The sequence below is a fragment of the Mastigoproctus giganteus genome, chromosome 11 (genome assembly GCF_048544385.1).
Source record: "Mastigoproctus giganteus isolate SK-2022 chromosome 11, ASM4854438v1, whole genome shotgun sequence".
NCBI lineage: Eukaryota > Metazoa > Arthropoda > Arachnida > Uropygi > Thelyphonidae > Mastigoproctus > Mastigoproctus giganteus.
Genome location: NC_143585.1, coordinates 55,174,887 through 55,312,041, shown reverse-complemented (window position 1 = coordinate 55,312,041; position 137,155 = coordinate 55,174,887). Strand labels below are relative to the sequence as shown.

Sequence of the window (137,155 nt, the reverse complement as noted above, 5' to 3'; positions counted from 1 at the left end):
TATTTCAGAGACTGCTGGAGGTCATTGGGATACAAGTAAACACATGGGTTGTGTTAGGGTAGCTAAGAAAAAGAACAGGTGCATGTATGCTTGCGTGTACACCAATGCTAGGAGTTTGGTAAATAAATTTGAGGTATTGCTCAAAGCATCAAAGGCGGATATTGTTGGAATATCAGAGACGTGGTGTCACACAGGTAATGCAGAACTGGAATTTGGGGAGTACAACGCCTACAGAAAGGATAGACAGGATAGGAAGGGAGGAGGGGTTATGCTATTAGTTAGGAAACACATAGAATCCAAGGAAGTGAAGCCAGTTAACATCGCTGGACAGTGCAGTGTCGAGTCAGTTTGGTGTGACATAAGCATTGGGAGATCAAAATTGAGAGTAGGGGTGTGCTATAGGCCTAATGACTCTGATGAGTATAATAAGAAACTGTACAGGGAAATAGAGTGGGCCAGTAAATCAGAGAGTCGTATAATGGGAGATTTTAATTTCCCAGATATTGACTGGAATTTGGGGGCTGGTCACTCACACACTAGCAGGGCTTTTGTGGATTTATTGGATGATTGTTTTCTACATCAGCATGTTCGGGAGGCAACTAGAGGGAGTAATACTCTTGATTTGATTATCAGTAGTGATTCTTCATGCATTAAGAATCTGCAGATAAAGGAACCACTAGGTGGCAGTGATCACAGTGTGCTGAAGTGGGATTTACTCAAGGAGGTAACTACCATCAGTGGTAAAGGGAAGGGTTGTTGCTTTCGTAAAGGCAACGATGATGGTCTGAGACAGTATTTGAATTCTATACAGTGGGATCAACTGATGATGTTACAAACAGCAAACTCAAAATGGGAAGCATTCAAAGAACTTATCTTGGAAGCTAGTATCAGATGAGAATCAAGTTTCTCATCCATATTGTCACTAAATGTTTTTAATATGTTCATGATATCACCTTAACTATTTTTTAAAGCTCTAACAGCATCATAGTGACAAGACCATCTAATCTGGCTTAAACTTTTTATCGAAAATTTTAGTTTTGTTTCACGATTTAGAAGCTCCCACCTACAGGTAGTTGCAGAAAAGAAAATACATATTTCTTTTCCCAATACACAAGATGTTGTGTATTGAAAAGGGACTTTAGAGAAAAGTTTGCAGACTAGACAAAAAACACTTCCCATACTGGTAGAATAGCACAACCAAGATCTTTCCAGTAATTGACCATTTTTAATTTTTTTCGTAAAGTACTTATTTGAAAATGATCTGTTTTGTTCTTTGTAATTCCTTATTGAAACTGGATACATACTTTTTGCATCTTTATTTTGGAAATAAGTCATTTCATGTGAGAGACAGTGATTAATAAAATTATCATTTAACTGTGTAGGCCACAAACCTACGTCAACATAGTTAGCAAGCAACTCTGCATTTTCTAAAGCCTCTTCTGCCTCTTTATCACTATCTTATTGCAAACAGCAACAAACACTTCAGAGAACTGGTCGTCGTCTAGGTCTTGTATATTTTTGTCTGGTACTGAATGTCCGTCAACTTCAACATTGTTTTTAAAGTTTCTCGGTTGTGATTCTAGTTTTAGTAATTCTTCGTTATTGTTATATACATTTTGTTGTTTTTTCTGTTTCTCTTCGGTTAAGTTATTCTCTCTCTTTCGCTTATTACTGCACCTATATCGTTTAGATTCTCATTTTTATTTTCCAATACAAAAAATTTTGAAATTTTGGCACCTTTACTTCTTTCTTTTTCTCTATTTAATTGTATTTTTTGTTTTTCAACTCTGCTTTTATATTTTCTACCAGACGTTTTTTTAGTTATTTATTTAATCCGAAAAAAAATTAAAAAAACCTAAAAAAAAACAATTCGCCACCATATTAGGTTAGTTGTTGTGGGGAGGGTTATTTTTTATTATATTATTTTTATTATTTACTTAATTTTCTTATTAATTATCTAAAAATATGCAATTCGCTGAACACCCTATTGATCTCTTTATCACCCCCACCTACGCAAATCTGACTACAATTTTCAGAAAATTCCAATTTCTAGGGTGTGTAAAGCGGTTGTTAGCAGAATATTAAAGCCACACATTTTGTTTACAAAATTTAACAAACTGTTAATGAGCATACAACATTTACATAAAAAGAAAAACAAATAATTACATACAAGCTTCCTAATTTCATATACGTATGTAAACCATGCTACAATACACTACACTGTCTCTCTCTTCTCAGTTATTCTCAATATGAGAATTATTAACATCAGTTTGTATCAGTTGCATTTTACATAAAATTGACTCCACAATGATTACTCAATCATTCTCTTACCTTACCATTTTTTTTTCTTTCTTTTTCTTACCTCAACAATATTTACTTCAGCTCTTATTACTCCTTTAGAATCTTTGTTTTAGCCTCTCACACACATATTACGTCTGGTACCCTCTTATCTCAATAGCATTCATTATAGGTCACCCATTCTGCCTTAATTAATATCCTAGCCACCCTAGTTATCACCTTAGTCATCCCTCTTTACTCATGAGGTTTATCTATTAATAAAATTTATTTCTCTTTGCACCTCATCTGATATGTTACCTTGTTTGGCACTTGGCCTAATTTAATGACATATGTTAACCTATCCTTACAGTACTACCCTTATAAATATAATTTCTTTACTAATTCCTTCACATTATTACTTTGATTTTGCTACTCCTAAACCACCCTTACATTTTTTCATAATCATTAACAACAGGAATGTTCCTTTCTTTTACAAGGACTATCACTCAATGGCTTACAGAGCTAGGTTATGAGTCCTTGAGTTCAGGATTCAATAAAGAAACAAGGAACAGACTTACTTTCCAACTTCGCCGCTACTTCCAATGTCCTCGCGTTCAGGTTTCCCACGCGGCTCACAGGCTTACTTCAGTTTCTTGGGCTCTCGGGTTTTCCTTCGAGGCAGACAGGCTTACTTCAGATCCTTGGGCACTCCGGTTTTCCTTCGAGACTGCTGGGAGCACTCCGGTTTTCTTTCGAGCCTGACCGGCTTACTTTCACTTCTGGGGCACACTTGACGTGATGCACCTTCTTGTATAAACGATATATTCACAGGTGTACATACCTGGCTCATTGTCTTTACAAGTGCCTACATTACCAAACTCACCTACCTCCACTTCAACCCACACTCATGACCTTCTTTCTCCCCTCTGACCACACCACACAGAAGTCAGACATAGAATACTCTTTTCTCTCAATTTTTCTTTCCCCGAACTTCACTCTTCCCCTCAAGTTGGGGGAGGCACGCCTCCCCAAACCAATCCTTTCCCTCTGTTTAAATTTAGGTTCCTTTCCATTTGCCAACACAATTCTACGAAGCTGTCTCCCTAGCGCGCAAACCAACCCTTTTCTCGAACTTTATTTTTTTCTCACAGGCAGTATGACCCTTTCACGTCACCGGCAACCTCCAAAAATACTCATTTTCGTTTCACACCCAACACCCAAAAATCAGTCAGCCTGACACCGTTTTTATTTTGACGGGAACACTGGACGTCCACTCATTTCCTGTTTTGGCTCCAACGGTGTCATAGATCAAAGGAGATGCCTCGCATAATTCAGCTTCACGTCGTATTGTTCTTCCTTAAGCAATGCCTTCACGCCCGTTCTCAAATGGCACCCCTTTACTTAGTCCTGTCGTCCCTGTTTGCTCTCTCATATTATTTGAATTACTTGTTTACCACTTTGCTACTATTTTCAATTCTCAGGCTTAAACTATCCCATTACTAAATCTAGTGTTCTTCAAACTTTAACATTACTTCTAGCAAAACAATTATTTTTATTTTAAATTTGTAGGATTTTACATCTGACATTGTCAAGTAGGCAAGCTTATAGCTTACGTTACTTACTAGTGCCTCCGCTTACTTCAAATAAACGGTGTCCAGTTATTTTTATTATGGCTCATTTCGAGGAAATGCCAAAAACTATCGAATTTACGTGCCAAAAAAAGATTTTCGGAGAGTGATTTAACTTATATTTATTTAGTATTTAGTAAACTTTGCCGATACTTACTAGTGAAGAAACGAAGCACCTGAACAGTACACTTCACCGAACGAATGATTATTTAATATTCAACTACACTGTACTATACACAACTTCAAATGTCAAACGGTGAGAGTTACAGTAAGCTAACAACACGCTTTAGAGGGGCTAAAGAGGGACCTGCACTCCTATTCCGACGTTTCCACATTATTTGCATAAGTGACAAATGATAAAGTATATTTTGATTTTATCGACTACCGACAGAGGCAATAGAAGACAGAGTCGTATTTACTATTTACTGTTATTTAAAACATTTAAAAAATTTAGTATAATTTATTTTTTCTTAAATTTTTAATTTTAATTGTTTTTATTTTTATTTTTGACTGCGAAGGGGCCCTTTGATTGAACGGGGCCCTGGGCTGCAGCCCATAAATACCATGCCTAAATCCGCCCCTGAGTTCAACATGTCGAAAAGTAAACATTTTAAAAGATTCTAAAGCAGTTTCAAACTTCCAACATGCATGCAAACACACGCACACACTTTTTTTTTCATGATAAAATTTTAATATTGCGAATAAAAAATAACGTACAATATTCCCATAACACATATAACATAAAGAATCACAAAACTTTCTAGAATATAAAGACAATTATTACATTAAAAAAAACACAAACTATTCTAGAAAAGGTACAAAAAATCACAGCTTACCTGAAAAAAATTGTTAAACAAATATAGAAGAAAAATTTATTCCAAAAACTGCCATATAGAATGTACTTCTCTATTAATATTTGTTGCCAATCTTCTGCTTTGCTCAATAGCTGAGGGATGATTACGGAGGAACGATTTGACATAACGATCCGGATCAAATTGAAGCAATGATTTTCCATTTATTTATTTATTTCGTACGATGTGATCAATACACGAAGGAACCAGTTTTTTCTTGCTTCCTTCGTGTATTGTGGGCGGGATATCAAACCAACCGGTTGGTTCGGCACCATCGTGATATCCAGCCCGAGGCGGGAATTGAACCCGCGACCTTTGGGTCGCGAGGCAGGCACTTTACCTACACGGCTAGCCCGGTCGGCATTTTCCATTTAGATTTATGATCATCATATCTGCAACGTGTTTAATTGTCAAAGATGTTCTTTTTATTGTCACAATGTTATTCATTACGCTGAAAGCTCGCTCAGCTTCAGCATGCTACTTGCAATGGTTTCAAGGATTTTTTTGGCTTTTTTAATTGATAAGGGAATTTCACTGGAATTTAAACATAAACTGTCTTCGACAAAATCTCTAAAATCATTAATTTTTATTTCATATTTTATTATAAAACTTAAATTTCTTATTCGTTTTTCACCCTCTTGAAAGTTCTTCCATATTCCACGTTTCCGGGTAGCATACGTTTAAAATTTCTTTCAATTCCTCATCGTCAATGATATCATTGTTTTCTTTCTTTAATTTAAAATTTTCTGTTGGATTAATAACCGATCCTTTAAGGATAAAACAATGCAGTTTAATGATTTGTCACGAGGTAATTTTTTAAATGTGTTCTTACTTGCGATTTTGATTGCTTCAAATTCTTTCGACTTCAATATGCTCTCAATTTTAGTTTCATAAGTTCCTTCTGAATTTTTCAAATTGTCAATAGCATTGATAGTTCGAGTAATTAATGTACCTGCTTTTACTATTGTGATGCTGCGACTTTGTAAAGCTTCTGAAAGGTAAGAGAGCTCCTGCAGGATGTCGATCATTAGTGGTAAATCTTTAAGAAATTCAAGATTTAAAAGTCGGTTTAATAATCCAAAATATTTAACTTCTGATGAAAAATGTTTGCACAAAACAGGATAATCCCTCAAACCGCAATTGCTGTCCGCAAGCTACAAGCCGCCCATCGTGGCCCAAACACACGACCGATCTTTATAATTTCCACATCAAGTTCTTTAGCAATCATCCTCAAATCACGCTGGTTTTTTGGAGATTGGTGATATAATGCATACAGTTTATCTAGAAATATTTTTTTATAGAACCATCTAATACTAATTTGAAATGATGAGCCAGGCAATGCCAAATAATGTTGTTTGGGAATTGTTGTAAAAGTCTGGTTGAAACACCGGACTTTTTCCCCAACATTACACTAGCACCATCGGAACAAAATCCAATAAGATTTTCTTTTAAATACTTTTTGGAAAAACCACAGCTGTTTAGAGCTGTAATTATGCTGGAATGTATGCATTCAGCGGTTGTCTGTTCTAATTCAATAAGATCTATAAAAATCATACAAGGCTCAGCAAGTTCAACACGTAGGTAAAGAATTAAGACACTTTGTTTGGATAATGTTGTCGACTCATCGATTATTATGCAGATTTTGGCATTCTTTTCTATTATTTTTGTAAAGATTTCCTTTTTTATTTCATTTGAAATATGTCCGGCGATTCTAATGCCCGAAAATATGGAATGCAACGAAACTCCTATATCAACGCCATTTTTACTCTATAATTCCAATTCAGCTGGAAAGTCAGTCATTGGCCGATTTCTTTTTACAAGACTGTACACTGAATTAAAAATTTTGGCAGTAGTTTGAATTTCTTCATCATTCAGTTTGTCGATGACATTTGAAAGTACATGTCTTTGTGATTCTTCGTTTGTTTTTAAGAATTTTTTATATGCCATTGACTCATCGTGAATGGATAGTTTTTTGCGCAAAGATGCCTGTCTACTATTTTTATTCTTTCCATTCGGCTGTACCTTAATTTCCATCCATTCTTTTGAACCATAACAACGTTTTTCTTGTTCAACACCTAAGTTTTATACTTAGCACAAACTGAACAACCTAATTTTACATTTTGGATGTACAGCCACTTGTACTGAGTAGAAGTATAAGGTTGGGGTTCTAACCGAGTACGGCTCTATGAATTTTGGCGTCAATTTTCGTGCGTGCTGCCGCCTCGGTCACTTGTTTTGCCGTTCAGGTTTGGAGCGTGTGCCGGTGAAGCGAGCCGAGGTTTAGGCTTAGCTGTTGCGCCGAGGCTTAGTTGCGGAGTCGGAGGAAAAAAATATTTTAGTTCTTATTTCGCCCGCTAGATGGCACGAATTATTTTCGGCATTAAATATATAAATTTTATTTTGGCTTTACCTAGGCTCGAACCCATGTCATTGCTACTGGTGGTCCACTGCTTATCCCCACAGCTACCCTTTCAGTTATAAGAATATGTGTAAATGTAGCTGTTATAGTTACGAGTGGTGTGAGTGTGACGTAGGAAGTTGTATTTCGCCTTGTTCTGATTGGAGGGGGATATGAACCGATGTGCTGATTGGTCTGGGGGTATAAACCGAGTACGGCTCTGAGTCTACCGGTGATTTTCTGGTCAGTTGATGCCATAGAAATCGTCTGTTTTTGCCACGTTGGTTTTCAAGGTAGCGTTGGAGGGTGCGCAATGAATTGTGGGTTCGTGCACGCACGCACACGCACACACACACACACACACACACACACACACACACACACACACACACACACACACACACACACACACACAAGAAAATAGAGCAGTAGACATTCTTTCCCAGGATCTGAAACAAAGGATTTGGCGGGAAAAACGTGGACGCTGTGGACATCGACTAACATACGGGTACTTGGGGACCACAACAGTTCGTGCACGGAGATTACAACGACAACAGAAGACCCCGAAACAGTGTCGCCATCTGTTGAGTTATTTTGAAAGTTGAAATTAAAGATTTTATTTTATTTAAGGTGTTTAAATACACGTATATATATATTTTTTTTTCCTAGGCAGCTATGACTTTGCCGTTTAAATATATTTCTGTGGCTTTGCAAGATGTGGCGCCATCTGTGGAAGCAATCTGAAAGCTGAAAATCTGAAATTAAAGATTTTATTTAAATATATATATATTTTTTTTCGACATACGTGTATTTGGGGTCATAACAGTTAGTGCATGGAGATTACCTTGACATCGGAAGACCCAGATACTGTGTCGCCATCTAGCGTGTCATTCTGAAAGCTGAAATCTGAAATTAAGGATTTTATTTAAATATATATATATTTTTTTTTTCCCACATACGGATACTTGGGGTCACAATACTTCTTGAACGGAGATTGCCACGACATCGTAACAACCAAGAAACTGTGAGAGGGCGCTGAATCTCTTTAAAAGTTACAGCTATCAGTTACAGGCTCTGCAAAAACGATAAGTGTTTACCTGTTATTTACATGATTGTTATTTTATATTGTACTTAATACGTAGTCATATAGTTATAGTTACGCTGGTTATTTTTAATTTAGATAAAGAGTTTTTGTGGATTTTACTTACGATAGGTAAAACCGTTATTTCGTTCCATTTTTGTAGCCATTGTTTTTGGATATAGTGGTAGGGAATTCAAATTTTTTAATTGAGGTAGCTAGGTAGCTCTAACGCATAATTATATAGTAATACGCTTCACTGTTTCTATTTAATAGTTTCTATTCAAATACTACTGACATTTAATTTATTGATTTTATTAATTTAAACTACCATGCCCCAAACTAGAGCAGCAAAGCAACGGGCACAAAGTGGCAGGAGAGCTGTGACTCGGGGGAGAACTGAGGGGGGCAATTCTCCAACGCATCACAGCCTAAAGAAATGTGCAACTTGTGAAATGTTTGCCGAACTCTCTGGAACGGAACATGATATTGCCATGGGGGATGTCTTTGTGTGTGCGCGATGCAAGGAGTGTATCGAAATCAGGCAACAACTCAGCGTTCTTATGGGCCTATATGAGAGCTTGAAGGACAGGGTGGATGCCCTCGAAGAAACTAAATTGAGGGGCCCATCAAGCTCTCAGCTGCCCACATCAACGCCAGAGCTTGCACTTGGTCATCACGCAACACAGCGGCAACCCCTAAGGCAGAATGCGCTGGTCCCACAGGAACTAGTTGTTGTTGGTGACTCTATTGTCAGGGAAACGGGGAACATGCTATGTAAAAAGGATAGGTGGAACAGGACCAGGGTATGTCTGCCAGGGGCAAAGGTTGATGACGTTGTAGAGCGGATATCATCTTTCAAGGGCACAAAAGGTGATATAGTTGTACACGTTGGCACTAATGATATTAAGAGTAGGAGACCGGCAGAGTTACTCAACAAGTACAGGTCACTGTTGAAAAAAAGCCATGAAATAGGGTTGAATTTGAAAGTGTCTGCAATTCTGCCCAGACACGATAGGAGGGAGTACATGATGAGAGCATTGTCGATCAATTCGGCCCTGGAAGGATTGTGCAAGGCTCAAGGGGTAGAATTTTTTTCAGCCTGGACTGTACTTGTTAACAGGAGAGATTGCTTCTACAGGGATGGGATACACTTAAATAGAAAGGGTGCAAGAATATTTGCTGATGCTATCGAGGCAGTGTTAGGTGGGTCGGAAAACTGCTAGTTTGGGGGGATACAAAGACTAATAGTTTAACAGTAACCGCAGGCAGAGGTGAAGGTGATTCTTGCACAACTTCTATTAGAATAAGAAGCGACCTGGAGCGAGGGGTGTTGGGGGTTTCAGGGACGGATGGCAGTCATCATGGAATAGTTGGGTATATGGGATGTGTTAGGGTAACAAGGAATAGGCATAGGAGCATGTATGCTTGCATGTATACCAATGCTAGAAGTATAGTAAATAAATTTGATGAATTTGAAGTGTTGGTCAAGACATCAAAGGCGGATATTGTTGGGATAGCAGAGACGTGGTGTCACAAAGATATAAGGAATGCAGAACTGGAATTTGGGGAGTACAATGTGTACAGAAAGGATAGACAGGACAGAAAGGGAGGGGGTGTTATGCTGTTAATTAAGACAAACATAAAATCAAAGGAAGTGCACCCAGTTAATATAGATGAACAGTGCTCTGTTGAGTCAATTTGGTGCGAGATAAGCACTGCGAAAGGAAAAATAAGGGTAGGAGTGTGTTATAGGCCTAATGACTTGAATGAGTACAATGAACAATTGTACAGAGAAATAGAGTGGGCCAGTAAATCTGAATGTCTTATAATGGGGGATTTTAACTTCCCAGATATTGACTGGAACTTGTGGGTTGGTCACTCACACACCAGTCAGACTTTTGTGGATTTATTGGATGATTGTTTTCTGCAGCAGCATGTTCGAGAGGCAACCAGAGAAAGTAACACTCTTGATCTGGTTATCAGCAGTGATCATTCGTGTATTAAGAATTTGCAGATAAAGGAACCACTAGGTGGCAGTGATCACAGTGTGCTGAAGTGGGATTTACTCAAAGAGGTAACTACCGTCAGGGGTAAAGGAAAGGGTTTTTGCTTCCGTAAAGGGGAGTACAGTGGTCTCAGACAGTTTTTCAATTCTGTACAGTGGGATCAACTGACGATGTTACCAACAGTAAATTCTAAGTGGGAAGCATTCAAGGAATTAATCGTGGAAGCTACTAGACTTTATATACCGATTAAGAAATATCGTTCAAGGTTTAGGCCTAAATGGTTATCAAATGAACTAATGAGACTCGTGACAGAGAAGAAAAATGCATGGGATGCATATAAATTATCAGGTGACGCAGAAACCTGTGGCAGATATAAGCTAGTCTGTAATCAAGTCACAAAGGAGGTTCGGCAGGCGAAGGCGGATTACGAGAAATCTTTGGCAAAGGATGCTAAGAAAAACAGCAAGGATTTCTTTACTTATATAAACTCTAAAAGGAAGGGGCTGAATATGATTGGTCCACTTGACATCGATGGTTCGACTGTTGATGATCCTGCTCAGATAGCAAACAAACTGAATGAGTATTTTGCATCTACATTCACACGTGAGGAATTATTACAGTTTGAAAATGGAAGAAGGTTATCAAATTGTAGCAGTGTGCTTAATGATTTTGTAATAACTGAGAGCAAAGTGGAGGAGAAATTGTTGAAGTTAAACATAAGAAAGGCACCTGGGGTGGATGGGATCTATCCAGTTATTTTAAAGGAGGCGGCAAAGCAACTAAGCAAACCCTTAGCCATAATTATGAGAGCATCCTTGGACTCAGGGGAGGTTCCCACGGACTGGAGATGTGCAAATGTGTCCCCAATTCACAAAGGGGGATCGAAGGGTGACACGAGTAATTACAGACCAGTTAGTTTAACTTCTGTTCCGGGTAAAATAATGGAGTCGCTGGTTAAAGATGCATTGCAGGATCATCTAGACAAGACTGCAGCAATAATTCAAACACAGCATGGGTTTGTTAAGGGAAAGTCTTGTCTGACAAATTTGATTGGTTATTATGATGTGGTCACAAAGGAACTGGATGCGAAAAATAATTTTGATATCATATACTTGGATTTCAGGAAAGCTTTTGACACTGTTGCGCATGGAAGACTACTGTACAAATTGGAGCAGAATGGTATTAAGGGTAAGTTGCTACAATGGATAAAAGGATGGTTAAGTGGGAGAAGACAGAGGGTGGTAATCAATGGGTGCTGCTCTTCATGGACTAATGTTATTAGTGGAGTCCCACAGGGTTCGGTGTTGGGTCCACTGTTGTTTTGTGTATGTATCAATGATATTGATGAAGGTATATCAGGCTTAATGTCGAAGTTTGCAGATGACACAAAGGTTGGCAGGGTTGTTAATGACAGTAATGGCAGTGTGCTACTGCAACAGGATCTAGATAATTTGGGCAGATGGGCTAAGAAGTGGCAACTGAAGTTCAACCTTGACAAATGCAAAGTACTGCATATGGGTAGAAGTAACCCCAGAGAAACGTACCAACTGTGTGGTACTACACTTAAGGTGGTAGAAAATGAAAAAGACCTGGGAGTAATTGTGCAGTCAGATATGAAGTTTTCTGAGCAATGCAGACAGGCTGCTAGGGCAGGTCATGGGGTTTTGTCAATGATACATAGGAATTTTGCTAGCAGGGAAAAGGAGGTGATTGTCCCTCTGTATAAGGCAATGGTCAGGCCACGCCTTGATTACTGCGTACAGGTCTGGAGGCCTCATTTTAGGAAGGATGTAGATTTGCTTGAGCGTGTACAGAGAAGAGCAACACGATTGGTGAGGGGAATGAAGGGATTCTCTTACCAAGAGAGGCTTAAGTTCTGCAAATTGCAGTGGCTGGAGACTAGGCACCTGCGCGGTGATCTGATTGAGGTCTATAAGGCCTTGAATGGGTTGAGCACGCTGAATTCTGATGGGATCCTTCCACTTGTTCAGATTACGAACCTACGGGGACATAAGTTCAAATTAAGAAAGGACAGATGTAGAATAGATGTGCGGAAATTTGCCTTTAGACAGCGGGTGGTTAATTGCTGGAACAAACTTCCATCTGTCGTTGTGGAAGTTGATAGGTTAAATAAATTTAAGGAGGAACTGGACAGGCATTTGGAGGGAATGGTGTGATGATTTTTTTTTTTTTTTTTTTTTTTTTTGGCTGATGCTGCATAAGCTCCTACACTTGCTTTCTTGCATCATGTGCCACTACTACTACTACTACTACTACTGTGGCACCATCTAGCGAGTCATTCTGAAAGTTGAAATCTGAAATTAAGGATTTTATTTAAATATATATATTTTTTTTTCTCACATACGGATACTTGGTGTCACAATACTTCTTGAACGGAGATTGCCACGACATCGTAACAACCAAGAAACTGTGGCGTCATCTAACGAGTCATTCTGAAAGCTGAAATCTGAAATTAAGGATTTTATTTAAATATATATATATATATTTTTTCCCACATACTGATACTTGGGGTCACAATACTTCCTGAACGGAGATTACATTGACATCGGAAGACCTAGATACTGTGTCGCCATCTAGCGAGTCATTCTGAAAGTTGAAAAATCTGACATTAAGTATTTTCTTTAAGTTGCTTTGATGTTTAAATTTTTTTTTTTTACCAAAAGCACTGAGACTGTCATAACATCGTAACTACCAAGAAACTGTGGCGCCATCTACCAGGTCATTCTGAAAGTTGAAAATCTGAAATTAAAGATTTTATTTAAGATGTTTAAATATATATTTTTTTCCAATAGCTATGACTTTGACGTTTAAAATATATTTCCGTGGCTTTGCAAGATGTGGCTCCATCTACCAGGTCATTCTGTAAGTTGAAAATCTGAAATTAAGTATTTCATTTTATGTGGTTTTGTTTAATGTTATGTGTGTTTTTTTTTTTTTTTTTTATGGTTAAATTTATATGTATATATTTTTACCTATAACTATTTGTGATGGTTCCTCTGCGAGTTGAATTGTATCCCTATGTTAAAGTCTATCTTGGAAAAAAAAACTGAAAAGTAAAATGTATTGATGTGTATATTTATTTATTTACCGTCTTCGTGATATGGTGGCTCCATCTTCAGATTCTATCTGTAACTTTGAATTTTTTTTTTTTTTAATCTATATTTGAAATCAGACAGACAATATTTTTCAAATAGATATGTTTTATTGATAAATAATAAAAAATAAAAAAAATAATAAAATAAAAATTACAGCTTAGTGGGGTCATCGCTAGTTTTACCCCCATCTTTAAGCATTAGCATCCAAACCCGCAAAGAAACATGGGTCATGCCATAAGTATTCTTGGTTTTCGTAGAAGTCCATCTGGAAAAAAAAAGAAATGTTAGAAGATTACAATGATCCACGTGTCGTGGGAAGTTTTAGTGGTATTAATGCATTACAAAAACATACAAAATTACCCAGACGTATCATGAAAGAGTATTTGTCATCTCAACCTGCTTATGTCAGACACAAACCTCAAAGAGTTAATTTTCCTAGAAACCAAATAATAGTTCCTGGACTACACCATACGTTTCAGTGCGACTTAGTAGAAGTTTCCAATCTGTCTGATGCTAATGGTGGAGTGTGCTATTTACTCGTCTGTATAGACACTTTTTCTAGATACGCCTGGGTGAGAAAACATCAAAGCAGATGGTAAAAGCATTCAAATCAATTTTCAAGGAAGAAACACCTTTCAGTCTTAACAGTGACCAGGGCAAAGAATTTACAAGCAAAGATGTTAGGTCCTTATTTAAATCTCTCAACATTAATTTCTACGCAACTAGATCTGAAAAAAAAGCAGCAATAGCTGAACGTTTCATTCGAACTCTGAAAGAAAAAATATTTAAGTGGATAACTTATTCTGAAAGTAAGAAATATGTGCATGTTCTTCCCAACATTGTGTCTACTTATAATCGAATGCCACATCGAGCCATAGGAATGCCACCAGCCGATGTCAACTTGCATAATGAAGAAGATGTCTACAGGAAATTGTACTTGAAAAAAACCAAAGAACAGATTCCTAAATTTAAACTGGGGGATCGTGTCGTTCTAAGTACAGGTTCACATCTTTTCCGCAAAGGATTCTGGGGTTGTTGGACTCGTGAGGTTTTTACTATATCTCAAGTATTGAAACGAAGAAAGCCAGTTGTGTACAGAGTACAAGACAAAACAGGCGACACGATCGAAGGTAGCTTTTATGAGCAACAGCTACAACTTGTTAATATCCACGCAAGTTGCCACTGGATACATATCTTATTGAAAAAGTACTTAAGGAGCGACGTGTGAAGGGAGAGCGTCAATTGCGTGTTAAGTGGTTAGGATATCCGGCTTCCTACAACAGTTGGGTTTCGGCTAAGGATGTTCTTCTTAACCCTACCGAGTAATGCGTGTATGGATTTCCATCCACAGAATACGCAATCTAATTTTACTATTATCTTACCCGACACTATACCTCTCAAGAGCAAGTGGGAAGTCGCACTGGCTGAAATACACGTACCTAAGTCATGGGACAATATTACCGAAGTTTGGGCTGAGTTTGCAACTCTGCAGAAAGAACCGACAGTTAGGAACCCTGAGGTTTACATGCTGAACGATGAGTACGAAAATTCGTCTAAATTGATTGAACATATGTGTGGTCTTAATTCCAATTTAGAGCTTAAAGTAGAAGAGACAGAATTCAAAGTGAGATTTACAATTCGTGTTAAAAATGGCTGTGAGTTGCGTATGACTTTACGAACTGCCAGAATTCTAGGACTAGTACACAAAGCAGTAGTGAGTGAAGTTGTTCACAAATCTAGAACTTTTAAAGGGGAGTACACCGGAAAGTGGATAACTAAAGGTAAAATAGTGATACCACCAATAAAGTCTAACAGTGAGTGTGTTGATAGGAGACTTGTGTTCGTACAACCACCGACTTGTGATGTTCGCGAGTATAAAATTCCTTATTCTAATTACGATAGCATCTCTGAAATTCGAAAGGTTATGACTTTTATAGCCCCCGAAATTAAAGGTTCTGTTAATGCCCATGGCTTTGTTTCTTTCGAAATAGAAAGTGGTGTGCGTCTTCGCTTCCCTGAGACAGGACTCGGTGAGTTACTCGGTTTTGAGCGTATGCCCGATGGTTTCGAAGGAACAGCGAGATCGAAATTTCCCGGAGACATAAATAGAGGTGTAGGCTCTTATTTTGTTTATAGTAGTGTGATAGGAGCCAAGATTGTGGGTGATATCAGAGCGCCTCTTTTGCGAGTAGTACCGTTCGGAAGCAGTGGTGAATTCTTACATTTGGATTATTACCCTGTACTTCTATCAAACATTCAATCCATTTCTATTCAAATTCGCACAGACAGCGGTCAGTTATTTCCATTCAGAGGTGGTAAAACTCTAATTAAGTTACATTTTCGACCCCAATGAACGCGTACGTTGATTACTACTCAGTGCAAGCGGGGGGAAATCCTTACTTTGCAGGAGCAGCGATCCAGAGAGGTCAAGGCTTAGGTAGTATATTCAGATCTGCATTTACATTTCTCTCTCCTCTTCTGAAGCCCACAGCCAAGTTCATCGGTCGCCAAGTGCTATCGGCAGGTCGTAATATGATCGATGATGTCATTTCGGGAGCACCCGTGAAACGATCATTTATAAATCGAGCTTCTGAAGTTGGACAGGCCATTAGGCAAAAAGTCTGTAGTCAGAGTGGAGGCAAGCGTCGAAAGAAAAAATATCAGGATATCTTTCCATGATGGCCGAAGTTATGATGTCCGAACTAGACCTGTTTGCCCAGCCTGCCACTAATCTGTGCATCGAGCGATCTTCATACATTACTTTCTTGCCTTTAGCTTCTGTGGACACGCCGGGGCCAATAGAATTTTCCATACCGGGAACATCGGAAGAATATCTGGACCTGGGAAAAACTTATTTGCGACTCAAAGTACAGTTAACTCAAAGCGACGGAAAAGAATTACAGTCGAGTGTAGGCGTTGTCAACAACTTTTTTCACTCCATGTTTAAACATGTAGATCTTTTCGTTCAAGACAAATTAATAAATCCTAGCAGTGACACATACCCCTATAGAGCTTATTTAGAAACGCTTTTGAATTTTGACAGAGGAGCAAAAAAATCCCAACTCACTAGAGAACTGTTCGTAAAAGACAATGTTTCCGATGTTTCGCAAATGTTTTCTCAACCTGACAGTGGTATGAATCAACGTATGAAGTTTTTTTCGAAAACCAAAACTGTGGAACTTCAGGGTCGTCTCAGACTAGATTTGTGCCATCAGGCCAAATATATTGTTAACAACGTATCATTCCGTCTGAGATTGGTTCGCAGTTCGCCCGAGTTCTGTCTATTGTCTCTCGACAATACTGCTAAGATTCATATACGCGAAGCATGTCTTTTTGTGCGTAAAGTTAAACTTAACCCCAACATACAGTTAGCCCACATGAGTGTTCTTGAAAAACACCCTCTTGTATATCCCATTAACAGAGTTAATGTTACTTACTTCTCAATTCCAAAAGGCATGTCAGACTCTACCAGAGACAATATATATCTAGGCCAGATCCCCGCTCGTTTAATAGTCGGTATTGTGTCCAGTGATAGTTTCAATGGCTCCCTCAAAACCAACCCATTCAATTTTGGTCACTACAACCTGTGTTATTTACTTCTGACGGCTGATGGTGTGCAACACCCTTCCATACCGTTAACACCCGATTATAAGAATGGACATTATACCAGGTCCTACTTATCGCTTTTTACATCGCTAAACAAGTGGAATTCAGACTGTGGAAACGACATATCACTCTTGGATTATACTGAAGGGAATGTGCTTTATATTTTCAACCTAACTCCAGACAACAACGCGGTTGGCGAACACATCAGCTCATTACGACGAGGTGGAGTTCGACTCGAACTGAAATTCGCAGAACCTCTTCCCGAAAACGTAACAGTGATCTTGTATGCCGAATTCGAAAACATTCTTTCTGTGACTAAAGACCGATCAATACTCATTAATTATGAACACTAGAGAAATATTGAAGGTTTTAGAAGCAGACAGTGAATCGAGAAAACATCTGATAGGTGTCTGTGCCAGGGACGAATTACCGTCAAGAATACCGAGAAAACCAGCATTGTTAGTCATCAATACCGACTGGGCACATATGCCAGGTACTCACTGGGTTTGCATTTTCCTAGGAAAAAGAGAAAGTCAATATTTCGACAGTTTTGCAAGACCGCCGACACAGGACATTGCAGAGTTCCTTAACCAAAACAGTAAGAAATGGACTTATAACAAAGTGGTGATTCAACATCCAGAATCTATAGTGTGTGGACTACATTGTATTTTTTTCCTAACTCATAGGTGTAGAAACATTTCTATGCCAAAGATTGTAAACAAATATTATTGTAAAGATTTGTGGGCAAATGATGTATTAGCCACATTACATGTAATTCAACATTTACTTACAAAATAAAATTTTATTTATTTTTTAAAAGTGTCTGTTTTATTGAAAAAAAACAAACTTTCCACAACGATATCCACGCATGCTTACGTCTCAAACGACGAGGCGATATCAAAGCCGTATATCTGCCCTTGACCTGCTTACGAGGTTTTATAACTTTGCTCTCGGAGTGCTGTTGCTCCTGCGCTTCAGAGGAGGGAATTGTGGGTAGCGAGACGGCGGCGGCGGTTGATACGACGCCCTCGATATCGCTTGATGTCGACGGTGATGCTTGTTTTGCGGCATTAGTTTTCAGGCCTAAATATGACTGTAGTATCTGAAGATACATTTTAACTTTAGACTCGGGCTGCAAATCCTGTCTTTTTAAGATTGCAGACATTTGCTCGTCTAAAGAGAGCATCTGTTTTTGTTCTGGCGGTGCAGCTACAAGCAAGAATTTACGGAAAGATTCACTCATCTTCTGATAAACTTGTAATGAGTGGAACCACTATACTTGCTATCAGGGGGATCAGTGAGCCTCCTTGTTGAAGTATTAATTTCCGCCTAGTTTTAAATGCTACTTTTTTATCTGCTAGTGTTCTGAGCAGACGTTTTTTGCGTTGTAACTTGCTTTTCACTCTGTCTGTCAAAGGAATGCTACCTTTGACTATGTTTTTACATATTTCACAGAGTGAATTTATTTGTGTTTGATCTGAACTCCTTAATAGAGCGGTTGCCTGTTTCGGTCGAACTTCCGACAGATACCTTATAAAGTTAGCATTGTTTTTTAGACGCAGAGCCATATGGGGATGTAAACGATCGTAGATCCTTCGTTTGGTAACACGTGTGAGCGCAGTCTCAATCTATCATCAGTGTTCTGACAAAAATCAAACAGTAAATATGAATGTGGATCGCGTGTTGCATGCTTATATATGTCAACTAAAACACGTGACCTTCCGGGGAACACTTGACTTGCTAGGTGTGAGATTTGTCTTGAGTCGCGAGGGTTTTTAAAAACAATCAGATAGTGCGAATTCAAACTAATAGTACGGAACTGGGTGCCTTGCAAAAACAGGTTTTGTGTTAACAAAATAACACTCAGATTTCTATGATGTGATCCTTTTATAAATATCTCAGAAACAACAATACTATCTTTTGCTTGGTAAATGAGGTCGTCTAAAACAAGTAAATTGTTTACTGATGGATCAAATTCGGGGATGTTTAAGCCCTCCACGAACTCGATTTGCGAGTAACACCGAAACTTATCTTGAAACTCTGAATAGCAATAGACGATTCTTTGAGGTGGTGGCGAAATTAAACTTTCACTATTTTCTAATAGCGACAATACAAACGTTGTCTTTCCACTCTGTGTTGCTCCCGAGACTATCGCTGTGAAGGGGTGATGAAACATTATGTAAATGATCGCGCGCGAGTCTGGACCAAGTATTTATGTGTGTGTTCGCACGCCGATGCGAGAGGTAGGACTAGCAACGGTAAAGACAGAAGGTGACGTCTCCAGAAAAACGAAACATTGTCCCCTTTTTTAAAAAAAAAAAACTGTGAGTTATGAAAAAGGTTTTTTTTTGGAAGTTGTCTTTTCCATGAAACCATTCTTGACACGGAAAAAAGGGTTGTGTGCATTCCTCCATCTAAGCGCGCCCGACACTTCGTGATGGGTGGGAGGGGTGCCGCGATCCCCCACGCCCCGGCGCCCCGCGATTCCCATCCGAGTGCCGTCACGAATGTGACGTCGGTGGGAATAGGACGTGAAGTCCGTGTCCCAATCGAACTCACCAACATCCTGAAAAAAGGAGACATCACCAGAGGTAGCCATTGAAAAAACTGCTTAGTGTCAAAAAACATGGGGATTTCACTGGGGTTTTTCTAATGTTGATAGTATGATGAGTAGGTGATTAGCTTTCACTATGTGTCTTGGAAATATCCATAAGGGTAAGTGCGTGTGTCGTCTCCTACCACACGTTTAGCGAAAGTAAATCCAAACCTTTTTGTTACTGAGGACTCAAGGAGACGAGAAGTACGTTTGTCTCTCCGGACAGAAAACGGTACCTCGACAGAAAAAAAAAGAGACGCAGATAAAAGTTACAAAAGAATATTCTATTTTATTCTTAAAAACTAAAGAAAGATACAAAATACTTACAACTAAAGATTCCCATAATCTAAATAAATCAAGCTACTGTAACCATCATCTGTTGTTAAAGTGTCGTTACTTTGATCGTCCAAATGATGGGTACGGTGGAAGCACCGGACGTTGAAAAACCACTCTCGTCAGCGGCATAGGGATTCTGAGGACCAACATCGTTTACATTGTCTTCTTCTTCTTCTTCATACTCCCTGACAATAATTATATCGGTGACTGAACCTCACGATGAACGTTCGCCGATCCTATTGACACTTCCGATGTCGACCGTGAGGAGTTGGATATATCACCGTCGTATGAAAGATGCCAACTTGCAGAGGTTGAAAGTTTCATAGGCGCTTCCCATGAACAAAGGCTATCATCCAGCGATAGAGATGAATTGGTGTAATTGCAAAAGGAATGCCCCGTACTAATGGGAGTTGAACTCCGTATTTTCGCAAAATATGTGGGGACGTTCCAGTCAAAGGTCTCACAACCGTCAGCAACTTCCAAAAGGTCTATGTCGTTGCCGGAAACCCACGGGTCACAGCACTCTGAACTTTTATCAGAACTGACACTTGACCCTGAACACATGCACAAACTGTACGTACACAACATTGCAAGGATAGAAAAAAAAAAAAAAACGTGAGAGTAGCATGAAGAAATAAACACAAAACTAGCCCTTTTAAACTCAAACAGGTTCAAAGTTAACCTAATACAACCAATCAGATTGGTATGGAAAGGTGAAAATTTAACCAATGAGATGCGTTCATGAAGGTGAGTACGTGCCCAGCTTGTACGTACATATCGGAATTATCGTATATAATACTGTTGCTAAAAAAACAACTTATTAGTTAACATGCTAATTTTTACTTGACGACAACCAACCTATGCTTAGATTCAAGAGTATGTGAACCTCACAACCAATAGGAAATTACTACGGTATGAGAGTGAAAGTCACAGCCTATAGGAAATCACTATGGTATGAGAGTGAAAGTCACAGCCTATAGGAAATCACTATGGTATGAGAGTGAAATCCTTAATCATCAGTAAGGGTGTGACATCTTTGAAGGTAATCTTTGAAGTTGAGTTATCTTTTGTTTTTTTTTGTTACTACAAAGGCTTGGGAACGATACCAGCTATAGTTATATAACCTTTGTAGTACATGTTTCTATTTGTTCCCAACCATTACCTTTGAAGTTGAACTAGCTTTTACTATTCTAAATTTTAACAAAGACTTGGGATTGGCATCACCCTTAGTTATATGACATGTGCCTACCCAGTTCCCGACCGATCGACATCTTTTTGCTTTTTGACACTCTACATTTGAACGAAGCCTAGGGAGCGGTAGTACAGGCACATGTCGTACAAAGGTTTTGAACAAAAGGCTTTGGGAGCGGTAGAGCAGACTTGGGGGTGATATCTCCTTTAGTTATATATAGTCTTTGTACGTCTTGTGTCTAGCTGTGACCATGCGAAACCTTTTGAAGTTGAGTTATCTTCTGCTTTAGCGTTCTAAATCTGAACAAAGACTTGGGAGTGACACCTGCGTTAACTATATGAGGTTATATAACCTTTGTACGACATACCCCATACCTGTTACTGATACGTCACGAGTTTATGAGCCAGTAACAATACGGCTAGAATCTAAGCACATGCTGTTATAGCCCTTGGACCACATTTACAGTTTGGAACTTTCTCAGTGAGGTTGTAAATTTTTCCACTGTTGTTTTTCCCTAAAATGCCACTGCATGAAATGTTTGACGAAGTAAGAAAACCGAACGTAACTTTCTACAGACGGCTGAGTCACAGTAGTACAGTTCGTGTTTATTGCCACGAATTCGAGCTACATGTTGCGATCGAGACAGCTAATACGCATATGATGTTATCGAGAAGACAATGGGATAATTCAAAGACAAAATGGATGATATCATGCTTTCCGTAAGAGCTAAATCTAAAGATGAAATCCTACTACATGGACTCCAAATCAATACCGATGGCGGTGTTTGTGATTTCTATTGGAAGCAATTCTCGCTAGCTGCAGAAAGACGAATGACTCTACACCTTTCTGAAATAGAGTCGATATATACTAGAATCATAGACATAGATTCTTTTCTTCAACGTCTAGAAGACGAAAAACCTGCATTTCTGTTAATGCAAACAGTTATATTGGAGCGTCTTGACTGCGTTAGAGAGCATATAAAGAACGACGTGTTTATCGACTCTATCGATGTTTCGTTTAACGATGTTTATGCTTATTTTCTTAGAAATGTAGAACCATCTACAAGTGTTAAAATTTTTTCTGCTAAGTGTTTGAAAGAAGGTGTAGCTACGGTGTTCAACCATTATGCTTTGTACAATGCTGTAGTTTCGATGATTGAAGAACTTCAAACTGCTTACACTAGGAAATATACGAAGTATCCGTTCTGATCAAAGCAATGTACATATGTAAGTGCTTGTGTTGATTTTTTTTGTGATTAGTAACTACATCTGTAAAACTTACCAATAAAACCATATCTATTTGAAAAAAATATTGTCTGTCTTTTTTCTTAGAAAGTAGAAAATAGGTTTTAATTTTCCATTAATCAATAACCTTTTTTAAAAATTGAGAAGTTTCTTTTAGGAAAGAAAAAAAAGACATAAAATGATTTCAAATATAGATTAAAAAAAAAAAAAAATTCAAAGTTACAGATAGAATCTGAAGATGGAGCCACCATATCACGAACACGGTAATTAAATAAATATACACATCAATACATTTTACTTTTCAGTTTTTTTTTTCCAAGATAGACTCTAAACATAGGGATACAATTCAACTCGCAGAGGAACCATCAAAAATAGTTATAGGTAAAAATATATACATATAAATTTAACCATCAAAAAAAAAAAAAAAAAACACACATAACATTAAACAAAACCACATAAAATGAAATACTTAATTTCAGATTTTCAACTTACAGAATGACCTGGTAGATGGAGCCACATCTTGCAAAGCCACGGAAATATATTTTAAACGTCAAAGTCATAGCTATTGGAAAAAAATATATATTTAAACATCTTAAATAAAATCTTTAATTTCAGATTTTCAACTTTCAGAATGACCTGGTAGATGGCGCCACTGTTTCTTGGTAGTTACGATGTTATGACAGTCTCAGTGCTTTTGGTAAAAAAAAAATTTAAACATCAAAGCAACTTAAAGAAAATACTTAATTTCAGATTTTCCAACTTTCAGAATGACTCGCTAGATGGCGACACAGTATCTAGGTCTTCCGATGTCAATGTAATCTCCGTTCAGGAAGTATTGTGACCCCAAGTATCAGTATGTGGGAAAAAATATATATATATTTAAATAAAATCCTTAATTTCAGATTTCAGCTTTCAGAATGACTCGTTAGATGACGCCACAGTTTCGTGGTTGTTATGATGTCGTGGCAATCTCCGTTCCAGAAGTATTGTGACACCAAGTATCCGTATGTGAGAAAAAAATATATATATTTAAATAAAATCCTTAATTTCAGATTTCAACTTTCAGAATGACTCGCTAGATGGTGCCACAGTTTCTTGGTTGTTACGATGTCGTGGCAATCTCCGTTCAAGAAGTATTGTGACCCTAAGTATCCGTATGTGGGAAAAAAAATATATATATATATTTATATTTAAATAAAATCCTTAATTTCAGATTTCAGCTTTCAGAATGACACGCTAGATGGCGACACAGTATCTGGGTCTTCCGATGTAAAGGTAATCTCCATGCACTAACTGTTATGACCCCAAATACACGTATGTGGAAAAAATATATATATATTTAAATAAAATCTTTAATTTCAGATTTTCAGCTTTCAGATTGCTTCCACAGATGGCGCCACATCTTGCAAAGCCACAGAAATATATTTAAACGGCAAAGTCATAGCTGCCTAGGAAAAAAAAATATATATATATACGTATATTTAAACACCTTAAATAAAATAAAATCTTTAATTTCAACTTTCAGAATAACTCAACAGATGGCGACACTGTTTCGGGGTCTTCTGTTGTCGTTGTAATCTCCGTGCACGAACTGTTGTGGTCCCCAAGTACCCGTATGTTAGTCGATGTCTACAGCGTCCACGTTTTTCCCGCCAAATCCTTTGTTTCAGATCCTGGGAAAGAATGTCTACTGCTCTATTTTCTTGTGTGTGTGTGTGTGTGCGTGCGTGCACGAACCCACAATTCATTGCGCACCCTCCAACGCTACCTTGAAAACCAACGTGGCAAAAACAGACGATTTCTACGGCATCAACTGACCAGAAAATCACCGGTAGACTCAGAGCCGTACTCGGTTTATACCCCCAGACCAATCAGCACATCGGTTCATATCCCCCTCCAATCAGAACAAGGCGAAATACAACTTCCTACGTCACACTCACACCACTCTTAACTATAACAGCTACATTTACACATATTGTTATAACTGAAAGGGTAGCCGTGGGGATAAGCACCGGACCACCAGTAGCAACGACATGGGTTCGAGCCTAGGTTAAGCAAAAATAAAATATTATATATTTAATGCTGAAAATAAGTGGCGTCATCTAGCGGGCAAAATAAGAACTGAAATATTTTTTCCTCCGACTCCTCAACTAACCCTCGGCGCAACAGCTAAGCCTAAACCTCGGCTCGCTTCACTGGCACACGCTCAAAACCTAAACGGCAAAACAAGCGAACGAGGCGGCAGCACGCACGAAAATTGTTGCCAAAATTCATAGAGCCGTACTCGGTTAGAACCCCAACCTTATACTACTCATACTTGTAATATTGTTAGCAACATGGATCTCTTAATTGAGTTAATCTTATTCCTAAATTTAATTACATTAATTCTCTTAAACCAGACAGAAGCATCGTATGATACTATAGGTAGTAGTAGTGGTATGTGATGGAGGAAAGCAAGTGTATGAGCTTATGCAGCATCAGCAAAGAAAAAAAAAAAAAAAAAAAACGCCTTTACCTCCAAATGCCTGTCCAGTTCCTCCTTAAATTTATTTAACCTATCAACTTCCACAACGATAGATGGAAGTTTGTTCCAGCAACTAACCATCCGCTGGCAAAAGGCACATTTCTGCACATCTATTCTACATCTGTCTTTACTTAATTTGAATTCATGCCCCCTTAGGTTCGTAATCTGAGCAAGTGGAAGGATCCCATCAGAATTCAGCGTGCTCAACCCATTGAAAGCCTTATACACCTGAATCAGATCACAGCGCAGGTGCACCTTCTTGCACCAATGACAGTGTTTGTCTCATGCCAAACAGTGTCATTGGGGCAAGAAGGGCACCAATCTTGTTGCCCTTCTCTGTACACGCTCTAGCAAATCTACATCCTTTCTAATATGAGGCCTCCAGACCTGTACGCAGTACTCAAGGCGTGGCCTGACCATTGCCTTATACAAGAGGGACCAATTACCTCCTTTTCCCTGCTAGCAAAATTCCTTTTTTTCATTGATAAAACCCCATGACCTGCCCTGGCAGCCTGTCTGCATTGCTCAGAAAACTTCATATCTGACTGCATAATTACTCCCAGGTCTTTTTCATTTTCTACCACCTTAAGTGTAGTACCACACAGATTGTACGTTTCTCTGGGGTCACTTCTACCCATATGCAGCTTTGCATTTGTCAAGGTTAAACTTCAGTTGCCACTTCTTAGTTGATCTCTCCAAATTTTCTAGATCCTGTTGCAGTAGCGCACTGCCATTACTGTCATTAACAACCCTGCCAACCTTTGTATCATCTGCAAATTCGACACTAAGCCTGATATACCTTCATCAATATCATTGATAAATACACAAAACAACAGTGGACCCAACACCGAACCCTGTGGGACTCCACTAATAACATTAATCCACGAAGAGCAGCACCCTCTGTCCTCTCCCACTCAACCATCCTTTTATCCATTGTAGCAACTTACCCTTAATACCATTCTGCCTCAATTTGTACAATAGTCTTCCATGCACAACAGCGTCAAAAGCTTTCCTGAAATCCAAAAAATATATGATATCAAAATTATTTTTGGCATCCAGTTCCTTTGTAACCTTATACCGGTTATTAAGGACCTTTTTACCGAGTCCCCAGACCTTTCTGGTAATCGTTACAATAGAGGCAGTAAATTTTTTAACCTTCCACTCAGATATTCAAAATGTGCCACAAACGATATGTTATCATCTATAATTATGCCATGGTGTTTGACCTTAGAGGCCAAAGGTATCTGCTTATTAATAATAAGTACATGGGGAGGCCTATTGTAATCAACTTTTCCGTTAGTCAACATCATAACCGTCTTAGCGAAGATATACTAAGTTTATTATCTGTAGCCCAATTGGCGAGACTATTCACAACCCTCGATATCCCTCCTTGATTTGCCTTGCACGCACAACACTAAATCATCCGCATACGCGGTTTTATGACAATCAAGTGTATAATCATGCAGCCACATATTATGTACCAGATTGGTACTTAATATGTAGCGTTCAATAAGTTATTGGTACTTAATAGTGTTAGGTCCAGTACCAGATTGGTACTGGACCTAACACTGATCACTGTGGGCAACCTCTGTTAATATCTCGTTCAAATTTAGAATGTGGTGCCTTAAGAATAATTCTCCTCCCATTTACATAATCTCTAATTATTCTGTATAATAAATCCGGGCACTGTAGTGTTCACAAAGAGGCCAACACACTCTCATGCCAAACAGTGTCAAAGGCCCCCTCAAAATCAATGAAGAGGGCCAAGACATATATGCAATTAGAGTTTATACTATAATTAAAAAGATCGTGTATCGCATCCTCTTTTTCTTTTAAAACTAAATTGATGTCAAAAATCTAAATTCCTGGCCAAAAATAAAGCCTCCAATCTGATTAATATCAATCCTTCCAATACTTTTCCAAGATTGGGTAACAATGAAATAGGTCGGTAGCCTCTTGGATCAGTAACTGGTTTGCCAGATTTCCTTATTAATTTTAGTAAAGCTATCTTCCAGAACCTAGGTACAGTCCCAGAAATAAAACATTTATTAAACGTATTTAATATAAGATCAGGAAACATATCTACAATTTTAATAATACAGCTATTCTCAAGCTTATCAATTCCTGGAGTTTTATTAACATCCAATTTAGAGCAAATTGACCTAAGTTCAGTATTGTTAAACAATTCAACATCATTATTACCAATATACCAAAAATTCTCTCTCTAACCTTCCTCTGATACTCATAACCCTCATTATGGTCATCCGTCAAAAATAATTTATCTGTTATTGTAGTTATAGTTGTTAACCAATCAGTAGTTTCCCCATTATCAAAAGTAACTGTACTTATTGCATTATTTAAATTTAGTTTATTCCTGGTTAGCTTAAATAGAAGTCCCCAGGAATGAGTATTCCCTACATTAAAAACCAGATCTTGCCATGCCTTAATCTTATGATTATAAATGGCTTTATATACAACCTCCTTTTAATTTTATACAAATCCTTAAACACCTGAGCCTCAAAAGCACCCCAACTTCTCAGCCTGTGATACTTCCTCCTTAGGTCAAACATCTCATGCCTTAATACAGTTAATTCAGCTGACCATCAAGGTACTTTATGTGTAATTTATCTCTTATGCTTAACAGCAAAACATAAAGCATTCAGTAATATAGACTGGACATAAAACACATATTCTGTCGCTGTAACATCGTTCAAAGATTGGACATTTGAATCTATACTATTATGCAAACAAGACAAACTTTCTCTCCAATTAATTGATTTAAAGTTTAACCTAATGTGATCTTGTAACACGGGCTTATTTAACTGACCTTTGTATAAACTCAAATAAAACAAAATGGATCTGTGATCACTATTAGTAAAGTTATCCTTAACATCCCAATAAGAAATTCTTGTATCTAAATACTGACTAACTAAAGTGATATCAATATTAGAACTGCCATGTAAATTGTCAAATGTATGCGGCTTATTAGGTAAATTTAAAATATTCAAATTATAACATAAAATAAAATCTTCCAACTGCACCCCTCTGCTGTCTCCAAAATTGCTATACCACATTCTAGATTTAGCATTCGCATCTAATGTTACTGCCAGCCACAAATTCCATAAGTCTTTCTAAATATTGAATACTAACATCAATACTAATAGCAGGAGAACAGGATAGAGACACTACATAAACCAATATCACAGAAGTGACAATATGTACACATGTAGCACATTCTGAACAAAAACTGGATATAACAGTGACATTTAAATTTTTATTGAAAACAACAATAGCTGTTTTTGGTTTCACAGTCACTGTATGGATTACCGTGGATGTTACTGGAAAACGAGTCACTTTATAGGTTTCTGAAAAAACACCAACATATGGTTCTTGCAAACATATATCTAACCCATAATCAATCATTACAACTCTAGGCTCATCCATAACCCTTCTGCATCTTTGACCATTTAATTGCATAAACTTAATCAATTCTACATTATTATCATCACAAACTCTGAGAGTTTATACCACTATTATTCATTAGAAACACACGTACTGGCAAAATCTAATGCTTTTATATATTCTGGACACTGTGAATCCCTCACAGAGTGTTTACAGTTCCTGCCTCTCCTTTTACAGTTTATACATTTAGGAGGCGAATCTTTATTTTGACAATCATTATAAATATGACCAGGCTGAGCACAGTGACCACAAATAATAGAATTGTGAGTAAAATAGACTGAAGAATGTTCGTATCCGAGAGACTTAAAACATTTAGTCACTATTACAAACTTTCGAAACTTATGGGAATGATACCCAATAAATATTCTGTCATTCTGCAAGATACTGTTATACATTTTCGGGACCAGGCTAATTACCCAATTAGTCATCCGCTGTTTAGATCCTGTACTAAATCTGAAAGTCACACCCTCTCGTACTTCTTTCTCTGTAAAACCAAAATCCCTGAAATTTTTGCAATATAGATCTTGCAGTATTTCTTCCTTGGTTATATCTTTGGGCACATCAAATACTAAAATTGTTGGATTAGCTAATCTAACCTTATCAGATTTAATTCCCTGTCCTGACAACCCCTCAAAATGTGAATGTTTTCCAACTTTTTCTGTCTCAATGAGTACACCCTTATCTCTAATCATTCGCAAATTCCGTACTTTTATATCTCTGAAATCCTTTTTCAGAGAAGTGACCAATGCATCCTTAACCTCTTGACTAGTGCTAAACTCGGCATCGTTATCAGTCCTCAAAATTACTGTATTATTAACCCTCGGCTTAACATTTCTAGACTCGGCAATTTCTTTACTCTTCCCCTCCCCTACTACATTAGAATTCCTTACAACTTCATCACCCCTTTTCTGCGAAACTCCTGCCTTCACCATCTCAGCATAAGAAAGCTGATATTCCCCTGAAATTTCTGAGGGATTTACCACAGGCTGCCCCTCCCCCCTTCAAATTGTCAAACAAATTTGTCCTTACTTGGAGCTCATCAGTTCGTGCTTTCAATCTTTCGTTGTCTGTTAGAAGTGCAGTCATGACGATCTTCATATCCACCCATTTAGACAAGACTGCAGCAATAATTCAGACACAGCAAGTGTTTGTTAAGGGAAAGTCTTGTCTGACAAATTTGATGGGATATTATGATGTGGTTACAAAGGAACTGGATGCAAAAAAATAATTTTGATATCATATATGTGGATTTCAGGAAAGCTTTTGACACTGTTGCGCATGGAAGACTATTGTACAAATTGGAGCAGAATGGTATTAAGGGTAAGTTGCTACAATGGATAAAAGGATGGTTAAGTGGGAACAGACAGAGGGTGGTAATCAATGGGTGCTGCTCTTCTTGGACTAATGTTATTAGTGGAGTCCCACAGGGTTCGGTCTTAGGTCCACTGTTGTTTTGAATATTTATCAATGATATTGATGAAGGTATATCAGGCTTAATGTCGAAGTTTGCAGATGATACAAAGGTTGGCAGGGTTGATAATGACAGTAATGGCAGTGTGCTACTGCAACAGGATCTAGATAATTTGGGCAGATGGGCTAAGAAGTGGCAACTGAAGTTTAACCTTGACAAATGCAAAGTACTGCATATGGGAAGAAGTAACCCCAGAGAAACGTACCAACTGTGTGGTATTACACTTAAGTGGTAGAAAATGAAAAAGACCTGGGAGTAATTGTGCAGTCAGATATGAAGTTTTCTGAGCAATGCAGACAGGCTGCCAGGGCACGTCATGGGGTTTTGTTAATGATATATAGGAATTTTGCTATCAGGGAAAAGGAGGTGATTATCCCTCTGTATAAGGCAATGGTCAGGCCACGCCTTGAGTACTGCGTATAGGTCTGGAGGCTTCATTTTAGGAAGGATGTAGATTTACTTGAGCGTGTACAGAGAAGGGCAACAAGACTGGTGAGGGGAATGAAGGGATCCTCTTACCAAGAGAGGCTTAAGTTCTGCAAATTGCAGTGGCTGGGGACTAGGCACTTGCGCGGTGATCTGATTGAGATGTATAAGGCCTTGAATGGGTTGAGCACGCTGAATTCTGATGTGATCCTTCCACTTGTTCAGATTATGAACCTAAGGGGGCATAAATTCAAATTAAGAAACGACAGATGTAGATTAGATGTGCGGAAATTTGCCTTTAGCCAGCGGGTGGTTAATTGCTGGAACAAAATCCATCTGTCGTTGTGGAAGTTGATAGGTTGAATAAATTTAAGGAGGAACTGGACAGGCATTTGGAGGGAATGGTGTGATTTTTTTTTTGGCTGATGCTGCATAAGCTCATACACTTGCTTTCTTGCATCAAATGCCACTGCTACTACTACTATTAAGTTAGATGCTGACTTTGTCACCTTATTAAGTTCATTTGTAGAATAATCAACGATATATATTTTTTTAATTTAGTAATTAACTCATATATGTTTTTGACATCACCATAACAGCATGATGTTCATGTATGTTGGCTACTATTATATCACTCTCCCTGACATTAGTTCCAGTAGACCTCCTACTAACATCCCCACAGAAACTGTTAACATCTAGGTTCAAAATATCATGTTGCATTTCCAACTCTTCAGAAATACACTGTTCAGAGTAAAGCTGCAATTCTTGAATACCTTCCCGGATTTCTTCTATCTTTTTAAATTACTTCCACCTGCTTCTCACCAAATACCCCCAAACCTGTGTCACTACCTCCAAATTAACGCCTCTGCTAACGGCCGAAGTAGTAGCTGTAGAAGCACTTACAGTCCCTGAGGTACTAGCAGCTGAAGGCACAGAAGCAGTAACATTACTTAATGTACTAGATTTTACACTCTGACGCTTCAAATATTTGCTATTTAAAACTTTCTTAGTACCTTCGCCATGCAACCGAGGCACACGAGACGATAACGGGGGAAAGCACCAACTTCATATTCTTTCCCTCCCCCTTTATGTATTTTCCTTTTATTATCCATTATTCATCAAAATGAGCAGGAACGGGATCAAGTAACACACCAATTCTTATTCAATAATATAACTGCGCAATAATAGAATTTGGACAATGCAACACTGACAATACTAACGATCTTTCAAAATGGCAACCGCTACTCCCTTCATTGTAATTACATTGCAATTTCACCAGGTTAAGGAAATAAGTATTTGATTAGTAAATAAATCAGATTAAATATTAATATAACTTTGAAAACATAATTAAACACAAAATAAACGATGACGATGGATTAAACCTACTAAATTAGCGCAGCAATCAACAGCCTGCAGAGCTAAGGCAAACACGTCCGACCAGCTAGCTTCCAACCAAAATCAAGAAGTGGCTCAGGTAGAATGTGGACCTTCTACTTATATTATTGAATAAGAACCACGTCGTGCCAAGGTTGGCAGTCGGAGGAGCAGGGAATCTGGTGTTCCATGGCTGCGAAGTCGCCAGGTGACGGCACGCAACAAAACACATATTCACACACCTACAAACATACACACACTTGCCGAACTTAGCCATTTGCTTTTTCAGATGCTACAGCATATAAGAGAAACCTTGAAGGCCACAATTGACCTTGGCCTCGATATGCAATTTACAGATATAATATATATATATATACATTGCAATATTATTTCTCCCTGATTGGGGGATTCCACTCTGTGACAGGTACTGCTATGAGTGTACTGAGTCTGGGTGATCACCATGCATCCCGTGGTGATGTGTTGGATCGTTTCTGAGGCCAGGTGGCATCGTCGACATGTGTCATCTGACATTCCCGGCCCCTTTGCGATGTATTTTCTATAGTTTCTGGTGTTCATTACCTGGTCTTGGATGACCAGCATGAATCCTTCAGTCTCGGGGAAGAGTGTCCCGAGTGAGAGCCATGCATTGGAAGCAAGGTTATCGATGTGATCTTGATGGAGGTCATTGTAGTGTCTGCCGTGGAGTGTCTTCTTTACCCATCTTTCTAGCTTCGTTTCTTGTGCTGTCTGGCGGGAGGGGATTCCTCGCTTAGGTTGAGTGGGGTATACCACTTATCTCTCTTCCTTATGGCCTGTAGGACTGATACTGTGTTGTTGTTATGATTATTATTGTTGCTCTTATATTATTTTCTTCCTGATTGGGGTTTCACCTCATGACGGGTATTGCAACCAAGTAGGGTGGTTGTTATGTCTGGTGTTACTGTTGGTCTAGGATCTCTCTGACTATCCTACAGGTGTTCAGGATTGCTACTTTCTGAAGTTCCTTGTAGGTGTTCGCTGGGAACCCTATTGCTGGTAGGCTGTTATGTAGGGTCTTTGGCACCATACCTGTGGTTGACACGATTACAGGGATGATCGTTCCTTATTGCATATGCCACATTTCCTTTACTTCATGTCTCAGGTTCGTGTACTTCCTGATTTTTTCCCCATGGGTTTTCTGCAGGTTGCCAGTGTTGGGTACCGCTATGTCAATCAGATAGTAGCTTTTTTCCTTCTTGTCCATAAGTGTTATATCCAGTCTGTTGTGCGGGACTGCCCTGTCCATTATTATGGCGCGGTCCCAGTAGCTTGTGGGTTGGGGTCTCTAGTACTGCTTATGGTTCGTACTTGAAGTACAGGCAGGTACACTTTCTTCAAACAACATGTATTTCCTTGCATGCTTCTGTTGTTTTATCCTGGCTACCTGGTCGTGTCTATGAGTGTACTCAGTCTGGGTGATCACCTTGCATCCCGCAATGATGCGTTGGATCGTTTCTGAGGCCAGGTGCCATCGTCGACAGTGTCATCGGACACTCCGGGTTCCTTGGCGATATATTTTCTGTAGTTCCTGGTGTTGATTACCTGGTCTTGGATGGCGAACATGAATCCTTCAGTCTCGGGTAGGAGCGTCCCGCTCGTGAGCCACGCATTGGAAGCAATTTTATCTATGTGATCTTAATAGAGAACATTGTAGTGTCTGCCATGGAGTGCTTTCTCTGCCCATGTTTCTAGCTTCGTTTGTGCCTCCTGATTGGGGAAGGTCGAGTGGGGTGTATCGCTTGTCTATCTTCCTTATAGCCTGGTGAAGTGCTGCTGTGTGTTTCTGGAAGTAATCCTTCAGGTTAACTATCGTTGTCTTCTGTTGCTCAATGAGGTCTATCAGGCCCCTTCCTCCTGCTTCCCGGGCAATTGTCAGTACTTCCACGGCAAATTTCGGGTGGTGTTGGCGGCCCTTGTTCGTCATTGTCCTTGTCTTTCTCATGATATCCTCCAGCTCAATGTTAGTCCAATCTATGACCCCGAAGAAGTATGTTAGCACTGGGACTGCATAGGTGTTTATGGCTTTAACTGTGTTCTCTCTGTTCAATTTTGCTTTCTGCAGGCTTCTGAGTCTCTGATGATATTTTAAATTCCTTGTGCTGAAACTGCTGAGCCTGCATCATCCCTAAGTATTTGTAGGCCTCTCCTTCTGCCATGTCTTCGATCCCTTTACCACTCTACAGCTAGTAGTTTCGGTTGAATAATTTTCCCTGGTGCAGTCCGTGAGTCTTGCACTTGTCTAGATCAATATCCATCCTAATATCTTTGCTGAATTCTTCGGTGATCTGGAGCAGTTGCTAACAGTGCTTCTAGGTTCCCGCGAAGAGCTTGACGTCATCCATGTACATCAGATGGGCGAGGGTGTACATGTTCTTCCTTCCTTCTTTGAGGTTATATCCGTACTTGCTACTGTTGAGCATGGTAGATAGCAGGTTAAGTGCTAGATAGAATCACAATGGGCTCAGGTCATTTCCCTGAACGATTCCACTACCAGGCCAATGGGGATTGGCCTGGTAGTGATGTTTTCGACCTTAATGGTCTTGGTGGTACTCCCCTTCGCTATCGTTTCTCCTAGGAAGTTTGTCACTGTCGGATTGACTTTGTAGATGGTCAGCGCCTCTATTAGTCAGCTATGAGACACGGAGTCGAAGGCCTTGCAGTAATCGATGTAGGCTGTGTACATGTTGCGGCGCTTCTTGTAGGCTTGCTCCATTCTGCTGTTCGGCCATTATATTCTGGTTCTCCAAATGGGCTGATATCTTCCTGGTTGTGCAACTGATCAGGATCTTGTACATTGTTGGGAGGCAGGTGATTGTCCTAGATTTCACCGGGTTCTTGTATCTTCGTCTTTAAACTTCAGATATGTGATTCCTTGAGCGAGAAACTTCGGGATTGTCTCTGTGTGCCTTATCATTTGGGTGAACTGCTCTGTCACGTGCTTGTGTGTGTGCAAGTGAGTTTCTTGTACCAGTATTTGTGAACGTTATCTATTCCTGGAGTTCGCCAGTTGAGATCTCTTGATGTCTGTTTTACTTCTTCTTCCAGAATCTCCCACCCTTTCATTTCTTGCACGTCTTTGATTTTCTTGCGTTCTAATTCTATCCAGGTGTCTCGGCTGTTATGTCTTACTTTCCTGCTCCATATGTTTCCCCCAGAACTCCTCAATCGTCTTCTGTTCGGGTGGTCGGTTCCCTTCTTTCCCGTCTTCTTCGAGACTCTGTAGAAGCCTCTTTGGTCCTCATTGAAGATTCTGTTGTTCATTTTCCTCTGGCAGTTCTCTTTGTATTGGCATTCTTGCTGAGTGCAAGAAGGTTCTGCTTCAATGTGTCCAAGTACTCTCCTATTCTCTAATTTTTTGTCTCATATTTGCTGTTGACCCTGTCTCTCTTGAGGATGCTCTTTAGTTTCCAATTAATTTCCTACTCCTATTGCCCCTTTGGTACTGGGTCAATTGTAATGTCTTGACTCTCAATTCTTCTATCTTCTGCTGAAGTCTTTTTTCCCAAGCTGGTGGTTCCTTCTTTTTTCGGTTCTTCTGCTGCTGGTCTCTCGCTTCTATTATTAATACTCTTGGCTGCTACCGCATCACAATACACAGCTATGTGGATGGCCATGAGTGTTGCACCATTGCTGTCGAGGTAATGCGGTATTATGTGCCGATTTAGGTAGTCTGAGACTCTCCCCAAGGTTCTATTCGGCCTCTGCTTCTGTATCACATGAGTCGTTGTTTGGTCCATTCTTTCGAATTCTGTTAGGGCCTTCTTTCACTCATCCTCTATTCTGGATATCATGACCTCATCTGTTTCCACTTCCACTGTTGTGGGTTGTATTTATTTTTACTCTTTTCCTCTGGTTCGGTATGTTCTTCCTCCTCTGGTTCTGTATTCCTTATCCTTTATAGTTCATCGCTCACGTCCTGCTTGATTTTTTCCAAGGTTGCAGGAGCTATCAGGTTCTTCGTGATGTTGGTCCTTCTCTGGTCCGCTATTCGCAGTTCGGTGACCTGAATATCCGGGAATCGTTACAGCCACTTGGTATGTAATCTTGCCCTGTAAATTGTCATATCGGTCTACAGCTTCATTATTTCGTACTATGCTTGCATGATGTATGTATTCATTTCGATGCTCCTCTTCATGCATTGGCGTTTTCTCCCTTCCTGGGTGGTCACTAGTGCAGTTGTGCAGGAAGCACTTCCAGTTGGTGGATGGTCTTGCCCTTCTCTTGTAGTAGCCATACGGGGGGACATCGCCACTCGCTCCACTGTCTTCCTCAGAGACTGTCTCTGATTTTTAGAACCGACCCCTCTGCCTAAGGCCTGAACGCGAGTGACTTTATCCGGCGCCACACTCAATGCAATATGAGTAATATTTCTTTGCGACATCATCCATTATTGTACGTGGACCTGTTCGGGGTAATTCAGAAATTTTTTGGTTGGTACATCATAAGCTTCAGGCTTCCTTATATCATATTGCTGCTGCTAATAATAATAATAATAATAATAATAATAATAATAATAATAATAAGAGAATAATAAAAATAATAAAAAGAGAAAGAGAAGTAGAAGGGATTTGCCAAGAAAGAGAAGAATGATGTTATCCAGCTCAGGACCCTGGGTGTGACAAGGCCATACTGATGCAACTGAAAAACTAACAACGTGCAAACAACAACTCTCCTGCCAGTTGATATTCCGGTTGCTCCATTATAGACACGTTGTTTAAAACTAGGATGTCATTGTTTTTTTTTTTTTTTTTTGTATTTGTTTCTTTTTATAAAAACAAGACATAATTAGCACACAGGCACGCACACACACACAGATCAATCATTAATTACCTACATGTATTTATTGAGCCATCTTTTTTTAAACCCGGGGCTCACATCTGGTGAGTATGGGCTTGGCATACCCAAGGTCCTGAGCTGGATATCATCATTCTGCTCTTTCTTGGTGATGCCTTTCTACTTCTCTCTCTCTCACACACACAGGGGGGGGGGTTACTCGGGAATTTTTTTTTTGGCTGATGCAGCATAAGCCTCGGGCTTCCTTGTACCATATGGCTAATAATAATAATAATAATAATAATAATAATTTATGATCTGAATGTATTTATGTAGAGCACTTTGTTTATAATTTTTTTTATGAAATATCGCAACTTTTTTGCATTTCTCATCGAGTTTTGTGTTACGCCCAAAGTTTGTTAAAATAAACTCGTGCACTGAAAAATTTAATTAAATTCCAACGTGGTAGTGAATGCTCGAAAGTTACTCATGATCTTTCACGTTATCGTAGGTCGTGACAGTAGCTTTGCATAAAAATGGAGGAAACCGGGGATGCATCTTCTTCACTTTTTGCGACAGTTGTATCAGAAATATTCCTTAGTCCTTTGAATTTTGTAATTTTGACGATATGTGCAGTATTACTATACAAAATATGTTCTCGACAACAACGCGTTCCTGAACCTGCTCCAAAGCCCCCGGAATTACCCCCTTTGAAAAAACAGGACATGACACTAGAAGACCTAGCCAAATATGACGGTACAGGACCAGACGGGAGGGTTTGTGTTGCGGTGAATGGAAAAGTATTTGACGTGACCAAAGGGAAACGATTTTATGGACCTGGTAATGATAATGTATTTTTTAAGTGGTGTGTGCGTGCGTGATTATAAGGGAGAGAAAGTTGCGCTCCCTAAGAATTTGCTTTCAAAGAAAGCACTTCGTTAGCTCTTTTGTAATGATGCGGGTAATGTGAGATTTCATCGATATTAATTTCTTCCATGAATCTATGATTTTGTATTTATTGGCTTCAAAGTATAGTTTTAACGAGATAGGAATGATCTAAATGCTCAAGGGGGTGTTTGTGTTTTATTTCTTTTATTAGTTTTTTTAAAGTCTGTGTATAGACTACATAGGCCCGTTATCCTTAGTCATAATCTGTTATTTATTTATTATTATTATTTTCTTTTATTTATTTTTTTTTTGTTACTACGCGTATTTTTTATTTCTCTTTTAATAGGTATGGGGGATGTGGTCTTGATAATAGAATTACAGTTTTAAGTAACTGTTCTGCAGAATAACTTGATATAAGTGAGCATTTTGGTTCATAAGAAATCTTATAAGAAAGCCTGTTTCTGAAAATTTGAAGGATTTCATCCCCCAAACTGATAGTACTAAGTTAGGAATGTAGGTTGTTTGAAATTTGGAATATCAAAGATATGTCAAGAAGTAGTAGTAGTGGCATGTGATGCAAGAAAGCATGTGTATGAGCTTATGCAGCATCAGCCAAAAAAAAAAAAAAAAAAAAAAAATCACACCATTCCCTCCAAATGCCTGTCCAGTTCCTCCTTAAATTTATTCAACCTATCAACTTCCACAACGACAGATGGAAGTTTGTTTCAGCAATTAACCACCCGCTGGCTAAAGGCAAATTTTTTCACATCTGGAAATGAGTTTGAAGTTGGACAGTAAGTTTTCTGTGAGTTTGAAGTTGGACAGTAAGTTTTCTGTGAGTTTGAAGTTGGACAGTAAGTTTTCTGTGAGTTTGAAGTTGGACAGTAAAGGGATGTTGACTGGTTTTGGCAAGTGTTCGGACTGCTTTGGAAGAGAGAGTGGCAATTATAGAATCCAAATCAGAAGAACAGTGAAGCTCATAGAAGTATCAATAGAAAAGGCATGCCACAGAAACAGAATGTCTATGAGATAGAGATTGGAGGGGCTCTGTTAGAGATGAGTCATTAACCTAACTGCCCTCTTCTGAATCGAATCTAGAAGCCTGAGAGGTTGCTGTGTCACTGCCCCAGATATAGAACAATATTCCATTGTAGAGCGAATTTGCAATTTGTACAGAGTGAACAACTTTTTGAAGAAAATTAACGGCCAGAATGAAAGACTAAACCTAGTATTTTAGATGCAGAAGAAACAACATTGTGTAATGTGCTTTTGCCAAGAGTCATCTACCATCAACCCACCCATAATTAACAGTCAGAGCGAAAACTAGATACCCAATTGCAAAAAAACTGTCGGCAATCCAAAAGATCGAAGCTTATTTATAAGGCCTTTATGCCAAATACGATCAAAAGCATTTGAAATGTCTTGAGAAACTGCTTGAGTTTCACTAGACTTTTCTGTTGAATTAATCCAGAGATGGGCAACATGAGCCAGAATACCACCTGTGGTTTGACACTGGTATACTTGCAATCATTGATCAGATTGGAAGTTTTCCATTACTTTTGAAAGAGTAGAATCAATTATAAAGGGACGAAAATTGGATGTGAGGTATTGGCCAACCGTTTTAGTAACTGGCTAGATATGAAGAACAGATATTCCAAAGGTGTTTGCCTTCCGTTCGAAACGGAAGGCAAACACCTTTGGAATAAGAAAGTGAAAAAAGGCGACACAGAACAAAATAAGTTCAGGAGTATAGGTTTTGAGAACAAGTGAGAAATACCATCAAGGTTGATCAAAATTCTCCTGACATCCTTTTTATTGAAGGCCACAAGAAATATTGATTGGAGTGTTTTGGGAAGGGTGGGTGGTGGTTTACTAAGATCATCATCTGTTCACGAGTTGGAAGAAAAATATGCTTCCAGATCAGCTTTATCTTTGCCTGAAGTGGCAATAAAACAATCTGGTTTTCACAGAGCTGGGAACAGAAATTGGCAAAAGTTGTGGCCAATACCTTTGGAAAGAGATCAGAATTCTCTGCTATTGTTTGAACAAGAAGCAAGTTTTCTCCCCTTAATCTGTTCGAAATCTAGTTTGGACTGATTAATAGCGTCTTTGCAATTGTTGCATAAATTTGCATAAATTTCATAAATAAATTCATAAATTCTTTGCATAAATTCTTCATTTGAATTTATGCCCTCTTAGGTTCATATTCTGAACAAGTGGAAGGATCCCATCAGAATTCAGCGTGCTCAACCCATTCAAGGCCTTATATACCTCAATCAGATTACCGCGCAGGTGCCTAGTCTCCAGCCACTGCAATTTGCAAACTTAAGCCTCTGTTGGTAAGAGGATCCCTTCATTCCCCTCACCAATCTTGTTGCCCTTCTCTGTACACACTCAAGTAAATCTACATCCTTCCTAAAAAGTGGACAGCCATCAGTCTGTATAATAATTGCATTAGTTGTCCCGGGACAAGCTCATCATTGTCAGCATGATTTCTGTACAGTATAGATGGTATATCTCTACATGGCCACGTTGGTCCAGCACTTTGTCTAGAATGCCTCCTGGACAAATCTGCAACCACTGGCATGTCTGGAATTGTTGCCTCTCTGCATTGTAGGAACTCGTTACCGAGAGCGGAATTTATTATTATCAGCAAAATGAGAACTGTGCAAAAGTTTCTTAATCTCTTATCAGCTCACTGAAAGTTTCTGGAAATGATTCTTCACTTGGAATACTCAAAGCAATAGTGTTTAAGTGCATGAAAATGGAGCTTTGGCTAAAAGCATATCAGCCAATATTTATTTGTGGATCAAGCAATTATGAGCTAAGACATGATTATTGTTAATTATATACTGCTGTTCCGAGTGTGGTAAAGTGGTTTCTTCAGCTTAGTGCAATGTATTGGAGTTCAAGGAAACAAAATTGCATCTGGAGTAAGGGGGAGCCCACGTTACCATTAAAAACTGCAAACAGACTTGTTACAAGTTATGATGTGGGCAGCTATATAAGTGAAACATATTTTCAGTCTGTACTCTTTTATGCTACAGTAGATGGCAATGGTTGTGTAACCATGTAATGGGAACAGTTCTTACTCCATCAGTAGTGTTTGAACATTCCACAGTAATGCCTGGAGTGAAGATGACAAGGGCTGCCCATTCTGCTATTGAATTTTAAAAGTAATAGTACGAAGGACTTCCTGACTGGTGGATTGGCTGAGGATCAGTACCCTTAATAGCATCTTACCAGTTCTCAAAGTATATTTGTGCATCCCTAAATGGCACATATATACTTTGGCATCCGTGAGACACCTTTTGTTTTAATTTCTTACTGAATTGAAAACAGTGTTCTGTTAATTATGATTTGCTTACTCATTTAAAAATATTAAACAGGAATAAACCAAGAAAAACTACTACCAATAATAATGTTTTTATTGTATTTTTAAGAATTTAAGGTCACTCAACCCGAGTTGAAAAAGCAACCTGCTTAATGTGGCAAGATTTGGATAGATAACTTTCACTGGTGTCTCACAGACACCATGTAGGAATGGCTTTGCTTACAAGAAGAATAGACACTTGCTTGCCTGGCATCTGTTAAAACAGATGCCAGACAAAAATTTAATTTCTTTTAATTTAATTTCTTTTAATCAATTAAATTAAATTTAATTTAATTTAATTGATGGGTTTAAAAATATTGGTGGGCAAAGGTACATGGGAGTATTTGATTTCATTTCCAAATTTAAAAAAGAACAAAAATTTAAAGTGGCAACTATCATATGCCATATTAGCAACTTAGGTTTAAAAGTGTTTAAGTGGCTTGTAAGGAATTCTGAACAAAAAATATGACAGTTCATTGTGGGTATTCACAAAAAATAAGATCATTGAAACAGCAATATGTCAACAGAAGGAATCTTACATGCCATTCATAGTTGCATGTAACTATACCAGTGCTATGCATATTGAACCTTCCTTTTTGGGCTATAAAAGTAGTGGGCTGACTTACTAATACATAGCCCTAGTGAAAAGGATGCTTTGATTTATTTCAGAAACTTATTTCTAGTTTCAAGTGTTACAGAGGGGTATTGGGAGTTTGTGTACATCCTGTAGATTTTTGGGGTGCAGGTGCGCATATCAGTGGATAAATCAGTTTAAATTATTGAATGTAACAAAAGGAAAGAATTGTCATTTTGTAGTAAAAGTCTGGCACTTTAGTTTTATTTTTTTACAGAAATAATTCAGAATTTAGTGATTTGGGAATTGCAGCATCTCCTGTAGGCATGAGTAACATAATTTATGATCCTCTAACCATTTACTGCTAATTTAGTATCTGTTGGATACCATTTCTTAAAATTATTCTTTTCTTTTTTTTAATTTGGAAATGAAATCAAGTCTTTCTGTGACTTTCCCAAAAAAATTTTATAGCTATTATACAGTATTTCAAAATACTGTATAATAGCTGTAAAATTATGAGAAATTTTTTGTTTTGCATTTCACAGATTTCAGCTGAGCAAAAGCATATATCTTTCTTGTAATCCATTCCAATTTACTTGATGGCTGTGAGATGCCAGTGAGTGCTGCCTAATCTTTTTGTAAAGCTTTGTGGAAACTAAACACAAACAGGTGACAAAAATGCAGATATTCATGCTTTTTTTTTTTTTTTTTTTTTGTCTGATGCCACACAAACATATCTGTTTCAGTTTGGGGGATGTGTGGCTTTAATTTCTAAAAACATTATTATCCTTATTGGTTGCATTGCTCATTTATTTATTTTTTGATATCTTGTAATTGAGTTTCGTGAATCATAATTAAATGAGCAATTTTCAATTTAGTAAAAAAGCTCATTTTTCTTATTTATAATTAAAACAAAGCATGGATTCTCACAGATGCTATGCAAGCAAATTTATTCCATTTAAGGGCACAACAAAATTCTGAGAATATTTACCCTCTGTAACAGAGGGTAAATATTCATACTAATCAATGCCAATCAGCACACATATTGTTCACTGATGGTTAATTTTTATTGCTCAGCTTGACCAACAAAAGTGGATGAATAGAGGAGCAGTATTATTACAAATGCTAAAAGAGCACCACAGAAAATAATGAACTGACTAATGATAATAAATATTATGTTAATAAATATTTTGTCAATGTAAAATATTATTTGTCAATGCAAAAAAATTACATTTTTTACATTAAAAGCTTATATTTTTAATTAATTTTGAAGTTAACTCCTTTAAGACCTGTCAGCAATTAAAATGCAAATTTAAAACTCACCCATTTTAATGGGCCCCCTGCAATTGGACAACAGCCTGTCACTAACAAGGGCATCGACTGTATGAAATATGGCGTGTGGGGCCATAGTAGGTTCAGCTTAATTCATGAATTTTTCTTAATTGCGCAGTAATTAATAGAGATATCTGTTTGGCTTTTCAGTGGAGAATTAAAACATTTTTAAAAACAGCTATTAGGAGTTCCAGCTGCGTGGACAGAGTAAAAGATGTAAAGGATAGGGTATTTGTGGAAGAGCACAAATTTCTGAAATATTGTCTAGAATCACATTTATACTGTTTGATTAGCATGGGGTTAAGCTGACCACGTGTGTAGCTAAATAGCTGGCCAGTTTAATGCATAAGTTTAATCTGTTATATAAAATATACAAATAGGTGAATGAACATCAAAGAAGGAAAGAAAAATCTAATTATGTGCTATTAATTTTGCAGAGGTGCTCAAAAATATTGCATCACCTTATTTTTAAAATTTTGTCTTTATACTAACAGCTGATGTTTTAGAAATATCTGAAAGGACATAAGTAATAAGGACATAAGCAATAACATACAAAACTATTAATTACAGAAAAATGTACCTTTATTCCTTATGGGTAAATATACAATGAAATAAGTACTTTTCTCCAAAATGACAGCATGTTTCTATAGTTCTTTATAATAACAAAAATTCTATGAAAGCAGTGTTTCCCCCCCCCCCCATTACTTTGCTCATGCTACAACTACAGGCAGCTATATAACCAAAAAAAAAAAAAAATGCACACAACAGAATATTATCCCATCCATTATTTCGATAACTACTGCACATCGTCGCATCAACTGGATAAGGTTCTGAATGTATTCTTGGGAAATCTCACAGTACCAAACACAGATTGTCTCCTACAGCTCTCAAAGTGTTTTTGATTTCTTTTGCTCTATTAAAACACCCATTTGTTCCAACAATTTCTGATTGGATTGTAGATCTGACTGTTACCAGGCCTTGTTATTGTGCAAATAGATTTATCCTTCAACCATTTTTGCACCTGGGGACAGTAAAAATAGCAAAATAAATTGCATTTATTTAAGCAAGAGTGTGACATTTCATAATTTTAAAACTTTTGCTAATTTTAGCAAAGTTGTCCTGAAAAATGCAGTTGGCAACATCCCCATAGTGATCTCTAATTTTGGGAAGTAATTTTGTCTCAAGAATGTCGTACACATCAGCATTCACTATACCCTTCGCAAATTCGAATGATGATACAGTAAATGTACCCTTCATTTGAGCTCCTCTATGTGAAATATAGCCCTATATCACTTGAGATGCAGACTTTCACTGTGGAGATGATGCAATCAAGATGAAATTCTTCTTTGTCTAGCTAGCCATCCAAACCATGGAATTTTGATTTTTTAATTGAATTTTAGTTGAATTTTGATTGATTAGTGAAAATAACACATTTCCACTGATTGTCAGACCAACTAGTATGCTCTTTTGCTGACAAAGTGGACAAAAGAGCAGGGACTTTCATTTTTTGCATCAAGAGTTTTTCCTTTTGTGACTTGCTACTAATCCCAATGAGAAAAGGCGTGTATGTACTGTAGCAGTATTTGCCTTTACTCCGGTTTCCTCCTCCCGTGCTGTTTTGAGATCTGTTGATGAGGATATTCTATCTTTGACACAGACCAGAAATCTATCTTGTGCTGCAGAAGATATTCGTGGACATTCACTTCCTTTTTGATAATTTTCGTAATAAACGTGCCACTGTTGACTGATCAGTGGATTCTTTTAGTTATTTCGTATGTAGAATGCTCCTGTGCATTCAATGCAGCAGCACTTTTCCTACATGGTGTTAATTGTGAAAACAGCCATTGCATAGCATAGAATACTGGATTTGTGGCATATGCACTATTTATACTGCCATTAGGGTGATGCAGTCATGTACGGCACTTGACATAATTTAAGAGAGTTTGCTAGAGATGGATGATGCAATAGGGTAATTCTATTACAAAACATATAGGATTGAGATATATTTGCAAAAAATGAAAATAAGATATGAAAAAGCGACCAAAATAAGACTACATTGCAGTTTTTGAATGATAATTTTTCACAATTTCAGTGTATTCATCAGAGGTCATCCACCGAAATTATGAGAAAGGCAGCAATGTACTTGCTTCTGTTTCTGACATGGTCTGTATGCTGTGGTGCATGGTAGCTGTAGACATGTGTTAATCATGAAATTTGAAAATTTGTGGCTAGAATAAGATCAAATAAGTTGTGCCAATAAATGTAATTATTATTAGTAGGGTATACAGATCATGGATGACCTTACAGAAGCAAGCAAAAGAACTTTACTTTAGTTTTTCAATTCTTTTGCTTGCTTCTGTAAGGTCATCCATGATCTGTATGCCTACTAATAATAATTATAAAATTTTACATTTATTGGCACAACTTATTAGACCTTATTCTAACTGCAAAATTTCAAATTTCGTGCTTAACACGTGTCTACAGCACATGTGCACCATACCATACAGAACGTGTCGGAAACAGAAGCAAGTATATTGCCGTTTTTCTCAATTTTGGTGGATGACCTCTGACGAAGACACTGAAATCGTGAAAAACATTGCAATTTAGTCTTATTTTGGTTGCTTTTTCATATCTTATTTTAATTTTTTGCCAACTATCTCTCTTTTTTGATATCTTACTTGGTCACTTCATCTTACAATATATCGCTAAATTTCTTATCCATTTCGTTGAATTCACTTCTTGTGTATACCGTAGATTCAATAGGATTAAACAAAATATCTTCACAATATAATAGCGTAGCTTAATTTAATTTATTATGATATTCACCTTTTTATAATCTGCATTGATGTTGGAATAAATTGGATGATAATTTTAAATTTAAGTTAGCATGAATAAGTTAGGATTTAAAAACAGAATTAAAATGTGCGCAAGGAAGTAGAAGTGCACGTCTTCGTCCTTGGTTGTCAATGTTGAAATTTGAAACGATTTTAGTTATACGGTTGGAAACAGAAGGCCAATAGCCATAACAAGTGGCTTTCATTTTACACATCTTCAGTTGGCAATGGTAGAATGAGAGTAAATGCGTGTATTTAAGAGGACTAAGTTCCCGTGATGCTCCTAGATACGTGGGAATTTCAGGTGCATGAGATTCCAGACTGGTGCTATGTTATAGGGTAGTTTGGAATTTAATACTTGAAGTTGGTTGTGGGATTGAACATGTGTTGCTAATTTGGTATTGGACTGTCCCGTCCTAAAGCTATTGTAGTGGTAGTACGCACGTGTGTTTGATGTTTTGGTAGAACCGTATTTTGTGGTGGTGCTACCAATGTAGCAAGCGTTACAGTTATCTTGACATTTTATTAAGTAATCCTGGTCAAAATTATCTCCCCCCCCCATCAGATTTTCGAAACTTAAAGTAAACAATACCTCCTAAACCTTTGAAAAAATAAATTCTATCACAATAACCAATGATGACATCCTAGCATCTTTTGATGTAGTCTCATTGTACACTAATGTACATTTGCTGTCAACATTACAAAACTTACATAATTTCTTAACAGACAAAAAAACCTTATCCAATCGCACTTCCCTTTCAATTAATAGCATACTAGAGCTCACAACCTTTCTATTATAAACCAGAAAACCTACGGCCTACTTATGGGAATAGGGATCTCGGCCCTCCCATCTGAAATTTATGTAGCCTCCGTAGAAAATCATATATTACAACCATACCCTCCAGATATTAAATTATTTATACGATACGCTGACGATATCCTCTTAATAGGGCACAAATCCACAATAAATGATCTTTTCATTAAATTTAATTCCATGCATAATAGATTAAAATATACCCTGGAATTGGAAGAAAAGGGGAAAATTAATTTCCTAAACCTCACTATATACAGAAGCGATACAAAACTAGGAACAAGAATTTTCAGAAAAAATACTCACACGGGCAAATACTTACACTTTGAATCACATCACCCCCTCAACACAAAAAAAGCAGTCCTTTATAATCAAATTTACAATGCTATAAAATACAGTTCCACACATTATGACCTTAATAATGAACTACAATATCTTACAAGTAAATTCATATCTAGGAAATATCCTATTCAATTAATCAAACAAACTATTATCACAGTCCAAAATAATATCAACAACCCACCCAAATGCATGTCCAATAATAATCCACGTATTATCCTCCCTTACCATAGTAATTTTGCCAACCAATTCTGCCGTTTATTCAAAAAGTACTGATATCACCCTTACATTCTCATCTTAAAATAAACTAGGTTCATTATTCAACTCGTATAAAGATACAAAAAATTACCACATTAGTGACATGAATAATATAATCTACTTAATAAAATGTCAAGATAAATGTAATGCTTGCTACATTGGTAGCACCACCACAAAATATGGTTCTACCAAAACATCAAACACACGTGCGTACTACCACTACAATAGCTTTAGGACAGGACAGGACAGTCCAATACCGAATTAGCAACACATGTTCAATCCCACAACCACACCCCCTTAGTAGATTCAGCCATTCCTATTATCAAATTAAAATCCAGTTTTAAAATTTTCCAATATGAAAGTATTAAATTCAAAACTACCCTATAACATAGCACCGGTCTGGAATCTCATGCACCTGAAATTCCCACATGTATCCAGGAGCATCACGGGAACTTAGTCCTCTTAAATACACACGTTTACTCTCATTCTACCATTGCCAACTGAAGACGTGTAAAACGAAAGCCACTTGTTATGGCTATTGGTCTTCTGTTTCCAACCGTACAGCTAAAATCATTTCAAATTTCAACATTGACAACCAAGGACGAAGACGTGCACTTCTACTTACTTCCTTGTGCACATTTTAATTCTGTTTTTAAATCCTAACTTATTCATGCTAACTTAAATTTAAAATTATCATCCAATTTATTCCAACATCAATGCAGATTATAAAAAGGTGAGTATCATAATAAATTAAATCAAGCTACGCTATTATTATTATAATGTGTCAGTTATAAATGGTACTTTAAGAGATCTACAATTTTCAAATTGACAAAATATCTTCTTCACACTGTCTCATACCATAAAATATATAAACATTTTGGCTGTAGGGTATGTCTGCTTATGCAGTGTCCCTTTATTGAATTCACTTCTTGTGAATTCAATTAATGTTATCTTCCTTTTCGATACAATTACGCTCCACCCTCTACTCTTATTTTCTTAATACTATTATATATATATATATATATATAGCCAGATTTTTTTTTTTTTTTTTTTTTCAGAAATTTGGTGAATTTTGCAAGTGATGCATATTTTTTGAGCACCATTACATTTTGTGTTCTTATTTTATGCAGTAAAACAAAATACAACTGTAAGGTATTGAGCCACTTTTTAAAATAAACTATTCAGTGTTAGAAGTTAGAGCTTCAAAATTATAAGATAGATAATAATGTTTGACCTTAGAAATATAATATTTTATATGCAGATACATATAAATACATGCAGAAACAATATTTGGATCCTGAGATAAGTGATGTAAGAGGTGTTTACAAGTATGAAAAGCTCCATCTTAAAATTGTATAATACATTGCAGGTTTTGAATTTATACTCTAAAATGCTTGACATAAGTATAGAAAAGTAAGCAAAGCCAGTAACAAACAAATTTGATTGGATACTATGCCATGGTCACAAAGGAACTGGATGCAAAAAATAATTTTGATATCATATACTTGGATTTTAGGAAAGCTTTTGATACTGTTGCACATGGAAGACTGCTGTAAAGATTGGAGCGGTACGGCATTAAGGGTAAGTTGCTACAATGGATAAAGGGATGGTTGGGCAGGAGAAGACAGTATCAAATGGGTGTTGGCCCATTGTTCTTTCTAGGGTCCATTGTTGTTTTCTATATTTATCATGATATTGATGGAGGTATATCAGGGTTAATGTCTAAGTTTGCAGACGATACGAAGGTTGTCAGGGTTGTTAATGACCCTGCCAAGCAATGATAGTATGCTACTGAAACAGGATCTGGAAAAGTTGAGCAGATAGGCTGAGAGGTGGCAACTAAAGTTTAACATTAACAAATGCAAAGTACAGGTACTCCCTGACTTACATAATACTTGACTTACGGAAATTTGACTTTATATAAGTTTTTGCCGGCTGGTGCAAACTTAAAAATCGTGGAAATGTATTTTGCATCGTATAGGAATAAATGGAGGTATCGTGAAAATATAATGTGAACCCAATAACCCAATTTTGTTTATTTATTTTATTTATTTTTTTGCAATTTGTTCCAAGTCCTTGGAAGTTGAAAAATTCGCTATACTACTAAGCTATTTATCTCCCTAAAAGGTCATAATTATAATGACCTTTCATCATTATCATATGTTACCGTTATAAGAATTAATTTTAATTCTTATAACGGGATTCGAGCCCGTCACTACCAAATACGGAGGATGCGGAAAGGTCAGGGAATGACCACCGCATATCTCCGGAGCAATATGGCCTTAGTTGCTAATGCTCCTAAAAAAAAAAACCAAATAACAATAATAACATTTCTGGAGGTCACTACCAAAAAACTATGAAAACAATTTGCACTTTCTAGTTTATTGGACTTTTCTGTTAGTGCATCCAGTGGTGAGCTGTGAAAATTTTAACAATGGGCTCGCAGTTTTTCTGACTTTCTACTGAGTAAATTTGATCGGTCACGGAAATGATGTCATCCGCAGCTTCCACCAGAGGCGCTTCCCACGCTCACACTACTAGTAGTGTGATTAGAGTGCGTGACACATTTTTCGTGACCGGTATGATATCTTGAGTCAGTGGCGGATTTAGGGGGGTTGGACAGATGCGACTTATTACCCCTTAACCTTGTGTTTAAGTGAATGTGTAAAACATTCTTAGGTCTATCTAAAAGAAAAAAAAAACTTAAACCTGGTCGTCATGCCTCGCCTTACGATGATAACTGGATATGACAGTGTCTGGAGTTCTAACTTTTTAGAATTTTTGAATACTGTGACGTCGCAATCATGCTTCCTGAAGTTACTACTGCAGTAAGTATGATTGCAACAATACAAATATTTGTCAACAATTTCATTTTTCATCTCGCATTTTCATTACATTCCCTTGTTAGGTTCCCCTGACAGCTGCATATATCGCTTCAACTACAAGTTCGGTACATCAATCGGTGCTATTTTACAGAGGTATTTAGATACGTTGCACTCGCAAGTATACATCTCTTACTTTAGTTATCATAAATCTTGTATCTTGTCTTATGAAAATCTGTGAATGATCAATAAAATATTTACGATAAAAAAGCTCTTTTATTTCATAATCAATATATACAAATCAAAATACTTAAAGAAACACAAAGGATGTTTTGCATAAACCATCTACTGCGCAACTTTTTTTTTGTCTTTTTTTTAACAACTAGGGAAATATAATGGATACATTTTTTCCATGATAAAAGTTTTAATATTGCGAATAAAAAATAAATGAAATATTTCCCATATCACAAAACATTCCACAATATAAAAACAAATATTACATAAAAAACAAACACTAGAAAAAGTTCACAAAAATCACAGATTACATGAAAAAAAATTATTTCACAAATATGCAAGAAAAATTAATTCTAAAAATTGCCATATAGAATTTGCTTTATTAATATTTCTTGTCGATCTTTTGCTTTGCTCAATAGCTGAGCGATGATTAGAGGAATGATTTGACGTAACAATCCGGATCAAATTGAAGCAATGGTTTTCCATTTAGATGTCATAATCTGCAACGTGTTTAATTGTCAACATTATTCATTCATTCACTCAGTATTATTCATTACACTGAAAACTTGCTCAGCTTCAGCACTGCTAATCTCAATGGTTTCAAAGATATTTTCTGGCTTTCTTAATTGAAAAGGTAATTTCACTCGATTTTAAAGATAAACTGTCTTCGACAAAATCTCTAAAATCATTAATTTTTATTTCATATTTTATCAGAAAACTTAAATTTCTTATTCGGTTTTCACCCTCTTGCCACCGAGACGAAAGTTCTTTAACATTCCATGATTTTGGGTAGCATATGTTTAAAATTTATTTCAGTGGTATCTTTTTTCTTTATTTAATTTAAAATTGCCCTGTTGCATTAATAACTTATCCTTTAAGGATAACACAATGCATTTAATAACTTGTCACGGGGTAATTTTTTTTTTTTGTTTGCTATCGATTTGATTCCTTCAAATTCTTTCCACTTCAACATGCTCTCCATTTTAGCTTCATAATTTCCTTCAGAATTTTTCAATTAGCAATAGCACTGATAATTCGAATAATTAATTTATATGGTTTTACCATTGTGATTCTGTAAAGCTTCTGAAAGGTAAGAGAACTCCTGCAGGATGTCAATCATTACTGCTAAATTGTTAAGAAATTCCAAATTTAAAAGTCAGTTTAATAATCCAGAATATTTAACTTCTGATTCAAAATGTTTGTACAAAGCACGATGATTCCTCCAACCCACAATTGCCGTCTGCAAGCTAAAAGCTGCTTATCGTGGCCCGAACACACGACCGATCTTTATAGTTTCCACATCAAGTTCTTTAGCAATCATCCTTAATTTGCAGGCGCCTCCGTAGCCAGGTGGGAAGGAGCAGCAGTGCATAGCACACGCTTCTTGATTAGACCGGGGTTCGAGCCCGTCACCACCAAATACGGAGGATGCGGAAAGGTCAAGGAATGACCACTGCATATCCTGGAGCAATATGGCCTTAGTTGCTAATGCTCCTAAAAACCAAAATAACAACAACAATCCTTAATTTGCGTTAGTTTTTTGGTGATTGGTGATATGTAGTTTTTTTTTAATTGTTGTCTGTGTGCCATTATATTTTTGAACATTTTCTACACACTGAAAGGCTCGACAAAGTTTCAAAATCTGCCAACATTTCATCTTCGTAAAGTTTATATAATATCTTAGTTGCCTTAATCTCCCCCCCCCCATGTTGCTACTCTCATTAGTTCTTTGAATACTGTGCAAAATGTCGGAATCACATGGATATTCAGGTATTGTGACCATGTAAACATAGACAGGAGAAATTTACTGGAAGGTGTGGATCACTCACTTCTCCGAAAAACATATGCCCATTTGTTGTAGTAAAGAGGAGCCACAATACGTTGACCAGAGGCTATCATCTGTGTCGAGAATCTTCTTAATCCTCTGACTGGCTATGGAAAGCATATTGACTAGCGTGACTTCTCGGTATGTGATTGCATAGGTTTTACGGACACCACTAACATTGTGAAATGGTAATCCTTTTCACCCTTAAATCGCACTTTCTAATTATCTAAATTGACTAATGCCCAGAGGTCAGAACAATGCATACAAAGTTGTCTTTCCTAATCTGTTCGTAAATGTAATTACCAAGGGGGAATAAAAAAAAATTCGCTGTAAAGAAGTTCGTTAAACGGAGGTCCGACTAATTAAATCAAAAATGAAGCAATTTTAAAATGCATAACCAATCGATTGCACCATTAAAATGCTGGGAATGGGGCCCTGCTCACCCCACAGTAGTTTCGGCTCTGGATACTCAATAATTGCATTCAGGATTTCATTTGTAAAATAAATGATCGTCTCAAAAATGGGCTCGCAAATTTTCAAAAAAAAATAATGGGCGCTTGTGAGCCCACTATAGCTCACCACTGAGTGCATCTAATTATAAACAGGTAGTAAACTCGATCTTATTGCATTTGCGATAATACTGATAACAACAATTGTGTGGGTTTTTACGCTATTATGGTGAAATGTGTTCCCCTTCACTGAAATCTTCAATTATATAAAACACAAATTTTCACCAACTTCTCTTCATTCCTATTTACATATTACAATGAAGAAGGGAAAGCGACCAACGAAAAGTGAAAGCGGTGGTGGTGCTAGGAAACAAAACAAAATTGATTTAGAAATGAAGATGAAAATGATTGAGTACGAAGCAGGACAAAGTTTGTCATCTATTGCAAGGGAATTAGGTCTCGCTGCTTCAACAGTGAATATAAAAAGCATATAAGGCATATAAGGACAGTGCACGTATAAAAGAACATGTCAAAGGATCAACGCACTTAAGATCAACAGTGAATACAAAACAGCGTTCAGGTGCTATATCGAAGATGCAATGGCTGTTAATAATATGGATGGAAAATCAGATTCAGAAGCGAGTGCCCCTGAGTCCAATGACCATTCAAGTAAAAGCAACAAGTATTTATAAAGATATTAAGGATAAGTACGGCGAACCCCAAGCCAAGTTCGTGGCAAGCAGCAGGTGGTTTAATAGGTTCAAGCATCGTGCTGGTTTCCACAACATTAAAGTATGTGGTGAGGTCACCAGTGCTGATTCTGCAGCTGCAGAGAAATTTTGTGATGTGTTCGAAAAAATTATTGATGAAGGCGGCTATTCAATGCAGCAAATATTTAATGTTGACGAGACTGCTCTGTATTGGAAAAAATGCCGGATCGAACACACATTGTCAAAGAGGAAAAGACGATGCCAGGTTTCAAGGCTTCAAAAGATAAGGCCACGCTCTTGTTTGGGGCCAATGCAGCGGGAGATTACAGATTAAAACCACTGCTTGTGTACCATTCTGGAAATCCTCATGCATTTAAGGGCATCAGTGAAGCCACCCTACCCGTACATTTCCAATCGAACCAGAGAGCACGGATAACAATATCTCTCTTTGAGGATTGGTTTAAATGCTGCTTCATTCCAGAGGTTGAAAAATATTGTCAAGACAATGACGTTCCTTTCAAGATTTTGCTTCTATTAGATAATGCTCCTGGACATCCTACAAACATCTAGACTATTTCAATTCGAATGCAAGTCATATTTCTACCGCCAAACACGACTTCACTCATCCAACCTATGGATCAGGGTGTTATTTTGAATTTAAAAGCATACTATTTACGCACATTTGTTCAGGCATTGTCTGCAGTAGATGATGAGAAAAAATTTTATGTTAGGAGCCTTTTGGAAATCTTACAATATTTGCTGCGCCGGCCTGGGTGGAAATTACTAAAAGTTGTTTAAATGGCGCATGGAAGAAAATATGCCCAGGGCACGTAAAAGGCTTGCGAAGGATTTGAAAAAGATGAATCATATGAAGAAGTTACAGATAAGATTGTAAAAGTTGCAGAGTTGCTTCAGTTAGAAGTTGATGCCAAAGAAGTGGAGGAGTTAATAGAGGAAGAAGAGGAGCAAGAAGGGAAGGAATTATCTAACAAAGAACTTATTGACTTGCAAGCAGCGATAGTGAAGGAAGAAAATGCTGACGAAGCACAAGATGAACCAAATGAGGAGCCAAGACGATTCATCACCAGAGAGATGACGATGGCATTTCGTGAAATTACATCAGCTATGGTGAGGTTTGAAAAGATGGATCCCGACAGCGAATGAATCTTAAAAGTTAACAGAGGGTGAATGATATGCTTGCTGTAAAGAAATCTATGATGAAAAGAAAAAAGCTACCATTCGGTCATTCATATGTTCTTTTGTAAGGTTGAGCGGCTGACCCCTTCTAAATCTCCACAGTGCCGTACTTATCAGCTGAAGACATCAATTCTGGCAACTATGCTAGAGGTAAAACTTATTGACATTATGCTTGTCTCCTCTCTCTCTCTCTCTCTCTTTTTTTTTTTTTTTTTTTTTGTAATTTTATAATTTTGAAATTTTTTTAAATTGCATGCCTTTGTAATTTTTCCTGCACATGAGATAAAAAAAATAAATAATTCTATTTACATGTTCGTTGAACATTTCTTTTTTGATTAATGACTTCAGCAGACACAGTTGCAAGTGCTGCACAAGCATTGGAGAAATTCCGACTTACGTAGTGTTCCACGGAACACAACCCCTACGTAAGTCGGAGAGTTCCTGTATTGTACATGGGTAACAGTAACTCCAGAGTAATGTACCAACTGGGTGGTACTACACTCAGGGTAGTGGAAAATGAAAAGGACCTGGGGGTAATTGTGCAGTCAGATATGAAGTTTTCTGAACAGTGCAGATAGGCTGCAAGAGTAGCTCATGGTGCCTTGTCAATGATATACAGGAATTTTGCTAGCAGGAATAAGGAGGTGATTGTCCCCTTGTATAAGGCAATGGTCAGGCCACACCTTGAGTACTGCATATAGCTCTGGAGGCCTCATTTTAGGAACGATGTAGAGCTGCTGGAACGAGTACAGAGAAGGCAATGAGATTGGTGAGTGGAACAAAGGTTGCTGTTACCAAGAAAGGCTTAAGTTCTGTAAATTGCAGCGGCTGCAGACTAGGCACCTGTGAGGTTATCTAATTGAGGCATATAAGGCCTTGAATGGTTTGAGCAAGCTCATTGCTGTTGGGATTCTTCCTCTTGCTCAGACTACTCACCCGAGGGGACATAAATTCAAATTGAGGAAAGACAATTGTAGAATTGATTTGCAGAAATTTGCCTTTAGCCAGTGGGTGGTTGATAGTTGGAACAAACTTCCATCTGTTGTAGTGTAGTGGAGGTGAACAACTTAAATAAGTTTAAGACGGAACCAGACAAACATTTTGAGTGAATGGATGGCTGAAATTGGAAGGTTTTTTGGGTGATGTTATATAAGCTTGCTTTTTTGCATCATATACTAATGCTAAAATGAAAATAACTATTAAAGTTACTTCAATGTGAATTTTAGTTGTCATTCATTATTGACTTCAGTTTCAATCAGCATTATTCATTGTTTTGCTATTGAAGAAGTTTGGCATTGAAACAATCAGAGAACATGCTTTCTTAATTTGATTTTCAATAATTATTTGCATTCTGTGATAATCGCCAAAATGAAATTTTCATGATTATTAGAATCCCTTGCATCCAGTTGTAGAAGCATGCTAGCTTCATGTTTTATAGCAACATCTCCAATTTATTATGAGCACTGGCTTCACATTTTATTGGAGCATCTGGCTGGCATCCAGTTGTCAAAGAACATGATCTTTTCATTTCAAAATTTACTTTTGTGGCAGTGCTAACCATAGTAACACATTCTTCTGTTCATAGAAGCATTGAAGGTGCATCTAAATTTGCGAGTTGATATTAGAATATGAACAAATACACATGTCTGAAGTGCTCCAGAGAGAGAGAGGGGGGGGTGTATTTTAAAAAAATATTAAATATTTTCATTATACAAAATGTATTGTTCACTGTTGTGGTCACAGTAAATTGACATTAAAGGTGGCATTAACTTCTTAATGCCACCTTTAATGTCAGTTTTGAATTATTTCTTGTTTATTTCTATAATCTTTAGGGATATAAAATGGGGTCTTTTTTTTTTTTTTTTTTTTTAGCATGTGATTGCTTCATGAAAAAATTTATGTACCCATTGTTGGGTTAAATATATTAATTTTCAATTTTAGTTTTTTGGTAATTTGATTGTATTTAAACCAGGATTTTACCTGTCAATTTTATTGTTTTTCTGATCAGTTGTATCATAAACAGGTATATAATTGATTTTTTTTTAATGTCCTTTTATTTATTGATTCCGTAATATGACAAATCAAAGCACACTAAAAAGAAATTGTTCATGAAATTTGTGAAGTTAAAACATTTGAGCGAGTAGTTTTTTATTTGAATAGTTGGAATACATATTACAGAATTTTTTCCATTATATCCTGCATCCATAAAGTAGCTAGTGTTGCAAAGACAGCAATACAGTTACTGAAAAAGTGGTTTTGGGAAGTACCACAAAATTCTGAAAATTACCTGTGTCTCTATATAGGCTGAAGCATTTAAATTTCCACATTTCCATTTTTTTTTACCTGTGCACCATGCTGCTAACAAAACATCTTGAATGACATGTCAAGGAATAAAATACTTTCTTAAAAATTAATCTTTGCTGTTGATTTACTTTCATCATTTAAATGAATAGCAGATGTCTCCATTTGCTATTCTGTTTGATTTCATTTGAAAAAAGTCGGGAATCTCCTCCCAGCATCAGAAATTGGAGTTGAACCTTTCAATCTTGATCATAATTGCAAAAGTGATCACTGAGTTCTGTGGTGGATGATGAAGAGAGGTAGCAGTAGTTAAAGGCAAAGGAATGGGTTATAATTTTAGAAAAGGAAATTATGATGCCTTAAGGTGCCACATGGCCTCTATTAACTGTTAGATATTGCACAGAGAGCAAATACAATTGAATTATGTTATACCTTTTAAAATAGCAATCATACAAGCCTTGAATGCGTAAATACTATTAAAAAAAAGTACTCCACAGAAAGATTCCAATGAAATTGCCATATTACTTGGGCAAAAAAAGACAGCATGGAAAAGTTACAGAGCAGTACTGCCTCTGTAGCCGAGTGGTCATGAGCTGGAGTGCAGTAGCACACGCTCTTTGAGTAACCGGGGTTCAAGCCTCTGACTGCTAAATACGGTCAATCTGCCAACCCGCACTGGACCAGCGTGGCAGATTATGGTCCATATCCCTCAGCATGAATTGTTGAGGAGGCTTCCATCCTGCAGTGGGTTGATAATGGCTGCAGTTTAACTTTTTTTTTTAACTGAAGTACTGAAGCCTAAAACAGCTACAAAGTGATCTGTAATAGTGCCGCAGAAAAGGTTAGGAATCCAGAGTTGCTCTGCATGTTGCCTTCTTACTCAACAACTCAGTAGCAACCAAGTTCTAGGTTTACATTGCACTTTAGAGCTTCATTCAAGATTAGGGTCTTCATCAGCTAACAAATTTAGGCCTTCATCTATAAGATTTAATGCTTTCGTTATTCCTTTCACTGTCATCCTGCATTCTTTAACCTCTGGGCTTTCGCTCGCTGCTGCCTCTTAAACGCCATGCTGCTCCAGTGCAAACAGATCTTCATTTGACAATTCTTGATGATGTGAATTAATTAAATCATTGATATCAGTTGCCTTCACTTCAGTGAACCCTATCTTTTTACAAGTTTCACACATTTGTCTTTAGTTTGTGCATAATCTTTATTGGTATCAGAGCCTTTGAAGGAGTTTCTAAGATCTGGACACTCATCTGTTTGTGGTCGGTCTTGTCAATTAGATCAGCCAGAATGTGCTTTAAATACTGAGCCTTAAAAGAATTAATCACATGTTGGTTCATATGGTGGAGTATCGAGGTTGTATTTGCATATAAGAAAGCAATCTTTGTATTGAAACAGACATCAACAATACTGGGTGGATGGCTTGTGGCATTATCAAGAATAATATGTTGAACGGAATTCCTTCTGTCTTTCAATACACTTCAAATTCTGGTCGTAACTGAGATTCAAGATAACTTTTGAAAATAACAGCAGTCAACCACCCTTTAGGGTTTGAGTACCAGTACACAGGCATGTATGTAACATTTAAGGGCACGAGGGTTTAATAGTAGTAAATGCACACAGGTTTCAGTTTAGGACTCACCATATTGGCACCAAACAGAAAGTTTAGCAGATCTTTCACCACCTTAAAGCCAAGCGATCTTTTCAGCAATGGAAATATAAATGCGATCGGGCATTTTTTTCCAATATAAATCTGTTTTGTTGAGGTTGAATATCTGTTTGGGTATGTACTTTGCCTCTTGTGGCACTTTCTGTAAATATGGTTGCTGCACATTATTTTAAATTTGCAGCCTGAGGCTTAAGCCCTTAAAGTGTTCCAGTCTAAATTCACTTTATATATCATCAGGCATCTCTCATATTGTGGAGTTATACTTCACAACTGTTTTGTCATCATTGCATCACCAAGGTACCTACCCCCCCCTCTCGAAGAAGGGCCAAATAGCCCCAAAATGGTGCTGTCTGAGTGGTGGTATCCACTGAGAATATGTAATAATAGTCTCCTTTGTTACTTATTCAAAGTAGTGCAATACCATGGCAACTCGTGAAGATATTCACAATATGAGATATAACATAAACAATGTTGTTTTTGCTAATTTGCTGCGTACTAATATGATGCTTTTGCACTAACTTGTACATTGTTTAAATTTGCTTAATTTGTTTAAATGTGGAAAAATTAGCAAAAACGCCATCGTTTATGTGAACATCGTTTATGTGAATATATTGTCAAGAGTTGCCATGATATTGCACTACTTTGAATAAGTAACGCTTATTCTTGCTTAAATTTGCTTAATTTAAACATGCATGAAGTAAGAAGTCGCTATATTATTTATTTATTTTTATTTTTTTGGTTGTGCAGCATAAGCCATATGCTTCCTTGCACTATGTGGCAATTGCAAATACTAATATCCACATCAACAGACATTAACCAAGGACAAACCGGAATGTGAAAAAAAGTGATCTAATTTTTTTTATTGTATGTAGTTGAGAACTTTTTTTTTTTTATGACAAATAATATTAAAGTGCCTAATTAATGCAGCAGTCTTATCACTCACAGTAGAATATTCTTTGCATTCATAATGAGTTACCCTGGTACTGCACTGCTTTCATACAGATGATATTGCTAAACAGTTAAATCTGCCATTTGCTTATGAGTAGATGAAACACTACTATGACAGCCTGTTTCAGGACTTAAGGTAGTAATGGTCTCTTTTAAATAACTGTCAGCATTCAGAATCTGTAGGTAAAAGACCTACTGGGTAGCAGTGATCATAGCGTAATAATATGAAATTTGGTTAAAGACATGACCACTGTCAAGAATAAAAGGAAAGGCTTTTGTAATGGTGACTACAGTGTTCTCAGACAGTTTTTAAATTCTATGCAGTGAGACCAACTAATGATTACCAGCAGCAAATTGTAAATGGGAAGTAATCATAGAAGCTACTAGGCTTTTCATACCAACAAAGGAATGTTGTTCAAGGCTTAGACCTAAATGGATGTCATGAACTATTGAGACACATGGCAGAGAAGAAAAGTGCATGGGATGCATTTAAATTATCAGGTGATTCAAAAGCCTGTGGTAGATATAAGTTAGTCTGTAATCAAGTCACAAAGATTAGGCAAGCGAAGGTAGATTATGTGAAGGCTGTGCCTAAGAATGCAAAGAAAAGGAACAAAGACTTCTATGCTTATATTAACAATAGAAGGATGGGGGTTAAATCACATTGGGCCTGCCGACCAGGCTAGCCGGTTGGGTATGGTGCCTGCCTGGCAACCCCAAGGTCACGGGTTCGAATCCTGCCTCAGGCTCGGATCAGAGTAGTGTGAAAATCTTGGGAGGTGCATTATGGCCACAGAAGCCGATGCGCCAACAACTAACAAAAAAAAAAAAAAAAAAACATTGGGCCACTTTATGCCAATGGGTTAATTATTGATGACCCTGCTCAGGTTGCTGACAAATTGAATAGGTATTTTGCATCTACATTCACACGTGAGGAATTCTTTAGGGGATGGGGATGCCAGAAGTTTTATCAAATACTGGGGAGTTAATGATAACTGAAAGGAAAGTGGAAGAGTTATTGTTGAAGCTGAACATAAAAGAGGCACATGGGGTTGATGGGATTTATCCAATCATATTAAGGAAGGCAGCAAAGGAGGTAAGCAAATCCTTAGCCAAAATTATACGAGCATCCTTGGACTCAGGTCCCCAGTATTCGTACATCTCCAGTCCACAGGGACTGGAGATGTACGAATGTCCCCTTGATAAAGGAAGATCAAAAGATGACATGAATAATTGCAGACCTGTTATTTTAACGTATTGTTGGCGTTTAATCAAAATCTTGTATGTTGAATTCGTAAAAAAATTGATTTTGTTTGTAATGAGTTTCATTTTTGGTCCCACATTGCCCTGCAAAACCTCGGAAGTAATCAACCGATCAAAACAAGAGTTTGAAGACAATGCAGAAACCTCATGTCGTTGGCTGCATATTGTGACCATCAAAACCTTGTATATAATGGTTCTCCTGAAAAGTAGTCATTTTCAACATATGAGGTTTTGATAGAACGCCAACAATATGTTCCAGAGAAAATAATGAAGTCACTGGTTAAAGAAGTAATGCAGGACCATCTGGACATGAATGCAGTATAATTGCAGTGAATGCATGCTGCAGCCACATTCATGGATTTATTAAGAGATGGTCTTGTCTAACCAATGTGATAAGTTACTATGATGCACAGTCAGAGGAACTGGATGCAAAATAATTTTGATATCTTCTACTTGTATTTCAGGAATTTTGATAATGTTTCACATAAAAGATTGATGTACAAACTGGATCAATGTGGTATTTATGGGCAAGTTACTGCTATGAATAGAGGGATGGTTAAGTGGAAGGAGACAGCGATTTATCAATGGGCACTGTTCTTTGTGGACTAAGGTTATCAATGGAGTCCTGCAGGGTTCAGTGCTGGGTCCATTGTTGTTTTCAATATTTATTAATGATATTGATGAAGGTATATCAGGCTTAATGTCAAAGTTTGCAGGTGATACAAAGGTTGTGGCAGAGTGGTTAACTGGTAATATCAGGGTGAGCTACTACAGCAAGATCGAGGAAAATTTGGTTGATGGGCTACAGTTTCAATATAGTTGCCCATTTTATCAGGCATAAATTTGGTTATAATTTACTGTGAACTGGTCAGTTCTAATAGTATCTGTACAGTTGTAATACCTCCATAGCCGAGTGGTCATGAGCAGGAGTGCAGTAGCACACGCTCTTTGAATAGACCAGGGTTCAAGCCCCTGACTGCTAAATACGGTCGATCTGCCAACCCGCACTGAACCAGCATGGCAGATTATGGTCCATTTCCCTCAGCATGAATTGTTAAGGAGGCTTCCATCCTGCAGTGGGTTTGATAATGGCTGCAGTTTAATGGTGGTATTTACTTGGTGAGTAATAACTATAAACGATTTTCTGTGGAAGTATTTTCTAAGGAATGATTACTTTGTTTCTTTACTCACTAAGTTTTTTACTTACTTTTTATATATTTTTTTTATATATGTATTCATTTTTTAACAATCCTTCTTGAAATTACCTAGAATTCACTGCCCATGGTGAGACTTAATTTGCATTCTAGATTATGTTTTCAAGTATGGATACTAATATATATGGGTAAAAACAATTTTTGTGTCTTGGATCTTTCAAGTATTAAAGTTACTTTACTGTCTCCAAAAAACTTGGTAACTTACAACCCTACCTTTGAGTATTCAATCATCTAAATTATTACCTATTGTTATCCATTTCTGGACTTATACTACATTCTATTACCACTGGATTTTTTATTACTTGAATCTTATGGCAACTGTTTGTCTTCAATCAGCTGAGTATTGTCTTATAAAATTTACACTGGATCTCTTCATCAAAAACAACTTTTGGATATATACTACTCTCTTTCACGATTGCGCACTATGGCCACAGATGCCGATGCGCCTAATAAATCCCCAAACAAACAATCTTTCACGATTGAGTATATTTATTCAGTACCTGTTCACTTTTGGATTCATCACCTGTATGCATCTAATACTGCCTTTTGGATCTATGTTGACTATATTTATTATTACATACATTATTACAAATAATTTTCTCCAATATATTTTCTATTTAAAGTAGTTAATCATTTCTCTCTGTAATTTTTATTAAGGCTACATTTTTGGATTACAGACTTTATTCTTAACCTATACTCATCACTCAGGTCATTCTATCCTCTACATCTCAGGATATCATTTCCTTATAAATCAGTAAAAGTAAGGCCATTACATGGCCTTACTTTTACTTTTGCAGCCTCTGACTTTACTTAATCATATAGTAGCCATACCATTTAGTCTGCTCTCTATTAGTCACTTTGATTCAGATGGTTTTTTATAACTTAATTTTTCTGTATAAGCTATTTTCTACAGTCTCTAAAAGATTTTAGTAGTAGTAGTAATGGAGGCATGTGATGCAAGAATGCAAGCTTTATGAGCTTATGTAGCATCAACCAAAAAAAAAAAAAAAAACAATTTCACACATCCATTCCCTCTAAAAAGTTTGTCCTTGAATTTATTTAATCTATCAACTTCCATAACAACATCTAAAGGCAAATTTCCACAATCTATTCTGTCAACTGTCTTTCTTTAATTTGAATTTATGTCCCCTCAGGTTCATAATCTGAGCAAGCGGAAGAATCCCATAAGAATTCAGCGTACTCAACCCATTCAAGACCATATACACCTCAATCAGATCACCTAAAATGAGGCCACCAGACCTGTATGCAGTACAAAGGGACAATCACCTCCTCCCTACTAACAAAATTCCTGTGTATGATTGACAGTACCCCACAACCTGCTCTGGCTGCCTGTCTGCATTGTTCAGAAGACTTCATATCTGATTGCACAATTATTCCCAGATTTTTTTCATTTTCTACCACCCTAAGTGTAGTATAGTACCACTCAGTTGGTACATTCTTCTGGGGTTTCTTCTACCCATATGCAGTACTTAGCATTTGTCAATGTTAAACTTCAGTTGCCACTTCTCAGCCTATCTGCCCAAATTTTCTAGATCCTGTTGCAGTAGCACACTGCCATTACTGTCATTTTATATAGACCTTCCAGGCTAAAGCTAGTTTACTTTTACTAACTTGTTAGTTTGGTCCTTATACAACTAATTCCCTACAGATAGATACCATAAAATAAATTTGACTATTATATATGTGCATGTTTCTCTGCATGTATATGTATGAACGCTGGGTTTTCAGAAAAGAAAATTCTGAAAACCCATTTTAAAACAACTCAACTTTATTTGCTATACATAGAACAAATAATTTTGCCATTTCCAGAGGATTCATTTTGAGGACCCTCTGGAATTGGTCTGCAGACCCCAGTTTGGGAAACACTGGTCTTGACAAGGAGATGAATACATCTGTATTAATTCCGAAGAACAAATTCGTAAGCCTGTGAGCCTTTTTCGGTGCCAATAACCATGCAAATGGTTATTGGCACCGAAAAAGGCTCAAAGTTCCTGGGAAATTTGATGATTTTTTTCCCATAAGTTCTCAGCCACAGGAGTTATCCCATAATCAGTGGGATATTGATTATGGGATAGCCTCAATTGCTTTTATATGTTCTCCCATTTGATCTTTGACTTGGATATGACAGATTGGAGGAAATTAGATGTGACACAGCATATCTCTGAAAACGCAGCTATTCATGGAAGATTTTTGGGCATCTATATTTCAGAAGGGGAACAGAAATGGAGAGAGGCATTCACACCATGTCACCACAGCTTATATTCCTTACCACACTGCTCGACAAAATTAACAGAACAAAATGTTTTTCATATATATTTTATTGTGCACAGTGTTGCCAAAGGCGAATATTGGATATTATAAGCATCATGCCAGGCAAATTCTGAGTATGGTCTTGTTTATACTCCGGCATGACCACCAGGTCAGTGGAGTTTATAATAAATCGATCAATACAAATTTTAATTGTATTTAGCAGTCATGGGCTTGAACCCCGGTCCACTCAAAGAGCGTGTACTACTGCACTCGTGCTCCTGACCACTTGGCTGCGTCAGGCCTAATCCAAACAATCTACCACCATATAGAGCTGCATGTTATGCATATTATTCATTACTATAAAAACATGGGTTGTGATCACATTACTTCATTCTTGTTTTTGGCACAGTGGGGTAGCCACATATTCAGTATTCAGGAAGGCAAGCCATTGTTGTGTAGATGATTCTTTGAGATGGCGGGCCATTGGACAACTTGAAACCATGTAGTTGCAGGTGGAAGTGGTACATTAGCTTAATGTGTCATGCAGTGTCATCTCAGCACTGTGGAAGCAGTTTCAGGAGACAGGAACCATTACAGAAAGAGCTAGTTTAGGTCACCCAAGGCCTATGTCAATCAGAATAGACAGTCATAAAAAAATAAAAAATACGGCTTTGGCAGTGAAGAAATATCTTTTTGATTAGATACTATATTGCAGTATCAGAATATCTGTGGCATTTGGGAAAAATAAAAATGTCAGAAATGGTATAACAGCAATTATAATTTCATTCAGTATTGAGATAAACAAATCAAGAAAATACAGAAGTTAAGAGATTTCCAAGGAGGTGTCCTTCATAGGATGTCATATCAGCAATAAATCTGTTCTTTCCATTGCAAAAATAACTGCAATACCTTAGAGCAATGGTGGTTGTGTTAATCATTATATGAAACAGCATATATCTTCCACAAGAAACAGTGGTAGAATGTAGAAAATGACGGAAAGAGACCAGAGAAGACTCAGATGGGTGGTGCATTCATTTACACTTCTGCACCTCCATAGCCAGGTGGGAAGGAGCAGCAGTGCATAGCACACGCTTCTTGATTAGACTGGGGTTCAAGCCCGTCACCACCAAATACGGAGGATGCGGAAAGGTCAAGGGAATGACCACTGCATATTCCCGGAGCAATATGGCCTTAGTTGCTAATGCTCCTAAAAACCAAAATAACAATAACAATAACATTTACACTGCTCACCAAAATTAATAGAACAAAGTAATTTTCATAAATATTTTATTGTGAATAGGGCCACTGAAGACAATATTTGATATAGTAGGCATCCTGCCATGCAAATTCAGAGTATCCAATGGAAATGAATCTGCCACCTTAAAGATTATTCATGTCTATAAAAACAAGCGTTGCGGCCACATCACTTCATTCCTGTTTTTTTGCTTGCTCAGTGGGATAGCCACGACTCCCATTCCCAGGATGGCAAGTCATCATTCTTTAGATAATTCATTGAGGTGGGGGATTCGAGCCCATGCCCACCAAATACGGATGATGCGCAAAGGTCAGGGAATAACCACAGCATATCCCCGGAGCAATATGGCCTTAGTTGCTAATGCTTCTAAAAAACCAAATAACATCATTGAGATGGTGTACCATTGGAAGACTTGAAGCTGGGCAGGCGGAGTTGGGACGTTGGCTTAATATGTTACGCTGCATCATCTCAGCACTAAGGAAGCAGTTTCAGGAGACAAGAACCATTACAAGAAGAGCTGGCAAAGTTCGCCCAAGGGTTACATCAACCAGAAGAGACCTGTATCCGGGTATAACAGCAAGAAGTAACCCTATGATGTCCTGTCATCAACCGTCTCTTGAAGTTGCTGCAGTGACAGGTGAAAACTTTTCCAACTGGACTCTGTTAAAAAGGCTCAATTCAAGTGGACTCTATGCAAGGAAGCCAGTGGTATGTATCCCATTAACCCCAAATGATGCAGAGGTGGTCAAAACTGGTGCCATGAACATGTGACTTGGAGTGCTGACAAATGAAATACAGTTCTGTTCTCTGACTAGTCCTGTTTTAGCCTACAAACAAATTGTAGATGTTATTTCATCAGAAGACAATGAGGAATGCGGTACAATCCCTTCAACCTCGGAAAAAGGAACACTTGTGGAAGAGGCAGTGTTCTCGTGTGGGGCGGGAAAATGATCAACGGCTGCACCCCTCTTCATGTTTTAGATAGGGGTACTGTAACTGCGCAGGGGTACCGAAAATAGATCATCGAAGCCTAGTGCAACTTTTTAGGGGTGTGATTGACCCAGATTTTCTTTTGATGGAGGAATATCTTGAAATTGAAATTGTCCATCTTCATTGCTGGTCATGACTGCTGTGGCTAGCACAATCACCAGACTTAAATCCAATCGAACGTGTATGGAACGCCCTTGGATGTCGCATTACACACCAATAGCCAACTCTCCGGTCACTTGGTGAACTAAAGTCTGCACTGGTGGAAGAATGGAATTTGTTGCCTCAGAATCTTATAGACACCCTTATATCAAGTATGGTTCACTGCTGTCAGACCTGTTTAGCCTTTGAAGGGACATCATGTGCCCATATTTTTGAGCATTAACTTCTGTAAAGTGATCTTTTTCATATTTCTTATACAATCCCTATAAATGTCCCTTATACTTGTCTGAAGCTTCTTGCTGTTTTCTAATTTCATTGTTATTCTATGGTATACCACCATACCAAATTTTTGTCTTACTTCATTGTAAGCTTAATTAGTTACATCATGTTTTCTACATGTTCTGTTAATTTTTACAAATTAATAGTGTATTTAGGCTAACAGAATGGATCTCGAGGATATTATTGACCTATGAAACATACTGTGTGCAGCTCCTGGAGGATGCACGCAGTTGTGTTGAGGATAAAAAATCTTGTACCCATCAAGAGCACCACTGGAACTGTATACAAGATCAAATGTCTGATTGTGAGGATTGTTATTTAGGGGAGTCAGCACGTAGGTTTAAGGATTGTATAGGGGAGCATATAAATACAATAGTCTGCTGCATTTGGGAAATCTCCTGTAGCCATGCATTTCTGGGTGTGAGATCATCAAATTTCTTCATACAATGCAATTAGTATTGATCATTCACATAGATGTTGGCACCAGAAATGAGTTGATGCTTACAAATTTGTTTTTAGAAACATAACATCATTAATAGAGGGAGTCCGTATTCATCCCCTCTTCAAGACCATAATTCTTGGATTGGATGAATGGTTCTGCCTGGTATGATCCCAGACCATTTCCAGCTTCATGCATATCTGGAGGATAATTCCCATGCTCTTCTAGCAACACATACCAAGAGCTGTAATCCTACTGGTATTAAGGATGTACTATTTCTGTAAAAGTTCTGCTGTTGACAAAGGATGTGATCGCCTTTGAAAGCTTAGGTTTTTTATTTTATTGCTTTTAACTCCATAATATTCATATTTTTAATTTAATCTATTTTTGTTGCTTTTACTCCATAGTTTTATCATTGCATTCTATTATTTACATTAAATATGCAGTTTTATTTGTGTTTAATTTAATTTTACTTTATTAAAGCCTTTGTCATATATATATTAGTTATTGCAGTCATTGTAAGTGATTATTTTCCCAACCATGGAGGCCTATTTGAAGAATCATAATGGATAATTAGATTATAAGAGCAGATACTCGTAGTAACACTGTGCATCATGAAATTATACAGGAAAAGTTTGTTTGCATGGTCGACCTTATTTTTTATTTTATTATATTTTTTTTATGAAACATTCTGATTTTATGTTCACAGATAGCATTAAGAAAGACAATCAACAGAAATTTTATGCATGATGGAAATACTAATTAACAGTGTCATCATGGCTGAGGGATGGTTTATTGAGAATCCCAGGGACTGTGGGGGTGGGGGCCGTAACTGATGGCTCAAACACTAGTAAAACTATAAAGAAACTAAAATCATTAAAACCAAAACTAGCACATTGAAGCAAAAGGCAAAAATTGTAATAGTTATTTGATATCTGACTAGATTCTTTGTGCATATAATTCGAAGTAAACAACTGTTCACTTTGAAAATTGCTCAGATAAAAGGTTTGATTGTATTTAGGAAGATACTGAAAGTGTCAGCCATTAGTATTGAACCTACAATTAATGTGCAATAGTCATTTTCATGAGAAACCTTATGATTGGGACCTTAAAGGTAGTAGTAGTAGTAGAGGCATGCCATGCAAGAAAGCAAGCGTATGTAGCATCAGCCAAAAAAAAAAAATTTCACATATCCATTCCCTCTAAAACAGGGGTGGGCAACTTTTTTCGTCAGCGGGCCGAATGAAATTTTCGTATCATGATGCGGGCTGAATGAAATTTTCGCATCATGATGCGGGCCGGAATAGATTGAACGATTTAATAAAAAAAATCAGAACCTAAAAAATGTTATATTACTTGAATTACCAAATTATTAATGTTTTTTTTAAAAAAATATCTGAATGTCCAATTATCATTGAAAATGCGGCATTCGGCATCAATTTTTCTTTTTTTTTTTTAATTGGCTCATTTTATGGGCTATAAATTATATTAAATTAAAAATTGTAATAATTAGAAAAGGCATAAAACATAAAATATCTCGCACCAATATTATTTTTTTCAATAAGAAGTCAAACCGAAAGGAACTTCGTTCGATCGATGCTACAATAATAATTAGGAAATAACTCTTTGACGCTGTGTAGAATCACTTGGTTACTGTTGTACTGGCCGCGATTCCCGATTGAATCGAATTAAGCCGAACGTTTACGGCGAGTGTAGTCAGGTATGGATTTTCTATATTTATGCATTTACCGAGGGGGCCGGATTCAACATCGTCACGGGCCGGCTGTTGCCCACCCCTGCTCTAAAAGTTTGTCCAGTTCCTCCTTGAATTTATTTAAGCTTTCAACTAAACGACATGGAAGTTTGTTCCAGCAATCAACTGCCTGCTGACTAAAGGAAAATTTCTGCACATCTATACTATAACTGTCTTTCCTCAATTTTAATTTATATGCCCCCTCAGGTTTGTAATCTGAGCAAAAGGAAGAATCCTATCAGAATCCCTGCTCCTCTTGGTAAGAGAACCCCCTTCATTCCCCCTCACTAATCTTGTTGCCTTTCTCTGTACATGCTCAAGCAACTTTACATCCTTCCTAAAATGTGGCTGCCAGACCTGTATGATGTCTGGCAGATGGTAGTGAAGTAGCATGAAGACTGATAAGGAACCACCTTTAGTGGTTGTGGGGGGGGGAATCCTTGTTGTGAAGTCCCTGATTAATAATGGATGTAATTAATAAAAGCTAGGGGAGGTTCTTTATGATGAATTGGATATGATGTCTTGAAGCATCACTCAAGAAAGGAAAAATGTGAAAGTAGAAAGGAAAAGTTCAATAGGAAAAATAAAGCATATCTTATCTGCATATCTTGATTATTCCTATAAGAAATTTTGGAAATAATAAAGACAAGATATGTCACAGATTGGAGTTGGGTGTAAGTTTCAGAACATGAGAAAATTTGGGTTGCAGCTCCTTGCCCTTTCTCATGGGGAATTTTGTGGTTTACTGGCTACTAGGGCCATAGTGTACTAGTTGTTATGGTACGTATTCATAAAGGTTTTCTTGTGTGTGTAATCACTGATGGCAGATTTAAGAGTAATCAGGTTAGCTGCTTAGGACCCTAGAAGTTAGTCTGGTGGGGGTATGCCTGGAATAGCTATATCTAAGGTACTGAAAATGTATGAAAATCTTAAATTATTAATTATAAGATATATAGGAAACTATGCATTTTAGTGCAAAATCTGGCACATTATTATAACCAAGAACTTTTTCCAGAAATATTAACCTAAATGTTGCAAAAAATGGTGGCATGTTTGGATATGATATGATAACAGGTGCCCAACTCTCTTTTTAATTTTTGAAAAGTACTTATTATATGTACTTTTTAAGTTTTAATAAAAAATTAAAAATTTCAGGATGTGCTGTGTGTTTTTAGACCTTTTTTCAAAAACAAAACAAAATGAAATAATAATAATTTTCTGAAACTTGCCAAAAGCCATTTCGGGCATAATTTAGAAACATCACTCTCTTATTCTTTTCCATTTTCTAGCTAAAAGACAGTATGCGAAATTTCAAGCCTGCACATGTGTTTTTGCTTATCACATAAATATTATTAAAAAGAAACATATATTCAATGCTATTAATTACTTCTTTCAGGTTTATTTCAACATTTATTTGAAATTTGGCGCACTTAGAGGCACAACAGATTTGAAACTGCTTATCTTGCTTCCTGGAGAGAATTTTTTTCATTTTTCTGTAATCTTATTTACTCCATGAAAACAGTAAATCTTTCAAAAACAACTAGGATAAGAAAAACAAGTAATCTGAAACTTTAAACAAAAGATCAGCATTAGAGCTTAAAGCCAAATTGCAGGCCATGCTGCATATGATCACAGTTGTTATCATTCTTGTAATGGTATCTCACTTTTACAAAATCCCCATCAGATTTTTACTAATGTATATAAAAAATGTTTAGTAATCAGCGCTTTGGTTTTTGTCATCACATTTTTATCTTATCACAATTTATGCATGTGCAGTAGAAGTGATTACGTAACATCAAGATTTGTTCTTGAACTCTGACACATTGCTTGGCTAGTTACTTACTTACTTACTATCAGTTTATTAACACAAGGTTCACCCCCTGTACAGCAAGTGGGCTAGGAGGCTTATTGATGTTGCTTTATACAGTTTGTATGGTTGTTGGTGTCATTACTCCAAAAGAAAGTATTCTATCTGTACTTATACCAAGCACTTTTACAGTAGAGTATTAATCCATCTCCAATTCTTGATTTTAATATTTTATTTATTTGTTTTTAATAGTTATGGATTTATAGAAACATTGAGTGTCATTTTTATTGATGATTTTTCTCAAAGGAATAGTGGATAGTCAAATTAAAAGTATTTTATGTTGCTCAATTTTCGTGTTTTCTTTCTGTTCACTTCCACCTTTTTCATTTATTTACACTTTTCTGCTCTACATCATTATGCAGTGCTGAACGGCTGCATTCTTGTTTCTTCAGTTATTGTTATCAGTTTAGCTGATAACAATAACTGAAGTTATCAATTGAGTCCTCAAGTGAACACAATAAGTGGCATGCACTGTAGTTGTAGACACAATGGCAAGTAACTTGGCAAGTTTTCAAATTCAATTTCTGTGAAAATCATTAAAAAAATCACTTCAGAAACTGTGTTAAAAGTATGACAATATTTAGGAAGCAGAAAAAAATTTCAAATTTTGATTTATTGTTTAATGGTTAATGCGGGAATGTTATTCTTAAGGTCACCTATCAGGCTACCTGCCACTACTTCCAGGTTAAGAAAGTGATCTGGAACTCTTATCAGCAATTGCATTTGTCTTTAAGAATTTCAAAAAAAAAAGGTGAAATTTCTCTTAGTGCTGTTGCTTATTCAGCAAACTTTGTAATTTAGCATAAACTCCCCTTGCAAATTACAGGTGTGTGAGTGGTCAAATAGTGCTGCTTGTGTCAGCTAACAATCAGTGTGGTGATGTCCATTAACAACAGCTGAAGCAAAGAGAGATAGAAAATGCCAGTGTGAGACAGTTTGAAAAATTTTGCACTTCTTTAAATCTCTGGCTAATCTCTTCCATACACAGCAACTTACTGGTGCGCACAAATAAAATTTAATTCCATGCAGCCACAGATTTTTGCTGCCATTATATTCAGTCATGCAGTTGACAAACTATGACTAGTTATAATGGCAGTGGGGCCAGTTTCAGAGTGCAAGGGGCCTAGGTATGATAATTAAAATTTTGTTTATCTGGTCATCCTTTCCAGGACTATGGGGGAAGGGGTGGAATTCTTTTGTGATTTGGGGGCTGTTTTCACTCTTGGACCCAGATGAATTGCACCTGCTGCATCCCCCTTTCCCCCCTATGGAGGGTGCCCTGAATGGCAGGAAAAATTAAACTTAGTGAAGTTGGATTGAATTTCTTCACAGTATAATATTAAATTCAAATAAATATATATATTATATATAAAAAAAATATATATATATTATATATAAACAAAAAAATATATATATATATATTATGTATATGCAGTGTTTATCGGTTTATATGCATGTTAAACTGATAAAGATTACACATACCTTGATATGATTATTCCTTAAGAAGAATAGTTAAGTTTTTTTTTCTGAAGCCCATTCATTAATATTCTCTCTAATAATGTATTAGATATGCATTTGAAAATGTTTACAGTATATGATAGCATTTATTATGGCTTTGTTTGTTGTCATTTGTTTACATTTAACAAATTGAACTGTTATTTATATTTGTTAACCATTCATCATTAACTTTTTAGTCATTATAAATATTTACAAATGTAATAAATTTCAATTGTTAGTGTTGATTGAATAATTACCATTAGTTTTAACTTTATAAAATCCAGCAATTTTAATCCCTAAGGGTGCCAGATTTTAAAGAGGTTACACTATTTTTACATTTCCTTTCTTTGTTTTCTTGTTTCTAAAAATTCATAAAATATTTTGTTTTCTAAATACAGGACTCCCTGACTTACATAATACTCTACTTATGGAAATTCGACTTTACACAAGTTTTTGCCAGCTGGTGCAAACTTAAAAAAATTGTGGAAATGTATTTTGCATCCATAAGAATAAATGGAGGTATCGTGAAAATGTCGTAATGTGAACCCAATAGCACTTTTTTTTTTTTTTTTTAGGTAATTCATTTCAAGACCTCAGAAGTTGAAAATTTCGCAAAATATAACTAAGATATTTATCTCTAAAAGGTTAATTTTATAACGGAAATTGTGCTACACTTTCATTGTTATCATATGTTCAGTTATAAGATTCAATTTTGAATGCCTTTGTGATATTTTTCTAAAGCACATTTCTGGACGTCACTACCATAAAACAATAAAAACAGTTTGCACTTTCCGGTTTATTGGGCTTTTCTGTTAGTGCATCTAATTATAAATGGGTAGTAAACGCAATCTTATTGCATTTGCAGTAATCCTGATAACTGGAATTGTGTGGGTTTTTACATTATTATAGTGAAATGTGTTTCCCCTTCACTGAAATCTTCAATCATATAAAAAACAAATTTTCAGAATCTTCTCTTTATTCTTTACTTATTACAATGGTGAAGGGAAAGTGACCAATGGAAAGTGCAAGTGGTGGCAGTGCTAGGAAGCAGAACAAAATTGATTTAGAAATGAAGATGAAAATGAGTAAGAAGCAGGAACAAAGTTTGTCATTTATTGCACGGGAATTACGTCTCACTGCTTCAACAGTGAATACAATTTTAAAGGACAGTGAGCATATAAAAGAACATGCTAAAGGATCAACACATTTAAGATCAACAGTGATCACAAAGCAGCGTTCAGGTACTATATCGAAAAGCTGTTAATAATATGGATAGAAAATCAGATTCAGAAACGAGTGCCCCTGGCCATTCAAGCAAAAGCAAGAAGTATTTTTGAACATATTAAGAAGTACGGCAAACCCCAAGCCAAGTTCATGCCAAGCTAAGAGTGGTTTAATTGGTTCAAGCATCACGCTAGTTTCCACAACATTAAAGCATGCAGCGAAAGTAACCAGTGACGATTCTGCAGCTGCAGAGAAATTTTGTGATGCATTGGGAAAAAGCCCTTCTAAATCTCCATAGCCCTCAACTTCCACAGCTGCATACTTATCATTATCAGCTGGAGAGTTATTTTGGCAATGATGCTCGAAAGGTAAAACTTGCTGATGCTATGCCTGTCTCCTCTCTCTTTTTGTAATTTTATACACTTTTGTAATTTTTCCTGCACATGAGATAAAAAATTGAATAATTCTATTTACACATTTGTCGAACATTTCTGTTTTGCTTCAATCAAATTCAGCACTCTTAGTTGTGAGTGCTGCATAAGCATTTAGGGAAATTCCGACTTATGTTGAGGTCTGCGGAACCAACTCTTATGTAAGTCGAGGAGTGGCTGTACAATTACTGCATCCTGAAAATAAAATCCGTGTTACTTGTTTACATGCTTATGTTGTTTGCTTCATCCTATTATAGTTATTATGTGGTAAGGACAAGGTCATATTTAAAAGGCATTTAGTGTGTTTCTCTGTGTATGGCATACACTGGCAATTGAAAAAGATACTGGTAATGGTTAGTTATCAGTCATAAACCTTTAACAATGAAAAGAGATAACGTGCAAATGCCCCTGAAGATGCTTAAACTTTTTGTAGAAAATTTTATTGCAACAACAGACAAGAAAATTTTCTACATTGTTTCCTGACACTCATGACATGTTTTGTAATCTTAAGCTTTTGTTTTCATGTATTAGTGAAACTCCTTTTACTCTCACAACAGTAAAAAAAATCCTGATAAATAAAATGGCTAAAATATAGACTTAAAGTAAAAATACCTCTTATTGCATAACTTCTGGATTAATGAAGATGAAAAAAACATACTTGTAGGTAAAAAAAAAATTGTCTTTAATTTGATATAATTTTTCTACATATGCCTTATGTAATGATACATTTTGTTTTTGTATGCTGTTCAAGTAAAATCCTTTTTGATGAGAGGCCAACCATCTCTCCAGGTTACTTTAATTTATTTGTTGGAGACATATTTCTTTCTTTTGACAAGGAAATATGCTTTTGACTGGTAAAAAAAAAATATTATTTATTTATTTTTTTTTCAGCGAAATCTTGACTACAGGAAGATTCATAACCACTACCATTCCCAGTGATAAAATTTTTGGCAGTGTTGCGTATCACCTGGCAATTTACAGCCTAGTGAGGTTGCACATTTTCTTTAAGGCTACGTTGCTGTATAGCTTAAGACTTACTTGATTATTTTTCAAGCACGTCTGGTGGCTCAAAGTACATACTGAATTGATTGTGGTTCCTTTTTAAAAAAATCGTAATGGATAACACTCATTATCCCAAAAAACAGTCAACATCATTTTGCCTGGCTGATTAATATTAGTGTGACAAAATATTAGTGTGAAAAATGATGCTGGGAAGCAAGCTTATATAGCATCAGCCAAAAAAAAAAAAAAAAAACCCCTACCCACATCATCTATCTATTCCCTATAACAATGTGGCTAATCCTTCATTAAATCATTCAAACTACCCATTTACAAATCACTATATGGAAGTTTAGTGGCATTTCTCATGTGCAATTATTGAAGCACATTGGCTTTACATTTTGTGAAAGCAGCCCCAGTTGTCACAGAAGAGTCTGGCTAGCATCTCCAGTTGTTGAAGCAAATGCTTTTTTGAATTTGCATTTTGCTTGCTGCTCATCAAAGATAAGGGAGATAGTATTTCAAAACTCCCAAATAAGGAAGATGGTAAAAATCATTTGTAAAGTGCTGCTGTTAAGGTGGTGCTATTTTAAAATATACTGCTTGACAAAATTAACAGAACACGTAGAAAATGTGATGTCACTCATGCAATTTGCGATTAAGCAGGAAAAAATTTGATATGGTGGTGTACTGAGAAACTTCAGTTCACAATAAAACTGTTAACAATAAAATATTCATGAAAAACATTTTGTTCTGTTAATTTTGTCGATCAGTTTATATATTTTTAATATAAAAAATGGATTTTACACAGTAGTGTTCAAAATAGATTAAAATAAATGTGGCATCGAAATTTAAACTTGGTAACTTTTTCTGACTTCATGTGTGTGATCCTTAAAAAACACTGGCATGCCCGGTTAAGGGTTGGTTCAAGTTGGCAAAATTATGCAGTGATGACTGCGGTGAAAATGAAATGCAAGATCATTGTTTATTTATTTATTTTTTTTAACTTATAATCAGCAGCAGGATGAGCATTGGACATTTCATAATAAAAAATTTGAGAATTGTCCAGAATGAAGTTTCAGAAAAAGAAAATATTCCATAAATAGTACAAACTTTCTTTTTTCATAGAGTAAAGTTTATGAAATGACAACCATCAGTAGAAGATAATTTAAAAATTAATAAATCTGAACTGCTCTAAAAGATTTTGTTTTTGATCCATATTGCTAAGACTAAATGGAAAAAAAATTACTTTGTATTCTCTATTGTTAGATATTCTGTTCATATTTAAATTTTATATATTTTCAGGAGGAACATACAGTGCATTTGCTGGTAGGGATGCATCCCGTGGCCTGGCAACATTTACAGTAGAGGCATCAAAAGATGAATATGATGATTTGTCAGACTTAAACTCAATGCAAATGGATAGTGTCCGAGAGTGGGAGATGCAGTTCATGGGTATATATATATATATATAAATAATTATTCATAAAAAAATTTATTTTACACTTTGGAGCTTCTGAGAAACAATTCCCCCCCCCCCCCAAGTAATTATGGCAGGTTTCAGTTTTTCTGAATGTGGATCACCCTAAACATTAATTATCTTGAGCAATCTTCAGCCATCTAGCATAGACTATTTCATTATTAGGTACTTATAATTATAACTTTAGTAATTTTATTGAAAGGAGTTATTAATTGTGAGGAAATTAAATTAGCCAGTTTCATTGTATTTACTCCCCCCTCCCCCTACCAAACAGTATTTTAAAAAAATTCTTCCTAAAGGTTGTCCTATTTCATAGAAGCAAAAAGTAATAGTTGTGGGCTCAGTAATAGAAAAGTAGGTGTCTTATTTTATTGGCTCAAAACTAAATTTTTTGGTGTGCAGACGAAACTTTGATTGGGACAAGTAGTTGGTCAGTAAGTCAAAAAAAAAAAGTGTTAAAGTGAGGAATCATAAAAAAAAGTATACATATATACATACATCTAAGAATTTTATTTTCACTTAAAACATATATAAATGTACATAAAATCAGTAATTTTCATCCATTTTAGATGTTTTGCATATAGTCTCTCCACTTCTTTCTTTATTTTTTTCTTTGTTATTTTTATGAACATTTCATTGACTGCTCAGTCTTGATCATTTCTTCATATTTAAATCCATCAGTCTGTCACAGTGTGTATAATTTCTACCTCATCCATAATTTTATATATTTTCATTGTTGAATCTATTGTTGTTGCAAGATTTGCAGGAAGGTCCCAAAAATTTTGGAATCTTCCCACAAATCTTACTCTAAATCTTTGTGAACCTTGTATTACCTGAAATTGGTTAATACAACACTGCTTCATTATCCAAATATGCGGCATTGGATTTTTAATCCTCTTGGAGCAGAAACCACCCTACTTTTTTTTCTCTGAATTTGATAGAAGAAAAACTGGATATTTTTGTCAAGCAGCCTTCTTTGGAGGTGACTGGTTCAGCATAGGGAGAAGAAAAAAAAGACCAAAATGTCTCTGCCCTCTCCAATTCAAATTGCCTCAGTTGGTGATTTTCAATCTTGGGTCAAAAAGGTCATTAGAAAAGCCAGTCGTGAATGTGTTAAAATATACCCTTCATTATCTTCTCATAGTTCAGGACTTCCATTAATGTTGTCAACATGAGGTCAGATTTTTCTCTAAAATTTAGTAAATGTTAAACTTGGAATTTCATTCTATGGCAGTGCTATATTGTAAACCCATCTTTGATGTTGGCAACTTTTAACAATTCTTTAAGACTTATATTCATGTCTTCCATTTGTTTCCAAAATTTAATTAAAAAATTTCACCTGTATTGTTTCTTTAAACATTTCCCTTGATCAATAAGGCTGGGTCAATAATTGTCATATTCAGTATTAAAAACATGGCCCCTTTATATGATCCCTTCTTTTTAAGTTCCTCACAATTGGGATATGAAGGCGTTATCCAGAAAGAGAATAGCTTCTTTAGGTAAGTTTATTTTCTTCAAGTATTTCTTTGCAGAAGGTACAAATCCATGAAAAAAAAAAAAAAAAAAAAAAAAAAAATTCTTTAAATAACGCAGAGTCCATTCATGCTAATTCTTATGATTAGTAGTAAACTGTTGAAGATAAACAATTTATATTTTTAAAAGCTCTAGAACTAGTTGCTTTACCAATAACCAAATGTGGTTGGTAATTTATGAGTTCTAGTTTTATTGCTGCAGGTATCTATCATGATTCTCCCCCTCACTCTCTCTCTCTAGTGAGGGGGAGAATCATGACTAGACTTTTTGTATCCTAGTTCTGTACCACCATTTTTGTAAGTGTTATACCTTATAGTTTTTTAGACCTGTTTGATCCACATTGTAGAATTGTTCTCCAATTTCTCTTTTGATAAATGACCTTAAATCTATAAATATTTGAGCAACAGGCTGATCAACAGATAACGTCTCCCCACCAATACTCAGTACATGAATAGCATTTTTTTACAATGGCCAAGCCATACATCACCTGCTGTAAAGCTTTCTCTATCAATCAGGCGCCTCCGTAACCAGGTGGGAAGGAGCAGCAGTGCGTAGCACACGCTTCTTGATTAGACCGGGGTTCGAGCCCGTCACCACCAAATACGGAGGATGCGGAAAGGTCAGGGAATGACCACCACATATTCTCGGAGCAATATGGCCTTAGTTGCTAATGCTCCTAAAAACCAAACAACAACATCTCTATCAATCTTTTGATGTAAGGCTGAGGCTTTTTCTTTTGATGCTGCTTATATGCATCTACTGATTAAAATTCCATATTATCTTTCTTGCATAAACCACAGCCCTTAACGTATTGGTTGCTATTTCTAATTTTAGTTCCTTTAAAGTGGAGCAACAACCTTGACCCTTGTGAAAGAAACTGAACAAAAAAACACTGAATATAATTACTGTCCTCTCCACGCTGGGTAGAAAAGGCTTGAGTTTGAATCCTGTTAACAATGTTGAGGAATTTTTATATGCTTTTTTTTACAACTTGACCAATTTAGTCAATCAGTCTAAATTGGTGGCATGGATTTTTAGCATTAACATTAGTAGTTGAAAAAGATGCAAGAAAGAAAGCTTATACAGCATCAGCAAAAAAACAAAAAAAAAGACACTTCCCATTTTACCTATCCATTCCCTCCAATAATTTGTTTTGCTTTGAATTTATTTAAGCTATCAACTTCGACACATCTATTCTGCAACCATCCTTCCTTAATTTGGATTTGTGCACTCTCATGTGAAGTCTGAGCAAAAGAAAAAATCCCATCAGCATTGAGCTTGCTCAATCCATTCAAAGCCTTAAGCACCTCAATCGAATCCCGTTGCAGGTGCCTAGTTTCCAGATGCTGCAGTTTGCAGAACTTAAGCCTTTCTTGGTAATAGCAACCCTTTATTCCTCTCACCAATCTCGTTGCCCTTCTCTGTACCCATTCCACTAGCTCTACATCCTTCCTAAAATGAGGCCTCCAGACCTGTATGCAGTTCTCAGCGTGTGGCCTGACCATTGCCATATACAAGGGGATAATCACCTCCTTATCTCTCTAGCAAAATTCCTGTATATGATTGACAAAACCCCATGAGCTGCTCTGCCAGCCTGTCTGCACTGCTCAGAAAACTTCATATCTGACTGCACAATTACCCCCAGGTCTTTTTCATTTTCCACTACTCTGAGTGTAGTACCGCACAGTTGGTACATTACTCTGGGGTTACTGCTACCCATATACATTACTTTGCATTTGCCAATGTTAAGTGTTAAACTTCAGTTGCCACCTCTCAGCCCAACTGCCCAACTTTGATCATTGTGTATCATCTGCGAACTTGGACATTATGCCTGGTATACCTTCATCAATATCATTGATAAATATATAAAACAACAATGGGCTCAACAACGAGTTCTGGGGGTATTCCACTAATAACATAAATCCACAAAGAGCAGTGTTCCTTGATTACCACTCTCTGTCCTCTCCGCTCAACCATCCCTTTATCCATAGCAGCAACTTGCATTTATGTCATACTGCTCCAATTTGTACAACAGTCTTTCATGTGCAATAGTATCAAAAGCTTTCTTGAAATCTTTTGTGTGACACCACCTCTTCGTAACTGTGAAGTAAGACCTGTGGTTGCTTATATTTAATATAACTTATAAGCTTTTAGTATCTGTGTACGTGCGCGCGCGCGCGCGCGCACACACACACACACACACACACACACACACACACACACACACACACACACACACACACACACACACACACACACGAATATGTAAATTAGAAAATAGTAGTCATCAAACAAAGCAAACGAAATAAGATGCCAATTCAAAAAAAATTAGCATTAATAATAGCAAAAAATAAAAGGGGAGTGGGAGAAAAATTAAGAATATGATTCTGTAGAAGAAATACATTCCCAAAATAATTTAATTTAGATAGATTGCCAATTAGAACAAATTTAGTGGCATCCCCTTAGTAGTACCAGGAATAAATTTTCTGAAATATCACTATAAATGCAAACAAAAAACCAACCACAGTACCATTAGTATGAAACAGATTAAAACAGCCAGTCATTGAGACTCATCTTGTCGAAATGCTATAAGGCTAATGATTGCCAGGGAATCACTGCATTTTAATCATTACGTGTTAATGCATTAACATATAATTGATTCAGAATTATCGAATAAAATTTATTAAAATTAATATTAAATCAATTAATTAATTTAATCATTCTTAATCAATATAATGCATTAACAAACTGACAGATGTAATCAGCCCTTGTTGATGATCCTGCTCAGGTTTCTAACAAATTAAATGAATAGTTTGCATCTACATTCACACATGAGGAGTTATTCAGGGAGGGGAATGCCAGAGGTGTATTAAACTCTGGCAATAAGCTAGATGATCTTGTAATAACTGAGAGTAAAGTGGAGGAGAAATTGTTGAAGATAAACTTGACAAAGGCACCTGCCGTGGATGGAATCTATCCAGTTATATTAAAGAAGGCAGCAAAGGAAGTAAGCAAACCCTTAGCCATAATTATGAGAGCTTCCTTGGACTCAGGGGAGATACCCATGGACTGGAGATGTGCAAATGTGACCCCAATTCACAAAGGAGGATCAAAAGACACAGGTAATTACAGACCTGTTAGTTTAACTTCTGTTCCAGGGAAATTAATGGAGGCACTGGTTAAAGAAGCATTGCAGGATCATCTAGACAAGACTTCAGTTATATTGGACACAGCATGGGTTTCTTAAGGGGAAGTCTTGTCTGACCAATTTGATTGGATACTGTGATGTAGTCACAAAGGAACTGGATGCAAAGAATAATTTTGATATCATATATTTGGAACTTAGAAAGGCTTTTGATACTGTTGCACGTGAAAGACTGCTGCACAAATTGGAGCAGTGTAGCATTGGAGGCAAATTGCTGCTGTGGATAAAGGTATGGTTGAATGGGAGAAGACAGAATGGTAATCAATCGACACTGCTCTTCGTGGACTAATGTTATTAGTGGAGTCCCCCAGGGTTCGGTGTTCGGTCCATTGTTATTTTCTGTATTCATCAATGATATTGATGATGGTATATCAGGCTTAATGTCCAAGTTTGCAGATGATACGAAGGTTGGCAGGGTTGTTAATGACAGTACGCTGCTGCAACAGGATCTAGAAAAGAGGTAGCAACCAAAGTTTAAAATTGACAAATGTAAAGTACTGAATATGGGAAGCAGTAACCCCAGAGTAACGTATCAACTGTGTGGTACTGCACTGACAGTGGTAGAGAGTGAAAAGGACCTGGGAGTAATTGTGCAGGAAGATATGAAGTTTTCTGAGCAGTGCAGATGGTCTGCAAGAGTAGCTCATGGTGTCTTGTCAATGGTATACAGGAATTTTTCTAGCAGGGATAAGGAGGTGATTATCCCCTTGTCTGAGGCAATGGTCAGGCCACACCTTGAGTACTGCACACTGGTCTGGAGGCCTCATTTTAGGAAGAATGTAGACCTGCTGGAATGAGTACAGAAAAAGGCAACAAGATAAGTGAATGGAACAGAGGGTTGCTGTTATGAAGAAAGGCTTAAGTTTTGCAAATTACAGTGTCTTTTGACCAGGCACCTGCAATGTGATCTGATTGAGATGTTAAAGCCTTGAATGGTTTGAGCATGCTCAATGCTGATGAAATTCTTCCTCTTGCTCAGAATAATCACCTGAGAGGACATAAATTTAAATTGAGGAAAGATAGTTGTAGGATAGCTGTGCGGAAGTTTGGCTTTAGCCAGCGGGTGGTTGATTGTTGGAACAAACTTACATCTGTCGTTGTAGAAGTTGATAGCTTAAACAGATTCAAGGCAGAACTAGACAAACATTTGGAGCAAATGGATGGGTGAAATGAGAAGGGTGTGTGTGTGTGTGTTTTTTGGCTGATGCTATATAAGCTTGCTTTCTTGCATCATTTGCCCTTGCTAATGCTAACAATGGATCAGAGAACTTGCAAGGCATTGTTGATGCTCTGATCTGATGGAGAAAGCTTAAATAAGAATATAAAAAATAGAATTGGGGAATTGGACTAACGATTAGGGCTGTGTTATCCCTCCCACACACACACATAGCCCTACCATTAATATCTGGGCCCCTCTCCATTGACCGATGATCCCATTCTACCCAAGTAACACGTCTGGTGCAACTATAAATATGAACATAGGCCTTTGAGGAGACAATAGTACAATTGTGAAGTCACAATTTTACATCTTGTCTGCACTGGAAGGACTTGGTATAAGTCCTTAGAGTGCAGAATTATAATAGGAAAATAATTGGCCACAAAAATAATTGGTTGTCTGCACATTACAATTCAATGGCACTGAAGATTCTTAGGTTGCCGGTCAGTGATGTAATTTGCAGGTGGATGTGAACTGGTGCTGAAAACATTACAGAAAAATCCACAAAACCTCTGAAGTTGATGGAACCTGACAGCTCCATACAGAGTACAAGACAATGCATTATACCATGGTTGTGCATCGATCCACTAACTACTAATCACCCTGACTATTCTAGCTTGTAAGTCCTTCCACTCTTGGACTGTAGACCAATGGAATGCAGTGCTTTGGACTGATGAGTATATGGTTTACATCAGGGGTGGGCAACATCCGGCCCGCGGCGATGTTGAATCCGGCCCCCTCGGTAAATGCATAAATATAGAAAATCCATACCTGACTACACTCGCTGTAAACGTTCGGCTTAATTCGGTTCAATCGGGAATCGCGGCCAGTACAACAGTAACCAAGTGATTCTACGCAGCGTCAAAGAGTTATTTCCTAATTATTATTGTAGCATCGATCGAACGAAATTCCTTTGGGTTTGACTTCTTATTGAAAAAAATAATATTGGTGCGAGATATTTTATGTTTTATGCCTTTTCTAATTATTACAATTTTTAATTTAATATAATTTATAGCCCATAAAATGAGCCAATTAAAAAAAAAAAGAAAAATTGATGCCGAATGCCGCATTTTCAATGATAATTGGACATTCAGATATTTTTTTTAAAAAAACATTAATAATTTGGTAATTCAAGTAATATAACATTTTTTAGGTTCTGATTTTTTTTTATTAAATCGTTCAATCTATTCCGGCCCGCATCATGATGCGAAAATTTAATTCGGCCCGCATCATGATACGAAAATTTCATTTGGCCCGCTGACGAAAAAAGTTGCCCACCCCTGGTTTACATGATGACCATGCCTGGGTGTGGAGGATGCCGAGGACAATACAGCCCTACATGCTATACCATATTGTCGAAACATTGCAGTTTAGCAGAGGCACTGTAATGCTCTGTTTTTTTCCTGGCTTGTTATCATTGGTTGTTTTGGACAAAACCACAAATGCATAGGTCTCTAGACATCCTGGACAATATTGCTTTATTCCTTTGTTGTGGCTGCACTTTGGGGAAGGTTCATACCTTTATCAGCAGAGTAACATGTTATGCCATACTGCTCACATTGTGCTGGACTGGTTTAAGGATGTGAGCATCAAAATGTTGGATGAGCAGTCCAGAGCCCCCAACCTCAGTCCTATAGAGAACCTCTGGGATGAATTGGATCATTGGGTGAGTATGAGGAGAGACCACTCAAAAAAAAACAGAGCTAAACTGGTCACCGCTTTGATAGCCGAGTGGTGGAAAATATCAGAGGACATTTTCAAAATACTGCTGAAAAGTGTTCCACAGAGACCAGAGGCTGTCATAAAGGTTAAAGGTTACAGCTAATGTTATTAGCTTTCCCTTAAATAACGGTTATTTGTTGATGTGCAGTATCCGAATATTAATGGTAAGTGTGTGTAAAACTATAAACATTATATGAAAAGAAAAGGGAAGAAAGAGTGGGAAAAAAAGGAAAAAAATTTGTGGACAAGTGCCACTGATAAACCGAAAGCACCCAGTGCCATATAGCCACTCTCTGGCTTACGGAAATTTGACTTTACGTACATTTCTGCCAGCCAGTGCAAACTTTAAAACAAATCGTGGAAACATTTTGCATCCCATAGGAATAAAATATTGTAATATGAACCCAATAACACAGTTTGTTTGGTGTGTTTTTTTTTTTTTTTTTGGTAATTTTAGCTTAAACGTTCCAAGACCTCTGAAGTTGAAATTTTCACTATATAACTAAGCTATTTATCTCTCTAAAAGGTCATTTTTATAATGGAAATTGCACTTTCATCGTTATCATACTTTCAGTTATAAGAATCAATTTTGAATGCCTTTGTGATAGTTTTCTAAAACACATTTCTGGAGGTCACTACCATAAAACAATAAAAACAATTTGCACTTTCCAGTTTATTGGGCTTTTCTGTTAGCGCAATCTATTATAAACGGGTAGTAAACTGAATCTGACTTCATTTGCGATAATCCCGATAATTGGAATTCTGTGAGTTTTTACGTTATGGTATTATGGTGAAATGAATTCTTCACTGAAATCTTCAATCATATAAAAAACATAAATAGATTTTCAGAATCTTCTGTTCATTCCTATTTACATATTACAATGGTGAAGGGAAAGGGACCAACGGAGAGTGCAAGTGCTGGCAGTGGTACAAAACAAAACAAAATTGATTTAGAAATGATGAAAACGATTAGAAGTAAGAAGCAGGACAAAGTTTATCTCTTACACTGAATTAGCTCTCGCTGCTTCAACAGTGAATACTATTTTAAGGGACATTTAAGATCAACAGTGATCACAAAGCAGCATTCAGGTGCTATATCGAAGATGGAAAATTAAGATGGAATATTAATAATATGGATGAAAAATCGGATTCAGAAACAAGTGTCCCAGAGTCCAATGGCCATTCAAGCAAAAGCAAGAAGTATTTATGAAGATAATAAGGAAAAGTATGGCGAACCCCAAGCCAAGTTTGTGTCAAGCAATGGGTGATATAATAGGTTCAAGAATCGCACTGGTTTCCAAAACATTAAAGTATGTGGTGAAGTCGGCAGTGCTGATTCTGCAGCTGCAGAAAAATTTTGTGATGTGTTGGAAATGTAAAGATGATAATTACAACAGATTGGATTGTAAAATTCAAGATACAATAACAGTGGAGAAGATGGAAAATCTACTCAGTTTGTATATTGAAGAACTAACAGTGGTATATTCTGTTGAGTTTGATCCTGATTTATCCCCAGGGGCTCACATCTGGTGAGTATGGGCTTGGCACACCAGGGTCCTAAGCTGGATATCATCATTCTTCTCTTTCTTGGTGATTCCTCTCTACTTCTCTCTCTCTCTCTCTCTCTCTCTCTCTCTCAATGTAACTTGGGAATTTTTTTTGGCTGGCAGCATAAGCCTTGGGCTTGATTGCACCAGATGGCTAACAACAATAATAATAATAAAAACCCGTCTAAATTTCTGCAGCTGTGTTCTTATCACTGGAGAGTTAATTTTGGCAACGATGCTGTGCTCGAAAAGTAAAACTTGCTGATGTTACATCTGTCTCCTCTCTCCTTTTTTAATTTTATAAATTTGAAATTTTTACAATTTTTCCTGTACGAGATAAAAAAAAATTGAATAAATAATTCTATTTACATGTTCATTGAACATTTCTTTTTTGCTTCAATCAAATTTGTGAATGCTGCATAAGCATTTAGGAAAATTCCGACTTAGGTAGAATTCTGTGGAACGCAATCGTTTCGTAAGTTGTGGTGTGACTGTAACTGTATTATGTATAGAAAAATAATAGCTGCTGCGAAAAGAAAAGAAAAAAGGAAAGATGAGAGTAAGTAATACAACAACTAAAAAAAATTAATACGTTTTAAACACTATAGAAATAATGCTTAAATATATTTATATTGTCACATATTGCATAACCCTGATGTATCCTCTAGTGCCAACAACCAGGATTGCACGACAAAATGACAATATAGTGTCCTCTGTTTCTAACATGCCATGGCATAGTAAAATTTATAAACAGAATTAAGGGAAAGAGAGGGGAAAAAACATTTTTTAGAGACATCAAAGTAAAAATATATTACCATTAGTTGAGGCATATGATGCAAGAAAGCAAGCTTTTACAGAATCAGCCAAAAAAAACCTTCCCATTTCACCCATCTGGTCACTCCAAATGTTTGTCTAGTTCAGCCTTAAATTTATTTAAGCTATCAACTTCCACAACAACAGATGGAAGTCTGTTCCAGCAATCAACTACCTGCTGGCTAAAGGCAAACTTCCGCACATCTATTCTATAATTATTTTTCCTCAATTTGAATCTATGCCCCCTCAGATTCTTAATCTGAGCAAGCGGAAGTATCCCGTCAGCATTGAGCCTGCTGAAACCATTCATGACCTTATACACCTCATTCAGATCACCTCGCACATGCCTAGTCGCCAGATGCTGCAAATTGCAGAACTTAAACCTTTCTTCGTAAGTGCACCCCTTTGTACCTCTCACCAATCTTGTTGCCCTTCTCTTTATTCGTTCTAGCAACTACATCCTTCCTAAAATGAGGCCTCCAGACCTGTATACTGTGCTCAAGGTGCAACCTGACCATTCCCTTATACAAAGGGATAATCACCTTCTTGTCGCTGCTAGCAAAATTCCTATATATCATTGACAAAACCCCCTGACCTGCTCTGGCAGCTTGTCTGCACTGCTCAGAGAACTCCATATCTGACTGCACATTTACCCAACAGGTTTTTTTTTTTTTTTTCATTTTCCACCTCTGAGTGTAGTACCACACAGTTGGTACGTTTCTCTTGGGTTACTGCTACCCATATGCAGTACTTTGCATTTGTCAGTGTTAAAACTTCAGTTGCCACTTCTCAGCCCATCTGCCTAACTTTTATAGATCCTGTTGCAGTAGCATACTATCTTTAGTGTCATTAACAACCGTGCCAACCTTTTTATCATCTGCAAACTTGGACATTAAGCCCGATATACCTTCATTGATAAATATACAAAACAACAATGGGCTCAGCACCGAACCCTGGGGGACTCCGCTAACAACATTAGTCCACATAGAGCAGTGTCCATTTATTATTGTGGGGGGGGATTTCTATGTGTCTTTATTTCTTTTTCTTTTATATTACTTTATTCTTAAATTATTTATTGTTTTTAATTCCAACACCTTTATTCTATATGTCTGATTTAATTAATTTTTTTTCCTGAACCTATCTATGCCTCCCTTTTTGTTCCCTCCCACTTTACACCTGACTTCTTAATCTCTCAGAAGATTCTAGACTCTAGGGGGTTTCAATAATGCATTCCCCTCACGGACTGGCTGAGGTTCAAAATGACTGACAAACTCATATGGGCTAAATATAACATTATTTATTGACACTATTTACATGGTAACAGACAACAAACTGAGTACTTTATTCAGTGGGTCCTTGTTAGACTGCTAGCAATTAACTGTGTACATATTTTATAATAAGAAAACTACCAATTCTGATACACCATTATGTTGTTTCGTGTACTTCGACATTGGTTCCAACAGATCCAGGTATTTAATACATCTCATAATCCACAAATCCATATTCCTACTGCTTAACTGTCCAAGTAGGTCAACAGGTAAAATCAGCATATGGACAAAACAATATAAGTAATATTTCTTCCCCGTCACAAATCTCTTCCTGTTTCTTTAACACTGCCTCCCTTTTCAACTATAGATTAAACTTATACTTAAAGTCACTACCCTTATTCCCACATCTAAATCAAATTATCTATTTGTCTCTCTTACTTTGTATTACACCTATATATATATATATATATATATCTACACACACACACACACACACATTTTTCTTTTTTTTCTTAAATTTATAGCTATTCCTCTAGAGTCCTTTCCATTACTAAGTTTAAGATTTTTATACTTAACTAGCACTTACTCAGTTGGCTGAGCGGTTCTCTCTCTCTCTCTTCCCCTCCCCCTCCCTCCCTCTGCTCTGGGCTGCCATAAGAGGGCGCTGAATCTCTTTAAAAGTTACAGCTGTCAGTTACAGGCTCCGCAAAAACGATAAGTGTTTGCCTTTTATTTACATGATTGTTATTTTATATTGTACTTAATACGTAGTCATATAGTTATAGTTACGCTGGTTATTTTTTATTTTTAATTTAGATAAAGAGTTTTTGTGGATTTTACTTACGATAGGTAAAACCGTTATTTCGTTCCATTTTTGTAGCCATAGTTTTTGGATATAGTGGTAGGGAATTCAAATTTTTTAATTGAGGTAGCTAGGTAGCTCTAACGCATAATTATATAGTAATACGCTTCACTGTTTCTATTTAATAGTTTCTATTCAAATCCTATTGACATTTAATTTATTGATTTTATTAATTTAAACTACCATGCCCCAGACTAGAGCAGCAAAGCAACGGGCACAAAGTGGCAGGAGTGCTGTGACTCGGGGGAGAACTGAGGGGTGCAATTCTCCAACGCATCACAGCCTAAAAAAATGTGCAACTTGTGAAATGTTTGCCGAACTCTCTGGAACGGAACATGATATTGCCATGGGGGATGTCTTTGTGTGTGCGCGATGTAAGGAGTGTAAGGAAATCAGGCGACAACTCAGCGTTGTTATGGGCCTATATGAGAGTTTGAAGGACAGGGTGGATGCCCTCGAAAGATCTAATTTGAGGGGCCCATCAGGCTCTCAGCTGCCCACATCAACGCCAGAGCTTGCACTTGGTCATCACGCAACACAGCGGCAACCACTAAGGCAGAATGCGCTGGTCCCACAGGAACTAGTAGTTGTTGGTGACTCTATTGTCAGGGAAACGGGGAACATCCTTTGTAAAAAGGATAGGTGGAACAGGACCAGGGTATGTCTGCCAGGGGCAAAGGTTGATGACGTTGTAGAGCGGATATCATCTTTCAATGGCACAAAAGGTGATATAGTTGTACACGTTGGCACTAATGATATTAAGAGTAGGAGACCGGCGGAAATACTCAACAAGTACAGGTCACTGTTGAAAAAAAGCCGTGAAATAGGGTTGAATTTGAAAGTGTCTGCAATTCTGCCCAGACACGATACGAGGGAGTACATGATGAGAGCCTTGTCGATCAATTCGGCCTGGAAAGATTGTGCAAGGCTCAAGGGGTAGAATTTTTTTCAGCCTGGACTGTACTTGTTAACAGGAGAGATTGCTTCTACAGGGATGGGATACACTTAAATAGAAAGGGTGCAAGAATATTTGCTGATGCTATCGAGGCAGTGTTAGGTGGGTCGGAAAATTGCTAGTTTGGGGGGATACAAAGACTAATAGTTTAACAGTAACCGCAGGCAGAGGTGAAGGTGATTCTTGCACAACTTCTATTAGAATAAGAAGCGACCTGGAGCGAGGGGTGTTGGGGGTTTCAGGGACGGATGGCAGTCATCATGGAATAGTTGGGTATATGGGATGTGTTAGGGTAACAAGGAATAGGCATAGGAGCATGTATGCTTGCATGTATACCAGTGCTAGAAGTATAGTAAATAAATTTGATGAATTTGAAGTGTTGGTCAAGACATCAAAGGCGGATATTGTTGGGATAGAAGAGACGTGGTGTCACAAAGATATAAGGAATGCAGAACTGGAATTTGGGGAGTACAATGTGTACAGAAAGGATAGACAGGACAGAAAGGGAGGGGGTGTTATGCTGTTAATTAAGAAAAACATAAAATCAAAGGAAGTGCACCCAGTTAATATAGATGAACAGTGCTCTGTTGAGTCAATTTGGTGTGAGATAAGCACTGCGAAAGGAAAAATAAGAGTAGGAGTGTGTTATAGGCCTAATGACTTGAATGAGTACAATGAACAATTGTACAGAGAAATAGAGTGGGCCAGTAAATCAGAATGTCTTATAATGGGGGATTTTAACTTCCCAGATATTGACTGGAACTTGTGGGTTGGTCACTCACACACTAGTCAGACTTTTGTGGATTTATTGGATGATTGTTTTCTGCAGCAGCATGTTTGAGTGGCAACCAGAGAAAGTAACACTCTTGATCTGGTTATCAGCAGTGATCATTCGTGTATTAAGAATTTTCAGATAAAGGAACCACTAGGTGGCAGTGATCACAGTGTGCTGTAGTGGGATTTACTCAAAGAGGTAACTACCGTCAGGGGTAAAGGAAAGGGTTTTTGCTTCCGTAAAGGGGAGTACAGTGGTCTCAGACAGTTTTTAAATTCTGTACAGTGGGATCAACTGATGATGTTACAAACAGTAAATTCTAAGTGGGAAGCATTCGAAGAATTAATCGTGGAACCTACTAGACTTTATATACCGATTAAGAAATATCGTTCAAGGTTTAGGCCTAAATGGTTATCAAATGAACTAATGAGACTCGTGACAGAGAAGAAAAATGCATGGGATGCATATAAATTATCAGGTGACGCAGAAGCCTGTGGCAGATATAAGCTAGTCTGTAATCAGGTCACAAAGGAGGTTTGGCAGGCGAAGGCGGATTACGAGAAATCTTTGGCAAAAGATGCTAAGAAAAACAGCAAGGATTTCTTTACTTATATAAACTCTAAAAGGAAGGGGCTGAATATGATTGGTCCACTTGACATTGATGGTTCGACTGTTGATGATCCTGCTCAGATAGCAAACAAACTGAATGAGTATTTTGCATCTACATTCACACGTGAGGAATTATTACAATTTGAAAATGGAAGAAGGTTATCAAATTGTAGCAGTGTGCTTAATGATTTTGTAATAACTGAGAGCAAAGTGGAGGAGAAATTGTTGAAGTTAAACATAAGAAAGGCACCTGGGGCGGATGGGATCTATCCAGTTATTTTAAAGGAGGCGGCAAAGCAACTAAGCAAACCCTTAGCCATAATTATGAGAGCATCCTTGGACTCAGGGGAGGTTCCAACGGACTGGAGATGTGCAAATGTCTCCCCAATTCACAAAGGGGGATCGAAGGGTGACACGAGTAATTACAGACCAGTTAGTTTAACTTCTGTTCCGGGTAAAATAATGGAGTCGCTGGTTAAAGATGCATTGCAGGATCATCTAGACAAGACTGCAGCAATAATTCAAGACTGCAGCAATAATTCAAACACAGCATGGGTTTGTTAAGGGAAAGTCTTGTCTGACAAATTTGATTGGTTATTATGATGTGGTCACAAAGGAACTGGATGCAAAAAATAATTTTGATATCATATACTTGGATTTCAGGAAAGCTTTTGACACTGTTGCGCATGGAAGACTACTGTACAAGTTGGAGCAGAATGGTATTAAGGGTAAGTTGCTACAATGGATAAAAGGATGGTTAAGTGGGAGAAGACAGAGGGTGGTAATCAATGGGTGCTGCTCTTCGTGGACTAATGTTATTAGTGGAGTCCCACAGGGTTCGGTGTTGGGTCCACTGTTGTTTTGTGTATTTATCAATGATATTGATGAAGGTATATCAGGCTTAATGTCGAAGTTTGCAGATGACACAAAGGTTGGCAGGGTTGTTAATGACAGTAATGGCAGTGTGCTACTGCAACAGGATCTAGATAATTTGGGCAGATGGGCTAAGAAGTGGCAACTGAAGTTCAACCTTGACAAATGCAAAGTACTGCATATGGGTAGAAGTAACCCCAGAGAAACGTACCAACTGTGTGGTACTACACTTAAGGTGGTAGAAAATGAAAAAGACCTGGGAGTAATTGTGTAGTCAGATATGAAGTTTTCTGAGCAGTGCAGACAGGCTGCTAGGGCGGGTCATGGGGTTTTGTCAATGATATATAGGAATTTTGCTAGCAGGGAAAAGGAGGTGATTGTCCCTCTGTATAAGGCAATGGTCAGGCCACGCCTTGAGTACTGCGTACAGGTCTGGAGGCCTCATTTTAGGAAGGATGTAGATTTGCTTGAACGTGTACAGAGAAGAGCAACACGATTGGTGAGGGGAATGAAGGGATTCTCTTACCAAGAGAGGCTTAAGTTTTGTAAATTGCAGTGGCTGGAGACTAGGCACCTGCGCGGTGATCTGATTGAGGTCTATAAGGCCTTGAATGGGTTGAGCACGCTGAATTCTGATGGGATCCTTCCACTTGTTCAGATTACAAATCTAAGGGGGCATAAATTCAAATTAAGAAAAGACAGATGTAGAATAGATGTGCGGAAATTTACCTTTAGCCAGCGGGTGGTTAATTGCTGGAACAAACTTCCATCTGTCGTTGTGGAAGTTGATAGGTTAAATAAATTTAAGGAGGAACTGGACAGGCATTTGGAGGGAATGGTGCGTTTTTTTTTTTTTTTTTTGGCTGATGCTGCATAAGCTCCTACACTTGCTTTCTTGCATCATGTGCCACTACTACTACTACTACTATAATCATCTGTATATGAGGCGTAGTCTGGATAGGTAATGGCTGTTCGTCCGTGGAATACTGCAATCTATCTGAGGTTACTTTTCCGTGGGCCCTGCACTGTTGAAGAGAGATCCTATCTCTCTTCAACGGTCTGCGCTGCTTCCAGGCACTGCCTTTTTATTTTATTTTTATTTTTTTCTCCACTCTTTCTCTATTCGCCGCTACTCTTCCTCAGGGCTTTCACTCCGCACAGTCACTAAGACGACAACCCTTCCTCTCCACCATAGGTTAGTATCTCTATCACCCGCATTAACTTCTCTGATTGCTCTGAATTCAATAACTACTGCAATACTTCCATTCTTCTCCTAGGGAACATACCAACTGTAGAGTTCCACAAAGTCCTCACAACAAAATTTTCCCACTACAACTACCACCTCCCCAGAACTGCAACCACCACCCAAACTCAACAATGACTCTGCTAAGAACACCCCAAAAAAACTCCTCTCTCTGCTCTCTTCAAAATTCCCCTCTTTTCTCACTGACCAATCGCTGACCTGGACATCACTTTCCCCTGTATTCCCATTCAGATCGGGGAAAGTGATTCCCCTGTATCACTTTCCCCTGTATTCCCATTCATGGGAATACAGGGGAAAGTGATACAGGGGAATACAGAGAGAACTTCTGGTGTCCAGAGATTTCTCAAATTTTCTAGAAGGATGGCCAGAAGTCTAGAAGCTTCTAGATCTTCCTTGTGACCTCACATCTACACCCATTTATTCGTCGCGCTTCACTTGCCATTAATCGCCCCATGAAATTTTTAAGCAACTCGAGTAACTCCATTACTCGAGTGCCTTCTCTATTGAATACTGACCACTTTCTCAAGTGGGTTTTGTTTCGGTCTATTATTCCTTACGGATGGAGTGCTGCCTATGTGAGCGCTTCCGTAGCCAGGTGGGAAGGAGCAGCAGTGCGTAGCACACGCTTCTTGATTAGACCAGGGTTCGAGCCCGTCACCACCAAATATGGAGGATGCGGACAGGTCAAGGGAATGACCACCGCATATTTCCGGAGCAATATGGCCTTAGTTGCTAATGCTCCTAAAAACCAAACAACAACAACAGCTGCCTATGCTCCAGATCAGTGCTCCTATTGTTTCGCGTGTTCCAAACCACTTAATTCCCACTTCGCGAGTGAGCGCGTGTAATTGCATAGAGAACTACAGTCAACCTTTTCCCGGCATTGTATTAATAGTAATGTTTGAATTCTGGTGCCATTGTTTTCATATCGATATAGCAGATACTGGAAGTTTCTATGTAACTTGTAGCAGTGTAATCAGTATCAGCAGAGGATTATAAACTATAAATTACAGCACTAATTATGTTTTAATAATTTAACTTATCATGTAGTCTATAGTGTACAACAGTAATATTCGTAGAGCTTTTAGAATTTGTGATTTTGTGTAGCTCGCACAAGATAACCTCCATACCTCCATACACAAGTACATGGTGGGTGACCACCTAGGTATGAACCAATGTAAGCAGGGGTTGAGGTGTGGCGCCCACACCACATGGAGGAATGCCGCCCCTCTATGTTACCAGGCAGTGCTAGATGACTCATCAACCAGTGCAATACCACAACTTTGCTTATTGGAGGCTTGAAGTGGTGGAACCCATGTTTAGTCTCTAGAGCTAAGTTCCGGTCAATCCTTCCCTATCTCTTCCATCATGCAGTATGATTGATGACTTTTGAGGTTATGTTGAACATTGTGGCGAGATCCAATATTCCTTACATTTCGAGGGTACAGCTCTAAAACGGTGTTCGCAGGCCGGCCGCTAGTTAGTACACCGGACCGAACGTATTGGTAACTCCATAGGAGGCTTCCGGTCCAGCTAGTGTATAATCTTGCTACCTCTACTCTGCCAGATAGTGACTGGAGGGAGTCCGAGTAGTGTGTATGCGGAGAGCATTGTCGAGGCCACGTCATGTCAAGGATCTGGGTATATTCTTACCACGTGTAGGCCATATCCAAAAATTTCATTACTTCATACAGCATGTCCCACCTACTTTTTCTTACTATTGAATACACCATGAATTGTCAAACTAATAGAGCAAGCTTATCTGCGAAAAGATCTAAACCTCCCAAGCACTTCCTAATTCATTTCACAAATATACGTGGTCTCAGTTCTAATCTCAATGATGTCCATTTCCACTTGCAGTCTGCCAAACCCCCATGTACTTTTTCTGACAGAATCTCAGTTATTGGTTGATTCAACTACTGCTCATTTCAGATGCCCAAATTATTCGCTGTATGATTCCTTTCGCCTCAAAGGTGGTACTTGTGCATATGTCCTTTCTGATATTCCCTGTTAGAGACTTGGCAATTTGGAATCTCCTCTCTTTGATTTTCTGTGGCTTAAAATCTCTCTACCTCATCGTGTCAAATTCATCTGTTGTCTCTACCATTCTCCCAACTCCACTAATTACTTGCTCTTTGACTTCCTCTCTTTGCAACTTGACTTTCTCCAGTCCAACTTTCCTAACAGTGAGATAATTTTCCTTGGTGATTTTAATGTTCACAACTCCAGCTGGCTTCGGTTTTCTAGTCAAACCGACCCAGCTGGTTGAGATGCTGAGGCTTTTGCAATTACTAATGACCTTGCACAGATTGTTCATTTGTCTACCAGACAATCCTAATCATACAGCCAATACGCTTAATCTTTTTCTCACAAACAGCCCTTCTAAGTACACAGTCGAAGTGAGAGGTCCTTTAGGCACCTCAGATCACAACTTGGTGATTGTCTCTTCTCCAATGGAACCTTTATCTCATGGCTATTTACAACCTCGTGTTGTTTGGCATTACAAGAATGCAAAATGGGATGACCTGCGAGACTTCTTTTCTTCTTTTCCTTGGTCAGATTACTGTTTCAAAACTTCTGATGTCAACGTTTGCTCAGATCGTGTCAGTGAAATTATTTTTGCAGGGATGGAATCCTTTATCCCACACTCCACTTTAAAATCTCGTCCTTTATCTAAACCTTGGTTTTCCAATAAATGTGCTAAGGCTGTTCAAGAAAAGAATGTTGCATATCGTAATTGGCTTGTTTCTAATTCTCCAGTTTCATTTTCTGCATACACCAAAGCTGGCAACAATTGTAAAGCAGTTATTAATCAATCCAAATTAGAGTTTGAACAGGCTAAGAGTAGAAAACTGGCTTCTTGCCCTTAGCCTAGCATTCTGGTCTCTTGCCAAAGCTATTGGCCGCAACTTTTGCCTATCTCTGCTCCCACCTTTGTCCAAACCAGATGGTTCTGTTGTCACTTCAGCCAAGGATAAAGCTGACCTGCTAGCATCTCATTTTTCTTCCAACTCACGTATTAATGATCTTGGTAAAACACCTCTCACCATTCCCAACACGCTCCATTCAATGCCCCCTGTGGTCTTCCGTCAAAAGGATGTCACAAGGATTTTGGCGAATTTTGATGCTAAGAAAGCTCAAGGTCCTGATGGTATTTCTTCACTAGTTTTCAAAACCTGTGCTCCTGAACTTACTCCTATTCTTTGCCGCCTTTTTTCACTTTCTTATACCAAAGGTGTTTTTCCTTCTGCTTGGAAATTTGCTCGTATCCAGCCAGTTCCTAAAAACGTGACAAATCCCTCCCATCCAATTATCATCCCATTGCAATTACTTCTACTCTTTCTAAAGTAATGGAAAAATCAATTAACCGCCAACTCTTAAACTACCTAGAAACCTTCCGTCTGATCAACGATTGCCAGTATGGATTCCGTCAGTGTCGATCCACTGGTGATATTCTGGCTTATGTTACCCATTTATGGACTAATTCAATGGAAAGGTTCGATGAAACACAAGTAGTTGCTCTTGACATCTCAAAGGATTTTGATCGTGTTTGGCATAAAGGTCTTCTCTTCTAAACAAGCTTCCATCTTATGGTTTGCCAACTGTTTTTAGTAATTGGTTATCCAGTTTTCTCTCTGATCGCTCACTGAGGGTGATGGTAGATGGCTCTGTCTTCTAACTTCTCCACTAATGCCGGTGTCCCCCAAGGTTCAGTTCTTTCCGCCACTCTTTTCCTCTTGTATATTAATGACCTTCTTCCATTGACTGGAGATCCTATCCATAGTTTTGCCGATGATAGCACATTGCATTCCACTTTCCATTTTGAGAAACCTTGTCCTGCTCAATCAGCTTCAACTTCTCGAAAATCTGCTACCAGTTCCTTAAATGCCGATCTTCAGGTAATTCTCCAGTGGGGCAAAGACAACTTAGTTGATTTCAACCCTTCTAGAACTCAGTCTCACAAAACGGATTCTTCTGCTCCTCTGCTTATCTTTAGTGACACTCCAATTTCTAGGCAAAATGATATATCTCTTTTGGGGTTTACCCTGACTTCTAATCTCTCTTGGCACTAGCACATTACAAATATTGCTTCCTCTGCATCTAAAAAACTTGGTTTTCTCTTTCGCTCTCGCCGTTACTTCTCTTCCAAACAGCTGCTCATTCTGTATAAATCGAAAATCCACCCTGCCATGGAATATTGTTCCCACATCTGTGGTGGTGCCCCCAAAACCTCTCTCAGACTTCTTGATTCCATTCAGAAGAGGGCAATTAGGTTAATTAATGATTCATCTTTAACAAAGTCTCTCCACTCTCTGTCTCATAGATGTACTGTTTCTGCTGCGTGCCTCTTCTACAGATACTTCTATGGGCACTGTTCTTCTGAATTGGCTTCTATAATTCTCGCTCTCTCTTTCAAAACAGTTGGAACACGTGCTGCCAACATCCATTTACCGTCCAACTGCAAACTCACAGAACCAACTTTTCATCTTCCTCATTCATTCATTCAACTGCCGTTTTCTGGAACAACCTTCCTTCATATGTATTTCCCCAAAATTGCAGTCTACAGAAGTTCAAGTCCAATATCAACAAATATCTTCTTTCGCCATCTCAACCTCCAAACAAGCACAGTACTAAGTACTATAGGTTCTAATACCTCTCGTGTTTGGGGTTTACATATAAAAAAAAAAAAAAAAAAAAGAGTTGAATCACGTAGGTGGCAATAGAAAGTTAAACTTATTATCTATTATAACCACTTAGATTTACAAACATAACATAATACATATAACTTGATGGGATATACGGAATTCATATAACGGTGATTTGGTAGAAGATAAAACTTGATACTGAAATATATGTATATATACAGGGTGTCTCAAAAATATTGGTACAAATGTTTAGGGGAGGTAGGTAACATCTAAAGGAATGTGAATCGCATAGGAACCCATAACCGGAAATGTCACGGGAAATTAGTAGCAGAGGCACCAGAAGTAGAAATGACACAAGACAGTACTTAATTTCAAACATTTATTTACATAATATTAACAATGGAGTAAGAGATGGATGCATTTCTTGATGTTACAACAGATGCTCAAAGGTTCCACCATGAGATGCAATGCATGAGTGATACCGACGCAGCATGGATTGGCGGGCACGGTCAAACACACCTGCAGTTTCTTTGACAATAGCAGCAACGCAGATGAGTCTCGCCACAAGATCCATTTTCATCTCCACAGGCAATTATTACATGATAGATTTGAGGGGCCCCCCCACAGAAAGAAATCAAGGCTCAATAAATCAGGAGAGTGTCGGGGGCTAGGCAACAGGTCCACCACGGCCAACCCATCGACGCCCAAAACGCCTGTTCAAATGGTCACGAACACACCTTCCATAATGGGCAGGTGCCCCGTCATGTTGAAACCAAATGTTGCATCTCAGATTTGCTGAAACATCGTCAAGTAACCCTGGTAGAACTTGTTCAAGAAAGATCTGATATTTAGCAGAGTTCATGCGGGATGGTAACAGGTATAGGCCGACTAAGCAGTCACCGACCATACCTGCCCACACATTTATTGTGAAGTGATGTTGTGCCGCATGGGGGTGCACACCGCGTGGGTTGTCGTGAGCCCACACACGAGCATTGTGCTGATTGAATAAGCCTTCCCGAGTGAAATAAGCCTCATCCGTGACCAAAACATAGGCTGGAAAATTCAAGTCTTGAACACTTTCTTGGAGAAACCACTGTGCAAAAGCCACACATGCAGGATGATCTTGGGGGAGCAGTAACTGAACCCTTTGAAGATGAAAGGGGTATAAGGAATCGTGCCAGACACACTACACTGTAATGAGACACTCCTGAGGCAATGGCACGTGTGCTGGTAGTAGGACTATTCTGAATGGCATTCAACACACTTTCTTCCATGGTGGGAGTTCGCGTCGAATGTCGTCTGCCTGCACTACTCCTGTTACCTCTTAAATGACCCATGATCGCACAAATTTTGATGCACACGCTCAAACAAATGGTGGTCCGGTACATGTCTGTCTGGGAATTGTTCTCCATAAATTCGTTGAGCGGCTCGTCCATTGCCCTCTGCTAATCTATCCACTAGGTGCATGTCAGCCAGCTCACAGTTCGTATATCGATGCATGCTCTTCGTGCAGCGACTACTGCTTGAGGCGCCTCCGTAGCCAGGTGGGAAGGAGCAGCAGTGCGTAGCACACGCTTCTTGATTAGACCGGGGTTCGAGCCCGTCACCACCAATTACGGAGAATGCAGAAAGGTCAGGGAATGACCACCGCATATCCCGGAGCAATATGGCCTTAGTTGCTAATGCTCCTAAAAACCAAATAACAAACAAACAAACAAACTACTGCTTGAATGAGTAAACCAGAAATTTTCCCTCTTGCGAACTGATGAATAGCGCCGTCTACCGACTTACTGTGACGTTACCAATTGTGGGTTCCTATGCGATTCACATTCCTTTAGATGTAACGTACCTCCCTAAACATTTGTACCAATATTTTTGAGACACCCTGTATATATATATATGTGTGTGTGCATTGGAATATAAGTTTAGTGTAATATTTTAAAATGTATTGAAATTGAATCGAAATCATGTCTCAGAACAGAGCAGCAGAACAAAAGGCTCAATGTAGTGGGAATGCTGTTGCTGAGTGGGGTTGTTCTCTGAATCATAGTCTTTTGAAATGTATTGCTTGTTTAATGTCTGTGGTCGCTATCAGGAATGGGACATAATATTGCCAAGGGGATGTCTTTCTGTGTGCTCGATGTAATGAATTTGAGGAAGTTAAGCGCCAGCTCGGGCTTTATGAGAGTGTGAAGAACAGGATCGATGCCCTTGAAGTAGTGAAATTAGGGGCCAATGAAGCTCTCAGCTGCCCACATCAATGCCAAAGCTTGCACTTATCATCGGGCAACACATTGGCAAACCCCAAGGCCAAATGTGCTGGTCCCACAGGAACTAGTTGTCAGTGACTCTATTGTGGAATATATTATGCAAAAATAGATTGGATAGGACCAGGGTATGTCTGTGATGAGCAAAAGTTGATGACGTTGTAGAGCAGATATCATCTTTTAAGGGCGCAAAAGGTGATATTGTTGTATATGTTGCCACTGAATGCTGTTGACAGTCAGTCTTTTGATTTATAAATGCCCAAAAAGATTTTAACAATTCTTGAATGCTAACTCACTTTCTAGAAGTGGAGGCTGATTAACATCTTTAGATAGATATAAGATTATGAAATTGTAATCTTGCAGAAGTTTATAATTTGTGGTCTGTTGAAAAAAAAGCAGTGTGAGATTCAGCATCACTTATTTCAGGAAATTTTGGAAGTGTGTACGGAAAGCAGCATCCCTCTTTATGGAAAATTACATAACAAGTACAGGTCAATGTTCTAAAAAAAAACCACAAGTTAGTTGTCTGCAATTCTTCACAGACATGATAGGAGGGGGTATATGATGAGAGCCTTGTTAATCAATTCAGCCCTGGAGAGATTGTGCATGGGGTAGAATTTTTCTCAGCATGGTCTGTGCTTGCTAAGAGGAGAGACTGCTTCTACGGGGATGGGATACACTAAAATAGAAAGGGTGCAAGAATATTTGCTGATGCTATCGTGGCAGTGTTAGGTTGGTCTGAAAACTGCTATCTTTGGTGGGGGGGGAGGATACACAGATTGACAGTAACCACTGGCAGAGCTGAAAGAGATTCTTGCATTGACAATATTAGCACATGTAGCAGCCTGGAAAGCAAGGTGTCTCGGATTTCAGGCCCTGCTTGGGTCATCATGGAACAAATGAATACATGGGCAGTTAGGGTAAGAGTAAGAACACGTACATATATACTTACATGTACACTAATGCTAGGAGCATTGTAAATAAATTTTATGAATTTGAAGTACTGATTAAGTCATTGAATGCAGACATTGTAGAAATAGCAGAGACATGGTGTCACTCAGATATAAGTAATGCTGAATTTGAATATGGAGCATACAATGTATACAGGAAGGACAGAAGAGGTGGAGGAATTATGATCTTCTATTGGAATGAGCACCAGCCTTGAAAAAAGGTGGGGATTTCAAGGACTACTGGGAATCATTGCAGAACAAGTAAATACATGGGCTGTGTTAGGTTAACTAAGAATAAGAACGTGTGCATGTATACCAGTGCTAGCAGCATAATAAATAAATTTCATGAATTTCAGTATTGGTCAAAACAAAGGCAGATATTGTTCGGATATCAGAGATGTGGTGTCACACATAAACAGTGCAGAATTGAATTTGAGGAGTACAATGTGTACAGAAAGGATAGACAAGACAGGAAGGAGTGGGGTTATGCTGTTAGTTAAGAAACACAAAATTGAAGGAACTGCATCCAGTTGACATAGGTGGACAGTGCAATGTTCAGTGAGTTTGGTGTGACATAAGCACAGGGAAAGCAAAATTCAGAGTAGGAGTGTTTATAGGCCTAATGACTCTGAGTACAATGAACAAGTGTACGGGGAAATAGTGACCCAGTAAATCAGATTGTCTTATATTGGACGATTTTAATTTCCCAGATAAAAGACTAGAACTCATGGGTTGTTCATTCGCACACTGGCAAGGTTTTTGTGGATTTATTGGATGATTGTTTTCTGCAGCAGCATGTTCGAGAGGCTGCCAGAGGGAGTAATACTCTGGATGTACTTTCATTTAGAATCTGCATATAAAAAATAAACCACTAGGTGGTAGTGATCACAGTGTGCTGCTGTGGGATTTACTCAAACATGTAACTACCATCATGGGTAAAGGGAAGGGCCTTGGCTTCTGTAAACGTAACTACAGTGGAAACAACTGACGGTGTGTTCCAACAGCAAATTCAAAATGGGAAGAATTCCAAGAATTAATCTTGGAAGCTACTAGACTTTTCATACTAACTAAGAAATTTTGTTCAAGGTTTAGGCCTAAATGGATGTCAGATGAACTAATGAGACTTGTGGCAGAGAATAAAAATGCATGGGATGCATATAAATTATCAGGTGACACAGAAGCCTATGGTAGATATAAGCTGATCTGTAATCAAGTCACAAAGGAGGTTAGGCAAACAAAGGCAGATTACAAGAAATGTGTAGTAAGAGATGCAAGGAAAAACAGCACAAACAGAGTTCTTTACTTATGCAAATTCAGAAGGAAGGGGTTCGGTCAGATTGGTCCACTTGATATCAGTTGTTTCGACTGTTGATCCTGCTCAGATAGCTGACAAACAGAACGGGTATTTTGCATCTACATTCATGCATGAGGAATGCTGTAGGGAAGTGAATGACAGAAGCTTGTTAAACTAACAGGAAGCTAATTGATTTTGTAATAACACAGCAAAGTGGAGGAGAAATTCTTGAATTTAAACATAAGGAAGGTACCTGGGGTGGATGAAATCTATCTGGTTATATTAAAGGTGGCAGCAAAGGAAGTAAGCAACCCCCTTAGCCATAATTATGAGAGCATCCTTGGAATGAGGGGAGGTCCCCATGGGCCAGAGATGTGCAAATGTGACCTCAATTTACAAGGGGAGATCAAAGGGTGACATGAGTAATTACATGGCTGTTAGTTTAATTTCTGTTCCAGGGAAATTAATGGAGATACTGGTTAAAGAAGCACTGTAGGGTTATCTAGGAACAGCACGAGTATGATATCAAAAATAATTTTGATATCATATACAGTCGATTCCATTTATTTGGGACACATCGTGACTAGTGCATTTTGATCTGATTAAGCAGCTGCCCTAATTATGCGAGGTTTCACGTAAATAGTTAAAAATGTAATGGATCCCCGCTTTATGATTGATTTTCTGTATGATCAAATCACGTTACGATGGACTCGCCACAGTATAGTACTGCTCACTGTACGATATGTAGTAAGTGCCAGTCATTGTGATCACGTTTGTGAATTGAATTTTAGTTCTATTAAACAGCGATTCTAATTAGCAAAAATAGGAGGAATATTATCCACAGGCTATAAAAGCAAAGATATATCAAGCACAAATTTACACTTTATTTATTTATTTTTTTTATGAAAACCCCACACACACAAGTGGTATTAGAACCTATAGTACTTACTACCGTGCTTGGGTTGGAGGTTGAGAAGACGAAAGACGGTATTTGTTGGCATTAGACTTGAACTTCTGTAGACTGTAATTTTCAGGAAATAGATATGAAGGTTGTTCCAGAAAATGACAGTTGAATGAATAAACGAGGAAGATAAAGTTTGGTTCTGTGAGTTTGAAGTTGGACAGTAAAACGGATGTTGGCTGGTGACGGCACGTGTTCGGAACTGTTTTGAAAGAGAAAGCGGGAATTATAGAAGCTAATTCAGAAGAACAATGCCCATGGAAGTATCTGTTGAAAAGGCATGCAGCAGAAACAGTACGTCTATGAGACAGCAAGTGGAGAGACTGTTGGAGATGTCATTAATTAACCTAATTGCCCTCGTCTGAAGGGAATCAAGAAGCTTGAGAAAGGTTTTGGGGGCACTGTCCCAGGTGGGAACAATATTCCATTGTAGGGCAGATTTGCAATTTGTAGAGTGAACAGCTGTTTGGAAGAAAAAGTAAGAGCAAAAGAGAAAAACCAAGTTTTTTAGATGCAGAGGAAGCAAAATTTGTAATGTGCTTGTGCCAAGAGAGATTTTGAAGTCAGGGTAATCCTCAAAAGAGGCATATCATTTTGCCTAAAATTCAGAGTGTCACCAAAGATAAGCATAGGAGCAGAAGAATCCTTTTCGTAAGATAAGACAAACTGAGTTTTAGAAGATTGAAATCAACTAAGTTGTCTTTGCTCGACTGAGAATTACCTGGAGATCGGCATTTAAGGAATTGTAGCGGATATTCGAGAAGTTGAAGCTGATTGAGCAGGGCCACCTCACATTACCAATTAAAAAATTAAATGATACATGAAAATCGGAAGAATATTTTACACCCGTTAGCACAGTGGTTTTCAACCTTTTTTAATAACGGCAACCCTAAGTAATTTATTTTATTTTGTGGCACCCCTACTCAATCTGCTCAATTTCCTGCCTGTTAGATCCAATTCTCTTTGTGTGTTGATATACAATAATGCAATTATAAAAATTACATTTCATAATACAAATTATATGTATATAATAATTTTATTTTTATATAGAGGTACTAAGTAAACAGCAATTATAGATCACCACAAAATTAAAAAGATACTGTACACTGTTTTATAATGAAATAAACATATAAATTAAAAAAATAAGTTTAATTTGTGTTTAAGTAACTTAAACACAAATTTCGTGGCACTCCTGGAATGTTGTAGCACCCTAAGGTGCTGTGGCAGCCCGTTTGAAAGCCACTGGGTTAGCAAAATAAAAATAAATTTATGCTTACGTGCATAGCTTAATTAATATGTACATACTAACTAGTTGATATTTCTGTTCACTAACATTTGTGGGTGGGGATTAAAATTTAAAACAGTAAAAAAGATAAGCAATCAGTAACAAAGAACACAGCACACACACAAATCACAAGTAACACGATACTTGCAAGTGAGAACGGAGTAACAAGTTATGAAGCTTAAAAAATAGGAATGAAGAGAAGATTCTGAAAATTTGTTTTTTATATGATTGAAGATTTCATGGAAGGGGAAACACATTTCACCGTAACGTGAAAACCCACAGAATTCCAGTGATCGGTATTATCGCAAATTCAATAAGGTCGAGTTTACTATCCGTTTATAATAGATTGCACTAACAGAAAAGCCTCATAAACAGAGGACTGCTAATTATTTTTATTATTTTATGGTTGTGACCTCCAGAAATCTGACCGAACCGCGTGGTATGGTTGGAGACAATCATAGGGTAATGTCGATAGGGTGAGTCTCCTGCCCTGATTAAACGGCATGTTGTCCCAATTAAGCAAAGTACACCCTGTCTGTTTTCTCAATTGAGTTCTGTTCTTTAAGATCTGTCTTAAATAAACTGCTGCCCCGATTAACCGGTGGCCCAAATAACTGGAATCCACTGTACTTGGATTTTAGGAAAGCTTTTGATACTGTTGCAAATGAAAATTACTGTACAAATTGGAGCAGTATGGCATTAAGGACAAATTTCTGCTGGGGATAAAGGGATGGTTGAGTGGGAGAAGATAGCAAGTGGTAATCAATAGACACTGCTTTTACGTGGACTAATGTTATTAGTGGAGTCCCCCAGGGTTCGGTGTTGTGCCCATTGTTGTTTTGTATATTTATCAATGATATTGATGAAAGTATATCAGGTTTAATATCAGTTTGCAAATGATACAAAGGTAGGCAAGGTTGTTAATGACAATATGCTACTGTAACAGGATCTATAAAAGTTTGGGCGATGAGATGAGAAGTGGGAAATTAAGTTTAACATTGACAAATGCAAATTACTGCATTTGGGTAGCAAGTAACTCAGAAATGTACCAACTGTGTGGTACTGCACTCAGGGTAGCGGAGAATGATAAAGATCTGGGGAAATTGTGCAGTCAGATATGACGTTTTCTGAGCAGTGCTGACAGGCTGTCAGAGCAGGTCACGAGGTCTTGTCAACAATATAAATGAATTTTCTAGCAGAATAAGGGGGTGTTATCCCCTTGTATAAGGCAATGGTCAGGCCACACCTTCAGTACTGTATACAGGTCTGGAGGTCTCATTTTAGGAAGGATGTAGAGCTGCTTGAATGATTGGAACAAAGGGTTGCTTCTATGAAGAAAGGCTTAAGTTCTGCATATTGCCGTGTCTGGAGATTAGGCACCTGCAATGTCATCTGATTGAGGTATATAAGGCCTTGAATGGTATGAGCAAGATCAATGCTGATGGAATATTTCCTGTTGTCGAGATTAATCACCTGAGGGGACATAAATTCAAATTGAGCGAAGTCAGTTGTAGAATAGATGTGTGGAAATTTTATTTTCCTTTAGCCAATAGGTGGTTTATTGCTGGAGCAAACTTACATATGTCATGGATGTTGACAGCTTAAATAAATTCAAGGCTGAACTAGACAAACATTTGGATTGAATGGATGGGTGAAATGGGAAGGTTTTTGTTTTTTTGGCTGATGCTGTATAAGCTTGCTTGCTTTTTTGCATCATATTCTTCTGCTAATGCTAATTATTATTTTTTTTCTTGTATCATTCCCCGTTTTGCTCATTAATTAACAGGAATATCAAAGTGGTGATTGATGGGTATGTTGGTTTGCATGGGATGAAGGGAAGGTTTTTCATTTTGCACACTGTCCGGACCTTCATTGACTATTCCTTATAGAAAGCAAGTGGAGGCAATTTCACTTGTGCCTAGACAGTTGCAATGGCTTGTAATGCTTTGTCTTCATGGTGTTTGTGCTGTGTGTCTCAGGGTGATGTCCCTATTTTAGTTAAGGGATTGTAAGTATTAGTAAATGCAGCTGCCAGTCCACAGTCTACAAGGAGTGATTGGAGCCTAGAATCCTATCTAGTGTCAGTTGACAGCAAATTTCATAAGGTTGACATCGATGTCCTGGATTCTTCCGAGCATCTGGTAGGGTAGGAAGTGATCTGATAAGTGGAGGCGAGTGAAGAGGGCAAATGTTGAGGTAGCTCTGAATTGGGCAAGTGGAATCCTTCAGCCACAGAGATCCCAGTATAAAGAAGATGCGATGAGTCCACTCAACATCTTTATTGTGATTACCAGTCTAATTTCATCGAGAGAGGTCAGCCTGGGGATTCCCAGAGCAATTTCAGTTGTATGGACTTCGGGTGGTATCCTATGTTTATAGGTTACCTACTTGAGGAGCCAACATTCCATTGTCCAGATAGGTTTTTTGTTCGTAGGTGCTGCTGCATAAAGTAGCATGGAGTATATTATGGTCCTGACATATTTTGTTGCTGTGACCTTGTCTGAGATGTAACGCAGGTTCTGTTTTGCTCTCCATTTCAGGTGTGCCACACGCCTGATAGGTTTGTCAATGTGATGATTAAATCTCAGTTTTGCATCAAAAACAACCCACAAGTCTAAATGATATGGAACAGCAGGGGTGGAAGCTCCACTGATCTTAGGCGAGATGTCTGTTGGTTCTTCCTTCAGGGAGTAGAGCATGCACTCTGACTTTGCTGGTTAATATTAAGGCCAAATTGTTTGAGGTAGCCTGCTAGTGCGAGGAGCACACTGTTAATTTCTTCCATGATCCTTTTGGGGTCTGCATTTGTTTGGATAGAGGTCAGTATTTTTAAATTGTCAGCGTAAGATAATATATCTGGTCTCGGGCTTATAAATGGGGAGATGATGGCAGTAAAGATGCTAGAGGACTTCCCTTGTGGTACTCCTGTAGATATTTTCTTGGTATAGATTTTGTTGGAATTATGTAGTATGATTGTATGGCTCAGAAAGGGTGCGGAGAGGAAATGCAGTGCATCCCCACCTATGGAGTAGTGGTCTTCGAGCAGTCATAGGAGGGCATGTACTCGAATGGCACCAAATGCTCCTTTTATGTTAAGGTAAGTTAACAAGAGAACAGGGTTAAAAAAAGGGACGTGTGGCAAGAAGATTGTAAAAGGGGCATGTGACAAGAAGATTGTAAAAGGGGCGTGTAGCAAGGAGATTGAAGAGAGCAAGAAGATTGGTAATGGTGGACCTGTTTGGTGATGAAGAATGAATTTGTGGTGGAGCATCTGGAAGTATGTGGGACCTTAAGAGGGTCCTTTCTAGTATTTTCAGGAGACATGAGGAATTGGAGATGGGTGTGAAGTGTTTCTGTAATGATGGCATTCTTATTTTTGGGTGCAACTTTACCAGATAGACATTCTATTGATGGGGAAAGATGTGTTTGGTCAGTACTGCATTCACAATGCTAAAAGGGGCTAGATGACATGGTCCCAGTCACCTCAGCATGAACTGGACTATTCGACGGCACCAACAGCTGTAGAGGTTGGGGTTGAATTCAAAGATGCTAAGATTTAGTGTTTAGATATGGTGATGGATGTCAGTAACATAACCTAACCTACCACGATTGAATGTAAGGTCAAGGTTATTGTAGGATCTCGGTACTTTTTCAAATCAGGTTATGAAGTCTATCCATCTCTGGAGGGGGGATCAGTTGTTCTGGGAAACTGGTAATTTCTTCTGTGTATGGGTATCTTTCTAGTTGTTAGGAAATGATCAAAATAGTCTTTGATGGCCTGGGATTTTTGATGGTTGAAAATGGCTCATGCTCTTGAAAAGGACATCCTATCGTTAATTTCACCAGATTGCTTAAATTTTGAAGCAGTCTGGCAAAAAACAGCAACTCCATGAGTTGCTATATTAATTGAAAGCTGGAGCCTAGATGTTGGGTCCACCATGCTCTAGAGTGGGGAGTGATTGTCTCTCTCTTTGAGGCAGCACGTTGAGCTATTGTAATAATCCAGTACGATGGATATTATGTATTCCATTGTAATGGATGGAATACGGATTCCATTACATCCATGGGATGAGAGATGCTGCTGTAATGTATTTGGAAACACCCAGATAATTTGGACTGTAGATTGTTCTTTGTATCACCTGTTCTTTTGTGTTGAAATTTGGTTCCAATTGGAACCATATTAGGATGCAATTGTATTAGGATTGATTCATGGTCCGAGTTTAAAGTAACCAGGAGAGATTGTCACCACAGGGATGGGACACACTTAAATAGAAAGGGTGCAAGAATATTTGCTGATACTATTGAGGCAGTGTTAGGTGGGTCAGAAAACTGCTACCTTAGCGGATTCACAAACTAATAGATTAATGATAGCCACAGGAAGGGGTGACAGTGATTCTTGAACTGCTTCTATTGGAATGAGCAGCAGCCTGCAAAGAGAGGTACTGGGGATTTCAAGGAAATTATTTAAAAATCAAATTGATTTTAAATAATTCAAATTTTGTCTGAAATACTTTAATATTGTAGAACAAGTCATTTGCAAGTAGGCCGACTGGGCTAGCCGGGTGGGTAAAGTACCTGCCTAGCAACCCAAAGGTTGCGGGTTCGAATCCCGCCTCGGGCTTGGATCAAAGTACTGCAAAAACCTTGTGAGGTGCATTATGGCCACAGAAGCCGATGTGCCAACAACTACAAAAAAAAAAAAAAAAAAATTACAAGTAGATTGCGACTTTGAAGTTTTTTATTCAATGTATTCAAATGTTCACAAATATCTGTGTTAAAAATGCAAGTTCCCATAACCATTTAGAGCTGTTAATTCTGGGACTGGTTTTAATTTTTCGTTCATGAATATGTCTATTTCGGTTCTGAGTTGAAAAAAATCTTTTTAACACATTACTGCGACTCAACCATTACACCTCCGTATGATACAAAAAATCACCATATTTGCTTTCGATTTCCTCCAAGAAAATTTTAAACTGACGATGGTTCAGGCCATTTTTGTGTATAAAATTCACAATGCTAATTATAGTCGACATGATTGAGTTCGAAGACAGAAATTTACCGCACAACGATTGCTGGTGAATAACACAATGAAATTGCATAGGTCTTTCTATGTTTTTGAAATCAAAATATTTATTAACATGGCCAATTAAACCAATATTTTTTCCAACCATATTCTTTGCACCATCGGTTGTAATTGCTATCAACAATTCCCAATCAAGCTGTAGGTCTTCAGACACTTTTGATATGCTATAAAATGTTTTCACCAGAGGTTCTATTCTTCAAGCTTTCAAGTGCAGCCAGTTCTTCTGTGACTTCAAAATTTTGATTTATACCACGTATTTACATACGTGTAACTGAGTAACTGTGCTGTGTTGGTAATATCTTCACTTTCATCATTTGCAATCAAAAAATTTATAAAATCTGTAACTTTTTGTTTCAGCTGATCTTTAACATTAGCAGACAAGTCTTCGATTCTTCTTGCTAAAGTTGATGCTGATAAACTTATAGCAGCGAAGTGCTTAACTTGATCGGGGCATATTTCTTCTGCAATTGATAGGCACACCCTTTTCACAAACTCGCCATCAGTAAAAGCCCTCCCTTCTTCAGCAATGATTTGAGATGCTTGCAAACTAGCTCTAATTAAATTTAAATTCTGATTAGTGAAACATGTCATCTGTTGTTGTTGCCTCTTGAAATCAAAGCTCAGCTCTTGTAATTTCTTGTTTCGCAACTCTCCTTGAAGTTTATCGTAAGTTGAGGCATGTTTTGAGGTATAATGCCATTTCAAATTAGTTTCTTTCAACACAGAAACTGCTTCCTTACATATATTATTGTCCCTTATTAAAAAATAATTAATCGACCAAAGTTCATTGAAGACACTACATTTGGAATCAATTTTTCTTTTCCTTGACATCTTGATTCGTTAAAATTAAAAATTCAAAATTAAATAAAATTAAAAATAATATGCATTTATACAAATAGCACTAATAAATTGTTGCGCATGATAATCGGTGCAGTGGCCCAACGACTACGGTCTGAATGAGAATAGCTGACCAGGAGAAAGATTAATATGCGTACTCGTCTTTACATTGCAAACTGCAAAGAACGCATTGCATACAATTCTTTCACTAATACTTACTTGATTAATATTTAGATTAGTGTTTAGCAATTGTTTTAATAGTCGCTTATTTTAACTTTACTATTTCACATTTTGACAACTCGTGTTCACAGGAAATACTCGAGGCTATAAACTTATAGCCTTGGGCACTCGCACTGTTGGGATTTCCGACATCGCAAGAAACACTGCTGCCAAGTTGCAACAATGTTACAAAATTATATTTGGACGCATTTACATTATATTTTGATTAAAAATATCCTTATGTACGATATGTAGCAACCAAAAAAGATTTCTATAGAATAAATTTCACGAGGCGGATGAAATGGTCTTTCGGGCCAGTTCCGGCCTGTGGGCCATAGGTTGGGGACCCCTGCTCTATGGGATTGATATTGGGGAAGTTTGGAGGCCAGTTGATATGCTGGAAGTCAGAACTGTTCCTCAAACCATTCCTGCACAACAAATGCCCGATGTCTCTGTGAATTGTCATCTTGGAAGACACCATCACCATTCGGGAAAAAGTGTAACATAGTGGGTTGTACACAGTCACCATACACTGGCCTGCACTTTTGATACTATGCATGAGGGATCAAGAGCCTCATGTTGTTGATGCCAAATCCATACATGACCATCCATGGTATGCAGTAAATAACGTGACTCATCCGACCAGTACATCTTCCAGTCTTCTAACATCCAACTTGCATGCTCTTTGCACCAGGCGATCTTCTTTTACGTCGATGAACCTTGGTTAGGAGAGGATGCCATAGGGGTCATCTGCTGGTATAGCCCATACGTGCGAGCATACGATGTCTCTGTGAATTGTCATCTTGGAAGACACCATCACCATTCGGGAAAAAGTGTAACATAGTGGGTTGTACACAGTCAGCAAGCAGATGATGATAGCGGAGACCACTGATATATTGTTTCACTTGCACCAGGGGTCCAAGTTCCTGCCAATGAAACATGTCCCACACCATACACTGGCCTGCACTTTTGATACTATGCATGAGGGATCAAGAGCCTCATGTTGTTGATGCCAAATCCATACATGACCATCCATGGTATGCAGTAAATAACGTGACTCATCCGACCAGTACATCTTCCAGTCTTCTAACATCCAACTTGCATGCTCTTTGCACCAGGCGATCTTCTTTTACGTCGATGAACCTTGGTTAGGAGAGGATGCCATAGGGGTCATCTGCTGGTATAGCCCATACGTGCGAGCATACGATGCATGGTCATGGCAGATATTGTTCCAGGTTGGTCCATGTTGTATTGTGTAGTCAACTCTTCAACAGTGCTGTGCCTGTTCACCTGTACGAGTTGTTGGACCGGGCACTCACCTGTAACATCAACCTTTCGCTAACCTTTGCAGTTTTACTGTTGGGTCGTTGTTTGACCATTTTGACGGCAGTCCTGGTACACTTTAACTACAGCGGCTCTCGAACATCCCACAAGTTCAGCCGTTTGGGAAATTTAGGCACCAGCTCATCGAGCACCCACAATCTGTCCTTTTATCAAATCTGGTAAATCCTTCCTTTTACCCATCGCACTCGGAATTTTACTACCTACCGAACCACTGACACCTTATCTATGCTACGTAGGTCAACTAACTCTGCACTCTCTTACCTCATGTGGTCAGCGGGTCGCATTCAGTTTTGATAGGGGTGGTCATAATTCAGTGAACACTCAGTGTACATGGGTTGTGTTAGGGTAACTAAGAGTAAGAATGGGTGTATGTATACTTGCATGTACACCAATGCTAGGAGTATAGTAAATAAATTTGATCAATTTGAAGTGCTGGTCAAGACATCAAAAGTAGATATTGTTGGGATATCAGAGACATGGTGGCACACTGATCTAAGCAGTGCAGCATTGGAATTTGGAGAGTACAATGTGTATAGAAAGGATAGATAGGACAGGAAGGGAGGAGGGATTTATGCTGTTAGTTAAGAAACACAAAATCTAAGAAAGTGCATCCAATTGACATTAGTGGACAATGCAAAGTTAAATCAGTGTGGTGTGACATAAGCACTAGGAAAGGGAAAATGAGAGTAGAAGTGTATTATAGGTCTGATGAGTATAATGAGCAATTGTGCAGAGAAATAGTGGGCCATTAAATCAGATTGTGTTATAATGGCAGATTTTAACTTCCCAGAGATTGACTGGAATTTGTGGGTGGGTTGGTCACTCACATACTAGCAAGACTTCTGTGAATTTATTGGATGACTGTTTTCTTCAGCAACATGTCCGAGAGGCAACCAGAGGGAACAATACTCGTGATCTGATTATCAGCAGTGATTCTTCATATGTTAAGAATCTGCAGCAGATATAGGAACCACTAGGTGACAGTGATCACAGTGTACTGATGTGAGATTTATTTAAAGATGTACCTACCATCAGGGATGAGGGGAAGGGTGTTTTTGCCTTCATAAAGGTGACTATAGTGGTCTCAGAGAGATTTTAAATTCTATGCAGTGTGATCAAATGATGATGTTACCAACGGTGAATTCTAAATGGCCTTCAGGGAATTAATTTTGTAGGGTGTTAGGCTTTTCATACCAACTAAGAAATACTGTTCAAGGTTTAGGCCTAAATGGATATCAGATGAATTAATGCGGCTCATGACAGAAAATTAAAATGCACAGGATGCATATAAATTATCAGGTGACACAGAAGCCTACGGCAGATATAAGCTAGTCTGTAATCAAGTCACAAAGGAGATTAGGCAAGCGAAGGCAAGATTACGAGAAATCTTTGGCAAAGGATGCAAAGAAAAACAGCAAAAAGTTCTTTACTTATGTAAATTATAGAAGGAAAGGGATGAATCAGATTGGTCCACTTAACATAGGTGGTTTGACTATTGATGATCATGCTAAGGTAGCTGATAAACAATGAGATTTTGCATCTACATTCAAACATGAATAGTTATTCAAGGAGGGGAATGCCAAAGTTTATCAAACTCTAACAGGGAGCTACATGATTTTGTAATAACTGAGAGCAAAGTGGAGGAGAAATGATTGAAGTTAAACATAAGGAAGGCACCTGGGATGGATGGAATCTATCCAGTTATTTTAGCATTAGTAGAGGCATATGATGCAAGAAAGCAAGCTTATTCAGCATCAGCCAAAAAAAAAAAAAAAAAAAAAAACACACACCACTCCCATTTCACCCCCTCCGTTCGCTCGAAATACCTGTCCAGTTGAGCCTTAAATTTGTTTAGGCTATCAACTTCAACAACAAGTGATGGAAGTCGGTTCCACCAACCAACCACCCGCTTATATTAGAGGTGGTGGCAAAGGAAGTAAGCAAACCCAGAGCCATAATTTTGAGAGTATCAGGGGAGGTCCCCACAGACTGGAGATGTGCAGATGTATCCCCAATTCACAAAGGGTGATGAAAATAATTATCGACCTGTTAATTTAACTTCTGTTCCAGGGAAAATAATAGAGTCACTAGTTAAAGAAGTGATGCAGGATCACCTAGGTAAGACTGCAGTAATAGTTCAGACAGCATGGGTTTAATAAGGGGAAGTCTTTCCTGATCAATTTGATTGGATACTACGATGTAGTCACAAAGGAACTGGATGCAAAAAAATAATTTTGATATCATTTACAGCCACTCCCCGATTAACGTAAGGGTTGCATTCCCCTTAGCATTAGCATTAGTAGAGGCATTTGATGCAAGAAAGCAAGCTTATGCAGCATCAGCCAAAAAAAAAAGAAAAAAAAAAAAAAAAAAACCCCACTTCACCCCTCTGTTCGTTCAAAATACCTGTCCAGCTGAGCCTTAAACTTATTTAGGGTATCAACCTCCACTACAAGGGATGGAAGTCTGTTCCACCAACCAACCACCCGCTTAACTCTACCTAAGTCCAAATTTCCCCCATGCTAGTGCAGCACTCACAACTGTGTTCGCTGAATTAATTGAATCAAAAAAAGAAATGTTCAACGAACATGTGAATAAAATTATTTATTGTATTTATTCAATTTTTATCTCATGCACAGGAAAAATTACAAAAGCATCCAATTTAAAAATTATACAATTACAAAAAGAAAGAGGAGACAGGCATAACGTCAGTAAGTTTTATCTCTCAAGCATTTTTGCATAATCAACATCTTCAGCTGTTAAATACACAGCTGTGGAGATTTAGAAGGGATTGCCGCTCAACCTTACGAAAGAACACATTAATGGATGACTGGACGGTGGCTTTTTTCTTTTCATCTAGATTTCTTTCTAGCAAGCAAGCAAATCATTCACCCCTCTGTTAAATTTTAAGAGTCGTTTGCTGTCAGGATCCATCTTCTCAAACCTCGCCATTCCTGATGCAATTTCACGAAATGCCATTGCCATCTCTCTGGTGATGAAACATCTTGGCTCCTCATTTGGTTCATCTTGAGCTTCGTCAGCATTTTTGTCTTTCAATATCGCTGCCTGCAAGTCAGTAAGTTCTTCGTTAGATAATTCCTTCTGTTCTTCCTCTATCAACTCCTCCATGTCTTTGGCAACAATCTCCAACTGAAGTAGTTCTACAACCTTTACAATCTTATCTGTAACCTCTTCATATGATTTGTCTCTTTCAAACCTTTTGAAGCCTTTGCCATGCCATGTGCATATTTCCTTCCATGCACCATTTAAACTTCTTCAAGAGGAGTGTTTCCATTTACAATGGGTTTCCTTAGTCTACAAGTTATTTCTTGTTAGGAATTTTTTCCCGCCATCAAGTGCAGTTCTGGGTGTCTTGGTCGGTTAAGTCTCGGGGTGTCGTGCACTTCCGTACTCCATCCATCCATCCATGTCCTCCTAGGTCTTCCTCTTCTTCTTCCAGGAGGTATCCATTCCAGGATAGCCTTTGGATATCTGTTTTCTTGCATTCGTTTTACATGTCCATACCATGTTACACGCTTTTCTTTGATGGTGTCAATAATAGTCTTTTTCACTTCCATTTTTTTCCCTTATGTCTTCATTCCGTTTTCTGTCTCTTCTAGAAGTTCCTTCTGAGCATCTCCAAAAATTCATTTCTGTGGAGAGCAATTTGTTTTCCGCTCTCCTATTCAGTGTCCAGGTTTCCGCTCCATACAAGTTTCTTTGTTTTATTTAGGATATTTTTGCTCCACAGAACAGAGTTTAACATGCCAATAGCCTTTCTGCCATCTGCAATTATCTTATTGATCTCTGTTTGGGATGATCCATCACTTGAGGCGCCTCCGTAGCCAGGTGAGAAGGAACAGCAGTGCGTAGCGCACACTTCTTGATTAGACTGGGGTTTGAGCCTGTCACCACTAAATACGGAGGATGCGGAAAGGTCAGGGAATGACCACCGCATATTCCCGGAGCAACATGGCCTTAGTTGCTAATGCTCCTAAAAACCAAATAACAAAACAAAAAACAAAAAAGATCCATCGCTTTGTAAGCTTGATCCCAAATATTTGAATTTATCGACTTGTTTGATTTTAAAACCTGCAATATTTAGAATGTGTACTGGTCCTGAAGACAACATTTCAGTCTTGCTAAAATTGATTTTTAAACCCCATTGTTTATATTCCTCAAACAATTGACAAAATGCATACTTTGCATCTTCTAAGTCTTGTGCTATCACCACCTGATCGTCTGCAAAAAGTAAATTGTGAATATAGGTGTTCTTATTAATCAGCAATCCCATTTTATTTCATTTTTTTACCAGGATCTTAGGCAGATGTTGATATAAATTTTGAAAAGTGTTGGCGACATGCAACAACCTTGTAATAAGCCTTTTAAAGTGTGGAATTCAGGTGACAAAGCTGATCCCACCTTAATTCTGCATCTATTATTCCTGTAAATTGCCTTAATAATGTTAATCAGTTGTCCATCAATATTTGCCTCTTTCAGTGCCTTCCCATAAGAGTTTTCTTGGAACACTGTCATATGCCTTTTCAAAGTCAATGAAAATCATGGATTTTTTTTCCCTTTTGATTGGCATTTTTCAAGGATCTGTTGTACTGCTGAGATATGGTCTATACATGACCTCCTGGCTGAAAAACCACTGTTCTTCCGATATCTCGATCAGGAACCATTTAGGGCTTCTAAATGGTTCCTGATCCATTTTCCAAGGATCTTTAACAGCGGGTTCAGGACGCATATTCCTCTGTAATTTGAACAGCTCTTCCGATCACCCTTCTTATAAATTGATGTAATATGTCCTGTTATCATTTCTTTCGGTATTTCTTCTCCTCTCAGTATACTATTGAACAGTTTTTGTATCAGAACAGCCACTCCTCTTCCTCCATATTTCAGAAGTTCCATGTAAACTCCTCCAGGTCCAGGTGATTTGCCATTCCTTCCTTCAGCAGGAGTTCCATTTCCCTAACAAACTTTTAAGCCCGAGTCTTCTACACCAAAATCCTTCATTGTCTTGAACTCTTTCCGGTCTTCTTTTAAAAGTCCTTCATAGTACTCCGTCCAGTCTTTCAAAGGTATTAATTGCAAACTAGCGTTGTGTTTATTCTGTTTTCTCAAGTCTTTAAGGCCCTTCCACAATTCTGCTGATTGCTTGACCCCCAATTTGCTATTAATGGTTGCGCATTTCCTTTCCCAGTCTTCATTTTTCGCATCTACTACCAACTAATTGGCTATTTTCTTCTTTTCAACAATGTTCCTATATTCATCATTCCTATCACCCAGCCATTTCTGATATGCAAGTTTCTTTTCCTCTACAACAGCTCTTACTTTCTCTGTGGCACCTCCATAGCCAGGTGGGCAGGAGCAGCAGTGCATAGCACACGCTTCTTGATTAGACCGGGGTTCGAGCCCGTGACCACCAAATACGGAGGATGCGGAAAGGTCAGGGAATGACTACCGCCTATCCCCGGAGCAATATGGCCTTAGTTGCTAATGCTCCTAAAAAACCAAATAACAAATCACTTTCTCTGTAATCCAGGTCTTTTTTGTCCTTGCCTAAGATTTCATGAGCTATTTTTTTAACAGTATTTTTTAAATATTCGTAGATTTCTTCAGTATTACCTTTTATCTCTATGTTAATTGCAGCATCCAGTCTTTGGGTGAAGTTGTTTCTAATGCTGTCGTCCTGGAGTAGGTCAACGTTAAATTGATCCACTTGTAGCATTTCTCCTTCCCTGCATTGTTGGTTGTCCACACACATTTTCTTAATCCAGTTCCACCTCAGTGTTGTTTTAACAAGAAAATGGTCAGATCCATATTCGGCTCCTCTATAAACTCCGACATCTTTCAATACATATGTCCCTGAATGTTTTGAAATAATGTAATTTGTAAAAAAAAAAAAAAAAAAAAAAATGTAATCTGTAACTGATCTAATTTGTCTTGTCTCCTGTGACCAAGTATATTTATAGATATCCTTGTGTTGGAAAAATGTATTATTTATTCTCAAGTCAAACTGTTCACAAACATTGCATTGTCTATCTCTGTTGTCGTTCCTCTCTTTCTCTCCAAATCTTCCAATAACTTTGCTATTTTGTTCAGTTCCTACTCTTGCATTGAAATCTCCCTTTAGAAATATCTCTTTGTTCTTAGGGATTTTTTTCTATTAGTTCTTCTCTCAGATCCTCCCAAAATTCATCCTTCAAGGTATCGGCGGCGTCATTAGTCGGGGCATATATTCCCAAAATACATATTTCTTTCCCATACATTGTCAGTTCCAAAAAGATCATTCTTTCATTAATAAATTGCCAGTTTTTGATGTTGTGTCTCAATTTCTTTTTAACAGCAATAAAAACTCCTGCTCTTGCTCTTTCACTCTTATCGACTCCACTCCAAAAATGGTAATATTCTCCCATTATTTCCTCTCCACATCCCTTTTTCTTTGTCTCTGATAACACGACGACATCTGACTTGAATTTTTGCAGTTCATCTGGAAGAAAGTTTCTTTTAGTTGAAAGGCCTCAAATATTCCAGCATCCCAAAATCATAGTCCTTTTCCATTTGCCGAGTCATTGCCGAAAGTGCAGTCCGTTTTCATTTTCACTTGTAGGTCGTTTAGCATTTGCGTATTTTTTACACTGAACGAGGAGCTAGCCTGTTGCAGCAACCCCCAACCTGGAGGGCCAGGGTATCTCTCTTAGTCTGGCCCGTACCCTTTGACCTGTCCGGCTTGGGAGGCCCTACCAATAGCTAAGCTACCACCGACTTAGCTCTCCGGGTTATCGGGAAGCCGCCCCACCATGACAAGGTGGAGAATACCATCGGGGGAGTCAACTTTTAGTAATTTCTGCCCAGGCCTTATTAATGTTTAATATGGCGTGGTAAATATTGTAAGATTTCCAAAAGTCTCTTAACGTAAAATTTTTCTCACCGTCTACTGCAGACAATGCCTGAGCAAGTGTTGTGTGTAAATAATATTCTTTTAAATTCGAAATAACACCCTGATCTGTAGGTTGGATGAGTGAAGTTGCATTTGGCAGTAGAAATATGACTCCCACGGTTGAATTGATATCATCTAGATGATAGGATGTCCAGGAGCATTATCTAGTAGAAGCAAAATCTTGAAAGGAACGTCGTTGTCTTTACAATATTTTTCAACCTCTGGAATGAAGCAGCATTTAAACCAATCCTCCAAGAGAGATTATTGTTGTTCATGCTCTCTGGTTCGATGAAAAATGCACAGGCAGGGCTTTATTGATGCCCATAAATGCACAAGGATTTCTAGAATGGTACACAACCAGTAGTTTTAATCTGTAATCTTCCACTGCATTAGCCCCAAGCAAGAGTGTGGCCTTATCTTTTGAATCCTTGAATCCTGGCATTATCTTTTCCTCTTTGGCAATGTGTGTTCGATCTGGCATTTTTTTTCCACTACAGAGCAGTTTCGAAAACGTTAAAAATTTGCTGCATTGCTTCATCAATAATTTTTTCCAACACGTCAAAAAATTTCTCTGCAGCTGCAGAATCAGCACTTGTGACCTCACCACATATTTTAACGTGGAAACCAGCATGATGCTTGAACCTATTAAACCACCCATTGCTTGCCACGAACTTGGCTTGGTTTGCCATACTTACCGTAATATCTTCGTAAATACTTCTTGCTTTTGCTTGAATGGCCATTGGACTCAGAGGCACTTGCTTCTGAATCTGATTTTCTATCCATATTATTAATAGCTTTTCCATCTTTGATATAGCACCTGAATGCTGTTTTGTGATCACTGTTGATCTTAAGTGCGTTGATCCTTTGACATGTTCTTTTATACGTGCACTGTCCTTTAAAATAGTATTCACTGTTGAAGCAGCGAGACCTAATTCCCTTGCGATAGATGACAAACTTTGTCCTGCTTCATACTTCTTAATCATTTTCATCTTCATTTCTAAATCAATTTTGTTTTGTTTCCTAGCACTGCCAGCACTTGCTGTTGGGCCCTTTCCCTTCAATGAAGAGAAGATCGAAGAAAATTATTTGTTTTCACCATAATACCATAACGTAAAAACTCACAGAATTCCAATTATCGGGATTATCGCAAATGCAGTCAGATTCAGTTTACTATCCGTTTATAACAGATTGCGCTAACAGAAAAGCCCAATAAACCGGAATGTGCAAAATTTTTTTATTGTTTTTTGGTCAGGACCTCCAGAAATGGGCTTTAGAAAAATATCACAAAGGCGTTCAAAATTGATTCTTATAATGGGAACATATGAAAGTGTTGTGCAGTTTCCATTATAAATATGACTTAGTTATATAGTAAAAATTTTAACTTCCAAGGACTTGGAACAAATTACAAAAAAAAAAAAACCCAATATGTTATTGAGTTCACATTACGATATTTTCACAATACCTCTATTTATCACTACTGATGCAAAATATGTTTCCATATTTTTTTTTTTTTTTTTTTTTTTTCAGTTTGCATTGGCTGGCAAAAACTTGCGTATTGTCGAGTATTACATAAGTCGGGGATTTCCTGTTCTTGGATTTTAGGAAAGATTTTGATACTGTTACACATGGAAAACTGCTGTACAAATTGGAGCAGCATGGCATTAAGGGCAAGTTGCTACAATGGATAAAAGGATGGTTGAGTGGGAGAAAACAGAGTGGTTATCAATGGACACTGCTCTTCATGGACTAATGTTATTAGTGGAGTCCCCAGGGTTTGGTGTTGAACCCATTGTTGTTTTCAGTATTTATCAACGATATTGATGAAGGTATATGAGGTTAATGTCGAAGTTTGCAGACGATACGAAGGTTGGCACAGTTATTAATGACTGTAAAGATAGTACACTATTGCCAAAGGATCCGGAATAGTTGAGCAGATTGGGTCCTTGCGGTTGTTGCAGACATTTTCTCAGATATGCCAGAGAAGCTGTACTTGCTACCTGGGAGGGTAATCCAAAACTCCTGTTGGAACTGTTATTCGGGTGACATTCAAGTCAAATGGACTCAATTTTTGGCGAAGTCCGGTCGGTCTGTGACAGCCAAATCCTCTGCTTTCACCTTCATGATGGTGGGACTGTTAGTAATCCTGGGTATAAACCCCCATGCGCAAGCACACTGTGGGTGACCACCCAGGTGTGAACCAACGTAAGCAGGGGTCGAGGTATGGTGCCCACACCACATGGAGGAATGCTGCCCCGCTGTGTTACTAGGAAATACTAGGTGGGAGATGACTCTCATCAACTGGTGCAATACCACCACTTTGCTTATTGGAGGCTTGAAGTGTTGGAACCCATGTTTAGTCTGCAGAGCTAAGTTCCGGTCAACCTTTCCCCATCTCTTCCATCATGCAGTATGACTGTCTTTTGAGGTTATGATGGACTTCTTCGCGAGATCCAAACTTCCGTACATTTCAATGATACAGCTCTAAAACGGTGTTCACAAGCCGGCTGCTAGTTAGTACACTGGACCGAACCTATTGGTAGCTCTCTAGCAGGCTTATGGATTAGCTAGTGTATAATCTTGCTACCTCTACTCTGCCAGATAGTGACTTGAGGAAGTCTGAGTAGTGTGTAAGGGGGACATTATGTCAAGGATCTCGGTATATTCTTACCATGTGTGCGCCATATCCAAAATTTCATTACTTCATTAGAAAAAAAAATATCGCAAAGCATGTGCCCCCCCCCCCCCACTTTTTTTACTATTGAATACACCATGAATTATCAAACTAATATAGTTTGACAATAGTCCTCCCACCATTCCCAACACACTCCATTCAATGCCTTCTGTGGTCTTCCGTCAAAAGGATGTCAGAAGGATTTTGACGAATCTCGATGCTAAGAAAGCTCCAGGTCCCGATGGTATTTCTCCACTTGTTCTCAAAACCTGTGCTCCTGAACTTACTCCTGTTCTTTGCCACCTTTTTTCACTTACTTATTTTAAATGTGTTTTTGCTTCTGCTTGGAAATTTGCTCATATCCAGCCAGTTCCTAAAAAGGGTGACAAATCCCTCCCATCGAATTATCGCCCCATTGCAATTACTTCTACTCTTTCTAAAGTAATGGAGAAATCAATTAACTGCCAACTCTTAAACTATCTAGAAACCTCCCGTCTGATCAACGATTGCCAGTATGGATTCTGTCAGTGTTGATCCACTGGTGATATTCTGGCTTATATTACCGACTTGTGGACAAATTCAATGGAAAAGTTTGAAACAAAAGCAGTTGCTCTTCACATCTCAAAGATTATAGAGTCATGATTTCGATTTAATTTCAATAAAATTTCAATTTCAGTACAAAATTAAAACCCTAAACTTGTATCCCAACACAGTTATAACGCTATACAGTCAGTCCTCGTATAACACGTGTTTACACTACACGAATTCAATCATACACGATTTATAAATAGGGAAACGATATCTTATATAACACGAACCGAATTCACTTATGCACGATTCGCCTTTGTGTTTACAAGAAAAGGCAGTCGAACGCAGAATCACCCCAACCGAACGCAACACGATAGGAATGAAGAGAAGATTCTGAAAATGAATTTGTGTTTTATATCAGTGAAGGGGAAACACATTTCACCATAATAACGTAAAAAGCAACGCAATTCCAGCTATCGGTATAATCGCAAATGCAATTAGATCGAGTTTACTACCAATTTATAACAGATTCCACTAGCAGAAATGCAGCTGGAAATTGTTTTTATTGTTTTATGGTAGTAACCCCTAGAAATGTGCTTTAGTAAAATGTGAGGTGTTAATAGTGTATCTCTGTCTTTATGGTGTTGTTTATTCAGTTACTACACACGTGCAGCTTTGTTTATGTATATCAAGCGTGCCTTCTCATCTTCTAATTTTGCTTTATTCCCTAAAAATGAGTAAAATACTTAAAAGGTGTGAAAAGGAAGCATCCTGGTGAAGACACTGCAGATTCAGAGAGAAAAAGAAAAGCAATATCGATAAACAGAGGCGTACTGGGTCAAAAATTCTTACCCGGGAAATTATAGTAGCCTCATACTATGGTTTATGGCCAAAATCACATCGGCCCACCGGGGTTTCCCCGGTAAGGCTTATGGCCAATCTGCCTCTGTCGATAGAGAAAAAATATGAAATTGTGAAACACTTTGAGCGAAATGAAAGACCATGTGATATTGCACGTGCTACAGACCTAAAAGAGGCAACCCCGAGAATTACAAAGAATGCAGAGAAAATAAAAACAACTTTCATAGCAGGAACAACTCAAAGTGTAATTAAAATCCATTAAATTAAGACACAAAGAATTGGAAGAGTTGGAACGGCTGTCATCTGTTTGGATAGAAATTCAAACAAAAAACAAGTTTTCTTATGATAGAAGCAAAAGCATTAGCAACATTATTACGTAATAGTCGTAATAAAATACATAAGTATTTTATTCGTAAAAAATACGTATTATTTATTATATTATAATAAAATATAATATAATAATAATAAAAAATATTATAAAAAAGTATAATATTTTTTTTTATTACGTATTTTAATCGTTATAAAATACGTAAGTATTTTATTACGATTATTTATTATGTTTGGTAATGTTTTGGTTACCAATGTGTGTTCAAGGTTAGGTGGTCGGCACCTAACCCTATTTTTCCCATAAGGCCTGTTGTTTATATTGCATGATTTTGCATTGCACGAGGGTTTCTAGGATTTCTAGGAACACAATTATTGTGCTATACGAGGACTGACTGTATTTATGTTTCAGTATCGAGTGTTATCTACGAAATCCCTTTATATAACTTCCATATCAAGTTAAGTATTAATTATTTATTTTTACTAATTATTTGTTATGTAACCTAAGTCGTTATATGTATAGTTAAAAGTACAATTTAATTGACAATGAAGTTCAACAAGATTATTAGATTTTACAGATTAATTGACAATATTATGTACTATACTATATTAAGCTTATGCTATCTAGTTCGAGATATTTTGTATCGCGTAACAATGGCGGCAATTTACGAACGGTAAACACGTGGATTTGATACCCTTACCGATACTAAGTGATACCTACAAAATCTCTATCTAAGTTACTTTAAACTAAGTATCGTAAATAGGAATATAAAGCTACTCTAGAAAATAAGTTAATATGCCAATTTAAGCTAATGAAACAGAAAATAAATCAGAAAAAACTTCTCTGTTCCAGGAGCGGCAAAAAGCTACATCCGCACAAGCTATTCTCGTTCTCAAACTCACACTCCGATTTTTTCGCAAGTAGATATATCTCTTTTGGTGATTACCCTGACATCTAACCTCTCTTGGCACAAGCACATTATAAATATTGCTTCCTCTGCATCTAAAAAACTTGGTTTTATCTTTCGCTCTTGGTGTTACTTTTCTTCCAAACAGGTGCTCACTCTACAAATCGCAAATCAGCCCTATCATGGAATATTGTTCCCACATGTGTGGTGGTACCCCCAAAACCTCTCTAAGGTTCACAATGTTAAATTAATACACCAACCGTTTAAATTAACATAGTTTAATATTTACAAAAATAATGGATATTATAAAATCTATTTACAATGACTGACTTACTATACATTAAAAGAAAATAAAAGTAAAAAGTTAAAATACAATAAAATGTAAATACTTAAAAGCATTAAAACTGTGCAATTGTAGCTTTCGGGGGGCACCTGCCTCCTTTCTCAAAAACACAGCACATTAAGCAACACCTCTCTCAGGCTTCTTGATTCCCTTCAGAAGAGGGCAGTTAGGTTAATTAATGACTCATCTCTAACAGTCTCTCTCCACTCGCTGTCTCATAGACGTGCTGTTTCTGTTGCATGCCTCTTCTACCATGGAACAGTTCCATGGGTACTGTTCTTCTGAATTGGCTTCTATAATTCCCACTCTCTCTTTCAAAACAGTCCGCCACCAGCCAACATCCATTTACTGTCCAACTTCAAACTCACAGAACCAACTTTTCATCTTCCTCATTTATTTATTCAACTGCTGTTTTCTGGAACAACTTTCCTTCGTATATATTTCCTGAAAATTACAGTCTACAGATGTTCAAGTCCAATGTCAACAAATATCTTCTTTCGTCTTCTCAACCTCCAACCCAAGCACGGTACTAAGTACTATAGGTTCTAATACCTCTCGTGTTTGGGGTTTACATAAAAAAAAAAAAAAAAAAAAAAAAAAAAAAAAGTTATCTTTTCTGTGAAAAGATGCCAATTGCTATCTGTGATTTGTTAGTAGTAATTTTGATTTCTTTCTGATATAATCTATATTTTACAGCAAAGAGTTCTTTACTTATGTAAATTCTAGAAGGAAGGGGATGAATCAGATTGGTCCACTTAACATAGACCAATCTGATGGTTCAACTATTGATGATCCTGCTCAAGCTGATAAACTGAATGAGTATTTTGCATCTACATTCACACTTGAGGAGTTATTGAAGGAAGGGAATGCCAGAAGTTTATCAAACTCTAACAGGGAGCTAAGTGACTTTGTGATAACTGAGAGAAAAGTGGAGGAGAAATTGTTCAAGTTCTTTTGATACTGTTGTACATGGAAGACTGCTGTACAAATTGGAGAGGTATGGCATTAAGGGCAAGTTACTGCAATGGATAAAGGGATGGTTGAGTGGGAGATGGCAGAGAGTGGTAATAAATGGACACTGCTCTAAGTGGACTAATGTTATTAGCGGAGTCCCCCATGGTTTGGTGCTGATCCCATTGTTGTTTTGTGTACATATCGATGAAGGTATATCAGGCTTAATGTTCAAGTTTGCAGATGATAAAAAGGTTTACAGAGTTGTTAATGACACTAAAGATAGTATGCTACCGCAACCAGATCTAGAAAAGTTAGGCAGATGGGCTGAGAAGTGGCAACTGGAGTTTAACATTGACAAATGCAAAGTACTGCATAGGGGTAGCAATAACCAAAGAGAAACGTACCAACTTAGTGGTACTACACTCAGGGAAGTGGAAAGTGAAAAAGACCTGTGGGTAATTGTGAAGCCAAATATGAATTTTGCTGATCAGTACAGATGGTCTGCCAGAACAGGTCATGGAGTTTTGTCAATGATATATAGCAATTTTGCTAGCAGAGAAGGAAGTAATTATCCCTTTTTATAAGGCAATGGACAGGCCACACCTTGAGTACTGTATACAGATCTGGAGGCCTCATTTTAGAAACGGTATATAGTTGTTTGAGTGAGTACAGAGGAGGGCAACAAGATTGGTGAGAGGAACAAAGAGGTGTGCTTATGAAAAAAGACTTAAGTTTTGCAAGTTGCAGCATCTGGAGACCTAGGCACCTGCGAGGTGATCTGATTGAGGTGTATAAGGCCTTGAATTGTTTGAGCAGGCTCAATGCTGACAGGATACTTCTATTTGCTCAGACTAAGAAGATGAGGGCGCATAGATTCAAATCAAGGAAAGACAGTTATAGAATAGATGTGCAGAAGTTTGCCTTTAGCCAACGGGTAGTTGATTGCTGGAACAGACTTCCATATGTTGTTGTGGAAGTTGATAGCTTAAATAAATTTAAGTCTGAACTAGACAAATGTTTGGAGTTACCAGATGGGAAGGGGGGGGTTGTGTTTTTATTTTTTTGGCTGATGCTGTATAATCTTGCTTTCTTGCATCATATGCACAACTAATGCTAATATAAAGGATATATCAATTAACATACTTATGTTCTTTGTTAGTCTGTTTCCACATATTTGTCCAGTATGAAAGTGCCACTGTCTGTATCCTTTGTGTAGTTTGTAGTATTAATAATAAAATTAGTAACAGAAGTTAAAAAAATTAAAATTATGTAAAAACCATTTGACATAACAATGAACTCCTATAACAAAAGAAGCCAAAACTAAAGCTGAATGGAAAATCAACGTAGGAGAGGGTCTGTGGCACACTTTGTAAACAAACTGAACTGTAATGCACCTGTGACAAGTATAGCTTCTTTACAGCTTAACTTCTCCAATTAAAAATAATTAATGTTGTGGATTTAAAATAGATATTAATGAATAATGAAATGAATATCAATGCTTGAGGAATTCTGAAGTTCACGTTGGTGAAATTTTTACAGATATTAGGTTAATCTGTTTTTCATGTTTTCAGTTCACCAAGCATTGTTAGCTGTTAATAGAACTGTAATAATAAAGTTTCTAATATTTCTAGCAGTTTTATGTAATAATAAATCTGGCAGAAATATTAGACGGTGAGAATCCAGTAGCATTTCTTATAGTCATTGGCAGTTTATTAAATAAAAGCATTAAATAGTAGTTGCTGTATAATAGAAATTTAGTATAAATGTATAGACACAGATTGGAGGATTACTTTATGTATCTCTGACAGACTTCATTAGAATTTTTGTTATATTTTTAATGGGACTGAATTATTTAATGACACAGTTATGTAAATTCCATTTATTGTTCACAAAAAAATTAGAACAGTATTTTGAATATTTTACTTTGTTTCAGAAAAATATCATTATGTTGGTCGCCTGCTAAAACCAGGAGAGGAACCAACTGATTACTCAGATGACGAAGAGCCAAGTCAAGACCAGAGTCAAAAAGAAACAGGTGAAAAAGAATTAGACAAAAGTGGAGAGAAAAAGAAAGATGACTGAATTTTATTCTTCATGTGTAATGCTTGCCAACATTTTTGTTACATTTAAAAATGAAAAAAAAAAAAAAAAAAGAGTAATTCAGGTTTACAAAGTTAAGCAGATATACATTTGCTTAATGGTTTAATTTTGATCCAGTATGATTAAAACTTGACCACTTTTATGTTTTTATGTAATGATACAGTACTTTTTCAGAAAATAATTATTTGTAAAATGACATTTGTCTGAAATTTGTCTTTACTTTTATGGCTGTTCTGCTGTAATTGAATATTCTTTTGTATCTTTAATACAGAGATGAGTTGTAATTATTTCAGTCTGTATTGTATGGTATGGTTCTTTTGAGCCATCAAATTTTTGTGCCCATTGTATGCTTTTTTTTTTTTTTTTTTTTGTTTGTTTAAAGAGCTGGTACTCAGTTTGCTATTACACCCAAATGAAAATATTTGTTGAAAACTAATTCTGCTACTATTTGAATGTTATCAGCTTCATAAGGCAGAATATAGTGTCTTAGTTCAATTTTTCATGAATTTTTTTTCATAAATCATGTGGAAACAGTTAAAAACTGCCATTTGTTAATACAGTTAAGATTGTTTGGAGATTTTATTGATGGAAATTATTATGCTACCAGATATTCTTAAGATATGAAAAAAAAGTCTTGTGATTTTCATCTTAAAATTTGTTTTTTTATTTGGTAGTGGTGGTGGTCACAAAAGTTACACATTTAATTATACTGAAAAATCACTTGATAGTAAGCCATGCAAAAAGCAAAAGTCATTTAAGCCAAAATTGTTGGTTTTATAAATGCTTAGTCTTATGATTATTATAATTTTTTGAGTTCTATGAATTGAAATCACTGATATGAAATCAATAATTAAATATTACCAGCCATACTGATTGAGTTCACTGAGTTTTAATAAAAATTGCACTTTGCATTCTTGTAGCATGGCATAATGTTAAATTAAATTTGGTTTTTCTCTCCCCCTCCCCAATTTTTTGCATTGTCTTAACTGTTACATAAATTATAATGCATGATACCACTGGATGCAAAAGCTTGTCTAATCTATTTTTGAAATGTACACCAAATGAAAATGAACTAGAAATACTGCAACCTCTCACAAAGTCCTTTTGTAAATTAATATATGTACTATACACTGTATTACCAAAAATATTTGGACATTCCTAGGATTTGGAAAAAATTAACCAGGTCTGCCATCTATATATCAGAAATTTGGTGGATGGATGGATTGAAGCAGCTTCCATTAGGAAACCATTGTAGGATACTATAATTAATATTCAATTTGTTTGTGGCATTGCAATAAAATTGCAACAGTGGCTGACATAATCACCAAACTGAAATGCCATGGGACTACTACAGCTGGAGAGCACTCAAAGGATTGATACAGAGATCCCATCAGTCCTCTTTGAATATGTTAAGAGAGCCCCAGGAACTGATATTAGTAAGTTGATGTTTAGAAGCTGCATAATATCACATTTTATGGAAGAGCTGCAATAAACAAACTAGATATCAGAACATGCAGTGCACAGCATCAGCTTGCCTGCTGCACAACCCATTATAATTGGTCTCCAGAGAACTGCTTTATGGAATGAAGGATCATGGGACATGTTTGTCTGATGGATTCCTGGAAGATTGGGAGGTTTAGATCTTTACACAAATTTATTTGTTTAGTTCAACTGTTGGTGATGTATTGTAGATGAGGTAAAAGTTGGAATATTTATGAGATGTGATGTTGCCAGTGCAGTCGTAAAAATCACTTCAGAAACAAACACCAAATGAGAATGAAACACTACTATGTAGAGGTAAAACATTTACTTAATTCATAGTTTATTTTATAAACAGATGGACAAAATAAACTATAAGGTATATATCCTTGTCTTGGGGATTTTGCTGTAAATCAAGGGTTATTAGCTGAACAGTGTATTTTATTGGCTGATGGTTAGTTGTCATTATATAAAGTAATGTACAGATACTGCACAAAAATTGATTAGACACTTATTTAGAGCATATAACAGATTGAACACACCTATGCATGTTTATTTACAGGTATACTGAAGAAACAATGATTTTCCATTATGAACATTGGCACAGAAAATGTGAGTGGCAAAAAGGAGTAAAAGCATTTGGTAGGTCTAAAGGACATGTTAAAGAAGTAGCTGAATTTGCTGGGTTTCAGAAAGATAAGAATGGGGTGGAGTGAGGTAAGATAAACATAAATCAGAATTGTGGTCAAAATTGTGTGCTAAATGATCGTGGTTGGTGACAAATATCTAATAAATGAAAAATAATTCCAAAAAAGATGAACTGTTGCAATCAGTTAACCACATAACTCATCAGCTGATTTCTGAGAGAGAACCACAAAAAGAAGTGCATAACATGGATGTCTGCAGAAGAGTCCCCCCCCCCTCAGAGAAAAATCAGTGTTAACAATGGCCTATAAAAAAAAAAAATCATGGCTAATATTGTCCATAGGGCAGAAAAGCAACTATTGATGGAAAACTGTGATATAATGAAAATCTTAATTTTGTTTATAATGATGCCAGGCATGCTTAATGGAAAAGCAATGAAGTATTGCATCAAGAGTGTGCAGGGTGCACTGTGATGTTTAGCACTTCTATGATACTAAAAAAAAACATCTAATTTACTATTTTCTTTTGTAACCTGTGTTTATTTCCATTTAATATTAACTGCTTGTTGATGAATGTGTGTGTGTCATGGGATTTTCAGTTCACTTGGAGGGAAAATTACCTGACTTAAAGAACCATTTTCTTTCAATTTGACAAAAAGCTTTTGGGGGCAGATGAACAATCCATAGTGAAAAAGAAAGTCCAAAAATGTCTTTGTCTTCCCTGGTACAGCTTGAATCAATCCCATACTTTTTGAATTTTGTTCATAATTACTGTCAGTGGAAAAGGAGTTAAATCTTGTTTCTCATAAACATGGTATAGCAGTTTCTCAGATATAAGTAATAAGAACCTCAAATTCTCTGTTAATAACAGCTTACAAAACTGTTTTACAGAGTCCTTATTTTTACTTCTTTTTATGAAAATTAAAATGCCTTTAAAACCAACTGAGATTATGTGGAACAAAGAACCTCAGTGCAGGGCCTGGTACTTTCTAAACACAAAGCACTTAAGCACCCAGATACGAAGCAAAAAAAAAAATTTTTTTTTTACTACATAACATATACAGGGTGTCTCAAAAATATTGCTACAAACGTTTAGGGGAAGTAGGTAACATCTAAAGGAATGTGAATCGCATAGGAACCCATAACCAGAAATGTCACCATAAGTCGGTACACAGTGCTGTTCATCAGTTCGGGAGAGAGAAAGTTTCTGGTTTACTCATTCAAGCAGTAGTCGCCACACAAAGAGCATGCATCAATATACGAACTGTGAGCTGGCAGACATGCACCTAGTGTATGGATTAGCAGAGGGCCCACACGGTGTGCGCCCCCATGCGGCACATCGCTTCGCAATAAATGTGTGGGCAGGTATGGTTGGTGACTGCTTAGTCAGCCCATACCTGTTACCATCCCGCATGAACTCCGCTAAATATCGGATCTTGAACAAGTTCTACCAGGGTTACTTGACGATGTTCCAGCAAATGTGAGACGCAACATTTGGTTTCAGCATGACGGGGCGCCTGTCCATTATGGAAGGTGTGTTTGTGACCATTTGAACAGACGTTATGGGCGTCGATGGATTGGCCGTGGTGGACCTGTTGCCTGGCCCCCATGCTCACCTGATTTATCGAGCCTTGATTTCTTTCTGTGGGGGGCCTCAAATCTATCGTGTATGAATCGCCTGTGGAGACAAATGGATCTCGTGGCAAGACTCGTCTGCGCTGCTGCTACTGTCAAAGAAACTCCAGGTGTGTTCGACTCTGTACGCCAGTCTGCTACGTCGGTGTCACGCGTGCATTGCGTTTCGTGGTGGAACCTTCGAGCATCATGAAATGCATCCATCTCATACTCCATTGTTAATATTATGTCAAATGTTTGCCACTAATTACTGTCTTGTGTCATTTCTGCTTCTTGTGCCTCTGCTACTACTTTCCCGTGACGTTTCTGGTTATGGGTTCCTATGTAATTCACATTCCTTTAGATGTTACCTACCTCCCTTAAATGTTTGTACCAATATTTTTGAGAACCCCTGAACTAATAATACTGGTACTAGACAAGTTGCATTATATTATTAGTTGCAGTAGAAATTATGCAATCAATGTTAGCATCAGCCAAAAAAAAAAAAAGTCATCTGTCCATCCCCTCTAATATGTGTAATTCTTAAATTTATTCAAATTACCCACTTCCACAAAGTAGTTTCTTCCAACAATCATTTACCCTCTGGTTAAAAGCAAATTTGTCCACATCTATCCTGCAGCCATCCTTTTTCAATTTTTATTCCCTTCTGTTTGTTTGCTAAAAAGGGTAAGAATAACAGCATTTAGTTTTTGCAATTCATATATACATCGATGAGCAAAAACATGACCAGTGAGTCATGCAGATCGATGCAACTGCAAGTGAACTACGGCACTTGCACAGGTCAGGACACAGTATAAAAAATACCTGATACTGAGCTCCATTAATCAGTGTTACTCTTGTTCTTCAGATGGGAAAGGCAGCGAACTTAAGTGAGTTTGACAAAGACCAAATTGTAAGGGCCAGTCAGCTAGGTCAGAGCATATCCAGCACGGCTGGTGGGATGCTCATGATCAGCCGTGATTAGTACCTACCGAAAGTGGTCCGAGGAGAGAAAACCCCAACTGTTGGACGACCACGGCTCATCAATGCTCAAGATGAACAAAGGCTCTCCTGGAGGGTAGACAGCAACAAGAAGCGCAACTTGCCAGTAATTGGAATGCTGTTGACAGGAGTAATGTGTCAACACGCTACATCGAACCCTGCTAAAAATGGGGCTGCATAGCCACAGGCCACACACTGCCTATGGTTCGCTGGCGACAGTGCCTATAATGGGCACACGAGCATCAAAATTGGACCTCGAGTGATTGGAAGGTGGTCGTTGGTCCAATGAACCGCGTTTCCTGTTGCACCATGTGGATGGCTGGGTATGTGTGTCATTTACCTGGAAGAAGTGATGGCGGTGTCAAGCTTTGGGCAATGTTTTGCTGGGATACCTTTAGTCCAGTCATCCATGTGCCAGGCACTCTGACATCTACCACCTACCTAATATCATTGCTGAACAGGTACACCTTTTCTTGGCAACGGTCTTCCCCTCTGGTGGTGCCATCTTTCAGCAGGATAATGTGCCATGCACACTGCAAAGATTGTTCAAGACTGGTTTACAGAACATGAGGAATACTTCCAGGTATTGCCCTGCCCTCCAAAAACCCCAGACGTCAATCCCATCGAGTAGCTGTGGTTTGTGTTGGAACAGCAACTCTGATCTGTGGTGTCTCAACCATGGACTTTACAGGAGTTAAAGGGTTTACTGGTTACATGTTGATACCACGTGACATTTAAAAATCCTGGAGCGTACATGCCTTGCCCGGGTACGAGCTGTTTTGGCTGCACGTGGAGGATGAACATCATATTAGGTAGGTGGTCAATGTTTTGGCTCATTCGGGTAAGCCTTAAAACACTTCAGTTAGGTTTCCATGCAAGGTCCTGTTTTCAAGTACTGCAATTTGCAGAATTGAAGGATTCTGTGGTAAGAGTACCCTTTTGTCACTTGGCTAATTGGTTGTACTTTTCTGCACCTGTACCAAAGAGATCCACATCTTTCTTAGAATGAAGTGCTCAGACATGTATACAATACTCAAGATGGCCTAATTATTGTCACTTCCTTGTCTCTGCTGACAAAATTCCTGTATATTATCAGAAATCGAGCAGTCTGCACTGCTGGAAATGCTCACGTGGAGCTTCATGTCGGACACAGTTATCCCTAGGTCTTTTGTTCACCACCTTAAGTATACGACCCAACAACAACTAATTAATATGTTATTTTGTGACTACTGTACTGAATACTACCATATTCAGTTCCTTGCATTAAACTCCAATTGCCACTTCTCAGCCCATGTGCTTAATTTTTATAGGTCTTACTCCCATAGTATGCTTTGATTTCTCTCAACCACTGCTAACCTTTGTATCATCTACAAACTTAGGCAATAAGCTTAATATGGCTTCACTGATTTTAATAACATTAAGGGGCCCAAAAGCATTGCCGAAATCTAAAAATGTCAAAATTTTCATCCAGTTCCTTTGTTACTGTATTACTTTTACTACCCCCTACCACTACTACATAATGATCTAGTAATATCAATAATAGTATTGCCAATAATAATGTCACTTGTCTACTGCCAAATTTAAGACAATTCACCACACTTTGTTATGCTAAGCTGAATCTTTAAGTTTGGCCCTAGAGAAGTGACTGCATTTAGCACACGGTGCCTCTGTGGTCAGGAGCAGCAGTGCGTAGCACATGCTTCTTGATTAGACCGGGGTTCGAGCCCATGGCCACCAAATTCGGAAAGGTCAGGGAATGACCTTTCCGCATATGCACGGAGCATATGGCCTGAGTTGCTAATGCTCCTAAAAACCAAATAAGCATTTAGCACGAGTAGGCAATCATTGTTTAGCTACTACCAGTAGCAAATCAGATTGATGAGACAGGACAGCCCCCCCCTACACACAAGAAATCTTTCCTGTGATTTATGTATAATTCCATTCCTGTCAAGATACTGTAATGCCTCTTTAGTCACTGGCTTTATTATCTTTTCTGGAACAGAAGGCAAGCTTAAAGGTTTATAATTACAAATCCCTTTATGAAAATAAGTGAAATTAGCATACATCCAATCTGTTGGTACCACCCCAAACCCATGGTTACTCTCATAATTATAGGATAAGGTTTGATTATTTTGTTTGCTGTGTTTTAAATATAACTGAATGGATCAATCAGTTCTGTACCATTTTTACTTATAGCTTCATCAATTTCTCTTACGTTTCTATTATTCTCATTCTTAAAATGGGAATAGTAGAAGTATACTATTCATAAGTAGAAGTATAAAAAAAATATTTATTTAGTTTGTCAACAACCCAAATAGGATTGTCCATAGTTACGTCATTCATAACTTTTAAGCCAATTCCCATCCCTTCTTTCTAGTATTAACATCACTGAATGTAGAAATTGTGTTAACAGTCTGTTGAGACCAAAGTGCTCTCTGTGGTTTTATTTCAATGGGACGGATGGCAGTCATCCTGAAATAGGTGGGTATATGGGATGTGTTAGGTTAACTTGAAATAGGAGTAGGAGCATGTATGCTTGCATGTATACCAATGCTAGAAGTATAGTAAATAAATTTGATGAATTTGAAGTGTTGGTCAAGACATCAAAGGCGGATATTGTTGGGATAGCAGAAACGTGGTGTCACACAGATATAAGGAATGCTGAACTGGAATTTGGGGAGTACAATGTGTACAGAAAGGATAGACAGGATAGAAAGGGAGTAGGTGTTATGCTGTTAATTAAGAAAAACATAATATCAAAAGAAGTGCATCCAGTTGATATAGATGAACAGTGCACTGTTGAGTCAGTTTGGTGTGACATAAGCACTGCGAAAGCAAAAATAAGAGTAGGAGTGTGTTATAGGCCTAATGACTCGAATGAGTACAATGAAAAATTGTACAGAGAAATAGAGTGGGCTAGTAAATCGGAATGTCTCATAATGGGGAATTTTAACTTCCAAGATATTGACTGGAACTTGTGGGTTGGTAGTAGTAGTAGTAGCTGTGGCATGTGATGCAAGTGTATGAGCTTATGCAGCATCAGCCAAAAAAAATCACACCATTCCCTCCAAATGCCTGTCCAGTTCCTCCTTAAATTTATTCAACCTATCAACTTCCACAACGACAGATGGAAGTTTGTTCCAGCAATTAACCACCCGCTGGCTAAAGGCAAATTTCCACACATCTATTCTACATCTGTCTTTTCTTAATTTGAATTTATGCCTCCTTAGGTTCGTCATCTGAACAAGTGGAAGGATCCCATCAGAATTCAGTGTGCTCAACCCATCCAACTCACACACTAGTCAGACTTTTGTGGATTTATTGGATGATTGTTTTCTGCAGCAGCATGTTCGAGAGGCAACCAGAGAAAGTAATACTCTTGATCTGGTTATCAGCAGCGATCATTCGTGTATTAAGAATTTGCAGATAAAGGATTACAGTGTACTGATGTGGGATTTACTTAAAGATTTAATTACCATCAGGGGTAAAGTAAAGGGTTTTTGCTTCTGTAAAGGTGAGTACAATGGTCTCCGACAATTTTTAAATTCTGTACAGTGGGATCAACCTTACCAACAGTAAATTCTAAGTGGGAAGTATTCAAGGAATTAATCGTCGATGCTACTAAACGTTTCATACCTATTGAGAAATATTGTTCAAGGTTTAGGCCTAAATGGTTATCTAATGATCCAATGAGATTGGTAACAGAGAAGAAAAATACATGGGATAATTTATATGCCATAGGATGGCATATAAATTATCAAGTGACTCAGAAGCCTATGGCAGATATACGCTAGTCTGTAATCAGGTCACAAAGGAGGTTAGGCAGGCGAAGGCAGATTACGAGAAATCTTTGGCAAAGGATGCTAAGAAAAACAGCAAGGATTTCTTTACTTATATAAACTCTAAAAGGAAGGGGATGAATCTGATTGGTCCACTTGACATCGATGGTTCGACTGTTGATGATCCTGCTCAGATAGCAAACAAACTGAATGAGTATTTTGCTTCTACATTCACAGATGAGCAATTATTAAGGTTTGAAAATGGCAGAAGGTTATCAAATTGTAGCAGGATACGTAATGATTTTGTAATAACTGAAAGCAAAGTGGAGGAGAAATTGTTGAAGTTAAACATAACGTGGGGTGGATGGGATCTATCCAGTTATATTAAAGGAGGCGGCAAAGCAACTAAGCAAACCCATAGCCATAATTATGAGAGAATCCTTGGACTCAGGGAGGTTCCCACAGACTGGAGATGTGCAAATGTATCCCCAATTCACAGAGGGGGATCGAAGGGTGACACGAGTAATTACAGACCAGTTAGTTTAACTTCTGTTCCGGGTAAAATAATGGAGTCACTTGGTAAAGATGCATTGTAGGATCATCTAGACAAGACTGCAGCAATAATTTAGACACAGCATGGGTATGTTAAGGGAAAGTCTTGTTTGACAAATTTGATAGGCTATTATGATGTGGTTACAAAGGAACTTGATGCAAAAAATAATATTGATATCATATATTTGGATTTCAGGAAAGCTTTTGACACTGTTGCAGATGATACTCCCAAGCTGCCCACACCTGGGAGCCAAAAAAATTTTTTTTTTAAAAATTAAATTGGAGCAGAATGGTATTAAGGGTAAGTTGCTACAATGGATAAAAGGATGGTTAAGTGGGAGAAGACAGAGGGTGGTAATCAATGGGTGCTGCTCTTCGTGGACTAATGTTATTAGTGAAGTCCCACAGGGTTCGGTGTTAGTTCCACTGTTGTTTTGTATATTTATCAATGATATTGATGAAGGTATATCAGGCTTAATGTCGAAGTTTGCAGATGATACAAAGGTTGGCAGGGTTGTTAATGACAGTAATGGCAGTGTGCTACTGCAACAGGATCTAGATAATTTGGGAAGATGGGTTAAGAAGTGGCAACTGAAGTTCAACCTTGACAAATGCAAAGTACTGCATATGGGTAGAAGTAACCTCAGAGAAACGTACCAACTGTGTGGTACTAGGCTAAAGGTGGTAGAAAATGGAAAAGACCTGGGAGTAATTGTGCAGTCAGATATGAAGTTTTCTGAGCAATGCAGACAGGCTGTCAGGGCAGATCATGGGGTTTTGTCAATGATATATAGGAATTTTGCTAGCAGGGAGAAGGAGGTGATTTTC

General features: G+C 37.7%; 1 protein-coding gene across 1 annotated transcript; it reads left to right on the top strand.

The window, feature by feature from the left end:
• Positions 1 to 36,868: 36,868 nt before the first annotated feature.
• Positions 36,869 to 128,130, top strand: MSBP (membrane steroid binding protein). Its single transcript, XM_090385531.1, has 3 exons — positions 36,869 to 37,240; positions 75,920 to 76,069; positions 127,091 to 128,130. The coding sequence occupies exons 1-3, from the start codon at positions 36,937 to 36,939 to the stop codon at positions 127,237 to 127,239; spliced, it is 603 nt and encodes a 200-aa protein (XP_090241657.1). The 5' UTR covers positions 36,869 to 36,936; the 3' UTR covers positions 127,240 to 128,130.
• Positions 128,131 to 137,155: the final 9,025 nt, after the last annotated feature.

What these genes read in the sequence shown, in the direction of transcription:
- MSBP (XM_090385531.1), top strand. Translation starts at nt 36,937, where the DNA reads ATGGAGGAAACCGGGGATGCATCTTCTTCACTTTTTGCGACAGTTGTA. An exon ending in GAAACGATTTTATGGACCTG is followed by an intron (nt 37,241 to 75,919) that starts GTAATGATAATG and finishes ATATATTTTCAG; the next exon opens with GAGGAACATACAGTGCATTT. An exon ending in GTGGGAGATGCAGTTCATGG is followed by an intron (nt 76,070 to 127,090) that starts GTATATATATAT and finishes ACTTTGTTTCAG; the next exon opens with AAAAATATCATTATGTTGGT.